This window comes from Syngnathoides biaculeatus, chromosome 5, assembly GCF_019802595.1.
Source record: "Syngnathoides biaculeatus isolate LvHL_M chromosome 5, ASM1980259v1, whole genome shotgun sequence".
NCBI classification, from domain to species: domain Eukaryota; kingdom Metazoa; phylum Chordata; class Actinopteri; order Syngnathiformes; family Syngnathidae; genus Syngnathoides; species Syngnathoides biaculeatus.
Window position 1 is genome coordinate 7,407,943 of NC_084644.1, and position 114,030 is coordinate 7,521,972.

Below are 114,030 nucleotides of genomic sequence, written 5' to 3' on the forward strand. Positions count from 1 at the left end.
CTTGTCAAGTTAAATTGAAGAACAATACACTACTGTAAAAAAAAAAAAAGTTGTTTTGTGCCTTTGGGTTTTCCTTAGGATGTGCGCTTGCAAGCCTTTGTTGTGGTCTAATAGACTACGCACTTTATTGGAGTTATTAAATCCAGTTACATAGGAGCGTGAGAAGATCCAATTTTTGCTTTTCAGAATGGGTTCGACTATGTAATTTCTTCCGGGTTGTAGCGGTGAAGGGGGGGATGAGCAATGCAATGAAGCTGAGCTGTCTGCATTCACGCCGCACATCATCATCAGCAGCAGCAGCAGCCGCCAAATCCTTCCTATCCTTCCCTCCCTCCTTCCCTCCCTCACAAGGATCCGGCCAACCAGAGGCTGCACGTCCGCCCCCCCAGGGCCGCCGCGAAGGACCGACCTCAGTCAGCCGCGCACTCCTCTCTCCGACTGTGCGACCCTCCGAATTTACCCCCCTCTCCCCTCATGGATGTCCCACCTCGTGACGACCTTAAAGGACGGATGGCGGCGGTCTAGATGTGTCTGGGGACCCATGCCTTACCTTAAGCTTCTTCTTCTTCTTTTTTTTTCACGCGTTAACCGGTTGGTGTTCGACCGCAGAGAGGAGGAAGAGAAGGAGGAGAGGAGGAGGAGGAGGAGGAGGAGGAGCAGGAGCGCTCGTCCTGCGCTTAGCCCGATAAGCTAACCGAGCTAGCTTGCTAACTTTAGCCGCAACACTTGGTACCTGCCCGGAGGGGAGTTTTTGCGGTTTGCAAGCTAACCTGCGGCGGACTCGGGCTGCTCCGTCACGCTTTTAAATTAAGGTAAGCGGGCTATATTCTTCGTACATTTGGGACCTCGCTGCGCTCCTTGCCGTACATTAAACGAGCCCCGGCGAAAGTGATATGTTCGTAGCCGAGGACGGGCGCTATGGCAGCGGGCTTCTTGTTGACAGAAGCAGTCCGGTTGACGGAGGGAGGATGCGACTCTTGTCTAGTTAAAAACCTCAAAGTCAAGTCATCGACTTTTACTTCGCTTTCAATTTCCGTGACGCTATCAGTTTAACTTGCTGACAGTCTTGCTCTTAAGTACTTTTTGCAGAACACATTGCTTGCAGATTTGTGCCAAAACCAGATGCAGACTTGTGAAGGGTCAAATAGTCTAATAGATTCTGGTATGTTGGGCCACTGGGGACTGTTCCCTTTTATTATTGTACCACAGTATTAATGAGTTTTCTGTTAACCATAAACTGGGTCCATATCAACGTCTTAACTGAGGTCAGATGATTCATCTCAATTTACTACCCACTTAATTACGTTTCGTGTAACAGCCACTTGGCGATCTTTACACTGTGTTGCACAATGTGAGAGTTGTAAATCTTTTGTGGCTGGGAAAATGGAGTCCTCGTAATCGCAAATGAAGATGACGACAATCCAGTTTAATGAACCCGTCGTGCTCTTTAAAAGGGGAGAGGGGAGACTGTATTATCCGTGACAAGTTTGTTTGTGCATAGTACACAGCATAACCTGCAGGCCCAGCTTTGTTTTCTGACAGTTTTGAGGTTAGGGGTTCAAATCCTGTCCCTGGGTTTTCTTCCCACATTTCAAAAGCCTGCATGTTAGTTTCATCAAAGGTACTAAATTGCCCTTAGTTGTAAATGTCAGCATGAATGGTTGTTCGCATGTACCGCCCAGGGTGTACACAGCACGTCCGTGATCCGAGCATTACCGATGGATCGATAACCGAGTAGCTTCAAATACTTGTAATCATTGTCTTCAGAAGTGAAATTGGCATGTTCTTCTAAACGGCGTTTTAATCCACCGCACCTCAAACTTGTGTTCAGGCATGACTGTCTAACGTAAGGAGGAAATGATTCATGTTCCTCATTTCAAGGCCGTGGACTCGACACGAAGCGTTTCCTGTGCTGTGTGCGTGTTGACAGTTTGTTCTGGCCTCAGCACATTTGCCTGCCTCTGTGCACTTTTTACTTAACCTAAAAAAGTGATTCCCAACCAGGGTCTTGTGCACACCGATATGCTGTGGGAGATCAACGGGGTGCTTTGTGAAATTATCTAATTTCATTAAATTATTCTGAAAAGTATTATCTATTCATTACATTTTTGTCCATATATGCCAGCAAAGTATACTAACGGGCAAAAGAATATTGTAAGGTTTTTACCATTAGATGGCAAAAGGTACAATAAACGTGTGTAGCCACTTTTTGCCGTTCATACAACAGAATCAGTCATGGCTACATGCAAATAGATCAGCTTTGTTTTCAATTAAATAAGATTACATTACATTGAAGAAATAAATTTGTGAGTCAATTGCGGCAGCATTATTACAGTATTCGTATTTCAATATTCACATTTTTTGGTGTTGAGCTGTGAGATTTTTCAAACGTAAAATACATCATATATTGATATTTATGTCAGTAAAGCTTGGGAAATAGTTTCCTTAATGATTTATATGGAATTTTTTGCCCAAGTCTAGAATATACAGTACCTTAAATCATATCCCATAATTTTTCGCTCACACGTATAAAATTTTGAATAATTTGCAGCGCCTCCTATTTCTCCACAAACACCTGATAATAGCCAGATTCATAGGCTATTGTAGCACCCTTAAGATTGTAGACAATCTTTTCCATGATGTTGGTTTACCGCTGATTTGCAAATATGCAAAGTTTTGATTAACACTTAACATTCGGAACTGTTATACAAGTGTAAAAATAAGGCCAGCACTGCATATTGAAAGGTAGAAACTACATATAGTGGTACGTGGAACTCTGAGGGCCCCTGTATGGGTTTTTAGTGTGATGAGGTGTTGCTTTGGTCAGTGTCCAAATTGTCTAACATTTAGAGCCACTTAAATATTAAAGCTCCTTTGTATGTTGGAGTTTTGGGGTTTATATTAATGGCGGATTGCAGAGTGCTATTAGCCTGCCAAATACACATCTCAAAGGACACAAATGCATCCAAAATCTTTCACTAAACTTGTGCTCGTGTTTTATCTCTTATCTGTCAACTAGTTGAGCAAAAATTGAGTCATATCAAAGCGTAAATTTGAGGTAACGTTTGTTTGTCATCCGTGGCGATTTTGGTGAATTTATTGTTGCGACGAACTCGTCAGGAACAATGGTGCCTTTCTGGCACATGTCTCGGGAGGGAGGCTGGATCATTCCCGGCACTCTTGTGTGCCAGCGAGGTTTGCCTCAGGATTGGGTTTCCACAGCCACCTGGAGCTAGCAGCATAGGAATGCCATTGTTCCCAACTTTGGGACTATGGTAAAATCAGAGCTACTTTCACACACAGACACACACACACACACACACACACACACACATGGACAAATTCAAGTACACAAACTTTGTTGCGACTGTTTATAAGCTTCGGTCTTGTTGAGGGTCAACAAAAGAAAGTAACAAGTAGCAAGAAATTAAACTTAAGTTAACTCTTTGCTGCTTGATTAATTGCATGCAATTTGTCTTTTCATTTATCAAGAAATGAAAATCAAAAACAGTCCTCCACTTTTATTAGCATTTCAATACTTTTGTTAAGTTAGCTCAACAGATTAGTTATTCCCTTGTACTCAGCAGATTGGAACTGAACTTATTTTTAGACATTTTGGTGAGCAAGCCACCTATTAATCAGTCTTGGACAGGACAAGCAGATCATTTAATGACGAAAAATAAGATTCCTGCCAATTTTTATGCAGGCCACCTCACTCAATTAATGTTGACAGACATACTGTGTTTAGCTCCTTGTTTGTCACATCATTAATTTATGTGCGTGGCCGCTCCCGATACCACTCATGGGAAGTGGAGTAGGCAGAATTAGAATCAGTGTCTCATGAGGATGCTTCTCCACTTGCGCAGTGTGTTCACATTCTGCCAGTGCAAAATGAGGTAAAAATGTTTGCGACCTTGTTGCAACCTTGCTTGAAGATTAACGAGCAACATTAATCACTTTTATTTGTTTGTTTAGGTGATTGTGTCCAGAGCAAATTGAAGCAGATGACGTGATTAATATCGTCAATGTTATAATTGTTGGCTTAGGATTTTCTCATTTTTCACTTTGTAATTAAAAAGGGGAAGGGTAAGTTTGACATTATTGCGCCTTTGTAATTTTTACACACAGTCCTCTAGCAAAAGAAGAGCTAGGACAGACAAATCAAATGAACAAACTAGGGGTGCAGATATACCACAGTTCCATTGCATCAGAAATGCACATTTCTCCTCAAAAAGTAGCGGAGTGTGCTTGTTTGAAGGTGTTTATTTGTCACTCCTGTGAAATATGTACAGTATTTGTATGTACAAAGAACAAAAGGGTGCGGTAGATAGACGCTTGTGTGTTGCCTTCGAAGCGACACAGACAACAACATAGTATATGCCAAATGTGGAGGGACATCGCCTAAAGCAGAGCAGCTGAGGGATCGCAAAAGTATAATCGATGCTGTGCAACATCCAAATCCAAGTTGATATATACTGTATGAATCTGTCACCTATAACATCGAATTTAAAATTGTACAGTAGAACCGCAATATAACAAAGGCAGCTTTAGCGGACTTCAGATTCAATGGAGACAAATAGTGCCCAGTTGGAACACAAAATCACCCCTCCCAATCACCAGTGAGCTAAGTTTGGAGAATTAAACTTAACAGAGGACTCATTCCCCGATTTGTTTGTTAAATCAGAGTTCCACTCGATAGTATATTTAAGCACCAGAACATTGACCCAAACCACATAAATTAATCAAACCAAAGTACACTAAGCAAATGCTAACTTGAAACACCGTCGAGTTTCCCGGACATTAGCATCGATGTTACGGTGACAATAAAACTTCAATCACCGAGACAGACAATCATGTAAATAACGTGTGCATGTGTGTACTTTCAAAAAGGCTGGTACAGAGGTACCTCAACTTACAAATGCCTCTAGTAACAAAAAAATCAGGTTACGAATTGCCTCCTTGGAAAAATATTGTCTCTACTTACAAAGGGAATTCAGGATACCAAAGAAAATATTGGTGCTGAATTCCTCTGTATCTTGTGTTGTGTGCATGTTTTTGGGATGTGGGAGGAAACCGGAATGCCAGGAGAAAACGCAAGCAGGCACGGGGAGAACACGCAAACTCTACACAGGCACGGCTAGGATTTTAACCCCAGTCCTCAGAACTGTCGGGCCAACGCTCTAAGTCAAGGGTGTCAAACTCATTTTCCTCGCGGGCCGCATTGTAGATCCGGCTTCTCTCAGAGGGCCGTTGTCACTGTGAAACAATCTAAATATTTAATCGTATCATCATATTTATGAACTAGTTTTGGAATCAGAATTCAATGGCAATGTGTTTTTAAACTGGTAACACAAAAATGCTTGTAATATATTAACGTCATAATTTATGATAATGACATTTTAAAATTTTGGTACAGATTTTGCAAGAATCATAAAAATTGACACTCTAGAGTTGGCTAAATCACGTGGTGGCCCGAATCTGACCCCCGGGCCTTGAGTTTGACACCTGTGCTCTAAGTAGTTGCGCCACCGTGCCGCCATGCATCCTTTATTATACCAATAACTGCACATTTTTGTTGCGTACAAAAAAATAATAGTCATCAGGAATCTGTAGTGGTGTCGTGACACTGGATGTTGCAGGCTCTTTAGCCAGATCAGATAGTCGGGCCATAAGGGCTGATCGTCCGATGGCAAGAAGGGAAAACAGAAGGATGTGCGGGAGAGAGATAGTCATCAACAGCTTTTAGTGTTGTTTTTTTTGTTTTGTTTTTTTTGTTTTTTTCTCTTTGAGTTTGGTCACCGTGTGTTGTTGTGTGAGTAGATGTTTGTTTCTTTCTTGTGTGTTTGTTTTCGTGTGTCTACATATGTAGTTACATGTGTGTTCGTGGGGCCTGTGGTCATCCTCTGAGTCACGTCAAGGATAGAGTTTGTGTAGAAGTGGGTCAGCCAGTGCCACCAGGGAACATTTCCAACTCAGTCTTTGGCTTCAGCCCACGAAAGGCCAATGTAAACATTTACATCCTAGTTATTTTTGCACATAGACTACTTTTGAGTGCGTGTGTAGTGTATTTTCTGGGATTCATAGATACTGTATGCTCATGTTTCATTTAGCTTGCCTTGACATTGCTTTGTAAGATTGGGGTGACTACATGCGAATCAGGCAATCAGTAGTCATGAATACAAACACAATATGAGGTCCACAGACCAGTCCAAGACGCTCTGTCTGACCCAGCCGTCCTGCCGTTGAGCAGCCCGTTACCAGTCCGCAGCCACGTCTTTGGCGGGACCCCAACTAAAGACCACCCTTAACTTTTCTGTTTTTTTTGCATCTGGAACAAAAACAAGATCCTTCTATTCACATGTGTTTGTCCACCTGGGTCTAGTCTATATCTACAGGATGGCTTTCAGTCAGTCTTCAGCTTGGTCAGGCGAATGTCTCAAAGTGCCCCTCTATTTTTTTTTTTATTTTTTATTTAAAGTCACTTTGTCACTGCCGTTGACTCTTTGGCCACTTTCTGGGAAAAGCTTTGACTCAAGCTGTCATCAGATAAATGCCATTATTTTTTTCTTCTTCCTGACTTCATACAGAGCAATACTTGCCTCAGAGAGGATGACGTTGCAGGCAGCACACGGAACATTTAGAGTATGAGCTAACGTGGACGTCAGCTGTCTCACGCGGTCACACCCAATAACTCTTTCCAGTTGCTTCCAGTTTCTTGCGTCGTGACAGCGTGCGCCGTTTATGCGCATCTGTATGTAGCTCACAACATCTGTTTCTCTCCCGAGATAGATGCTGACAGGAAAATGGCAGAGTTTCCATAGCGACAGCCTTGCTCCATTCCCCTCCCCCATTTTTACCCTCTTTTGTAGTACGTATGTCGAATACATCCACTTTCTGCTGACTCTGGGAGAAACTGCTGTGTGACGCACACTTTCATGCAGATGTCTCCTTTTACTTTGAATGGTTGTATGCCCATTTTAACACCACACATTAACACAGCGGTCATAATTTTGTGAATCTGTCCACATGCACTGTCAAAAATGTGGTTGGAGTACATTTAGTTGGAATTATGCTGTTATGGTAAATCTTTTTTCTTTTTCTGTGTGCAGTTTAGAACGAAACCACTACATTGCAACACGGACCAAAGCGTATCTTTTTTTCTTTTCTTCAAAAATATGACCATGACGTTTGATAAAAATGTTAGCTCCCCACTCTATATACTCATTAACTTTGATAATACCCGATTTAAATAACACTACAACACAATAGAATTGGTATTTCTTTTATGTGATAAAAAAATGGGTCATCATTGTCTGGCAAGTAATTGTCAATAATGGAAAAAAATTGGAAATAAATCAGAAAACCAATTGAACAAAATGTCACGTTCATAGGACTATTCAAGTTTAACTCCTTCCTATCGTTTTCAAACACTTCTTTTTTAATTCATTTTGAATTGTGATTGAATTTAGAATTTCTCTCAAAAGCTCGCATATTGGAAGGCATCTGAAAATCCACAACTCCATTGAAACACGCATTACTCATTTTATTAAATCTTCTATCGATTAATTTTCTGAGTCGCTTATCCTGGCAAGAGTCGCGGGAGTGCCGGAGCCTATCCCAGCTATCTTTGGGCAGGAGGCAACGTCCACCTTTTAAGTAGTTTCCAGCCAGTCACAGGACACATATAAACAAACAACCAGTTGCACTCACAATCACACTTACGGGCAATTTAGTGTCTTCAATCAACGTAGCATATATGTTTTTGGAATATGGAAGGAAATCCACGGTGGTACGGGGAGAACGTGCAAACCCCACACAGGTAGGGGGAATTGAACCCTGGGATCCCACGGGAATTGAACCCCGGAACTGTGACACCTTAACCAGTCGTTAACCACATCGTGTCTTATTTAATAAATATTTATATTAGTTTTTTAAATTAACATGGTTTTTCATTCGTTTTGTTAAGTTCTCTCTGTGTATTCATCCTTCCCATTGCTGTAGTTTTCTCTACAAAAACTGACAGCCCCGTATTTAAGCCTGCCGGGTCTACTCTCCCATGCCTTTGATTTATTGTCACAGTAGTATATTGATGTGGGGTCCCTTTTAAGAAACAAGTGGCTTATAATACAACTGAAGTGCTCACATAAAATCATTACAACTTGCCTCAGAATAATGATTAACGGCCTCACCGAGTTGGACACCATAAATAACAAAACCTTTCTGCATTGTCCAATCTGTGAAACAAAGTATTGTTTTAAAATATAAGTATATAAGTGACATGCACTAAATGTCAACAGTGAAAGTGAAGTCACTGTAAAATAATGTAAGAAAGTTTTAATAGCAAACTTACACACACAGAATTGTAATGTTTAATGAATGGCCGAAGAGTGGACCCCATTCACACCAACAATTGCACTAGTGTTTGCTACATAGAACTACTTAAAAGCAAAAAAAAAAGTAAAAAAAAATGCTTGTCATGAAAACTAAAACCTAACTACAAGTGTGAAGCATTATTAAAAAAACTACGACGACAAAAGGTCAACACAAAAACGGAACATCTGAAGACCAAAACAAACGGTGGGGGACTGAGCCTCACTGGAAAGAGGGAATGTGAACGAATCAAACAATATCGACACAAGCGAAAAACGTAAAATACAAAAAGTACATAGAAACAGAAGTTCTTCTGGAATGCTTAATTTAAAGAAAACACCAAATCATTGCCGGACTTAATACAACAATAAACCTTTACTCCTGGGGTTAAATCCTGCTTTAACAAAGCAAGGAAGCAAGCAAAACAACGTTTCAGCATCTTCCTTCCAGTGGCGCTGCAAAAAAAAAAAAAAATGCATACCGGTCTGTCTAGAGGATTGTATATAGGTGCGCCAGGAGGACTCTGTTTACCAATTAACCAGGCCAGACTGAACATAGAGAAAACATATTACCAGCAAGCAGAAACACAGAACATGACAACAATAAAGATGGAAGTTTCTCGATGAGACTGTGGCGACAGGAGCTTTAGGACAAACCAAGAGAACAAAAGGCCTGAATCTCAAGACAGATGGGCCTCATTCACAAACAGAGCTCATACCATAATTTCTAGTGTATAACGCACACCCGTGCCTAAAACGCGCACCCTGCCAGAGTCGACCTCAAAATTCTGGAAAACCCTTGAACCTATGTACACTGCATTCTTATAATGCATGATATTGCGTCTACCCATATGATCAAAAGATGAAGTATTATCTGTATTTTTTTTTTCAAAGAATTATTCTGAAGTAAAGGACATTATTTTTACATGTAATACCTTCTTTTTATCTATTTGCCCTTGTGACTATTTTCTACGGTGTTTGGTGATTGCACACGGTGTCTGCTGGCAATTAAAGCGAAGCACTCGCCTGAAAACATGTCGCCCGTTGATTGCGTTGAGGGGCAGTTAGTTTGTTTTGGAGTCATCGTGGCTGTTAAGGGGCAGCCGTTGCAGAGCTCCAATTTGGCAGCTTTTGATGTCAGGCCTGGGTCAAGGGCAATGGCAGGAGGGCCGCTCGAGGCTGAATTGAAACTCACTTCTCAGTAGCAGCGGGAGGACTTCTTGCAGTCCCGGTGACGCTTAACAAACTCTTCTACTTATCTGGACAGAAGCTATATCTTCAAAAGAAGACAGAGGATTTATTGAGATTTGGCTCTCAACTCTCACTTTCAACCTGAAAGAGAATCCTGTTTGTCGCTGGGTGATGGTTTTAAGAGTCTATTCATTTTCACCTTTGTTCCATCCTTCCTAGGCCTCGTCACTGAAAGACTCTCATTCAGTTTCCAATGTTGACTTTAATGTCCAGTAGGATGAAAGGGGCAGAATTATAAAGTAGATTTGATGTCATTAAAAAGGTCATCTGAGACGAGCTCATAATTACAAATATATTGTCTGTGAACGTTATTATCCATACGTTTCCTGAGCCGCTTATTCTCAGGAGGGTCGCGGGAGTCCTGGAGCCTATCCCAGCTGTCATCGGGCAGAGGCAGCATTATTGTTATTGTTGTGTTTTTTTTTTTTTTGTTTTTTTTTTTAAATATATATATATATATATATATATATATATATATATTATATATATATATATATATATATATATATATATATATATATATATATATATATATATATATATATGAACCTATAGAAACTTCCAGAAAGCATTGGAGAATGCCCTCTGTGGTAAATTGTTGTCACATTCAAAGCGACTGCCTTGGTTGCTTTTTCAACATTTTTGTCTAGTAAGGTCACAGAAAAAAAATGGAAAGAAATGTGCTTTTATAGAACTACAATATTTGATCTCATCCAATGAAAACCCTTTAATTAGCTGTGCAAGTGGCGAGTATGTTCCCTTTGTTTACCTCTCCCAGGCTGATTCTAATTAAGCTTTGTAAACCCAATCAAATACTTTCCCTTGTATAAATACTCTCCTGCAAGGTGCACTTCTGAGGCTGTGTAGAGCCTTGCGTGTCTTTTGTATCTTTAATCGCCCCCTTTTACCCTCAACTTTTAAACAGCGTTAGTCAGCAGGATTCTCATGTAGAGGAAAGCAAGAAGGGGAAGGATGAGAGCGAATGAAAGACTCCCACTGGGGCAGCTGTTTGCTTTAGAGGCAGACTTTCCTCATCCAAAATTCAGCTTTCTCTTCTCTGCAAGCATGCACCTTCCCTGAGTGTGAGACTACGGACTCTTTGAGTGGAGCAGTTGTCCCAGTCACACTGATAGCTATATCAACTGTTACTCCGGGCTGAATGTTTATTGAACAGCAGCGGCATTGTTGTCGTGTAACCGCATGTGTATCCATGTCTGCGTACGGCGTCATCACACTGCAAAGTTTCAAATGTGGTCATTGCTTTGTCATGACAACCGCCACAGTGTTTGCTTTATTTTTGCGAGCAACAACCCTTTGGAGGTCCTCCTGATAAACCAGTAGAAAGGTATGTGCACTTTGTATAAAGTCATGCCAGGGCTGGATCTCACTTGCTGTCGTTAAATTAGTTTGAGTTTGGTGACTGCGACATTTAAGCCCCTCACTTTAAAGCTTATCAGTGGTTAAGTAGTGTGCGTTGGGGCAATATCGACCTCGTGATGAAACTGCTTAAATGGGATATTGGAGTTGTGCTGCTGTGAAAGGGATGTTGCAAGCGTATATTTAGATCTTTGGCCCGTGATTGATTGTACATTTTGCAGCCACTAATAACTTATTGAGTGTCTTTTTTTTATGTACAGTCTCATAGATCAGATCACTTGATCTGGCCCAGCGGTGTAAGCGAGCGTCAATGCAGACAGTTTAGGTAACGTAACCATGCTGACTGACTTTGCCAAACAGAAAATATTTATGCACAAGATATTGAAATGAATTATTGTCCTCCCTGAATGGATACATTTGCCTCTTGTAGGACATTTAAAGCTAATATTACATAACCTTACAGTCACTCGGCGCCCTCAGCCAGTCGTTATCATTAAATGGGATCTCCGGAGCTATGCCGGTCACAAATTTGATTGCCTTCTCTCAGGATATAGTGGTATTTTTTGTGTATGAGACTTTCCATAGTGCTGAAAGATATATCATTGTCGTAGTAATAGCTGTATATGAAAATTTAAGATATATCGCAAAGGAGAGGTTGTCACTTTGCCTACACTGATGTCTCATGTCTTTCACAATTGGATTAGGAATTTGATCAAAACTTTTCAAGGACAATATTTGTCAAAGTCACACTGAATCTCAGACTTTTAAACCCTTATTTTGTGAGACGTTTGCACACACAAGCGCTCAGTATAGTGAGTATCAAAAGATTAAAGGTCTCTTTATGCACTCGCACTGGGGAAAGGACCCACAGTCCATCATGTGACTGAAACATTGTGCAGCGCAACCGCTATACAGCACCTGATGCGCGCACAGCACAAATAGTCGGGATTAGTCCATTTATGTCACATGTTGTTATGACGTACTCAGCTTTCCACTTCGTTCCTTAATACCGCCATCTTTAAAATACAAAACACCTACGCCTTTCAATTTTGATATATTACTAAACGTATCGTCCGTGTGGTCATCTGCGTCCATTTGTTCAAGCAGCCACTGTTCCTTGGTCGCCATTGTTGTTGCTTTGGTCCTTGTACCGGAGAGTAAAAAACGGCTACTGGAACTAGCCATAAAATTTATAGAACTTGTGCACCGAGGTCATAAAATCACGTGACTTTTGTTTACCTCACCATGTTCCCGGTCTAACAAACCATTGTTCAATGCTAAGTTGGTTGGAGACGACATGAGAATACGTCTGAAAGCACGACGCCGAGAGTCTTGCCCAATACCGTTAAGACATTTAGAAGGTGAAAATAAATGAAGGTACGTGGAAAACATAGATCAACTCAGCGTAGAGGACCCGTATTTAATGCCGAAGTCGATGTTTTCCCTGAAAAGAAATTGGACTGTTAATTCGCCTCCGCTTGTCTTGGACAACTGGATATACGCATGGATCTGGTGAGTAAGTCGTCGAGATTTAGACAGAAAATTTTTAAAGCGTAGAAAATCTGGACGCATACAAATACTTCGTTGCCGGATCTTTTCTCAATCAGGATTAAATCCCACATAGTGACAGATTTTAAGGTTGTGAACACGGAAGCATTCGGCCACACGTTAACCTTCGCCGGAATCCATCGATCTTTTCAGCTAGTATTCAATACAAATACCAATATTTAAATAAATGACCCCTGGTTTTACACAAACTCGCATTCATTAACTATGATTGAAAAAAATCGATATTTTCTGGTCTTTTCAGATGGAATGATCTCTTTGAATATCTGTCTCGTCTGTTGTGACAACCAACAGCATAACAGGTCTCAGGTATTGTAAATATTCTCCCCCGGTTTAATGCATCTCACAATGTCGAGCAGCTCTGTTTGACCGGCAATATGGTGCCGTGAAAATGGTGACGTCACGTGCACGAGCTCCATAGGAAAGTCCACTCTGTGTTGTCCTAACCGACACCACCGACTGAGAGAAGAACTGCAGCACATTTTCATAATAGTGTGCGTAGGTTGTGCTCAAGCATAAAAGCAAACTGTGTGTGGGATAGCCGCATTGACGTCCGCACGCTCACTGCCCGTGCGAGTATAAAGAAGCCTTTACTCTGCGTCTGTTGATGTTTTTGAGGCACCTGTTCTGAAAAAGAACCACCCTTGACAAGGATTGGTACCTGAACAAAAACACGAGAACAGAAGTTTGTCAGGTAACCTTGAAAAAAGATTTTGTTTGACTTAGGTTTGACTAAAAAATTTTCAAAATCATTGACTTTATTTTTTTTCCCAGTTGGTTTTGAAAAGTGTTTGCTTTCATGCTCTGATGCATCAGTTTTGGTCAAAATGAAATACATCTTTAAATGGATAAAACCACCTCAAGTGCTCCCTTTAGATTTAGCACACTCAGGGTATAAATGGTTATCTGACGTTCATGGCTGCTCAAGGGACAGCGACCGGAAGATAAGTTATGGTGTTCTACGTAAGACTTTCGTCTCAGACAAATATTTCCAGCCTGACTGTTATCTTGCATTGCTTCATAGACTCTGATGCAGATTACAAAAAAAGGAAACCGAAATCTTGATCCCTTCTGCTTCTTCCCTCACAAGCTGTCTGCAGACAAGCACAGCCCGCTTTGACATTTTAACGGGATGTCAAACAAGTTTATCATCAAGTTATTGGAGGGATTCACTGTGATGGGTGATGTAACATGCTCATGGCAACGTTTCTCATTTTAAGCAGCAAACATATCATCTGACGCAGCCGCATATTGAAACCAACACTAAAAAATTGGAATGATAGCCACCAAATATTTTGTTTGTGTGTCTGTGTTGAAGATGTTTTGCAGGCTTGAATGTTTTGTTATGCATATTTACAGTATAAACGTTTCTGTTATGGACCAGATGGGAAACCTTTGGGACGAAGGAAAAGTTGAATTTTATTCATGTTACTGCATCTCATGCAGCTAAAAATATCTTCCATTTCACAAAATTGCATGAAATGCTTCTTTGAATCACATGGAAGTCATGCCTGCATTGTCAACGTTGCCTGGAGCGTTGAGCACACATTTGGGCATTGGAAACTCTTGATCCTACTAAAAAAATAGGAACAGCAGAGGCAATATTGTAATATAAATAAGTTCTGAGTGTGAGAATTAATGTCAACACTGACACTAGACCTGTCCGGGCTACTCTATCAGTATCACAGGCTGCTAAAATTAGCGATCCAGGGTCTTCGTGGAATAACAGCCGTTATATTCTTACAATATGTTTTGCACAACGCGTGCCATCTTGCCTCAATTTCTGCACTACAGATTTGATCAGCAATAAGTTGCACACAATCAGTGTCATTTTTAATCATCACCGAATCCAGTATCTCTATATGTATCCATCCCAAACATGTTTGTGCGTTTAATCCAGAACAGCGAGGCATACAAAAACAAAGTATTTCCTCCTTTGACAGGGCTACAGAGAGACACGGAAAGATTGGAATTGGGCCAAATCTGTTCAGTGCAAGAAGTCAGAGCACAGTGTCAGAAGTGGTCTAGTGGCCTGCTGCTCTTTGTCCTGTATTTTCTCCCGTGTAAACAGGAAGCAGTTATCTTTCTCTCGCTAATATTTTCCGTATGCTTGTCGTTTTAGGTTTCTGTTGGTCACTGTTTGTTACTCTTCCTATGCTCGAGTCCCGCTTTGAGTGCATACAAAATGCCCAGAAAGTGACAACTTTGTGTATGCGCAAACATGGAACCCTTTATAGAAAAGCAACTGGCTGTGGTCCCTTTTTAATCCAGAAAAAATGAGACAATGTGGCGCGTCGAACAAGAATGGACCGTCTCCTTCTTACCTACTTTCTCCTCGGTCTATTCCTAGAATTCCTGTTTTTGCTCCCTGAGCTTCCCCTAGAATATATTCAGCACAGTCAAGCTCCAGTTATACTTGCTTGTAATAAGGTTTTTGCCATTTTTTTTTTAACCTTTGTTTTCCGTAGGGTTATTGAGTTCATACGATGGTGCCGGCCTAGCGTTCCCAGGTCAATAAAACAACAACTTGAATGCGGAGGCCTAGCAGGAGGCCAAGGCGGAGGGAACCACAAGGCACTTTATTTTTAGGAGCAGTGCTGCCACAGTTACCTTGAAAAAGTAACTTTGGTATTTTACTGATTAGTTGAGATTGAAAGTAATTTACTTTCCCGATTACTTAGTTCAAAAGTAACAGTGAGGGGAAAAAAAGGATATTTTTAGTTGCTTTTAGCTGCTAAGTGGCAGTTCTGTTGAATGCATGATCTGACCACAGCAGTGAATTGGATCCGTTTTGGAGCCAAGGTTCAAACTTTACAATTGATAAATCTCATGGCACACCTAACTAAAATGTCATAAAAATAAAAATGGCTGTATGTACTTACTGCCTCTAATCTAATAGAAGACCATTAATTTCTGTCACTACGCCGCACGGGCATAAATAGATGAACAAAGATACATTATCTATTGCCAGTATATATTTTAGAGTACTTAAGTACACAAGTATATACAATAAATGCACAGAGAATTTAAAAAGACTCATTACTCTTCTTGTGATCGGATCAATCATTTCAACTCTGTGATTGTGTGAAGCCTACCCATTATTTGGTAATCCATGCCATACCAGTTACAGAGTGATGTCATCAACATGAACCAATAACTTAAATATTAATGTAGTTGCAACCACATTAAATGAGCAACTTAGCGCGGATTTGATATGCCATCACAATACAGTAAGTACTGATAGAGAGAGAGAGAGAGAGAGAGAGAGAGAGAGATACATTTTGATTGTGGTCAATGAGGCTAACTGTGCGTGCGTTTACGCGTTTATAAACGTGAAAGTGAGTGGCGGTTTGATATTGAGGACGCGTGCACACACAAACACACCATTGCTCCCACCATTGTAATTTTGATGCGAACAGCGAGAAAAGATGACAAGATTGATTAACTGTAGGGGAAGCACTTACTTAGTATTGGCTTGACGTCAGCCATGCATTGTGTTGAACCAGTTCACAGTCAAGTAGAAAGTTCTCACTTTTATTGTATATATTTAATATCTTTAATAATAATAAGGCCTTCAATGAGTCTTATGATAATTTATAATAATTAACTCACAATGAATTGTAAATCACAAAGTACCAACAATCAAATACAGTTTTTACTAAAGGAAATAGCAAAGATAGTGTGTTGATAGTGAAATTGTGCATTTCCTCTTGTGCTGCTGTGCTGTCTGTACTTTGTAGAATAAACAATCACTATCATAATCACAGGCACTTGCGTGTTGCATTTGAGAGGAAATCTTTGGTGAGTTACATGTCCTGTTCTTATTCATCAAATGACTGACAGAACAGACCCAGCTCTATTGCCCATACTCAGCCTTTACTGTTGAAACACAATCCTTGTCAGCATTTACAGTGAAGAAAATAAGTATTTAAATACCCTGCTATATTGCAAGTTCTCCCACTTAGAAATCATGGAGGGGTCTGAAATTTTCATCGTAGATGCATGGCCATTCTGAGTGAGATAATCTAAAAAAAAATCCAGAAATCAGAATGTATGATTTTTTTTTTTTAACGATATGTGTGATACAGCTGCAAATAAGTATTTGAATACCTGAGAAAACCAATGTTAATATTTGGTACAGTGGCCTTTGTTTGCAATTACACAGGTCAAACGTTTCCTGTAGTTGTTCACCAGGTTTACACACACTGCAGGAGGGATTTTGGCCCACTCCTCCACACGGACCTTCTCTAGATCAGACAGGTTTCTGGGCTGTCGCTGAGAAACATGGTGTTTCAGCTCCCTCCAAAGATTTTCTATCTGGTAAAGGTCTGGAGATTAGCTAGGCCACGTCAGAACCTTGATATGCTTCTTACAGAGCCACTCCTTGTTTTCCCTGGCTGTGTGCTTGACCCTTGTATGGGGTGGACAGATGTCTTTATGCAGTAACTACCTGACACAGGTGAATCTGATTCAGGATAATACATGGAGTGGAGGTGGACTATTAAAGGTGCACTAACAAGTCTTTGAGGGTCAGAATTCTAGCTGACAGACAGGTGTTCAAATACAGATATCACAAATCGTTAAAAAAATCACACATTGTGATTTATGGATTTTTCTTTTTAGATGATCTCTCACAGTGAACATGCAACTACGATGAAAATTTCAGACCCCTCTGTGATTTCTCAGTGGGAGAACTTGCAATTTAGCAGGGTGTTCGAATACTTACTTTCTTCACTGTACATCCAAAACATAGCAAACCAAGCGGGACTGGAAACTGAAAATGTGGCTTTTCATCTTTTCCAGTTCCTTATTTGTTTCTAAAAACACAATGTAACACTTGATTTTAATGGATGGCCATGGCTGGTTGGTCACACAGTTGGTATGAGCCATTTGTCAGTCACGGCTCGACTGAATAGCTCGACTAAAACTCCAATTTTGACTCATCAGTTAGATTGCCTTCAAGTTCCATGCTTTGATTGACCTTGAATGGGGCTATTAAGCTTCAACAGCCCAGCCCACCTGGAGCTGAAGTGGCATTGTACTGGCATAAACATACAATATCCTTTCAGAAGTGAACCTCTGATTACATTTTCTTTTATGAAGGCGTGTTTGCCAGGACAGACTTACCGTTACTTTCTTCTGTTCAATTTGTCAGCCTGCCACAGTCAGTGGCCTTTTGGCTTTAAGATATTACCCTGACTCGGAATGAATATGAAAAAGGGGTCTGTGTGGGAGAAGAATTTGTGGTCTTTTGGTGTAGAAGGATGAAGCCCTAGAAATTAGTATCTTACAGTGTTGGTGGACACAAGGGTTTTACCGGCCAACTCAGTTGTTTCTCTCAGTGGCGTAAAACCTAATGTGTCAATGCACTACGGCGTCATCTGCTCATCTACTGACATTCTGCACGCAACCTGTGAGTTTTTCTGTGTTGTATTTTTCAGGTTAGTTTGGCTAAACATCACAGAAATATCCCCTACACCAAACCCCCAAATCCCAGATGCTTAGGCCTGCTTGGCAGACAGCTGAAGCCAGATGGCCTGCTTAGGTTTCATTACACTGGTGGAAACCCTCTGCTCTGTCAATATGTTTTTGTATTAATGTCATTTCATATTTACAGACTTGATGAGGTAAACTTGAAGGTGTGACTCTCTCCGTCGTTATTTTCCTGCTTAAGGCACACAGTTTCATCGTAGGCGTAAGAGCTGACCTTTTAATCTCTAGACAGCGACAGAGCTACACTGCATTTCCGTTGCAGTGTGTGCGCGTTTGTGTCTAATGGGTATTTATAGAGGTGCTTGCGTGTCCTGCTTCCAATTTGCAGATTTACGATCATTCAAGCTTTGTGAAGGTGTGTGAGAGGAGGGGGGGGGGAGGAATGAAAGTAGCGACGGAACAAACTGGGGAAATAAATACAATCGTGACTCAGTAGAAAGCGGACAGGCAGACACCTTTGGTGGCATTCTGACACACACCTGCACTGCAGCACAGCCCACTCACACAGTGAGTGTGTGGGCTAGCAGGAAGAGATTTATGATATCACGCTTCTTGTAATGCAACACACCACAGGCTAGCAATATAAAGCCCCAGTAGACCATGATGATGACTTGGCTTTAAAGTAGGCCAAGAACTAGATTGAACACACACACGATATATCTCTTTGCCCACACTGAGTCAGATTCCCTCTCATCTTCATCCTCTGTGGATTTTTCAAAAATAGCGGATTAATCCAGTGAAATGAGCAGCACTGAGTTGTCAATCTGTCTGTTCCGCCGTCCCTCCATCGCCTTTCATCATCCATCAAGCTGCTCACAGTCTGCTCGTGCGTGACCTCAAGAGTGTGTTTACAAGGACAAAGGCTGATTGATTTCTGACAACATCCAGATGAACAAAAGTTGTAAATGACTGACATTTGTAGACTTTCCAAGGTCTAGTTTTCAATCACCAACGGATGATACATTACCATGGCCACTGATAAGGGAAGTGTCGGTTAACTGCAAATATACATTGCGACACTGACAGTTGAAGAGATGAGTGTTCCGAGCACAACCAGAAAATCTCGTACTAATCGAGTACGACATTTTAAATCTGGTCTTCCTGTGTATGCTTTGTGGCTTTGCACCCCCCCCCCTCCCCCCCATGCTATGCAGAGTACAACGCCTCTTCGTTGTTGCGATGCTGGCCCTTTGAGAGTGACAACAACTTTTAGGCCCGTTTTCTGGGACTTTAGTTTCTGTATCTGCCTGCAGGTCTTAAACTAACTTCAAATGTAGTTTGATCCTTTATGGGGGTCAACAGCTTATCCATACTATAGTCCATAAGCCTTGTAGGCCTCTTAGACGATCAGATATACTGAGGTCTCGTGTGATATGCTGGTGTCTCATGCGATGTTATTTTTGCAATTTTGGTTTTACATTCATTCAATCATCTTTGATCTGTGATGCCTATGGATCACTCGCCACATTACAACACAGACGGCATCTGCGGCTTGGTTGGTGTCAGGTGAAAATACAAAAAAAAAATGGGGTTCATGATCACATGAAGGCAGCATGTTTAATGAACACTAGTCCACCAGAGCTGTAGATGATAGTCGTGGCCATTGTTGCGCGTGGCTTGAAGTAGTCCGCTGTCGGGCCATAGCTCGCTGCGGGCGCTCGGCAGACACAGGCTTTCCTCTCCGTCTTTCACATGCGGCGGGCTGAGTACCCCCCACTCATGAGGTGTCGCAATGGAATTGGTAAAGAGAAGGCTGCAGACTTGGAGAGCCTATCTAGTGTATGTGCAGCCCCCAGCTCAAAATTAAACATGTTATTGCAATGCAGATAAAACAATACAAACACATTTAAATGTAATATATGCGGGGAGAGCAAGTATAATGGAAATGTAATGGATATTGTACGAGTGTTATCAAAAATTGATCAACACATTTTAAAAATCTGCTACATATTAGGAAGACCACAATTAGTTTTTCCAATCATAATACCAATTTGAACAAAGTGGTGTTTTGGAACTGAAATAAGATCACGTTTTTTCTTTTCCTTTTTTTTTAATTTGCTGAAAAATATTCATTATAGAGGCGTGAAGATTCCGCCCGACAGAGAATGATGACTCCATTCTTTTCAACGTATTCTTTGCAGGTTCATAGTAAATAGCCTCTGCTTCAGCCCATGTTTTTGTGTCTCCTTTCCTTCAGGACTATGTTTGAGTGACGAACAAAGGAAGAAGTGGGATCTCTGACGCTCCCTTCTCTGCTGGTGGGGCCTCCTGTACATCTGACCAGAGACCCCTGGAGAGGTAGGAGTTCAAGTGATAATTTCATGGTTTGACTAGGTATTCTCCAGTTAGCTTCTGCGTTTCTTATATTATCTATGGGTTTTGCTTTGAAATGCTGGTCGCTCCTTTGCCAACACCAGCTGGCTTTTATCACATCTTTATCCTTTAGGATGAGTCGACTTAGCCATATGATACTGGTTAGCAAGATCCATAACACGCACTCCATTTTCATATTTAGCGATTATCTCCTTCCTTAAATCCGCTGTGGTTAGGACAACTTTCCCTTTTCCCTTGCTGTTAGTAACACTGCTGTCTGTCTTTGCGCCCATGGCTAAGAAAATACTGGAGATGTAAAAAAAAAATAAAAAATCTCGAGAAGCACCCGCAAATGTGAGAAATCCTCACGCTATGACTGAAGTAGGCAGTGGCTCGTCTCAGCAACCGTCCCGTGTGCATTTGTTATTGCTCGGCTTGACTTGGCTTCCTGTTCAACATACGTTCGGCTTTGCTGGGGTGTTCAAGCTACAGGAATTGGGTCAAACTCTGAGGCATTTTTAACTCACATTTTTGGGGTCGAAGTCCGATTTGTAAGAGGTGTGATTCATTTGAATTCCAAGGTTCCAGTGTAACTCCTTTCTTCCAGGAAGAATCTGAAACAGCCAAAGTTGCTAAAATCTGAAGTCAGAGGTTGAGGTTTAGGAACCCAGGAATGTCAAATTGTTCTGGAGGCTTGATTACGATGTCTCGGTCTGAACATTTGGGGCACCATTTTAAAGGAGTAGCTAGACACAAAGAATATGGTCAAATGAATGGATTCTGTTTACAAGCACAAGCCGAAAGGAAAAGAATAAGTTTCTCTGTTATGTCATAGTTTCAAGCTCGTGAAGTCCAAGGTCAGCTTTAGGTTGTCGTAGTCTTCGTGCATCAGTTCTCGTGTTACTGCAAGTTCTGCAGGTTCTTTGAAAGGAACATAGTTTAGAAATAGTTTTTTTAACCGTGTCTGGCTTCTGTCCTCAGATCTCACATGCAACAAAGTATCTCAACATCCTAATAACATTGTTGTTGTATATAGATGAGTAAGTGAGCACTTTTGTGTTTTGGTGAAATAAACTGGATAGACTACTTTGCGTGGTCAGTGGACTGGCTTCGGTCCATTAAAGTCATTTAAATCCTGCCGGTGGTGCCTTGGAGCGTGGGAGTAGCCGGCGCGGAACAGCTGAAGACACTGACACAAACCTGCTGCTTCGAACATCTTACTTTGCTTGTGTTGTGATTTGCTTTGGGTGTTTATTAATGAGAGTGGCTTTACACCAATTAGCACATGTTGTATTTTTTGTCGCTATCCTACTTGTTTTTCTGTTTTACTAATGACGGGAGGCTAGAGGAGCAAAAGGAGTACAACAGTGTCATTGCATTGCAGGAGGAACGGTGCGGTGCTGGGTGTGTGTGGCCCTGTTACAGTAATATGTATTGACTTTGGCTGAAAATGTCTGGGTGAGCGATTGGAGTATTTAATTTCACTTTGTGCCCGTGCCAAGGTTTAAATTGGTAATCAATTTTAGTCTTATGTTTTTGTGGCCACTTTGCCTTTTCTGCTTTCTTTCTTCCGTCTGACTTTTTTTGTTGTTATCTTTGCTGTGAGTAGATTTGAATAATGGTCACTTTTTACCCCATTCCTCTCTGCCCAAATTCCTCATAATTCTTTTTTCCCTTGTGCATTACTGTATTTCAATGACATATTTTGACTAACAACTGAGACCATCTGTCCTCTAATCTTCTTGACAATGTTTACACATACTATGTATTTAAATACAGTATTTGGAATTGTATTGCATTATCTACTTGCTTAACCTAAACAAACACCAATTACTGTCCGTACTACACTGTTTTATCTTTATTAATGGAGAGCAAACAGAATCTCAAGTTGGACTTATCATAAAGATAGGAGGTTATCATTGGACATTGATGATATAGATTGACATATATATTGTGTAAACATAAATCTTCTGATCCTTGCCTTCATTTCATTCAGTATCCGTTCCTTTGTTATTGGGCCTGTCCTATGTTGTGCTTTCCAGGTCATGACCTGGTTATGAAGTAACCCTGAGCGTCTGTGTTATCAAACTACTTCACATCAACGGCTGAATACCAACCTCAGGGCCATTTTGTTCTGTTCTACTTGCTTAATATTAATATGTGCCTTTCTATGCTCTAGTTGAGATATTAAGACAAGTTCAATCAACACATAAGAATCTGTTGTGCTTATGGAGCCCCCATAACATTGGAACGACTTGTCGACCTGGTTAGCTCCTTTTCAGCCATTTTTGGCACATCAACAGAACACGCTACAAACATGTCAGTAGTTTACAACATATGAGTGAAACTCATGCTCCCCTTTCGTCGGCGCTCACACATGCAAAAACATCTCTCTCTCTCTCTCTCTCTCTCTGTCTCTCTGTCTCTCTCTCTCTCCATTTAATTTACTGATATAAATATTACATCTACTGAAAGACACTTCCTCCCTCGCAGTCATAATTATGAAGAGAGTAACGCTCTAGATCCTCTGCTTGTGCAACATCTGAAGCAGGGTTAAGCCTGTTGAGAAGAGGAGTGGATTGGAAGAGACGGGGGGGGAAAAGTGCAAAGGGGAAATTGTATACTAGTCGACGAGTAACGATGGAAACCGCTCTTGAAACGTGTGAGGCGGCTGAGCGATAAATGCAGATGACCAGGATGGGAGATATAAAAGACGGATAGAGGGAGGATGATAGGTTAATGGAGGAAGAAGATACAGTGCAGACTTGTCTGTTTAATATCACAGAAAACATGGCTGTTTAAAGGAGGCATCAAAGAGACTAGGGTGCAGCATAAATTTAACTGACACACAATTACAAATGCAAACCATCCACACACACACCCCAATCAAACAGTACAGTTCGGCCCAGGTTTTATATCAATAAAAGTCTACGCCAGACTCGGTAAAACATCAAACATATCAATGAGCATGATCGTAAAAGTTGAGAGACAACATTTAGACCATGAACCGAATTCATCTGCATTCCTCTTGTGTGGATCAATTGCGGTTCCCCTGTTGAAAATGATGACAGTAAAAATTGTTAACGGGCATTTTACTGTCTCCAAATGTTGCTTAAAACGTATCATGTACTTATTGTATGACCGAGCCATACGTGTTTGTATCCGAATAGAACGCTTGTTGGACACTATTGAGCGACCCAACTGGTAACACGAGTGACGCAGCAATTGTCGATTGTGAATGCATTTGAAAACACCTACCATCCCATTTCAGATAAACACAGGGAAAAAAACCAATGCGGTGGGAGCGTTTATTGCTAAAGATTTGCATCCCCTCTCCATGGTCGAAGGTGTTGAGTTTGGTCTCGTAATGAAAACGCTCAACCCTTGTTGTGCTGTGTGAACCAGTGATGGTTTAAGTCCCAACCTATGTGAAACGGTTCGATTAAGGTTGGTCATACCTGCGGATTTGGGTGGAGGGATAAGCAAGATCCGTCCATGCATCTATTTTCTGAGCCGCTTATCCTCACAGCGGTCGCGGGAGTGCTCGACACTATGCCAGCTGTCAACGGGCAGGAGGCAGGGGACATCCTGAACTGGTCGCCAGCCAATCACAGGGCACATAAGGACAATAGTTGCACTCACAATCACACCTAAGGGCAATTTAAAGTCTCCAATAAATGCATGTTTTTGGGATGTGGGAGGAAACTGGAGTCCCCGGAGGAAATCCACAGAGGCCACTGGGAGAACACGCAAACTGGCGTAAGCAAGAACCAAATTTTAAAGATTTTTTTTTGTTTACATCTTTGTGTTTTTAATGTTATGCATAATTTATGATTCTGTATTTTCACATGTATACAATAACTTAAGGAATAAAAGTCATGAGGAGTTGTTTTTAAAATAATTGTTCAAATGAATTGAATTTAGTATTCAGCACACAACAAAAGGCAGTTTTGCTGTTGCTGTCATGCCAAATAAAAAGAAATTTAAGAGGGAAGAAGTTGTTCTCTATGCTCAAAACATATACTAAAGATATTCCGAACCATGGCCTAAAAATTGAGGTGCTCGTGCACACCCCCTATTCTCACAGAAGTGGGTTGTCGAGGTTTTTTTTTTTTTTTTTTTTTTGGCTTTTGCTTTGTTGTGGAGCTGTCATGTTAAACGGTGGTGGTCAAGGAGGGACACCGCAGGATGAGTTATGAATTTTTTACTTTTCCATTTCCTCTAGGAATGTCTGGAATTTTAAGAGGACAGGACCACTGACTTGATAGAAACATCTGATGATGATTGTCTGCGATTATGTTAGCTAAGCATGTGCATTTCTCTTGCAACAACCCGAGAGAGAGAGAGAGAGAGAGAGAGAGAGAGAGAGAGAGCAATATCATGGTTGCAGTGCAAATACTAACCAGCTGATAAAGGTTGAAGGTTTCATTGTAGTTTATAGGAAAATGCGATATAATGCCAGATGGAAAGAATAGATACGTTTTTTTGTTGAATGTGTCTTTGGAAGTTCTTATTGGTAATATAGTTAGTCATTCATATCTCTTTTAGATGTTCATGCACATAGGGGTGGATTTGTGTTATATTTGTATAACCCGATTAAACACATTCCTCAAATGTCTTATTTGACAGGCCTGCTGCTAAAAGATAAATATCGTACACCAACTACCTTTTGAAGCAACAATATTGTGTTGTTTGACCTATACCTGATAGCTTTTACAATAGAGTAAACTGTTCTTGTCCTTGCCACGGCGAACCCAAATAGCCTACGTGGTAGTTTTAAATATTGGTAGACCAGCCAGGACACGTCACGTTGTGTTAGTGCTAGCTCTGGGCCGTTGTTACTGTTAAGTTATATTGAGTTCTTGTATATTTGACCTGGCTTCTCCACACTGTTTCAGGGAAGTCCTGACCAAAACAACTGTGTAAATAAATCCCAATTATTTTACTTACGACTGAGTAGCCTTACCTTCACCCCAGACTAATTCTAACCTTTCTTTTGAGACAAAGTCTGAATCATGCAACAGTCCTTTCTAGGCATGTTCTAACGTGAGCGTGGGCCCAAGCTGCATCACAGTAGGCGCACAAGTTTACATCGAGAGACAACACAACATGCTGTGAGTGCCAGACTCAACACGGGCCTGTTAACCTGCAAATAATGTAATTTTATTGAAAAAAAAATCCTTTTGAGTTTTGACCAAAACTCCAGCGTGATTCCTGGCATCTCAATTGTGTGTCTATTAGATTGGCGAGTACAGAATGTGGATGCAGATTTATTTATTTATTTTTAATCTGAAATAGACGTCAGAACAAACTTTTGGTTTACATTAGCAGATATGAAGGACACATAGTTTTAACCTTGTAGAACTGCTGCTCGGACAATACAGTCTTTGGCTGTAGCGATAGAACAAGGAGATCTTCATTCCATCGTTCTGCTTTGCATGGCACTTTATGGCACCGCAATCCTATCAGGTGGAATTTAGAAACGCTGCTCTGCAGTTCTACATCCTCCTGAGCTAAACTACGCGAGACTGCTGCCAAGTGAGCTATGCACAAACACTTTTTATTTTTTTGGTCTCCCAGCGCAGAGAAATCACCGTGGCCAAATTAATTTTCTTCCTTCTGCTCGTTGCCGCTGTAACCGGAGGGATGACTGAAGCGGCGAGGCAGTCCGAGTAGAAGAGATGGTGCTGCAGGAGAGGCGGAAAGGAGAGCAGAGGAATTTTAATGTGGCTCTGTCTGTCTGTCGCTGCCTGCCAAAGAAAAGCAATTACTGTCACGGCTTTTCTCACACCGTTCTGAGTGTCTACTTTGTGTTATTTGTGCGGAAATGTGTGTGTGTGTGTGTGTGTGTGTGTGGTGTGTGTGTGTGTTGTGTGTGTGTGTGTGTGTGTGTGTGTGTGTGATGGTGTTTGAGAGGACAGGGATTTTCCGTGTTGCATGTACAAATGGCAAATTGGCTTATACACAGCAGGTTATTTGGGAGCTGATGGAGATCTCTTTTTTTCCCCCTTCATGTTTCTGAGGCGCCACTTTGTTTCTATAAAAGGTTCATTCCATCACGTAAGCCTCTGCCTCCGCAGAACACCGAGAGGCACTCAACTGAGTTATCACTTGAGTTTTAAAGATCTTCAGTTTTTAATTGGTTAGAAAATGGGTCAAATGTAGATTGCGTTTGACTGATCTTCTGTGATCCATCTGTTATGCGTTTTAGTGTCCTTTCAACGAACATTACAGATATCCTGTGTACCGTAGTATATATTATTTTACATCATGCACATGGTAACTTTATAAAAGTAATTTTATTGAGCAGTTGTTATAAAAACACTAAAGTAGTTGCCACTCTGAAAGCCAACTATGAAATGGTCCTTTTATAGTTGGTTTGGCCACACTTTGCACAATTGTTGACTTCTGCTTTGAATCGCACAATATATGGAGACACTGAACCAGCGGACATCTTTCCAATTCTTGGGGAGAGAATCTGATGGATTGTTCAATGGAAGCTCATCCTCGATCTGTGCAAATTGACAAAATCAAACTTCAGGTGATTTAGTCACACTGCCTTTGGTTCTATATTCTAAATTGATGATGTATGTAAAAAAAAAAAAAAAAAAAAAGTAATAATAAATTAAGGTGAGGGTGGCACAGTGCCGCAATTGTAAAGTGTTGACCTCACAGTTCTGAGGACCCGGGTTCAATCATCAATACATGTGCTCCCCGTTCCTCCGTGGGTTTTCTCCGGGCATTCTGGTTTCCTCCCACGTCCATTAATTGGACACTCTAAATTGTCCATAGGTGTGATTGTGAGTGCGACTTGTCCGTCTTCGTGTACCCTGTGATTGGCTGGCAATTCAGGGTGTAACCTGCCTCCTGCCGGATGACAGCTGGGATAGGCTCCAGCACTCTGGCAGCCCTTGTGAGGATAAGCAACTAAGAAAATGGATGACCGATTAAGGTGAATATAAGGAGCGCCTATATGCACTAACTTGCGTACCGTTAAATTTAGAGGAGCTGCAGGTCACAACGCAGTCTAAGACATCAATATCGTGCTAGCGTTTGGTTGGATTGGACGTGCAAACTGGCCTGCAGCTTTTTAGCGGCACATGTGTTACACCATGTGTTCAGTTTCTTCCTAAAAGCAAAACTGCTCTTGGAACTGTTCTTCGAGGCAGGTTTTGTTTCTATAAAGTCTTCGAGTTGTTTTGACATGTGACCTAGCGTATACAGTATTCACATTGGGCCAACTCGTCAAGCACGCCCTAAGTGACCCCTCCAACTGTGGATTCTACTCCTCCCAACCACATATTTGTCATCAATTCATGATACGTCACTCACTGACCTTTGGTTTGTTTGGGCTTATTTTTATTGACCAAAGGGGTAGTAGGGTGACATTAACAGAAAAAAAAGGTTATTGTATTCTGAGAACTAAGTATTGTTTTTTGAAAAATGAGGTGTAAAATTATGAGGTCTGAATTTCAACATGTACATCACCGTACATGCAATGTTTACTGTACTGTACTTTGCCTGCGACACACACTCATACTCCCCAACCGTCCCACTTTAGAGGAAGCATGGTGCAAATTGCCGAATCGTCATATATAGATAATACCTGGCGGAACAAAGCCATTGTTTGCATTGTTGCTCAATAAGCGTTAACAATTTTCATTTCCGTTTGCATTTAGTACATTGTCATTTTAAGTGTCAGCAGTGGAATAATGCTCACGATGACTTTCAAGTCTTTCTGGATGTAACGAAGCAGCCTGCACATAAGAGGCACCCCAGACAGACTGAGAAGGACAGACTGTGGCGCTTAGAAGATGAACCGCAGGAGCGCTTGCTAGCTGAGAGGAATGAGCAGGAAAAGAAATGGGATAAGCGACTGCTTCATCGGGCTCACACACTCCCCTCATTGTGAAGTGCTCTTTTTATGTCTATCTCAGGTGACGTTTCCAGGATGCGGAGGTTCGCCTACTGCAAAGTGGTCCTGGCCACCTCTCTGGTGTGGGTGATGCTGGACATGTTCATTCTTCTTTATTTTAGCGAGTGCAACAAGTGCGATGACAAGAAGGAGAGAGGACTGCCTGGTAGAGATGGTGAGTATTCGTCTACGCTTTCTCAATGGAGGAAATAGCAAAGTTGACTCACGACGGTTTACGTCTCCTCCAGACCCCCTTGCTAGGCCGCGGGATGGGCCCGGAGAGGGAGGGAAGCCTGTGGTGATCCCAAAGGAGAACCAGGAGAAGATGAAGGAGATGTTCAAGATCAACCAGTTTAACCTGATGGCCTCTGAGATGATCGCGCTCAATCGTTCATTACCCGATGTCCGACTCGAAGGGTGAGCATCCTGCACGCTCCTAATCGGCCGTAGTCTCACGTTTCTTGAGACAGTTCAAGTTCTCTGTAGAATGAACGTCAGAGTTTTCCATTGCTGGCTTAGGCCACCACGGTTGTGAATTGAAGCGATGTAAAATTACCCTCCGTTACACAGACTTGTATATTACCTCTCAGTAAACAAACGAACAAAAATAACACACATTCTCTTGATTTTACAGTACAGTTTTACAACTTCATGGGCTACTTAAAAACATTTACAAACTATTAAACTTAATTGGGGATGCACTGATAATGATACCAGTAATGGGTTTGGTGCTGATACTGTCCAGGTGTACTTGCACTTGAAAAATGTACTCTAATCCTATGACACCCATACCGATTTACTAGCCTGATATACAGTATCCCGTATTTTCCGCACTATAAGGTGCACCTAAAAGCCTTTAATTTTCCTCAAAAGCCAACGGTGCGCGTTATAATCCGGTGCGTCTTATATATGGATCAATATTGAGACTTTAGTGCAGCTCCATCTAACGGATGCATAACGTAACCCCGGCCTCTACTGTAGTGTCTGGTCTATGCGCCTTATAATGCAGTGCGCCTTATATATGAAAATAGTTTTACTATGGGCCATTCATTGAACGGGCGCCCTATAATGTGGTGCGCCTTATAGTGCGGAAAATATACAGTACTTTCCGGGCAGCTGGAATAGGCGCCATGTCAGCCATCTGGAGACAGTTTAAGATTAACATGAACGACAACATTAGCCGCCCTCCGGAGCGGAGGAACGTGGAGCCGAGTGCTAGAAACTGCGGTCCGCGCTGCTCGATGCTAGACCGTCAAACGGCCATCACAAAGCCACAACGTGGCACATCGAGGAAACCGAAGCCATGGCGTGATTAAAATATCACTTCACTTGTCCGAGTGACACTTTTATTTTACACCCGAAATGCCTTTTTTACAGGCTACATTGAAGTGAAATGTGTGGCAAGACTGTTAGAAAAACATGCAAAACACATACATTGCTCAAGAAAACATAATCATATTTCATTGCGATTGCAAGACACGTCATTGTCCAGTTTCAGCACTTGGTATTGGTGAACCCTCCCTTGTACTGTGTCTAAGGAAAAAGTGGGATTGGTGCACATCCCTCTTACCGTTGACTTGCATTTGGGACTTGCATGTGTAAATATTGAGGAGTTTTGTAGAAATATTGACTGACAGGCAAGGGCACACGCAGGCAGGTACACCCACACTCAACCGACTACAAAGAAAGAAGACATTGATCCGTGAAATGTGTTTTAGTCTTTGAACGAGCCTTGATTATGAGGTGTGTTTTCCCTTCAGCCTCTTCACTATCTGCTTTTCCAATTAGGAGATAAGCCCGAGTCAATATCGACGCTGTGTGTGTGTGTCTGTCAGGTTGAAGGAAACCGGTGAATGTATTCGGCGCAGGTCACCATTTGCTCAGACTGCAGAGCGTGAAGACACCGGCACTTTATTTTCATTATTGTCAGCAGGGCTATTCAGAGTGAAATAAATGAGCGGGGATAGGTCATTCTGACATTACAGTCCAGTGTGTGCATGTGTGTGTGTTTTAGTGGGCTAGTGTGCGGTGGCGCACGTGCATCCCATGGGCGGATCTGTTCATGCGAGCATTTTCCATGATTACATTTTCTTAAGAACACCTCACATTTTGCCCTTTTAATGTTCTGACTTTTTTTTTTTTTTTTTTAAATGGGGGCATAGTTTCACGTCCATACTTGTGTGATGCTTCACTGTTGACCAGCCCCTCAATTCCTCCAAACCTGTGACTCATCATGCACATGACTTTTTGCGAAATGCTGCTCCACCTCTGCTCTAATAGCATACTGCACATAGCACTTAAGACCAAAATCAACAGAGGGTGACACTCTAACATGTGTCAAAACAGCACCAAGTCTTCCAGTTTTCTGTCAGGTGTTGAACTCAAAGTCGTATGATCTGTATACAAACAAAAATCATTGGAAAGTGTCCTTGCATGGATATGAGTCACATGTCAACTTGGCTTCTTTTTAAATATCAACACACGCACGTAGTCACACACACAAACAGTCAGTATCCCCAAGCAACACAATGCTCAGTCATTTACGAGATCCGATTTCGATCCTCGGTTACGAATAACCATGGTCTCCCTATGCTAGCCTCTTGTTTGTTTGCTCGCATTTTGGCTTCCTCCCGCCTCCCAAACACATTCCATCCGTCCATTTTCTTTGCCGCTTATCCTCACAAGGGTCACGGGAGTGCTGGAGCCAACCCAGCTATCAACGGGCAGGTGGCAGGGTACACCCTGAACTGGTTGTCAGTCAGTCACAGGGCAAGTATCAACACCATCACTGAGCGGGAATCGATCCCCCGCTGCCCACGTCAAAGTCAACAACTACACCCAAAAACATCCACCTTCGGTCAATTGAAAGTAAAATAGTCCGTAGGTTAGAATGGGAGTGTGAAAGGTTGTTTGTCTACGGGTATATTTGGTCCTCACTCCAGATTCCCAAAACCCTAATAAGAGAAATGTTATAGAAAATGAGTGGTTAGAAGAATCAAATAATGCATATATTTTTAAAGGTCCACTGTCATGAAATGCACGATTCGTAGTATGTTATTATTGAAAAAACTTTGTTTTTATCCCTGCCGCTCAGAGGTGGATCGGTCGGAGAGGTGGCTTGGCCGTGATCCGCATATCATCTAAATATGGCTCGAAACAATAGGGTAATGTTGCCCCAGTAGCTTCACTCAGTTGTGAGATTCTTCGAAAAGAGCTTCCGTGTCAGAAGGGGCGTGTTCATCTCCCACATTAGGACACGGACAGGAGATGCAGCCAATATGGCAACCACGTGGATGTCGAATGAGACTTCTGCAACTTTGGACATGGATGACCCGTTCTCCGCTCATATTTATTTTTTCGTTTGGACATTGAAGTGAATTACATTATATGTATTTTTCATTACAATATCTATTTTAGAATGTTTATAGGGATGACACTTGGGCGTTAAAGTGTAATAAATACATTGTGTTGTGGTGCAAGGCATGGCTACAGATACTTAAAAGTGTTACACTGCTGCTTTTGAGCTTTCCAGTGGATTTGTCAGATGGTTACAAAAATGCAGAAAATGTGCAGACTTATCCTTTTAATATCAGAGAATGCGCATGTCGTGGCCTCTACTTTGGTTTTTGACCTAAATAGTGTGCCAGATGCGTGCCCTTCTCGAGCTCTTTCTCTGACTGTCAACCAATAAAATACGTTTTTTTCCCCTAATAATGCTTTCTTAACATTAGCCCTGAGTCTAAATTTAGAGTTTTTGTGTCATTAATCCTTTTATTCTCCCCTATCTTACCTTTTATCTTGAGATTTCGACACATGAAGATCATTTTTCATCTGAAATGATTATAAACTGTTTAATCTGTAAAGCCCTGGAAAGAAGCCGTGCTCTTTCCCCCACGTGATTATTTGAAGATGTTCGCGTTAGATACATGCATTTCCCACACTGACTTACTCTTGCAAACATTATTAGATGTGACAATTATTTTAAATACGTATTAAGAAAATTTGCCGTGCCAAATGACTTTATTTGAACAGATACTACTTCAAGAGGAACGAGGGGAAAAATTAATGAGCGGGGCAAACCAACTGTCATCGCACTGCCCTAAATATGTGCACGTTTGTAATTTCGGGATTATGCGCCTGTGTGCTCACCGATTATTCACCCTCAGTTTACTTTGTTTAGGGCACGCTTCTAGGGGTTGCTGATAATGATATATCTCAAAGTAACAACATGGTGATTGACACGATGATGCCATGAATGAATACATTGGATTAATGTCGAAACGGCACCTTCTTGGTCAATCCTTTGCTGCAGTGTCTATGTTCTGTATTCCGTGCACAGGTGCAAGAACAAGCTATACCCTGACAATCTGCCCAGAACCAGCGTGGTGATTGTATTTCACAACGAGGCGTGGAGCACGCTGCTGCGGACGGTCCACTCTGTCATCGACCGCTCTCCCCTCACGCTCCTGGAAGAGATTGTCCTGGTGGACGACGCCAGTGAGCGAGGTACACACACACACACACTCATGTATTTTCATTTGAACCTCATTTTTATTTCTGGAGCACCTGTGTGATTTTCATCAGGTCCGTGATGGCCAGTACAGTCGGCACTTCTGGTGTGTTCCGCTCCACTCCGTGCAATACTGTTAATCCCTCTTTGGTGGTGCGGATTAGGCCTTTAATTCGTCAATTGCTGGGATTACGCTTTGCTATCACGCCCGGGCTGCTGCCACCACGCAGCCCCGTTGCATCTTAGACTCAGGTGTGAGGCGAAGGTTGTCTGGAGCTTTTAAGACACCAGCACACGAACTTTTTGATCTGTCTCCCCCACAAAAGGAAGGAGGCAAAGGCCTGTAATCCACCCCCTGTAGTTTGTCCGTATTTTGTTTCTATTTGTGTTGTGTTACTGGTTTGTACCGTGATCTTTTTTTTTGTCCCTACCAAAAAGTCATCAATGAATTTAGATTGTCTACAGCCTACAGGTATTCATGTATTATTCTGTAAAAGGAACGTTGAATGTTGTTTTTACATTTACGAATGTGAATACCGTAATTTCCGGCCTACAGAGCGCACCGAATTATAAACCTCACCCAGTAAGTACATTTGTAAAGGAAATACCATTTGGTGCTTACATTGGACGCAACTGTGTAAAAGCTGCTAATGCCCACATTGAAACACGAGATATTTACAAAGAAAGATGGTACACAAAAAGAGTTTTCAAAGTTTTAATACCTGATCTTAACATAGGAACAACATGGTAGCACAAAGAGGGCTGGTTTAAAAAAAAAAAAAAAAAAAAAAAGCAGCCACGGCAGCTACACAAGCAACACAGTAGCACAACACTAACAAAGCCGGTTAAAAAACAATGTACGTAAATCACTGAGACGCAGCAGTAACACAACAGAAACACGCTAGCGCGGCGCGAGCACCGTGCTAATACCAGTAAAAGTCCCTTCTTCGGCACATATATTCCAGTGGTCTCATTCTTACCTTTTCCGCTCGAGTGCCCCCTTGCAGCTGTTGGGGGGAAAAAAAGCACAAATTAGCCGCACCACCGCATAAACTGCAGGTTTGTAAGCGTGTGAAAAAAGTCGTGGTTTAACGGCCGGAAATTCCGGTACTTTATAAATAACTCTTGATAAGGTGCTCTTGAAAATGGATACTTTGCAGTACCTAGTAGTTATTACCATACAGTCTAAATCATTCTAAGAAATGTCAGCTCCAAATCATTTATGCAGCCATTTTCTATATGCAGTACTCATTAAAAGATCTGAGAGATAAAAAAAAAAAATCTAATTTAACTCGTAGCTCTATGAAATGATATCCAATTTAAATCAACGGCATGTTCATCTGGATCTGACCTGGACTGAGCATTTGGTATGGAAAAATACCATTTTGTTTTTTTATCACGCTCTCATTTCTCATACGAGCTCTGGATGTATTTATTTTGTTCAGAATTTGGATAGATGACTAGATGGATAAAATGTAATTTTGAAGCTAGAAAGTGCCTCTGAGTGCTCTCATCTTTCATTATCGTGTGCCTTAGATTTCCTAAAGCGGCCGTTGGAGCAATACGTCCGAAGGCTGGAGGTTCCCGTGCGGGTGGTGAGGATGGATCAGCGGTCCGGACTCATCCGAGCTCGCCTCAAGGGAGCGTCCATCTCGACGGGCCAGGTTAGTCAACGCTGTGCGCTCGTGAGAAGCATCCACCCCCAATGAAGTGCGACGTATATAGCTGACACTTATGTGGAAATTTGATGTGTATATACATATATTTCATTTTATTTTTTTACTTTTTTATTTGTAGGTCATAACTTTCCTGGATGCTCACTGCGAATGCACAACTGGCTGGCTGGAGCCGCTGCTGGCTCGCATCAAACAAGACAAGTAAGACATGAACGCGCTCAAGCACCAAACTGGCGAGCTCGTCTGCAGGGGGTGGGGGGGCTCGCCCCGATGTTGATTATTAGATGGCTAATAATTCATGCTGTGTTGGCCGTATCACGGAAGCACACGTGAGGTTTGCAAAGGTGAGGCGTGGCAGCGATGACATTTTCTGCTTCTGCGTGTCCACTAGGAAAACGGTGGTGTGCCCCATCATCGACGTGATCAGCGACGACACCTTTGAGTACATGGCGGGTTCGGACATGACCTACGGAGGCTTCAACTGGAAGCTCAACTTCCGGTGGTACCCGGTGCCCCAGAGAGAAATGGACCGCCGCAAAGGAGACCGCACACTCCCTGTCAGGTGTGTGTTTGAGTGACACGATAATTCACTTCAACATATTGTACTCGGGCGCTTTGAGCTGTAATAGCTCAGTAATTACATTTGTCACCGTTTGACTTGGCACCGCTAATCCTTGATCCTAAAATGATCACAATGGAGATAATTATTGAATAGTGAAACTATTTTTTTTGTTATATCCCTTTGTGAATGCTTGTGAATTCTCGCGCTTGAGTCGGAGTGTCTTTCTGTATTTCAGCCTTTCTCTCCTCTCTTCTTCCTGGTCTTGTTTCTATGCTGACTTGACTTCATTACTCAAGGTCACGTGCATATTTTAATGACTTATGTAACGTACCACGTCACTTGTTTTTTTGCAAGCCGTCTGCGAGACGCAGTTTTCCCCAGGTCCCACACAAAATGTCGACATTTTCAGTCCGTATCACTGCGAATAAATTGTTTCGGCGCTTCGACGTGGTGAGGATGGTATAAATAGCAAGTGTAATTGATGCTTTATTATCAGCTTATGCATGATTACGGAATTAGTATGACTCAAATGGTATTATCGGCACGTGTGCACGTAGCGGGCGTTGCATGTCAAGCTGCGGCTCTCAGCGTTTAGATGTCAGCGCAGGCACACATCCTTAAGGGAGTCCAACATCTTGGAATTGCTGCCACGTCTTTGGTCCGTTGAGAAAGAAAGAAAGAAAGACCAAGCCAGACAACGACGTGACATCTTCGCACCTGAAAATTTAATGTATGCAGAGAATTTGCAAATGCGCTTTTTATTTTCTGATTGTTTTGCATGTGGTTAAATTGATTTGGTTGAGGTTATTGCAGCCTTGAAAAAAATCCTCCGTCTCATAAATGTTTTCATGTTATGCTCTATGAAAATATGAATATGTGGTTTTCGTTAAGCGTTATACTTAAAATGAGACTGTTCTGACTGAATTATGCAGGGAAAAAAAATCTTAAGGATTCACGCACTAGCGTACAAATCACTTACTTTCGGTTTAATGTAAATCGTTTTTTAGATTTTGGTCCATGTTTTTATCATTGAACATTTGTTTTTTTTATTGCAGACAACAAACTACGTGACCACATTTTTTTGCATTTAAATCCATTCCGTAATCTGATTTTGTTTTGTTTTGATAGTGACTATCTGTTCTGCAAGTTGGTATTTGTTCTGCTACACCTGAGCCACTTATTATTTTTCTCCTCTCCGCTCAACGGCAGCGGCCCGCCGTGTTTTCTCCTTTTACGTGGCACGCCGGCTTTCGTTTAAGTGAACTTGGGCGTCGAGAAAAATAAGACGCGCGCTGCAAGAGAGAAAATTATTTTTAGAATTGGAACGCGGACTGTCATCGCACCGCTGTTAAATGCCGACGTAAGCGTCTCAACAACAGCAGGAAAGAAAGGGGAAAAACAGCACGAAATGTGGGACTTATCTGTTTTGGGGTTTTTTTTATCCATCCATCTATTCTCTACACCGCTTATCCTGTTCGGGGGAGCTGGGACCTTCCCCAAATGACTTTGCGCCAACGGCAAACTATGCCAGTGACGGGGCACATATCGTGACAAATAACCTTTCCTTCTCACGTTTGCATCATCACTGAATGGAAAGAGAATCCACCTACCCGCTGTCGTGCAAATGAACCACGATTACCGTCATTACCGGCCTATGAGCTGCGACTTTTTCCCCACAGGATTTCAACCCTGCGGTTTATGCGGCGATGCGGCTAATTTGTGCATTTTTTTCTAACGGCCGCAAGGTGGCACTCGAGTGGAAAAGTTAAAAGTGAGACCAGTGGAATATATGTGCCGAGGAAGTGGCTTTTACCGGTCCGGCCCTATTAGCGCTGTGCTAGCATATTATTGCCGTGTCTCAGTGATTTTTACCAGTATGACTTTTTTTTTTAACCGGCCCTGCTAGCACGGCGCTAGCAAAAGTGCGAAGGCGCTAGCATTAGCGTGGCGGCGCCAGGGTTCAACTCTCTGAGTACCGTCTTTCTTAGTAAATATCTCGTGCTTCAATGTGGGCACTTGTGGCTTTTACACAGCTGCGGCAAATGGTATTTCCTTTACAAATGTACTGGGTGAGGGGTAGGAGGAGGAGTGGTAAAGCGTTTGCCTCACAGTTCAGAGGTCCCGGGTTCAGTCCCGGAGCTGCCTGTGTGGAGTTTACATGTTCTCCCTGTGCCTGAGTGGGGTTTCCTCCGGGCACTCCGGTTTCCACCCACATCCCGAAAACATGCAAGATTAATTGGACACTCTAAATTGCCCCTGGGTGTGATTGTGAGTGCAGCTGTGTGCCTCGATGTGCCCTGCGATTGGTTGGCAACTAGTTCAGGGTGTACCCCGCCTCCTGCCCGTTGACAGCTGGGATTGGCTCCAGCCCTCACTGTGACTCTTGTGAGGATAAGCGGCAAAGAAAATGGATGGATGGGTGTACTGGGAGAGGTTTATAACCAGGTGCGCTGTGTCGGCCTGGAATTACGGTACTTGATGCTTGTGATCTTTCAAAAAAAAAAATAACATGGCTTCTTTTCCAGGACTCCCACCATGGCAGGCGGCTTGTTCTCTATCGACAGAGATTACTTCCAGGAAATCGGCACATATGACGCAGGCATGGACATCTGGGGCGGCGAGAACTTGGAAATCTCTTTCAGAGTGAGTGGAAACGTCCGTGAGCTTTGCGACACGGGCGCCTCCTTCCGCTCGCGGGGGCCGCTCACGTTGGCAGTAACCTTCCAACCCTGCGTGTTCGTCACAGATCTGGCAGTGCGGGGGAACCCTGGAGATCGTCACGTGCTCGCACGTGGGCCACGTCTTCAGGAAGGCCACGCCCTACACGTTTCCCGGAGGAACGGGACAGATCATCAACAAAAACAACAGGCGCCTGGCGGAAGTGTGGATGGATGAGTTTAAAAACTTCTTCTACATCATCTCCCCCGGTGAGCACGTGCGATCCATCCATTAACCCGCTGACACTCTTGATATCGCCGTGATGGTCCAATGGCCCGGGATAAGTAATTTCACGCTAAGGCGCCGCAGTTAAAATTATGCACATGCAAAGGAGAGACGTTTGCGAAATGCAAAGTGAGAAATATTGGTTTTCCTAAAATTTGCATCCCCAGAAGTCGGTCTTAGGTTTTACGGCAACATTCAGTATGTGCCTTTTATTTTTCCTGAGAAAATCTGTTGCTTTTCTTCACTTTGACGTCAGATATTTTGTAACTTGCACGTCTATCTACAATTTGTTCACACCAAGAGGCTGAAAATCTCGTTTTACATAAGCATTTCTCCGATTTGAATGCATTCGATTGATTCTGTAGTAAACGTAACATTTATACCGCGGTTATTTTCAAGGAAAGATCTCCATCTCATTTCTAACAGCCTCGTCAAATGCAACCAGTCGGGAACAAGATTCCATCCTGCAAATAATTTACACTTTTGTTTGACTTTCATGAAAGTCTTTGTAATGTGTCACATGCTAACATGATAAATATCCATGATAGTTGGAAGAAATTTCAGTGGAAGCTCAAAGACTCCACTGTGACACAGTAAAAAAACTGTTCCGGGATGAAAAGGGTCAGATCCTTTTTTTCTGCTTTGACCTGACAGAAGACAGAACAGGACACGAAAAGATAGATCATTGCGATAGAATTTGGGATGGCGGTCAGCAGTGCGTCCTCCTGATTTCCAGTCAGGTTTTCCCCGGCTGTCGGCCAAGTAGGCAAAATAATTCCAGATGACTCCGTGTGAGTCTGCAAGGGCTGAAGAAGTTTTTCACCCAAAAAAGGCGCCTCCCTCTTGAGACACATAGTTGGAGAGGTCTGGTGCTGCATTTTATTTTTTCCTTGGAACCGTCCATCCATCCATTTTCTTTGCCCCTCATCCTCACAAGGGTCACGGGGAGTGCCGGAGCCAGCCAATCGCAGGGCACATAGAGACAAACAACAGTCGCACTCACAATCACACCTCGGGGCAGTTTAGAGTGTCCGATTAATGTTGCATGTTTTTGGAATGTGGGAGGAAACCGGAGTGCCCGGATGAAACCCACGCAGACACGGGGAGAACATGCAAACCCCACACAGGGAGGGCTGGGATTGAATCCAGGTCCTCAGAACTGTGAGGCCAACGCTTTCCAGGGTGCTGCCCTTCCTTGGAACCGGTACTTTTTAAAATCAATCTACAATATAGCTTTCGCTTGTAAAGGTACTTTTATGGTACTGGTACACCTTCCAACGTGTTAACGAATACATGCATTACGTTGGTAGTTAGCATTTGACTACCCAGCATGCATCATTTTCATTGTCTGCCTTCATTCTTGCTCATTTTCTATTTTACTTCATGACAAGATGGAGACTAACATGCTCCACCAACTGGATGTTTTTTGGGGTTTTTTTTTTCAATTCATGAAGGTTTCTTGCTTTGGTGCATCTTTTGCTTTCGTATCTGTATCAGAAAAATGGGATAAGTCTTAATTTAAAAAGAAATGTGATTATTAAAAAAAAAAGAAAAAGCACGAATTGGCAAAATTAAATTGGATGGGATACAAGCAGCAAAAAGTAGCTGAGCAGCTTTTAAAAATCCGGAGCATTCAGACATTTGTCCTGCTGTCTATCAAGGACAAAAATAAATAAAAGCACCATCTGATGCGGCGAGAAACTGAAATATTGCTGCTAGGATGTTGATGAACCTGCATGTGGGTTGTTTCATCACGGCCTACGAGTTGTAAAAACAAACTGTTTGCGTGAACTAAATACAACTACTCTATACTGACTAAATGAGTGTGTGTTGTGTGTCTTCAGGCGTGACCAAAGTGGACTATGGTGACATCACGTCTCGGACAGTTCTCAGACAGAAGCTTCAATGTAAACCTTTCAGCTGGTACTTGGAAAACGTCTATCCCGACTCCCAGATTCCCCGCCACTATTACTCGCTGGGAGAGGTACACACACACACACACACACACACACACAAATACTAAATACAGTAAAGCCTCGGTTCTCGAGTGTCCCATTTTCAAACGAAAATTTTGAGATTTTTCTTGCTTCTGTTTTCGAACGAAAATCGGTACTCGAACCCTCCCGACAAAACCCGGAAATAACGTATTGCGAGTGGCCAGACCAGTTGACCCACGACGTGCTTTGTTTTGAATTGCCACGCCGTCAAAAAAAACACGGAAATAACATAATGCGCGCGGGCAAGCAGCTGACCCACCCACGATGTGTTTTGTTATTGTCAATTCAAACAACCCCCCCCCCCCTCCCCCCAAAAAAACGGAAATGACAACGCGTACGGCGCAACCAGCGCACTTTTGTCATTCTGTATAACGCAGCCTCATTACACAGACGCGACTGTTGTTTTTCTTCTTATGGAGGACGACCGTATTAACCCCCAGTCGTGGCTCCTTAGAAGGCAAGTTGCTTGTTTAAAGTTATTCTGCACTTTTGTTTCTTAAAAAAAAAGTTTACAAGGCCGGGGGCCGAGTCGCTACAGATACGGCGATGCGCTCCCAGCCTAGCGTACTCTAATACTAAAGCATACATTTAAAGCCAAAAATAAATATTTCTTAACTGTACATGTATTTGTACTCTGCAGTTTATTATCAGCTAAAGCTGAAGCTAAAAAAGCTAAAAAGACAAATTATTTTGGGCTTGGAATGCATTATTTCTTTATCCATTCGTTGTAATGGGAAACATCGATTCGGTTTTCGAACAAATCAGTTCTCGAACCATTTTCTGGAACGGATTGTGGTCGAGGCACCGTTGTACTACGGCACAAACACACCTGTATATTTGACGATGTAGAGTTTAATGGCGTGCTTTCGTGATATGAGTATGATGCATCCGCGTTACGTGTGTGTTCATCTAAAGATCCGTAATGTGGAGACCAACCAGTGTTTGGACAACATGGCCCGCAAAGAGAACGAGAAGGTCGGCATTTTCAACTGCCACGGCATGGGCGGCAACCAGGTGAAAGCTGATTAATTCTTCAAAAATGATACGCGTGACATGCGAATCAGTTCAGATTCTCCTTCCAGCGCCGAAGACGTCGCCGTAAGCGGCTTTTGTTGTTGTTGTCTGTTCCGGCAGGTGTTCTCCTACACGGCCAATAAGGAGATCCGAACGGACGACTTGTGTCTGGACGTGTCCAAATTAAACGGGCCGGTCATGATGCTCAAGTGTCACCACCTGAAGGGCAACCAGCTGTGGGACTACGACCCCGTGGTGAGTGCGACCTTTTGACACCGCAGCTCAGACAGAAACAAGATCAAGGTGCAAGACTTCAGGCTATTCTTTTCTAACCGTGTGGAATAAAATGGCTGCCGCAATTCCCGGCCTACAGAGCGCACTTGGTTACAGCCCTCACGCAGTACATTTGTAAAGGAAATACCATTTGGTGCATACATAACGCCGCAGGCGTGTAAAATCCGCAAGTGCCCACATTGAAACACGAGATATTTACAAAGAAAGATGGGACACAAAAAGAGTTTAACGCTAGCACGGTGCTAACACAAGCACGGCGCTCATACAAGCTAACGTGGCACTAATGCCGGTGCGGCGCCAATGCTAACGCTCGCGTGGCGCTGACAGGGCCTGTTAAAAAACAAAACAAAACAAAAAAAAACTTATTAGTAAAAATCACTGAGACACGCCAGTAACACAGCAGCAACACGCTAGACCAGTACTAACGCTAGTGCAGCACTAATATGGCCGGTAAAAGTCAAGTGCCCACATTGAAAAGTGAGATATTTACAAAGAAAGCCAGTACACAGAGTTTAACGCCAGTGCCGCCATGCTAACGATAGCGCTGCGCTAATAGGGCTAGTGAAAAAAAAAAAAAAAAATTACTGAGACACGGTAGTAACACGCTATCACAGCGCTAACAGGGCCGGACCGGTAAAAGTCACTTCCTCGGCACATATATTCCACCTGTCTCACTCTTACCTTTTCGGCTCGAGTGCCCCCTTGAGGCCGTTAGAAAAAAAAAATTGCACAAATAAGCCACATCACCCCATAAAAAGCGTTGAAAGCGTGTAAAAAAAAAAAAATAAAAAAGTCGCGGCTTATAGGCCGGAAATTACGGTAATATTGCAGTTTTGCGTGGAATGTATCTGTGCAAATGTGCAGTTTAGATGAGGGATTCTCAAAGAGCGCTACGTGATCTCCCTCTACAGGCACGTGATTAATCAATCACCGCCCACACTTCTGATATTTTACTTTGATATATGAGCAGTTCATCTTTTAAGAACAGTTTGATTGAAAACATTTATCATTTAATTTCTAGGTGAGATACATTATAATTAGATAAGTTTTGATTTTCCTATTATTGTTCAAACGGCACGTTGGCTCACAATAATACATACTGAATATTTTTTAGGAATATCTCGTTTTTGCTAAACACTTTTACCTACCTACAATCCTTTTATTTCAAAGCACATTTTCACAATCCCTGGCAGGTGTGATTGAAATGTTTTTGAGTATCGATTCTGGATCACTCCAAATGACGTACTCGCGCAGATATGTACTGTTTTGCAGTAAACCCCCACTGGATTGCGGTCCTGCTATTTTGCAGTGGTTTTTTTTTTTTTTTAAATTAATCAGATTTCAGTTTTTTTTTAGGGGGCAGGGGTAGGAATCTTTTTTTTTTTTTTTTTTTGGGAAATCATGCTTATGCCATTTTTTAAAAGCCATTTGTTGAATTTTTTTTTTTTTTTTTTTTAATCCATCGCTCCTTCCTGTTTTGCCTAATTTCGACGGACTTTAGGGTTGAGCGTGGTTAAGTCCCTTCTTCAGGCCAGGTACCAAAATGCGCAGGCCGTCCAAAGCGTGAGCGGCGTTGCGGCGGACGAGTGAATATTTGTCTGAATCCGCCCACAGAAGCTGAGCCTGGTGCACGTCAACAGCAACCAGTGTCTGGACAAGGCCAGCGAGGAGGACAGTCAGGTGCCCAGCGTCAGAGACTGCACGCATTCGCGCTCGCAGCAGTGGCTGCTCCGCAACGTCACGCTTCCGGAGGTCTTCTGATGGCGTACGGCGCGCGCGCGCGCACGCACACACACACACTCACACACTCCCACGCGCAGGGGGGGGCCGAACGTGTGTCTCAAAAACAACAACAAAAAGACGGCAGACTGTTAACGTGGGCGCCGTGCGGATGTGAGCGCGGCACACCCGGGACGGTACGACCTCGAGGAGCGCGCTTGCGTCCTCGCCGAGGAAGACGGAGGAAAAGACCCCCCCCCCCCCCGCCGACGGACGACTTGCCACATCATCATGTAACGTTTACTGACTGCCTCTCGATGTGGAGCGTGTGCACTTCGATTGCGTGCGTGATTTGAATGTTTGCATTTTTTTCTTTTTTATTTAATTCAGTCATGAGCGCTGAACACAAACTCCTACGAAGGTCGTTTTCCATTGTGTGCCTCCTTACGGCGTGTGCGTGTGTCTCCCTCTAGTGTCGTCTACTCGTCCTTACACCCTGCAGGACCCTGAACGTGTCCCTCAAAAGGACTGTGCACATTTTGGAGTTGGGGTTTTGGGGGGGATCCGAAATGTGATCTTAAGAAGACAAATAATTGCGATATCATACTTTTTCTATGTCCCGTTTTTACATGTTTGTCTCTCGTCCGTTAGAAACTAGCAACACTGCTCACTGCCTAGTTCCTCACACGCGTCCAGTAAGACCCTGGAGAAGTTTGGGGGTCCTCACTAGGGCCCGACCCATCATTTCTGCTTAGATGTACGGATGTGGATCAGCTGGTAAAGCGTTGGCCTCACAGTTCTGAGGTCCCGGGTTCAATCCCGGATATGCCTGTGTGGAGTTTGCATGTTCTCCCCCTGCCTGCGTGGGTTTTTTCAGGGGACTCGGGTTTCCTCCCACATCCCAAAAACATGCAACATTAATTGGACACTCCAAATTGCCCCTAGGTGTGATTGGGAGTCTGGCTGTTTGTCTCCATGTGTCCTGCGATTGGCTGGCGACCAGTTCAGGGTGTACCCCTCCTCCTGCCCGTTGACAGCTGTGATAGACTCCAGCTATCCCCGCGACCCTGGTGAGGATAAGTAGTTAAGAAAGTGGATGTGTGTGTGTGTGTGACATTCAAACAAAACAATTTTCCCTGTTGTAATGTTAAACTAATACTATTCGTCCATTTTCTTTGCCGCTTATCCTCACCAGGGTCACGGGGAGTGCCGGAGCCTATCCCAGCTGTCGACTGGGTTACACCCTGAACTGGTTGCCAGCCAATCACATGGCACATAGAGACAAAAAAGAGTCGCACTCCCAATTACACCTACGGACAATTTAGAGTGTCCAATTAACGTTGTGTGTTTTTGGGATGTGGGAGGAAACCGAAGTGCCCGTAGAAAAAAACCCCGCACAGAAACGGGGAGAACGTGCAAACTCCACACGGACGGGTCCGGGATTGAACCCAGGACCTCAAAATTGTGAGGCCGCCACAGACGAATCGATTATTGCAATTTTTCAGTACAAAAAACAAGATGGGTCGGGCCTTCGTCCTTACATGAACGCAAACGGGTTCCACGTGGACATCAAACCATTTCCTGTAGCACTTGTATTCATTCGGGTCACAACAAACCCCACAGCTGATTTTTGGTCCACCCTGGACCGGTCACCAGCCAATCACAAGGCACATAAAAAAGACAAGCGTCCATTTTTTGTAGCACTTGTTAGTCGTTATTCCGCTCACGGTTGAGGCGGAGCCCGTTTTGGCTGACTTTGGGCGACGGAGGGGCTCAGCTTGGCCCCGGTTACTGAAATACACCATCATCGCTCCCGTTGATGCGCTGCACATAAAGTATTGGATACACTGAACACTCGTTGGTCTGATTAAGGAAAGAAATATAGGAGGGGGCCGCGGGGGGGGGGGGGGGCCTTGGTTTGGTTAACCCTCCTTTAAAGCGACACTCCAGTGTGCCAATCAGCGTCCTCCATCTTACGTCTACTGACCAAACGTTGCTTTCAGTTGTTTTGTTTGTGAAACAATTCTTCACGCCGCCCGCTGGAGGGCGCCGCTGAGTCATCCCGGCTCAGAAGAGTGGAGAGGAAGACATTTTGCATATCGCACCTTGTCATATTTTACTCTTGCTTTTACGTCACGTCATATCTCATAATTCAGCACTATCATCCATTTTGTTATTGTTTTGGGGGTTTTTTTTGGGTCACATATATCACTGCAAATCTGTGATGTCATTGTTTTACGTGCTTGCTTCGGAATAATTCACTGATTTCACTGCTCCCAAATCACTTTTTTTTTTTTTTTTTAGGGATTACACACTTAAAATGTAATATCTCACTAAAAGTGTTTGCTTAAAAAAATGAACTAGTGATGATTTGGGGCTGCTTTTCTACTTAAGGGCCTTGAGCACACTAAAAATACCTACACGGCAACTTCATATTTAGGGATTATTATACTGTGAATTATAGTTAAAAAAAAGCGGCAAAGGGAACGAGTGAATGATTCCGACCACACTCATTGTGTTTGGAATCATTAATCCATTCCTTATGACCGAATAACTCCATATTGGACCAGTATGATGATGTGGGGCTGATTTGCTTGTCCAGGAGTTTTTGGCCCACAAACAATCCATTTCAGCAATGTTTGGAATCATTTTTAGTCAACTGTGTACTTGACTATATACAGTATCATAAATTATGAATTCTCATCCGGTGATTTGGGAGTCGGGACTCGGTGACTTGATTGCCCACACACGGCGGCAGAGGCGTTGGGCGTCGGTTCAAGGCGAGCGCCTGCGACCGGACCGAGTCGACATTTCGTTGCATTGTTTGGATTGTACTGAAAACGTGCTGACACGTGCGGATTTTTGTTTTTTTCCACAGTGAAGGCATCCAAACGTAGAAAATAAAAGTGAAAGCATTCACACGACCTGACAAGGGGCAAACGTCACCCATGTGCTGTTTTGTTTTCCTCGGATTTTGGGGATTTTACCACATCCGTCGAACTTGACGTGGCAGACGAAAAGAGCGCGTCGAAATCTACTTTTCACCAGACATTAGATGTCTAATATAGTATGAGACATTCATAACTTGAAAAATCATCGATGTCCTCTCCTGTTGCTTTACCATCTTTACTATTTTTACAGTACCGCAAAAGATTTCCAACTTTGTGATTCATTATTCATCAGCGAGAAATTCCAGAGTACAGTGTTTCCCCATACACGTTAAATATTGTATGATTCTTCTGTTTTGTGCGCGTCTCCTGCACACTGAATAATGCACTTTAGCAGTTTTTTTTTTTTTTTATTGTATTTTTTAATCCTTCTACACTTTTTGCACCAAACATTTCACAGCATTGAGTGTGCGTCCCAAATAGGGACCATGAAATTTCCCCCCCCCCAATTAGGTTACACCAAGTCATTGTTCTCCAAGGTCATTTTACTCATGTATTAAAATGTGAACAATGCACGAGTTACATATTTTTAATCATCTATTTTGGTTTAACCAGCAAAAAGTATACACTGTATTATGTATGTTTAAAAGTTTATTTGGCAGTGCGTATTCAGTCTTTTGAGGAAAACTAATTCAGTAAACATTAATACACATTCACAAAAGCCCCCCCCCCCCCCTCCAATAAGCCAAATGTTCTATACCGGGGGTGTCAAACTCGGTTCTTATCGGAGGCCACATTGTAGTTACGGTTTCTCTCAGAGGGCCATTATGACAGAAAACATCAAAGTCTTGTGTTGATGCATCACACTTATCCATCCATCCATTTTCTTTGCCGCTTATCCTCACGAGGCTCACGGGAAGCGCTGGAGCCTATCCCGGCAGTCAACGGGCAGGAGGCGGGGTACACCCTGAACTGGTTGCCAGCCAATTGTAGGGCACATAGAGAGAATCACACCTAGGGGCAATTTAGAGTGTCCAATTAATGTCGCATGTTTTTGGGATGTCCGGAGAAAACCCACACAGGCACGGGGAGAACATGCAAACTCCACACAGGCGGGGCTGGGATCGAACCCGGATCCTCAGAACTGTGAGGCCAACGCTTTACCCGCTGCTTCCATCATATTTACACATTAAATTTATCAACTAGTCTCGGAAGTGTGTTCAACTATTGTTGATGTCTGGTAACACAATAATGCTTACAATTTCTTAATGTCATTTATGCTATGACAATTTGAGATTTTGGTCATCATCCATAATGGAAGTTGATACACGGGATTTTTCTTCACGGACCAGATGAAATCACGTGGCGGGCCGCATGTGGCCCCCGGGCCTTGAGTTTGACACCCGTGTTCTATACCATCTACCGCACAAACTTGGCTACAAGCGCTGTAGAATTGTACTCTTATTAAAGTGCTAGTGGAGTGAAAATGATACACGCGATAAAAGAATTTTAGTGAGAAATAGAAGAGACGGGATTTTTTTTTTGTTGTTGCCATTTTGCAGCCTACTCTACATAGTGGAGCGAAGGGGGAAAAAAAAAAAAAAAAAGAGTGAAATTGCTCCGCCGCTCACAAAAGAACCGGCATAGAAGCAGTAGAAGTATTCAACGCGTTCGTTTGTGTATGTCCAACCCGATGACAAAGATAAGTTGTGAAAGATATTCCGGCTTTCAAAGAAAAAAATGAAACGTGAAACAATTTTCTGACCGACCTCGAGCTTAAAGCTCAGTTCCGCAATTGCGATCATCTCAGATACTCCACGAGAAGAAATCAGATCGCGTTTGGAATTAATGATAAGAAACCGTCGAGAGTCGGAACTCAAAGTGCCGTAAAAAAAAAAAAAAAAAAAAAAAAAGTGAAGCCCGAGCGCTGAGCGCTGGCACGGACGACCTTTAAGGAGTCCGCTCACAGATGAAGACACAGCGGCGGTGAAATCCTTTGACGGTAAATCCAAAGCATCGGAGCGCGTTTCAAAATGACAGCAAGATTAAAACGCCTACAAAAGAAGATTTTCACTTGCAAATGTTGCAGTGGAAAATAGGACCAAGCGTGCGAGATGTAAAATCCTTAACACTAGAACACGGGTTGTCGTTCCCGTTTCCCTCGGACAGAAACCATACAAACCTTCCATCGCCTCGTCATATTTCCACATTAAATTTATGAACTCGTTTTGGAATCAGAAATATACGTGTTTTTCAACTACTGTTGATGTTTGCTAAGTCAAAAATGCTTGCAATATCTCCCGCGTTATCATTTGAAATTTTGGTCCAGATTTTAACTTGAATCATGGAAGTAGACGTACATGATTTTTGCCTTCGTGGGCCACATAAAACCGTGTAGCAGGGCCGGATCTGGCCCCCCGGGCCTAGAGTTTGACACCTGCGCACGAGAATCAGTCTAAAACTACTGCTGTGGGGGAGGGGGGGGGGGGTGGGTCTCATCCCAAAAATATGATCGATAACACAAGAAGGCATCGATCACCTGACTACTAAATGCGGCTTTGTCAACGCGTCGACCATCACATCAACATAGTTCTTTGGCACCAAAACACCACGTGATCATCTTTGGGCATTTCAAAGTAAAAGCATAATGCTGAGTTTTCCAGCAACGAACGGAAGATAATTTTATAAAAGTGCAAATAAGCACGTTCAGTCCAAAATAAAAAATGCATCTCCAAAGTTTTTTTTTTTCTTCCCCCATGGCAAAAAGTATTTACCGTAATTTCTCGAAAATAATGCGCACATTTTTCCAAAATATTTTTAAAAGGTTAATGGAGTGCATTATATTTAGGTATGGGTGGAAAATATGACAAAACGAGCACATTGTATAGTCGTTACAGTTACATAGAGTGTTAAAGAACATATACATATACATTTCGATATGATATTCAATGTCTTGTGTTACACATTTATATTTACGACGGCAACCTGAGCTCTCAGAGCTCCTCCGGGAGCTTGCATTTTATTAATATTAGCGTAGCATGCTAGTTGCTACTGCAGCAAAGATCAGAAACGACTCCCCGTGAGTTTGTTTTTACTTAAACGAAGACCCCCCCAAAAAAATGTTTCGCGGCTGCTTTTGAAAGAAATATGTCATCGCTCGTGCCGATGACGCCGCCGACCCGGAAGTTGCGCCGCGGTCCGAAGCGACGACAGCTCGCCTCAATGGCTTCCGGTTCTGTTCTGAGAATTACAGGGACCAGGACGAGCGTGTCCTGTGGCCTGTCCCGAGATTATATTACCGCCACATCAGCACATGCGCATTATTATTATTATTATTAATGATTGTTGGAGGGACAGTGTTTTGAAAAACAATACAAGTACAAACCTAACAAAATATAAATACAGATTTTTCCTAATATTGTGAGCATGGGGGTAGGGGCAAATTGGTGGTGCGCATTGTACATTGGTACAAGGGTTTTCCTGATTTTTGGGGGGTGCGCATTATACTCGAGAAATTACGGTAGTTGTTGATGGGGAGAGGATAACGGCTAAAAGCTCCCACAATATGTTGATTTTTACATTAAAATGACCAGTTAATTCTCTTGTATTGTTATGGTAAGCGTCCAACTTTGTCCAATTCTTAAACTTGGCCAAATGTTGGTGTTTAAGCGAGCGACCATGAGGACAAGTCCACATTGGACATGTGAGCGAAGACTACGCGAGTCTTAAGGTGAGTGCGACAGGCGTGGTTTCATCATAAAAACAATTCCGTATCCACCTTTTTGATTTGACGGCCAGCGGGCACCGTTTTGTTCAGGGCGGCGTTGCGGGTGAGCGGCCGGGGCGTCGCCTTCCTCGTTACGCCGTCTCGCCGGAGCCGCACGGGAGGGAGGAAGGAACGGTCGAGGCGAGCCGGGCGCCTTTCCGTTAGTCCACCGTCACTCACTGTTGTTTTTTTTCAGGACGGAGGGTGTCGATTCGGACAAAGGCCTGCAGGGGGAAAGAAAAATAATAATGCTAAATTAAAAAGTGTTAATGTGATGGATGTTTTGGCGCGGCGACGGCGACCTGTCCCCGGGCTGGGGCCAGCCCGCCTGGATGGGGGTGGGGGCCGCCGAGTTGGGGCTCATCAGCATGGCGCTGTAGATGTTGGCCGCCACCACCAGGATGCACAGCAGGATGGGCCCGATGATGGCGCCCTCCAGACCCAGATAGTAGGCGCCGCCCGCCACTGCCAAGCCCGTCAGGTACGGGTGACCCCCCCTGAGAAGACACACACACACACAGTCAACACGGAAATGGCCATTTGTACGCAAAGTGTCCGGCGTTCGCGCCACACACCCCGAGATGTCCGAGTAGATGGCCGTGTCCACGAAGTAGGTCGGCAGCAGGTGGCAGACGAGCAGCAGGGCGGCCTTGACGCCTTCGCCCTGCGCCAGCCACAGGTCGCACGCGGCGGGCACGGCCGCCCAGTACGTGCCCAGGAAGGGCACCGCGCCCAAGATGGCGGCCAGGGCTTTCGGGGGAGAGCGGAAATCACAGAAAAGAAGGTTGCGGAGCGAGGGGAGCGGTGACGGGACGGGGGGGGGGGTCCGCGCCTGGCGCTCCACTCACCGGAAGGAATGAAGACCACGTTGATGCCGAAGATGGTGTGAGTGAGCCAAGTGTACAGGCCGTAGAAGGCCGCCATCTTCAAAGAGGCGTCAAACACGCCTCTGCGCACGCAAACACACGTTACGTTTATACACCGGCTTTACAAGCCATTGCGTAGGAATTACCAGTTAACTACAAAATAATAACTACGTGATAACAATGCAATCTCACAAACACGTTACAGCTATACATCAGCTTTACAAGCCATTGCATATAAATTACCAGTTAACTACAAAAAATAACGATGTAATAATACAATCTCGCAAACGTTACATTTATACATCAGCTTTACACGCCATTGCGCATGAATTACCAGGTAACTACAAAATAACTATGTAATAACAATCCAATCTCCCAAACGTTACATTTATACATCAGCTTTACACGCCATTGCGCATGAATTACCAGGTAACTACAAAATAACTATGTCATAACAATCCAATCTCCCAAACGTTATATTTATAAATCAGCTTTACAAGCCATTGTGTAGGAATTACCAGTTAACTACAAAATAATTACTATGTAATAACAACACAATCTCGCAAACAAGTTACATTTATACATCAGCTTTACACGCCATTGCGTATGAATTACCAGCTAACTACAAAATATGTAATAACATTACAATCTCGCAAACGTTACATTTATACATCAGCTTTACAAGCCATTGCATATGAATTACCAGTTAACTACAAAATAATAACTATCTAAAAACTACAATCTCGCAAACGTTATTTATTCACTTTAACTACAAAATAATAACTATGTAATAACAATACAATCTCGCAAACATTATTTAAACATCTTTACAAGCCAATGTGTAGGAATGACCAGTTAACTACAAAATAATAATTATGTAATAACAGTACAAGGCGCGCTCGCTACCTGATGGCCTCCTCCACAGACTGCCCGATGATGTTGGACGAAGGTCCCGGCTGCGACAGGGGGGTCAGGCTGATGACCCACTTGACAGGTTTGTAGTATTCTCCGCTGGAGCTCAGCAGGTAGAACAGCGTGGTCAAAAAGATCACCTGAGGTGACGCAACAGTCCATTTGTGCTCGACCACAAGATAAGAAGACCGCATCGGGGGGGGTCGGGGTCATTGTCCTACCAGGCTGAGGACGAAGTTGAGCAGCGCCGTCCCGCTGTGAAACAAGACGGTGAGCAGCGTAGTGGTGGTGGAGATGAGGAGGCCAACGTTCCTGCTCATCACCACCCAGAGAGACTCCAGAATCTGAGCAAAAAACTGCATTTCTTTAACAACCAACCCGCATTCCGGCTTTCAAACGTGAACGGACACTCACAGACCACAAAGTCTCAATATTCTCCTGAAGAAAGGAGGCCACGTCCTTCCAGTCCAGGATGTCCACCAGCCAGCTGTTCGCTCTCTGGATGTTCAACTTGGGACCACGAGAGCGACCGGAGTGGGTCACGTTCTACGAGCAAACGCGTCTGGATTTTCAGTCGCCAGAAGGGGACGAACGAAGAAAGCCGCCCGCCCGTCGCTACCTTCACAAACCACGAGTGGTAGAGTCGGTCCCAAAGCTCCAGAACCTGCTTCTCGATCACGTCCGTGTGGTTCACTTTGTCTCCTAACATCTTGTGGAGCTGCAGACACGCAAAATGTCGGGACACGAAAAGGTACCATCTGAGGACTGGCGTGCCGGGTAATACGAGAAAACATTCCACAGGTAAGTTAGAAAGATTTACTTTGACACTGTTAAAGTTTGTTCGTAAAGGTCTTTTTTTTTTTTTTTTTTCTGATGAGCTTAATTAACTTGAACAAAGTTTTGTCTACAGTTGTTGTCGTTCACTGTTCACTCTGCTTCACCTTTATAGCCCGACAATTTTTTGGCGAAAAAGCGATGCAAATACTTTCCCAAACTTCATCAGTGGCTAAGCAAGAAAACACATTTTCTGTGAAATTTATGATGAATTTCATAATACAGAACCCTGCAAATTGAATTGGATTTTCAAATGCAAGGAAACAAGTTTAAATTTTCTGTCTGAAATCGGACGTCGCAGAGACAAAAAAAATTAACATTGCGTTTAGCATGTATTTTTCCCATTACGAGTTCTTATTTCCAAAAATATATCGAACCGATTGACTTAAAATTTAATGTTTTCATGACAAAAAAAGTGTTTAGCTTTTTGCTATGTTATGATGATCGTGCTTCACGGCATATTTTGGGAAAAATTAACATGTCATGGAAATCGGGCCCTAGCTAATATGCAAGGTTTCTTAGTAGTCACGGTGTTCTATGTCTTTCCTTCGCACTTCGCCATTTTTGTCTTACCAAGTCGAATTAAAAATCCTTCATGTTACCAGAACTGAAAAATTGTCAAGCTCACACAACCAGTTTTAATTCTACATTCCAAACTTTGAGAAAAAACCTCTCCATAATCCGACGTGTAAACCATGTCATCCACACGTTTTGGGAGCACCAAGATGGCGGCCAACTGGCTTCAACCAACCCACATACCGTTCAATGCGTATGCGCTATCCAGTCTTTTTTTTTTTTTTTAGGTCAGTGCCTTTACCGGTCCAGCCCGGCGTTAGCGCTGCGTTAGCGCGTTACTGCTGTGTTTCAGTGATTTTTATCGGTATGTTGTTTTTTTTTTTTAGCCGTCCCTGTTAGCGCAGCCCTAGTGTTAGCATTAGCGGCGTTAGCTTGGAAGCGCTACCGTTAAACTCTCTGTGTGTAGCCTTTCTTCCTAAATATCTCGTGCTTCAATGTGGGCACTAGCGGGCTTTTACACACCTGTGGCCTATGTACATACCAAATGGTATTTCCTTTCCAAATGCACCGGGTGAGGCTTATAACCAGGTGCGCTCTGTAGGCCGGGAATTACGCTACATGAAAGTGCAATACCAACTTTTTGCGTGATCCACTCCCTCCCGTGCTCGTAGACGTTTGTGGCCGCCGAATTCAAAGCCTTCTGGACCACGCGAGTTTCAGGTAGCAAGCTGAAGGTGAAGAGACGGAGAGACAAATATAGAGACGGGAGATACCGGGACGCTCGGAAATCTCAAACAACGTACTTTGCCCATTCTGGGTGGTTGGAGACCGTCTCGTTGATGAGATTACTGGTGACCTCGATGATGTGAGCGCTCTCGTGGTGAACCTGGACGCATCCGAGCGCGTTAAACAGATTTCTACAATGCGGAGGTGTTATTAAAAATAAAAAAATATAAAAAACAAACCATGGCTGTGAGCAGCAGCCCCATGAGGAGCGTCCCGGCCACCAGGAGGATGATGATGAAGATGCTGATGATTTTATCCAGCGAGCGCTCCAACCACACCGCCATCTGCACGGAAGACATAAAGCGGCCGAAATGAACGCGTGAGGCGGGTGGGAAAGGGTTCAAAACCAAAAAGAGAGGGAAAAAAAAAAAAAAAGTGTCATTCCAATGAGGCTGTCCGCCGTTTTCAAAAGGAACCTGAAGCGACGCGATTTAATGTGCCAAAAACACAAAAAGCAAAAACCAAACACACACGCGTGCATACACACATCCACTATGCACATGTGCAAAAAATATCTATTATGTACTTAGCAGTGGAAGGATGTCAACACTCCCTGTACATGAATAGATTCTACTACACCCTGTGTACCTATTTATACTCGCACCGATATTTTTATGTTATGTTGTAAACTTGAGTCCATAACTATGCTGCTCTTATTCCCTTAATTTCCCACAAAGTTAGCGAATTTTGTGATGAACTTTTAATGTATAAGCTGTTAATTGATGTAATTTATGTATTCTAGATACACCATATTGTACCTAGCAGCCAAGACAAGAGATGACAAATTATATTTTCCAAGCTACCTCAAAAAAAAAAAAGTTTACATTTCAGTGCAACTTTACGCTAGGCAGTTATCCCACTTTCCCCGTATAACAAAAAGTCAATAAAAAAGCAAGAAACATGAATTATAATTTCACGTAATTTCCGGCCTATAAGCTTATAACTTTTTACACGCTTTCGACTTTGCGGTTTCTGCGGCGAAACGGCTAATTTGTGCATTTTTTCTAATGGCCACAAGGGGGGTGGGGGGGCCCCTCGAGTGGAAAAGGTAAGAGAGAGACCGGTGGAATATATGTGCCGAGGAAGTTACCTTTACCAGTCCGACCCTGTTAGCGCTGCGCTAGCGTGTTACTGCTGCGTCGCAGTGATTTTTACCAGCATGTTTTTTTTCCAGGCCCTGTTAGCATGGCATTAGGGCTAGTGCGGTGGCGCTAGCGCTAGCGCGGTGGCGCTAGTGTTAGTGCGGCGGCACTAGCGTGGCGGCGCTAGCGTTAAATTCTCTGTGTAGCGTCTTTCTTTGTAAATATATCGTGTTTCAATGTGGGTTTCAATGCGGGCACTAGCGGTTTTTACACAGCTGTGGCGTATGCATGTACCAAATGCTATTTCCTTTACAAATATCCCAGGTGAGGCTTATAACCAGGTGCGTTCTGTAGGCTGAGAATTAACGGTAGTTGTCTCCACAGACTTGAGACATAAGTCGAAGCAATATGGTACTGTATGAAACCATAAGCCTGTGATTTATTTCACAAAAAATGTAAAAAAAAAACTATTTTTTTTGCTTCAAACCAATGGACATTGCGCTGCCGCTTCTGGTGACTGCGGCAACACCGGCCATGAACCTGATGAGGACGAGCACTGCACAAAACGGGGAGGATTGCACGTGTTCTTCACAATTACTGCAGCGGTCTACGTAAGCCACACACGCTCTCAAGCAAAAGCAACATAAATGTAAAGATGCAGAAGCAGTAGTGGGACTGTCGGAAAAAATATGAAATAAATGTCCCAACGCTCTCTATTGCAACTTCCTGTGAGGACAAACTAAAATTACTAAAGGAGCAACTGAAGAGGACAAACACGTAGACAGGAGAAGGTGATGAATGAAATCAAGCCAGCCCAAGCGTGTCTTTCTTTCTCTCTCTCACAGCTCAATATTTGATCCCGTTTTCCCTCCTTCATTCACCCCCCCACAAACACACACTTTGCTAACAACCGCTAGCTCTTATTACCAAGTCATTACCTGCTTGTTAAGCCAACGCCACAGCTTGGAGAGGGGGACAAAGAGACATTAGGAACATTTGTTATTGGAAAGAGTCGGGCGGCACATGGAATCCCCCCCCCCCCCCCCTTTGGTGTGACGACGTGTGTGGGTGCACACCACAAGGAGCCACGTGGCAAGGCAGGAGTTAAAAACATGTGCAGGGTGATTGGCGGGGTGTTGACTCTTAACAGTAACGTGCAACCCGACGAAAACGTGTGATAATAAATACTGTACTCAATTAGTGGCCTCTGTTTAATACGACGCTATACCCAAATTCTAAAATTGTGTGGTTTGTGTAAAGAAACGTCTCACCTCAAACGGATGCCTCCTCCTACATCCATGCAGAAACTAATTAACAAAGCATACAACGAACACATCAGCGAGGTCTTACGGCTGTGCAGCAGGGGCAAACTTGACAAAGTTTTTGCAGTAAGTCTTTTCAGTCAGGCGCGTCTATCACACCTAGCGGTGCTGAACATGAGCTGGGGACAATTAGTTCCACCTCCAAATGAACGGCATCGTTGATACGAACCAAAAACAAAATGAAAAGTGAATCAACCCCATAACTCGTTCCCAATTCTCTACAACTTAGTGTGAAGTTGAACAACTTAAGACCACTATTTGAGGATACACAGTTGAAAGCAGAGGTTTGCATTCACGACATGAAGACGTGCTTTTTTTCCTCCCTCATAATTATTTGACCAGACGAATGAGCCACCTTCAGGAAATTGCACCCAAGGATGAACCAGACTTGAGGAAGTCCACAATTTTCTTGATTTGTTATGACTTTCCAATGACATTAAACAAAGAAGCCATGTTAAAGGTTTTGTTTATACAAGGCTAAAGATGTAGCGCAAATGAACTTGAATGTTGTAAAAAAAGTATATATATATGCAGCGGTACCTCACTTTTCGAACGAAAATTTCGAGATTTGAGAAAGGTATCTGCGCTAAATGCAACGACATCCATAATTTTGTCGAACTCCATCACCCTCACAAAGCAGAATGTTGCAGAGCACTGCAATATTTCAATGACCTTGTTATGAGCCACGTCAGGAATGTGCTCAAAAGACCGCAGAAAACGCCTACATTAGATTCTTTCTTTGTAAAAAAAAAAAAAAAAGGGGGGGGGGCAAGTCACCCCCACCAAAGACATTTGAAACTGTTGTTTTGCATTGCTTTTTGCCTTTGTTCTATTAACCCTACCTCTAGTTGCAAGTTAATTTTTTTGTACGTTACGTACTTTCTGTGCAAATAAACAATTTGTGTTTTTCCCCCCTCATTATTGCTTGTTCAAAGTTATTCTGCACTTTTGTTAATTAAAAAAAGGTTTACAAGGCTGGGGTCAGAGTCGCTACAGATACGGCAATGCATTACCAGCCTAGCATACATTTTAAGCAAAAAAATATATATATTTCTTAAATCATTTAATTATATAAAGTATTTAAACTATATATGTACTCCTACTATGCAGTTCATTATCAGGAAAAGCTTAAAAAAAAACTCTAAAAACTATTTTTTAGGCTTGGAACACAATATTTCATTTGCCATTCATTCTAATGGGGAAACGCGCTGCGGTTTTCAATCGTTTCAGTTTTCAAGTGGCCTTCTGGAACGGATTGTGTTCAAGAACCGAGGCACCACCATATATACGAAAAACTTGACAAGAAATGCCATCATCTGCCATTTTCCATTTTTTGAAAGCATTGTAATCATCCAGAAGGTAAACTTTTGACTTTGACAAATAGAAAACATCCTTCTCTCAGTATTCTGGAATCTAACCAACAGAAATAATGTTGGCGATCGTAATTGACCCAAAACAGGAAACGCTTAGTCTACGTCAGATAGTCAGGAGGGAGGGAAAAAATGATAGTGTTTGTAAACGTCTGGTATAAACAGTGTATTCATCCTAATAGAATCTATAATTACAATGCTAAAAACAAAAAAGAATAATAGTTAAGAGTGTAATCATGAAAACTACTTTCAGCAGGATGGAAAAATATCTCCTCAGAACCCCCGAAAATGTTGCCCACAAGAAATTACTCCTGAATATGAAAATTGGTATACAGTACCATTCAGAACAGGATAAAACAGCTAATGCACTCTAGCCATAGAATTCAGTTCTATGTTGACAGGGGACCCACAATACACCCGTGTTCTTTGAGGACATGACCATATAAACGTGGACTACGGACAAGCGGTACCTTTGTGTCGATACGCAGTAAGAAGTGAGCCAAGCCTTTGATCGGACCCGGCAGCAGAGCGTCCTCTCGTTCCCGCCCGAACTTCTCCAGCACGGCCCACCACGAGGTCAGAGTCCTCGCCGCGAAGCTCTTCAAGCCAAAATGGACCACCAGCTTCTTCATCACCCACACTAAATATCAACGCAGGCGTGAGGTGTGAAGTACACGACGCGGTAAATACAGACTGGCAGGGTGTGGGCTACCTGCCACGGGGATGGGCAAGAGCTGGAGGACCCACAAGTTGAGCCAGATCTGGACGAGGACTATGGCCCACACCAGCAGGATGAAGTAGATGTCGCTGGCCCGGCGGGAGGACTTCTTCTGGAAGAGACCGGATGGCACTCTTCTGGAGCTCTGAGGGAAACCTGGGGTGCCAATGACGTTGCCCACTGAATCGCTGCCATCTTGTGTACATGGGAAGAGGACACATTAATGCTAAGAAGAAAATATATTTTTTTAAATGATTAAATAAGAAGAAAATCACCACATGTATTCGTCATGTCTTCTTAGTACCTCTACCAAGCAGGTTTCCAAAGGTTCTGTCCATGTGTTTAAGTAGCGGAATACAATTTCATCATAAAACCTCTACCGCTAGCGCAGCGCTAACAGGGCCGGTAAAAGTCACTTCCTCGGCAAGTATATTCCACAGGGTCTCATTCTTACCTTTTCCGCTCGAGCGCCCCCTTGCGGCCGTTAGAAAAAAATCACAAATTAGCCGCATCGCCGCATAAACGGCAGGGTTGAAAGCGTGTGAAAAAAGTCGCGGCTTGTAGGGCGCAAATTACGGTAAATGACTTCAAACGAGTGGCCGTAAATTAATTTTTCCACAGGACATTTTCAAAATGCAACCGGATAAAAGATAAACTGCGCAAATTCAAAATGGGAAATCCAATTTACAATGTTCAGGCAGTGTGTGAAATGTGACTCGATGTGCTTATCTACAGTTGATATAAGAAGTCTACACACCCCTGATGAAATGTATGCAAGATAAATTATTCCGCACTTTTTGACACCGCAAATAAGACCGAATTAATTGCGATCATCATCCCTCAATGGGAAATTCAACCAAGCCGAGTTGAACGGCTCAACTTTATGTGGGCACTTGAAATGGTGGCAGGTGCGTGCAGACTCCCATTTAGCAAGCGTTAGAATCTGATTGGTTAATCCAGTACACGGCAACAACTCCCAGTTAGAAGCATTACGTCGGTTGTTTATTCTTACTTGTCCTCTCCAAATGATTTATTGTGTCTTTCATTTGAGTTATACACGTCACATTAATGGTGGATGTTTTTTTTTTTAAATAATTACACTCAGATTTCAATTGGGATGTTTTGACTTTTTGTATCCACAGCGCATCAAATATAATCTACATTTGTTACATGTACATTTTGAGGGAGCTTTTCATGTACGGTATGTTTGTCTGATAAATCATTACAGCCTTTAAAAAGAAAAAAAAAAAAAGTAAATAATGTTACCAAAAAAAAAAATTAAATAATAATAATAATTCACCTGCGGCGCATCCTTCAGTAGGCTCAGTTTTGGAGTGTTGGCTTCCACAGGAGATGGCCATGAAAATCGTGTTAGCAGCAAATGACAACACCCGCCCGGGCAGCTCACCTTAAGAATTCGTATAACAGAAAATGACCTCAAGAACGCTCTAAAGAATCTCACGAAATGATTGTTGATTTGAGAAAAATGGGAAATATGAGAAACAGTGCAGTTCTAGACAAGAGTTTCATGTGTGGCCTAGAAGTGATTTCGCTCACATTTGAAAAATGTACGGGCGTGGTCAGTCATGCCCGCAGATGTAAAGTTGTGGGAGTGAGTAGGGATGGAATCTCAATGAAATAAACACGGAAATTAATGTCAAGACTACACAAAATAAGCGACGTCTTTCACAATTTTTTCTACTGGTAACAAATTTAATCCGTGTGATTTTTCGTGCTCGACTGTGCAGATCACACTGACTGTGATTTCCAGAAAAAATATTCATTACTAATAATTAGTACGGCGTTAGTGTAGATTAGCATGGAGGACTTTACAAAATTGGGTTACGACGCACCACAAGAATGGAACTTGAGGACGACCCCTGTTTTAAAAATACATAACATTATAGTGGTGTTTGTTTTTCCTTATCGTTAACTATCTCGGGTGTCGCTAAGGCAGCAGCTATGAAATCATGCACATAAAACCCATTCCGTGAATCCCTCGTCATCCAACCTCACCTCCGCCAGGGACGGGGGGCTTCTCTTGGGAGCCCGCAATGAGCAGCAGCGACACCACCACGAATAAAGGAACCCTCCACGAGCCCGTCAAAGACACTAGATGACAAAGCGACTATTAAGTGTGACAAACATTTGACCGCTATTGTCCTCTTAACCATTGTGAAGCATTTTAAAACCCGGAGGCTCAGACTGAATGCATTCAGAGTACTAAAAATAAACTCTCTCATGTTACTTCGACTCACCAATGTAGAAAAGCAAAGTGGTCCACACGGGCAAGGCGGCGGACCTCAAGTAGCCTTCGGTGTGAGGGCTCCACTTAAAGCAGACCGCCAACAAGTAGCCGACCACCACTGTGCAAACCTGTGACCACGCAAACAAAAGACATAATTATCACAAACATCTGACGGTTCTCAGGAAGATCTCCTTTTGGGCTATATAACAAGCTCTAGGGGGGGTCACTGAACAAGGGGTCCCCCTTGTTTTCGAAAACTGGATGACATAAAATGACTGTAACAACAGAGATGCGATGATCCCAGAAAAAAATTTAATCCCTTCATGATGCTTAATAAAGGGGAAATCCAGTGGTTTGCATGAACAATGTATCCAAAAGGTCATGTGATGTGTACTCTATTTTGACAATGTGATGTTAAATCCTCTCTCATTTAAACGTGTTTTGAGAAGATTTTTAAAATCGAGTCACATGACTCACGTGCGCGGATGTGACGTGGTAGGTGCCGTTCCAAACGCTCGATTACATTGTACACCATTTATGCCCAGCGCTGATTTCTCAGATTTATCCTCATCTGATGAAAAAATAGTAGTATTCCTGTCTTCACGATCAACCGATCCTGCCATGGATAGCTTTCAAATTCCGCCATCTTGTGTGTCATAGAGATGAGAGAACCCAGGTGATAGATGAAGCGTGAAGTTTTTTTCTGTCGTTAATTTATCTGATTGATTTTTTTATTTTTTTCTATCGTTAATTTATCCGACTGGACCACCCGAGAGGGGTTGCGTCAGGAAGGGCATCCATGTAATCGAGCGTTTGGAACGGCACGTAATACGTCACATCCGCGCACGTAGGTCATGTGACTGGCGAAAATGCCAGCGCCCCTGAAAATTCTTGTCAATTTAAAACATTTTTCTCAAAACACGATTAGATGAGAGAGGATTTAACATCACATTGTCAAAATAGAGTACATGTTACATGACCCATTGGATACGTTGTTTATGCAAACCAGTTGAGTTCCCCTTGAAAGGCGTGGCAGAGAAGACCGGGATGCAAAAACTGGGTGGGTGGGGGGGGGGGCTACATCAAAGGACGTTTGCTTTATACCAACACATGAAAGTTTAATTTAGACATGGACAAACAGTACATATCTTTTGCAACACCAGACTCGGATTTTTTTTTTTTTTTTTTAAATCTTTTATCTGTCCAACCAAGGGAACACAAGCATATAAAAAGAAAGGGGATCCATTGGAGGATTGTTGTGGCGGAGCCCCCAGTTTTCATCCCCTGAACTACTCACCCACACGGCGCGGAAACAGTCCAGCCCCGCCGCTATGATCCCCCACAGGTGGCCGAGAAGCACCTGCATGCCGACGACGCTCCACGACAGGTAGAGCACGTAGAGCAGCGGCGTTCCGGCTCCGACGGCCAGCAGCAGCGGGAGCTTCTCCAGCACCTGCCGGCCCATCAGCTCCACCGCGTGGTTGACGCACCACACCGGCACCAGCAGAGTTCCCACTATGACGGGCGTCCCGGAGTCCTGGAGGCCGCCGAGCCACGAGCGTCCGAGCCGGGCGAGGGAGTGCTTGAAGGGGTGGAGGAAGGTGCCGCACAACACGGCCCAGAGAAGCGGCCGGAGGAAGGCCTCGAGGATGAAGTAGACCAGCACCGCCGCCCCGCAGCAGATAGCCACGAAGATCATGGCCCCGGTGTTGTAGAAGGCCTGCTTGATGTTCTTGTCGAACTTGAGCGACGACGGCTGGGTGAGTAGCTGGCTAACCATTCCGACGGCCGGCGGGACGCTCTCGGAGAACGACACGGAGTGAATCCGGCCCCTCTGAGAGCTCGACCGCGGAGGACCCGCGGCGGGGTCCTGCGACGAGTCCTCTTCGTCGGCCATGTTTATTTACTCCGGACTCGCCCGTGTCACGCCACCTGCCGCGTGTGGAAGGAAAAAAGGCGTGACGTCACGCGGACGAAGGGCTCCATGGGAAATGTAGTTCACATGCAAAACTTCACACCGTCATGATTATTTTTTAATTGTCCTTTTTTTTTTTTTTACTTTTTTACGTTATTTGTAAGACATTTAAACTACATATGAATAGTAATGTGTGGAAGCAGATATTTTAAAAATTATCCACATTTGTACTTGGGGGAATGAGTTGTTGCGGCACGCTGACGAAATTTAGACCTTGAAAACGATCTCAAAACTATTGAATGCAAACCCACGTTATCGTCGGAAACGGGGTTTTACGGGGTCGTCACTAGGTTTTGTCGACAGTTGGGGTTGGGGGGGCTTAACCTCTTGGATGGGCACATTATATGTGCAAACATGGCATGTGAGCACAGATAAATACAACATAAAATTTTCCAATGTATTTTAAAAGACCTTGTAAAAGTTATACAATAATACAACACATAATACACAGTGTAATACACTATTTTATTTGTAATTTTGTTATCATGTATAGGTATTGTACTGTACATAATGTACTATTTACCGTACAATTTTAAACCCTAAAAATCAAATCCGCTGAAGGGATTACAATTGCATAATGTATACAAAATAATTATTTTTCATAGATTTTTTTCAATTGGACATATCCAGGCTTTTAGACATTTTACAACATACTTGTAAATTATTGCAATTAGCACGTCATCTATCAGATGCTCTCATTTTGAAACACAACACCGTTGCACAAACCCAACAGATAAATAAAATAAAGTGAAAAATATGAAACAGTCAGATGTGCGTACAAAGGCGAAGTACCATACATGGGGGTGCAAAAAAAAAAAAAAGTCACTCCAAACAATTTTATCATATAATTTGTTAGGTGGCAGGCTAGCACGGTGGATCAGCTGAGAAGCGTTGGACTTACAGTTCTGAGGACCCAGGTTCGATCCCAGCAGTTTGCATGTTCTCCCCGTGCCTGCGTGCGTTTTCTCCAGGCACTCCGGTTTCCTCCCACATCCCATAAAACATGCAACATTAATTGGACACTCTAAATTCCACCTAGGTGTGATTGCGTGTGCGGCTGTTGTCTGTCTCTATGTGCCCTGTGATTGGCTAGCAACCAGTTTAGGGTGTACCCCGCCTCCTGCCCGATGACAGATGGGATTGGCTCCAGCACTCCCCGCATACCCTCGTGAGGATAAGCGGCAAAAGAAAATGGATGGATGGATATCTCCAAGTGCAATGCGATTGGGTGGCAACCAGTTCAGGGTGCACTCCGCTTCCTGCCCAATAAAGCTCCAGCACCCTCGTGAGGATAAGTGGCTCGGAAAATGAATGAATGAATGAATTTCTTAGGTGACACAAATATGAGGCAGACCAAAGAAGAGGATGATCAAGTAAAAAAAAAAAAAAAAGATGCAGGCTTTTATTGGCTGCTTTATCTTTATGTCCCGCAGCCAAGTTAATCATGAGTCGGCAAATATTTGCCATCTGCTCCGTTTCTGCTCCTCTGGGCAATAATTTCCGAGTGCATGCCGTGATTTGATCTACTGGCGTTTCAAGAATACTGCGAGTTAGAGTACATGGATATATTTTGATGAAAAATTCTAATGCAGCGCGTCCGCGCGGGGGCACGCAAAGACGTGACGCGTTGTTTTATTGCTGCGACGACTTCCCCGCCCGCCCTCCCCGTTTTCACGGCGTTCCCATCAGCAAGTAGAAGGTGAGGGCCACGATGAGCAGCAGGCAGAGGGGCGAGTTGAAGGTCTGGTAGGCCGTGGAAGGCATGAAGATGTCCTCGTATTTGTAAATACTGACCATGCGCTCGCTCACCGGAGGACTGTCGATGTCGTGTCTAGTGATGGAGCCTGCGGGGCGAGAGAGGCGGGTGATGGCAGACGGCGACGGCGTCCACCTTGGCAAGGCCCCAACTCACCTTGTATGGCGGGGCCCCAGGCAAACAGGTAGTACCAGGACAGGTGGAGGTCCACTAGCGTCTCCTCCCGCGGCACGTAGAGCGGGCGCTTGAAGCGGCAGGTCACGCGGTTGTTCTCGAAGATGCCCTCCTCGTCCCTCGCCGGGTTCCTCTTGATCTCCTTCGCCCACTGGCCGACGTTGTAGAAGTGGTGGATGCGCACGCGGCCGTTGTCGTCGTGGACGCAGCCCATGACGTCGTCGCCTCCCTGCGGGGGGGGGGGGCTTTGAGGGTCAGAATTCTAGCTGACAGACAGGTGTTCAAATACTGATTTGCAGCTGTATCGCACAAATAAATCATTTAAAAAAATCATATATTGTGATTTCTGGATTTTTTTTTTAAGATTATCTCTCTCACAGTGGACATGAAGCTACGGTGAAAATTGAAGACCCCTCCATGATTTCTAAGTGGGAGAACTTGCAATATAGCAGGGTGTTCAAATACTTATTTTCTTCACTGTACGATCAATCAGTTCGGTATGAAATGTGAACTTTATGATCTTATCAGACCAGAGCGAAGAAACCGAGGTTCATCTTTTTGGCCGTGATTCCACACAAACACAAAAAGAACACTCTCCCTGCAGTGAAATATGTTTTGCGCCAACATCACAATTTTGGGCTGTTTTCTTCATCTGGATTTGTTGCCTTTGTCAAGGTGAGAAGGAATTATGAACGACGAAGGACTCACGCGTACCATTTTCTTGTCAGAGGAGAAGCCGACGGCCACCCAGCCGTCGGTGTCGGCGCTCATCTCGTACTCCACGTCCATCCCGATGCGACGGTAACTCAAGAAGTAGTCGCACGTCTCCGCGTCGCACCCGGGCTTTCCGTACCTACCCGCACAACGCATCAGGCCTCCATATTGAACCTACGCGTCATGTTATTATTTGAGGATGAAAATGGAAAAAGGGACACGCGGTCGCTCTCACCTGATGCACCCTTTGGTCACGCCGCAGTCGCTGACCTTGATCCTGGCAAAGGGGTCCACTGGTGGGGCGGTGGGAAAAGGATAACCTGCAAATATGCCAAATCTGCATTGGGTATTTATGAATAAATCAAAATTGCGTATCATTGTTATGACGTTGATGAAAGTCAACTGTACATTGATGCAAATGCAGAACAAATATTGTTTGTAATCACCTCCTAATTATTGTACAAATCAGTTTTAGTGATATTTTAAGTTCAATACATTTTCATTTAACTTTTACAACTTTTAAATGTTTATACTGTATACATTCATTTGCATTTACCTTTCATGTATATTGGCATCCATTTTCTGAGGATCGTGAAAGATATATGATTTTATATATAGTGTTTAATGGGAATAAGACATGTGCAAACATCGACTTTTACTTTGGAAAACAATTTGCAACATTTTTGGCTAGCTTGTTTTTGCCCAGTGGCGGCACGGCGGAGCAGCTGGTAAAGTGTTGACCTCACAGTTCTGAGGACCCCGGGTTCGATCCCGGCCCTGCCTGTGTGGAGTTTGCATGCTCTCCCCGTGCACTGCGTGGGTTTTCAGAGGGAGCTTCGGTTTCCTCCCACATCCCAAGAACATGCACCATTAACATTAATAACCCGTTGACAGCTGGGATAGGCTCCAGCACTCTCTCCGACCCTTGTGAGGATAAGTGGCTAAGAAGATGGATGGATGGGACCAAATCCTGTTTGTACATTTTCTGCAATGTCAAATTGAAACAATGTCGTTTGTTTGAATAAAGTGATTGAAATGAAATGGTTTTTTCATCAGTTTAATTGATTAATCCAAAAATTAAACAAGAAGATTATTCTGAAAATAATTATTGCAGCTGCAAATGTGTGTAGCTGTATTCTTTCGAATTATGAATAGTACTTGACAATAATGCTGTATCACATTCAGAAAATCAATTGCTCTTGAAATAAAATGAAGCAAAAATATGTATCCTAAAGAAATAGAATGTTTGAAACAATTCAAGATGAATTAAGATGGAGACAAAACTTTTTTGTCATATGTGACATCACTTCCTGTGTTATTATATATTCTCTTTCTTGGGTTGGTTAAAGTGTTTCACATTTTGCTAGTTTTGTTTTTTTTTTTTTTTTTTTTTTTTTTTTACATGCAGAAATAGGCGCAGGGGGTTGGTTGGGGGGATGGGGGGTCCCCCCCTTGAACTGGCCAGGGTGCTGACCAGCAGCGTTTTCTGCTCCCCTCAAACGTCAACATTTGTGAGGTGAGGGTACTGACCGTCATCAGACAGATATCTGGACTCGAAGAACTCGGACGCGAAGGTGCTGTACGAGTCCTTGTGGCGCTCCCGGTGGCCCGGCTCTCCGTGTTCCCCGTGGCCGGCCCGCAGCGCTCCCTCGTCGGTCGGGCTCGGCGCGACCCCCCGCCATCCGCCGGCGAGAATCATCAGCAGCGGCCACAGCGCAAAAATCATGGCTGCTTTACGATTTTATGAGTATTATTTTTTTAGATATACGCGCTAAACTACAAAGGTGGCGGTAAATCAGAGCGGATTGTCATTTTTTAATGTTAGAATCCCGTCGCAGGTGTCCATTATTCCCCGTGTCGTTGTCGTCAGCGGGTTTTTATTAGCAGGATTGCATCATCGCACCCATAATGGGGGACCCCCACCCCCCTCCCAGAGTGATATCGAAGATAATCCCGGATAGAAATTAGGCGCATTTGTCATCTCGCCGTCTAATTCGCACGGATTGGCCGATATGACGTTGGCGAGGTCGAAAAAAGGTTCCGCCTCATGTTGAGTGAGTTAGATTCTTTTTTTTTTTTTTTTTTTTTTGGGTCCGGATGAAATGGTTTCGTCCACATCCTCTCAATCGAACATGGCCTCCAATGAGAATGAAATGCGTCACCGCACTTTGGCCTGATAAATAACATGCTAAATGAATGGTTTTACAGTTTTGTTTTTATGTTATTTTATTTTATTTTTATGGGGAAGGGGTGTATCTGTAGTGGACAGCAGTAAACAATTATTTAAAAAAAATGTATATTTTATTTTTGACCGCTACATGACCAATACATATAATTTAAAAAAATTCAAATTTACAACCCACCAAATGTCTAACGATTACTGTATCGTAAATCGTTATTGGCTTGACAAGTGTTGATCAAAAGTGTCACGATATGATTTCAATTTTTGAAGGCGCTGCGCAGGTGTACCTAATGAAATGATCATTGGGACTACCTCAAAATGCACAATTTGAAAGGGAATTGAAAATAAACAATCATTAAATATTATGCTACCGTAAAACCTTGATATCTCCAGCTCAGTCACGTCACAATATTTACGGTATCTTCCGTGATTATATTAATAATAATTCTTAAAATCCATTACGGGATAATTACATTTACAAAGCGTGTAAACGTACTCACTGGTGGTAAAATCGTAATTTTATACGTACTATGTGTATGTTGTAAACCAGTTATTAAATATTGGATAATTAAAAATCTCGTTTATTCAATAAGGTACTATGAACTTGTTTAATTTAATTAAAATATATGTCCACTCGTTCAAATGTTCCCTTTTGATTTAAAATGTGATGTCATTTATTTGGGATGTCATTCAAAGTTCGTCCACATGATGGCGACATAACGCTGCGAGAAATCTTATTGTAGCGTATGCCGGATGTAAAATAATAATAGTAATAATGTGAGGCACGTGTATTAAATTATGTATGAGCAACGTCTTCCTGTTATTTGTGAAAGTTACCTGATTAAATCCGGAGGTAATTTTTAAATAATATGTAAGGAGGCATTTTGACTGTTATTTTGCACTTAATTAACAAAATGTTTCTTTTTTCTCCAGTAAACCGATTAAATGTTTTTTTTTTACTAATTAATTAATCAACGATTGTTTTGCTTAAAGTCTCTCCAGGTCATGAACATCCAACATTATCAGTAGCAAAATATATCGAAAACGGGAAAAATACACATTGAGGGGAAAACTCAATGGTTTAAAATAAATAAACAAATGAATAAATATATAAATAAATAAATGAAAAGACTTGGGGAAAATATTGTGTTATATATAAATATTACAGTAAAATAATAATATGATGCACGTGTATTAAATTATGTATTGGCAAGGATTTGCTGCTATTTGTGAAAGTCACCTGATCAAATCCGGAGATAATTTTCCGATAACAATATGTAAGGAGGAATTTTGACAGTTATTTTGCACTTCATTAACAAAATGTTTCTTATTTTTCCAGTAAACCGATTAAACATTTTTGTTATTGTTTCGCTTGTAAACTTAAAGTCTCTCCAGGTCATGAGCATCAAACATTATCAGTTGCAAAATATATTGAAAACGGGAAAAATATGTATTGGGGAAAAACTCAAGGGTTTAAAATAAATGAAATCTTTGGGGAGAATATATATAAATATTATAGTAAAATAATAATATGGACGTCTATTAAATTATGTATCGCAACGTTTTGCTGTTATTTGTGAGAGTCACCTGACTAAATCTATCTACGGTAATTTTCCGATAACAATATCCAAGGAGGCATTTTGACAGTGATATTTTGCATTCCATTAAATGTTTTTTTAATAATTAATTTACTATTCTTTCGCTTGTAAACTGAACGTCCCTCCAGGTCATGAGCATCAAACGTTATCAGTAGCAAAATATGTTTAAATACGGGGAAAATACGTATTGGGAAAAAACTCAAGGGTTTAAAATAAATGAACAAATAAATATATAAAAATGTAAATAAATAAATGGAAATATTTGGGGAAAATCTTTCATTAGAAATTTTACTGAAAATTCGGTTTTTCACGTTTACTTGGTAATAAAATACGGGATAGCACTCTTAAATTGAAGGACAACAACAACAAAAAAAACGTTGCAAATAATTGTTGTTACTAATCGAAACTGCGCAGTTCAGCTTCTTACCTGCAGGTCGCGCTAGTGTCCCGCTGACGCGACTTAATTCCCAACCGTGGACAATATGAATTTCTTGAACATTCCACCCCATGGACAGGAATGACGTGTTTTTTTAACCACATCATCACCGCCATCATATGACTCCTTTGATGCGAATGGATCTGACCGACGCCTCCTTTTTTTCCCCAGTCGACTCAAATATGATTTGTTTACGGCTTGTATAATAATGTCTACTCAGGAGCGTCCCTCATCCCTTTAAACACTATCTGGCCAATTAACATTCTGTGTAAGGGCAGCGCCTATAATGAGGAACTCTGGGCGCAGCAATCCTATCTTAATAGCCTTAAAGGGCCCCTCATTAACGCCAGCGCTCACACACCTTTCCTTGCACTGCACGTCACCAGACGGTGAAGGACTGACGTGGGGAGGGGGCAATGAGGCGGTTGTGGCGGCAGCGGGCTGGCGGGCCAAATGTCAGCGATGTCTCTCGCGGGCCCGGCAAGACGACTCGGTGACAGCACAACAGTGGCCGCCAGATTCAGTCGAATCCACGGGCTGCTCCGAGCGGACGCCGGGGGACGTTCGCTCGACCGTCGGCTCGCACCGCTTCTACGACGGGGGGGCCTTCGAGCCGAACTCTATGCGGGGACATGCGGGGTGAAGGCCGAGATGTTCTGATGGATCCGGCGCCTTAAAATCAGACAGTAAAATAGAATAATCCAAACAATCAGGCACATCGTAAAATTCTCAAGTCTTGTGATCACCTGATGTCAGGTTGCTGGCTTGTTATGACACTGACATTTATGGGTAAAGCGGATTCCTAACCTCTTTTGAGGCGAGCCGTGGCGCTTTCTGACATGTGCGTGACGTGTGGCCGCAATTGGCAGGACTGCTGCGGGGCTTGTTCTTTCCTTCATTTACATTATTCCTCCCTTATGCTGTGTTTTTATTTGCTTCAAGTTTAATTGCGGCTGTCACAGTTAAAGTGTTAACTCGAGATTAATCACACACACACCAAAAAAAAATATTAATAATCATGTAGTAAATTGAGATTAATCACACTATTTGTTTTGATTACACACGCTACTTTTCCTCAATCGGCGATGGATACCCGAAATGCTCTCACTACAGGTTGATGAAAGGTCAAAGATCACGTCAACGCAAAAAGAAGTGAGTGTTTCATATTTGCCTTCAAAAGTCACCCCCGATGGGACTTTGGAAAACAGAGTTTAAAACGTTTAAAAAAAACTATTGTCTCAAAGCAAGAATGTGGTACATTTGCTGCCTGTCTGAAAAATTGAAGGCCCTAATTTATTAAACTGGATTCTTCATTTAGGAAGATTTGTTTTTCATTTTTCAGAAAGTCATTAGGAGGAAAAACGTGGGGGAAACGGTAGTTAATTTTTCAAGGAAAAAAAATTGTTTCGCTACAATAAATAGGTGGAATACTTAAGTTCCACTTACACAATTGTTTTTTTTTATGCTGACGTAACTTCTTGAAAGAGAAAATGTCAATTTATGAGAATGTTGCAAAACAAGAATAATGTGACGATGTTACAAAAAAAGTATTCAGAATATTTGAGGGGAAAAAAAAAGACAAAATTCTTTGAGCATCAAAATGCTAACTAATGCGGTATAACCGAACCTATGTAAACATAGACAGACAGACAGACAGACAGACAGACAGATAGATAGATAGATAGATAGATAATCCATTTTCACATAGGCTTGACAAAACAACTGAAAAGTGTAATATACGTGCCATGGGCCCCCGCCTCACCCAAATTTATTATTGTTAATTGGTTTTAAGAGTATGTTAGTTAATCTGCCGGTATTAATCGCCCGAGAAATAACAACGGGAATTTTTCAACCTAACATTTTCAGTGGCAAATTTTTTATTTCAAATCCCGGCGGCACATATTTACTTCCATACATTTCCATTTCCTAAACGCAACGCCGTCTCTACCCCCCCGTCCTTAAGCGATCCCCCGCGAAGGGGTCTGAAGAAACCGAGCCTTTGTTTCTTTTCATGTGGGCCGAGAGAGTAAATCAGACGCCGGGCGTCCTCCCTCCCTCGCCGCGCATCAGACGGGTGGGGGGGGGGGATCACTTATTGACTCAACTCGCAGCTATTTCCTCGCTCTCCAGCAAAGCCGTTCCGATAGTCACGAGGCAGGCCTGTGATCCAGCCGCGGGCCCTCCTCCCACCCTCTGGGCTTCATTTAGGATGCGTCAGGGCCGACTTTCATCACGCAGGACAATGAGCGCTATTGGCGTGGCCCCGCCTTCGAGCCACAAAGGCGACTTCAAAGCTTGGCACCTGACGCCGGGCGTACCTGCGTATACGCTTTCTGACCACAATGCTTTTGTGATATGCACAAAAGGCGGCCGCGTGTTTGTCTGCTTTGCATACTTTGGCGGGTTTGGGAAAGTTTACCCTCTCCCCCGCCGGAATCTGGTTGCACGGAACAATGAGAGCTTCCGTCGTCGGCCCGGTGTTTGCTTTGGAGATAAGGAGGCCGCGGATCAGACGTCCGTCATCGCACGGTAAACACGATCAGAAATGCGCAGGCTCGTTTGAACCGTCCCCGTGCAGCCTATCCTCACACTATGATAAAAAAAAAAAGAGAAAAATCATTGAAATTTCTACACAAAATGACCATTTAAAATGATCTAAAATTTACACTGGATTTAAACACGGTTTTTTGTGATATATTTTTTTTAAAAAAAAAAGGACACACTGCATCCTTTCAAAGCTTTTTTTTTTTTTATTATATGAACAGAAACCTGTCTGTGACTCAATTGACAACAACGTGAGTGGCAATGGTTGTTTTTGTTGTTGTGTCCGTGTGCCCTGCGATTGGCTGGCGACCATTTCAGGGCGTACACCGCCTCTGGCCCCCGAGGTAGCCCGCCATCCCTATTGAGGATAAGCGCTACAGAAAATGGATGCATGGATGGATATGTATGAAAGAAAAAATACACGACTGGGATCATGTGATTGCACATTGATTTTGTACAATAACTGTGGCTGTGTGTGTGTGTGTGGGGGGGGGCTTCTATTTAAAGGTCCTCTAATTAAGCCAGCACATTCGAAATGTTCTAGTAGGCTTTTCCTGCTTTGCAACAGGAACTTGAAGGTTTTGTGCTATTTCAAATTGTTCATAACTCCCACGTGCTTCTCCAATTCCAAGATCTAATTTTTTTATACATTACAAACACCTGAAAGCTATGTTTAACAAATATGTAAGACACCCAGCCCTGGTAAATTTAACATGCATGCAACTGTTTCCCTATAACAGGGGTCGGAAACCTATGGCTCACGAGCCATACCCGGCTCTTTTAGCGGTTGCATACGGCTCGCGGAGCCATCATATCGACGTACTGTACAGTCGTGCAGAGAAGGTATGTCCAAGTGGGGTTGCCGTAGTTTGGCGTGGGACAGACAGTCTGGCCTAGTGGGGTTGCAGATATTTTCGCGTGGTGGTCGATGTCCACAGGCCGAGAGGGTCTAACGCCGATCGTGTCGGAACAACTAATTATGGAGACGCTTTCGACTAAGGTCCCTCAAAGAAAAAATTAGGAGGAGGACCGAAGTTTTCAACAAGAATGGACGGCCTTTGTGGAGAGGGAGGGTTCTGCTGTGTGTCTAAATTCACAGATGGGGAGTGTGCCAGAGCATTCGTACTCGACGTTGCCAATTAACATTTTGCCAACGTCGCATAAAGACAAGGTAATCAAAGGGATAAAAGACACGCCTTTGTCGGCAAGAACTGTTCACCATCGTACCATCATGATGGCGACTCAAATGTCATTTCGTTCACGATAAACGGATGAAAGTCTTAACGCCTGCGTGAAGCTAAATCTGACGATGTATGAACTTAATGGTAAGAAGTACTTTCGTCGTAATTGGTGAGCAACGGCATAACAATGTTATTCAAAATAATTCAGAGACTTATTATACTCTAATATTATTGGTCTTACATAAATGCGCAAATACACCTGTACTTACTTTTTAAAATACTGTATGGCTTTTTTTAAATTACATTTTAAAATATTTGGCCTTCACGGCTGTATGTCTAAAAGGTTCCCGACCCCTGCCCTATAATAACAGTATTTTTAATAACCAACACCCTTTTTTTTACATTTCTGTAGGGGGTTAATACTATACCATAACAGAATGTAATAACTTCATTAACGAAAAAACAAACGGTGCTTATGCTTGATTAACTTGTGACATTTTTAGAAAAGCCCAACGAGCCGGCTCAAATTTGGGTACAAAAAGACGAACCCCGTTTTAAATTCCTTATTCCTGCTCATAATTGTGAAGTGTCCAAAACTTGAGATTGAAAGAGTCCACATTTCATTTCACAGAATTACCATAATTCCTGGCCTACAGAGCGCACCTACTGTATTAGCCTCACCCAGTACGTTTGTAAAGGTAATACCATTTGGTACATACATACATGCCCACATTGAAACAAGATATTTACAAACAAAGACGGTACACAGAAAGTTTAACGTGCGCGCTGACACAAGCATGGCGTTAACAAAGTTCGGTGCTAATGCTAACGCTAGCGCGGCCCTAACGCTAACTCTAGGCGCCGACAGTAAAAATCACTGAGACACGCCAGTAACACAGCAGCAACATGCTAACGCAGTGCTAAAGCTAGCACAGCACAAATATGGCCAGTAAAAGTCACTTCCTCGGCACATATATTCCGGCACTTTCTCTTCATTAACAAACTTTATATGTGCTTTGCAATGAGCTGGCAAGTAGTGCAGTGGAACATCTCACTTCATCCCACCCACGACCCTTTTTTATTGCAGTTTAGTATTTCTGCACCCTGAAGCAACACATCGGTCGCCTGTTTGTTGGACAACAAGATGCATTAAGTGACGTAAAGTTTATTAAAAAAAAAAAAAAAAAAAAAAGACACCCAAAGCAATTCAACCCTCCCGGTTGTAAACAAATTCTACAACAAAGACTTTGCTTATCCGCGAAGCATTTCAAGCCTCCGCTATCTCAGTCGTCGCTGGAAGGGGAGAAAATTGACGACCACCCTAAGACAGGAGCCCGAGTGAAGACGATTTTCAATGTGCGGCATTGTGGTGGGACTTAAAGCAGTATTTCCCCCCCCCCCCCCCCCCCCCCCCCCAAAAAAAAAAAAAACCCTGGCAGCACCCTTGGCTATCACATTAAGGTAAAACAAGCCGCAGCAGACATAGAGCCGTCTATTGTAGAACAAACAAAGCTAGTTTGTCTGAAAAACTGACTGAAAGAGACAATTTTCAATGTGCGGCATGCCAGGCACATTTTGCAAGCGTGTTGCAATAAGGCATATTTTACAAAATGTTTCATATTCTGATTTTCCATTTCCAATATTTATTTTAGAATTCAAAGGCAGAGCACTGTTTAAATGTCAATGGCACATAAGACGTTAATTACGATTCAGCCCTGTGAAGTCTGCCTGACGACGAGCGGTATCCCAAACAGGCAAATAAAATAATAAAAACCTTCACTTCAGATTTTTACGCATGCAACTTTTCATGTAGGCCCAGCAATGTGCTGGGAAGGTTAAAGTGCCACTGTCATGAAATTGATGATTTTTAGTATGTTATTAATGGAAAAAAAACGGCAGCCGGTATGGACCCGTCCGTTTTTTCCACCACAAAACATGATTTTGACATACTTTTTGTAATTCCCGCCATGAAAATCCTCTCGAGGGATTTGTTTTCTGCAAGAAGCAGGAAGTGATGTACAGGGCAGTAGCGCACTCAAGCGCACTCAAGCGTTTATACTGTTTTTTCCTGCCGGAAGGTAGCGCGTTGTTCCTTCATGTTAGCCAAAATGCCGGATCGTTGTATTGCCGGATATTGGTCGAACACTCGGGAGGATGGATTTGCACTTCATACTTTTCCAAAATACCACGATTCGTCGTGAAAATGGATTGCACAGGTGCAAAGGACGAGAGCTTCGTGGGTTCCAAATGACAGGTAGGTGTGTATACAGCTACTAAAACAAACAAAAAAAAAAACAATAGCTGAACGTCAGAACGTAACAAAAGATCCGCGTCCGTAAGTCAGAGGTACTAAATGTGTCGATGTGCCCGTCGGCACCATCTCCGCTGATCACAGCTTCGGTCGAGCTTCCATGTCCCACGAGCCGACGCCGAAGCCGTGACTCGTGGATGAGCACGGCTTGGGCCGGGCTGGCTCATACATACTGTCTGGGAGCCTGTTGTTGGATACAAGTGATCCGCATATCATCTAAATATGGCTTCAAACAATAGGGGTAATATTGCCCCGGACACTTCACTCCATCGTGAGATGTTCTCTTCTTCGAAAAGAGCTTTTGGAGGGGCGTGTCCACAGTAGGGTCCACAACGTGTTTTCAACAGCGAATGTCCGGGGTGACGTCAACGGCAGTAGATGCAGCCAATATGGCGACCACTTGAATGCCGGATGAGACTTCTGCAACTTTGCGCATGGATGACGCGCTCTCCGCTCATATTTATTTTTTCGCATGGACATTGAAGGGAATAATGTTATATGTATTTTTCATTTCAATATCTATTTCGGAAAGTTTATAGGGATGACGCTTGGGCTTTAAGGAAGTAATAAAGTCGATGTGTCTGTGTAAGCTAACGCGGCCAGCTAGCTGCCTTAAAAGTCATGTTGTCAGTGGACTTATCCATTAAGCTGAGACGCCGCTCTTGCTTTCTCTCTCTCCATATAGACATTGTGACTGGCCGGGGGCCTTAAGCAGTGATTATAGTGTTTCGAAGTGGGAGCTGGGGGCCGCGCCGTCATTAGTCTGGTTAATCAGAGCCTTGCTCCGGGTTAAGCTCCACGGCCTCCAGAGACGGCCTGATGAGCGGATAACCGTGCCCAGCTTGAAGTGCTCAGGTCCGGGCCCCGGCAGCTCCCCTGGCTCCTGCCCGCTCCAGACAATAATCTATAACTCCCCCCTCCCCCAACCCCTCCCACCCCGGAGCACGGCGTCAAGGCTCAGCCCGCTGGTCAACAGTGACACAAAACGCAGGGTAATAAGACCCCCGGAAATGCACACACACGCACTTCCCACTGCGGCTGTTAGCAACCCTCAGGGCTGTTCTACGTTGGTACGCTAGTAGCATGGTTAATACTCTGAAACTAGTGACCTTGGCCTCATAACTGATGTAATTCAACATCCAAATGTTTACTGGTGTCCAAGGTAGCACCGATAACCAGCGCGGCACAATGAGCGTATAATGACCGCTGGGACTGTTGGAACCACGAGACTCCCAAACAAATTCCCAAGACAGCGGGGCCTCAGTTCAGCAGGGGAGCCTCTCGAGGGTCCGAACCGGAGTCAACATCGGCCGGTCGGCCCGCTCTCTCCGGGGCGTCCCCCGTGAGCTCATTAGCGCCGATCGTAACCACTTCCTCAGAGGACGTTACACACGCCATCCATCGCCAGGCGCAAACGACGCTCTCCATCAGGATGTGTGGCGCTAAGTGCGGGAATGCGGGTGTGTGTTTGTGTTTTAAGGACAAGGAAGGTCAGAGAAACCCCGTCGCCGCCCCCCACTCCCTCCTCAAACGGTTCCCAGCGGACCTGGTGATGGCGGGGGTGGCGAGAATGGAGGCACAAGTGTGTTTTCAGGTGATGGAGTGGACGACAAGTGACCCAGATGGAGGGGAGCAAGATAAAGAAATCAGGTTTTCGGTTTCTTTGAAATGGCTGTACACGCAGAACGGACCCCTGAGGACCACCTAAATGGGACGAGACAACAAAGAGTCCCATCATCCCCATTCTGAATAGATCTGTCCATCTATTCCCCCCCCCCCCTCCCCCCGTAATCAGCCTCTCATTACACCCTGTAGTCTTAATCAGACGCTCGGCAACACATTTTAATGCAACACCAATCATGTCACTCACTCATGTCGCCCCTCAAGCCAAACAGAACACACGGGAAGCCCCCCCCCCCCCCTCTCCTGTCCATCAACGTGCTTTTTTTGGGGGGTGGGGGGTGCAAATCCTGAAAGAAGACACGCAACCCGCATCACCCCCCGTCTCGCAAACACTGTACACACACGCGAGCTAACGACCATTAACATATTCATGATCGTCGCGAGCCTCTTATTGTTTGCTCGCTCCATTAATCTTCATCTGCTGCCCGCCGACTGACAGCTCAATCTAACAGGATGTAAACGGGCGGCGGTCGCGCACGCTCGCGCGCGTAAAGCGGACTTGAATCAACAATCAAACGGGTATTGTCTTTTTCTGTCCCTCTCACACACAGGAAGTCCATGATTGACGTCCACCTGTGAGGTTTCGCCAGCTGTGGGGTGTCGCACCTCCCGGGGCACAGGTGCACAGAGCGCGAATCCACGTGGAGCGCCAGAATGCGCTAAGAACCCCACGCGCGCACGCTCACAGTAGCCAACATTGAGAAAACATGGACGGGTTTAGAGGACAAAAAGAACAATGACGGGCTAAACGGGTTGGGCAAGCGCTCTCAAATGTTAATGTGTTTGTTTAAGGCCGGCGTGACTGACTGATTTACGGCCGGAACGAGCGCTGGAAGCGGGCCAAGTTCAACGGGAGGTCTGTTCTCTTGTTGTCTCGTCACCCCCCCCCAACCCCCGCCCCCGCCCCGCTACTGGTTGCCTCCACCACCATCACCCCACCACCTTTTTCGGCATCACTCTGCCGCTTCAGGGATTGCAAACAAAGAGACGGGTACGTAGGATTCAAACCTTTCCAAGTACTGTGTGGAAAATGAAGCTTCAAAATCATGAAAAAAAAAAAATAATCAAGCCGTTTTCTGCACCGTTAAAAACTGATCGCTGAGCGCGCTGAAACTACCCTCAACTGTGAATCAAAGACCTGTATGAGGACCTGGAAAATGGAGGCCACTTTGTCTAGCATCTTTTATCTCTGCATAACTACGGTGAAGAAAATAAGTATTTGAACACCCTGCTATATTGCAAGTTGTCCCACTTAGAAATCATGAAGGGATCTGAAATTTTCATCGTAGGTGCATGTCCACTGTGAGAGAGATCATCTAAAAAGAAAAATCCATAAATCACAATGTATGATTTTTTTAATGATTTATTTGTGTGATACAGCTGGAAATAAGTATTTAAACACCTGAGAAGACCAATGTTAATAATTGCTACAGTAGCCTTTGTTTGCAATTACAGAGGTCAAAAGTTTCCTGTAGCTGTTCACCAGGTTTGCACACACTGCAGGAGGGATTGTGGCCTACTCCTCCATACGGATCTTCTCTAGTTCAGACAGGTTTTGAAGAGAAACATGGAGTTTCCGCTCCTTCCAAAGATTTTCTATTGGGTTTAGGTCTGGAGACTGGCTAGGCCACGCCAGAACCTTGATATACTTCTTACGGCCGTGTGGAGTTGTACCAATTTGTCTCTGGTGTCTTTGGACAGCTCTTTGGTCTTGGCAATGTTACAAGTTTGAGTCTTGGTGATTGTATGGGGTGGACAGGTGTCTTTATGCAGCTAAGGACCTCACACGGGTGCATCTGATTCAGGATAATACATGGAGTGGAGGGGGGCTTTTAAAGGTGGACTAGCAGGTCTTTGAGGGTTACAATTATAGCTGATAGACAGGTGTTCAAATACTTATTTGCAGCTGTATCACACAAATAAATAGTTTAAAAAATCATACATTGTGATTTCTGGATTTTTCTTTTTAGATTCTCTCTCTCACAGTGGACATGCACCTACGACGAAAATTTCAGACCCCTTCATGATTTCTAAGTGGGAGAACTTGCAATATAGCAGGGTGTTCAAATACTTATTTTTTTCATTGTACATTTTTGAGCAGTGAAAATATATCCGCTTAGAGCCTCAGGTGGGGAGAACATATCCTACTGGATCTTTGCCGGACTGCATCATTTGCACAATTGTCTCCTCCCCCCCAAAAAATGTATCATATTTACCGCTACTTTTTCGATACTCAGTGACTTCTTGTATTGTGTTTCTATGTCTCAAAAGTATTTTCTGTCAAACGGCTGTCAATTGTCTGTCAAATATTACAGCAGAGTGGGTCCAACTACCATAGACAAATCGTGTTTTGTTTTTTTTATATAAAAGGCAGACCAGGGTGAAGCCCCCTGTCCATATGCTGGCTTTAAAAAAAATAAAAAAATACCTCTGCCTAACACATCCTCGCTGTGAAATACGCACACTCATGGTCAACAACAAGGCACTCCACATGCTGGCTGTCATGTTGTATCCCCCCCCCAAAAAAAACAAAAAAACAAAACATCCCTCTCTCTCTGCACTCACAGCCAACAACAAAGCACTCCAAAGCAGCCATGGCAACCGATGATCCAATGGGTGTGCGGAGGTGGAAGGACTCATGCCGGATGCTGGTTTAGCCCCCCCCCCAAAAAAAAAAAAAAAAAACTGAAATGGTGAAAAACAGTGTAACACTACCACAGCTGAGTCTCGTAATTTTTTTTCACACGCTTTGAACCCTGCATTTTATGTGGTGATGTGTGCATTTTTTTTCTAGCGGCCGTAAAAGGGCATTCGAGCGGAAAAGGGCGGTGGAATATATGTGCCAAGGAAGTGGCCTTTACCGGTCCGGCCCTGTTAGCGCTGCGCTAGCGTGTTACTGCCGTGTCTCAGTGATTTTTACCAGTATGATTTTTTTTAAACCGGCCCTGTTAGCACGGCCCTAGCGTTAGCGTGGCAGTGCTAGCGTTAGCACGGTGGAACTAGCGTTAGCGTGGTGGTGCTAGCATTAAACTCTCTGTGTACCGTCTTTGTAAATATCTCGTGTTTCAATGTGAGTTTCAATGTGGGCACTCGCGGCTTTTACATAGCTGCGCCTTATGTATGTACCAAATTGTATTTACCAGTGGAATATATGTGCCGAGGAAGTGACTTTTACCGGCCCTTTTAGTGCTGCGCTAGCGTTAGCGCTGTGCTAGCATGTTGCTGCTGTGTTACTGGCGTGTCTCATTGATATTTACCGGTAAGTTTTATTTTAACCGGCCCTGTTAGCTTTAGCACGGCGCTAGCATTAGCACTCGCGTTAGCACCGTGCTAGCGTTAAACTCTTTCTGTGTACCGTCTTTCTTTGTAAACATCTCGTGTTTCAAAGAGGGTTTTAATATGGGCACTTGCGGCTTTTACACATCTGCGGCGTATGTATGCACCAAATGGTATTTCCTTTACAAATGTACTCGGTGAGGCTTGTAACCAGGTGCGCTTTGGAGGCCGGGAATTACTAGTAAGCAGTTTTCAGTCTCTTCATATATATATATAATGTACTTGGAAATCCATCTTTGCAGTTAGTGCATTTTCATCCGAGCAGGCTTCATGATCAGTTCGTGCGTCGGGGCTGAGATATGACAGCTCGAGCCTGAGTGTTTGGTGAGGAAATGTTCGAGGCTCGGCCAGACCAAGAATGCTTTCACTCTTTTGGGATGCAAAACAACAGCTGTTGACACGGAAAGACGCCTCTGGCAGCACATGACAATCGTTTGGGTGGAATCACCCTCGTTAATCTTCAATTCTCTTGTAACAATGTGGCATGTGTGTGTGGTTTTTTTTTGTTTTTGTTTTTTTTAAGTCGGCAGCGTTCAACTGTTGTTTTTGGATTTCTTTTGGTCAGACAAATCCAAAATTTCCAGTTAGGAGAAAATCATTAAAAAAAAAAAAAAAAAAAAAAAGATTTGTCCGAACAAAACAAATCCAAAAAAGCAGCTGTGTTTGTTTGTGATTTCTAACGGGTATGTGGTTTGCAGTACAAGAAAGCTGTTTATAATATAGATTATTATTTTTAACATAAGGGGAGAAATACAGTATTAAAAATAGCTCTCAGTATGATGGAGTGCAATTTTAAATGAATTTCCGCTCACATACCAAGGAGGATGCCCTGTGGAAAATATTGTGGTGTTATTTCATTTATTTATTCTATCAAAATAAATGATGGTAATTTTACAAATCTCCATGCCTTACGGGTCGCTTAACTTTACACTCAATGTAATACACAGAAAGTGATAATATTTAGAGTAATGTCTATGATAGTGTACAGTGATTTTTGATGGTGAATGTAATTTTAATATATTTTGTTCTCATCAGGTTTTATTTGTTTTTTATTAATTATTTTATTGATAATTATTTCATTTTCCTTTCAATCACAAGTAGTAATTGCTATTTATAAAAGGAAAAAAATGAAAAAAAGTGCTGTAATCGAGTGAAAAAACATTAAAACAACACATCGTGCAAATTACCGTAATTTCCGGCCTACAAGCCGCGACTTTTTCTCCAGTCTTTCAACCCTGCGGTTTATGCGGTGATGCGGCTAATTTGTGGATTTTTTGTAACGGCCACAAGGGGGCACTCGAGTGGAAAAGGTAAGCGTGAGACCGGTGGAATATATGTGCCGAGGAAGTGACTTTCACCAGCCCTGTTAGCACCGCGCTAGCGTGTTGCTACTGTGTTACTGGCGTGTCTCAGTGATATTTACCGGTAAGTTTTATTTTAAGCGGCCCTGTTAGCGCTAGCGAAACTCTTTCTGTGTACAGTCTTTCTTTGTATACATCTCATGTTTCAATGTGAGCAGTTGCGGCTTTTACACAGCTGCGGCGTATGTACAGTATGTACCAAATGGTATTTCCTTTACAAATGTACTCGGTGAGGCTTGTAACCAGGTGCGCTCTGTAGGCCGGGAATTACGGTAAATTTCGCAAAAGTAAAATAATCCTTTCACCGCTTTTTCTTGAGCTGCGATCCAGCAAGAAATATGTCGTATCGAGTGTTGAATAACAAGGTGACCTTTGACCCCTCACAGCTGATAAGCATGTTTGTAAATGAGAGTGTCAGCTCGGTATTCGCTGATGAGCGATAATGCATCGAGAGATTAAAATGAAACGTGTGCATCGTGCTGTTATGAAAGAAATGCTCCGCTTGGCCAAGTTGATTTCATTTTCACATTGTTTGGGTGTTGCCTCCTTTGTGATACTGAATGCCACTTCCTTGTAAAATGAACATTTTTATGAATAAAGCGTCTGTGAGGTAAATCTTAACGCTATACGACGGTTTAAACGGCAACATACAAGCCAGAACGGGCTGTAACTTTTCTCCTTGCCGGGCTATAAAGTTATTTTTGTAGAGGCTCCAGTATGTAAAATATTCCACTATCAGAGATCATAAATGGTTTATTGTGATCGTTCACAGAGCATAGACTTTTATTCAACGCCGGTAAATCATTCCTTTGCGGCCCGATATCAGCGTCCCAGACTGTTTGTCTTTGCGAGTGAAGAGATGCAGTGTTCGCCTTTATGGGCAGGAATTTAGTGGATTTCAATGGTTTACAGGGGTAGTAAAGTGCAAAATATATCATTTCCAAACATTCTGCTTTAAAAAAAAAAAAAGAAAAGAATAATAATAAAACTGCCCTTAAAAGATGAGCTGTGAATACAAATCGAGATCCGCTTTTATTTTACCGCAGTCAGGTTGTAATCCATGTTGTTTGATCTCTTTTATGTACCGTTAAAGAAAGCACACAAAAACACAATTATTTATACTTATTAAATTCCAGAATAATGAGAGGATATTTTGTTTGTTTTCAACAAATATATGCACCGTAATTTCCGGCCGATGGAGCGCATCTGGTTACAAGACTCGTCGAGTACATTTGTAAAGGAAATACCATTTGGTGCATACATAACGCCGCAGGTGTGTAAAATCCGAGATATTTACAAAGAAAGACGGTACACAGAAAGAATTTAACACTAGCACGGTGCTAATGCTAGTGCTAATCCTAACAGGGCTGGTTAAAATAAAACTTACCGGTAAGTATCACTGAGACATGCCAGTAACACAGAAGCAACACACTAGCATAGTGCTAACGCTAGCGCGGCGCTAACAGGGCTGGTAAAAGCCACTTCCTCGGCACATATATTCCACTGGTCTCATTGTTACCTTTTCCGCTCAAGCGCTCCCTTGCGGCTGTTAGAAGAAAAATGCATAAATTAGCCGCATGGCAGCATAAACCGCAGGGTTCAAAATTGTGTGAAAAAGTCGGGGCTTGTAGGCCAGAAATTACGGTCTTCTTCTTTTCCTTTCGGCTTGTCCCATTAGGGGTCGCCACAGCGTGTCATCTCAGATGAACGCACATTTGTTTGGCACAGTTTTACGCCGGATGCCCTTCCTGATGCAACCCCTCTTCATTCTAGCCGGGGAGAGAAGCTTACAGCACCTGGTATTCCCAGGAGTCTCCCTTCCAAGTACTAACCAGGGCCAAACCCGCTTAGCTCCTGAGATCCGACGATAATTACAGATAAAATAACGCACTTAACCCGCATTACAAGAATAAGCATTTTCGCTTCATTAACAAATTTTATATGTGGTTTGGAATGAGCTGGCAAGCAGTCCAGGGTACATCTCGCTTCATCCCACCCGCGACCCTGATAACGTTAGCACTAGCGTTAGCATCGCGGTAACGCTAACAGGGCCGGTTAAATTAAATCTCATCAGTAGATATCACTGACACACGCCGGTAACACACCAGAAACACACTAGCCCGGTGCTAACGCTAGCGCAGCGCTAACAGGGCCGGTAAAAGTCACTTCCTCGGCACATAAATTCCATCAGTTTCATTCTTACCTTTTCAAGTGCCCCTGTTAGAAAAATCCACAAATTAGCTAAATCACCGCATAAACCGCAGGGTTGAAAAGCGTGTGAAAAAAGTCGCGGCTTGTAGAACGGAATTTCCGATATAATAGACATGACAGTTATGGCTAAGAACGCATTTTGTTCTTAGCCATGACTGTATTTATTTTATTTAATGCAATTATTTTAATATAACATTTGAATTCTGAATCTTGGACGTCTTACAAGGAATAATTCCTATCAACAGAAATGTCTCTTGTTCTTTGTTCTTGTTGCTATGTTGTTCCTTGTTCTCTATGTCGTACCGGGGCAGCAACCACTGCTGGAGAAAAATTCCTTGTGCGTTCTACACACTTGGGCATTAAAGCTGATTATGATTATGAATTATTTCCTGGTTGTTCTTTTAAGTTATAACGTTGAGCTTTCACAGTAAAAAAAATAAAAAATACACGCTTTGAAATCAATGAATAATTGCTTTTATTGTTTGTGATTTCCGTATCAACCAAAACAACTGATTATTATTATTTATTGTATTTTTTTATTTAGTCACCCAGCACTATTGTGTTGTGTGACAAAGAACGAATTTGTCCTCCGCGCACTCAAATAATTAAATCCACGCCGGTCTTGCCCAACACCTCCCAAAATGCTGTCAACATGATTTGTGCCGTCATTTCCTTTCATTTTTTTTTTTAATCTTCTAACTGGGTTTGTGTTATTTACAATGTCTCGCGGAAAAACAAAAACCTGTTAATTTCCCCTTTAGAGAGACTACCTCATTTTTAATAATGACACGCGTGCGCGCGGCTCGTTTTACTACCTTTCCGCTAACTCGCCGGCTCTTTCGTCTTTTCTGGGCCACGAGTCCATGACCTGGTTATTAAAGTGCGGGCAAGAATTGATGTAGTAACCACGTAGTTCTCATCATCATCATCATCATCATCTTCATTTAGCCCATGATTAACTCGCAATCATCATGCCTGATTAAAAGTCAGAGTAAAAATATTCCACACATATTTAATAGTCGAACACTAACGAGGAGAGCGGGTCCCAGAGTGTCAACACAACAGATACGGTAGCCACTAGCCGCACATACGTCTTTCTCCTGTCTTCGCCCGAAAAACGCCCCTCAACATTACCGGCCTATCTGCACCCCCACGCCCCCCAATGCAGGATGGTTGGAATTAGAAAAGCAAGCCTGCGGTCTCATTAATTAATTAAACGGTGAGCGCCGGTGGCACCTGGGTGCCGGTTATCGCTGTCACTCAGACACAGCGGTGATCTCAATAAGAACCTCACCACGGGGCAACCGCGGTAGAGGCCAGGCGGGCACACGCGCTTCCTTCGCTATCTGCTTCCTCACTTTGACTTTCTTCTTCAACATTCTTTCAGTCTTTGCGCACGTGTATTTCTTGGGAAAGTCTGCCCGTATTGTACAATATTGGTTTCCTCCAACTAGGATCACTAGTAGAACAAATTAACCCGAAGTCAAACATTTCAGAATTCAACCTAAATATGCCTCAGAAGTAGAACAAGTATGACTCAAATTGAGGTACTTATGAGACAAAAAAATAATAATAATCACAACTTGCACCTATCTTAAAGGTCCACGAACACCAAAAGCATGACTGTTAGTATGTTTTTAATTAAATAAAGGCAGTCGGAATGGACCCATCAGTTTTTTCACCACACAACACGATTTTGACGTATATGCCTTTTTGTAACTCCCGCCGTGAAAATCCTCTCGAGGGATTTGTTTTGGAGAAGAAGCAGGAAGTGACGTTGTCAGCAGGAGCAGACTCGACGGCCTTGTGTGTTTATACTAGTTTTACCTGCGGGAAGGTAGCTCTTTGTTCCTTCGTGTTAGCCAAAATGCCGGATCGTTGTATTGCCGGATATTGCTCGAACACTCGGGAGGATGGATTCGCACTTCATACTTTTCCAAAAGACCCGGTTCGTGAAATGAAAATGCCGGCTTATGTATTGCTGGATATTGTACGAACACTGGTGAGGACGGATTGACCCTTCATAACTTTCCAAGAGACCCGGTTCGTCTTGAAAAATGGATTGCACAGGTGCAAAGGACGAGAGCTTCGTGGGTTCCAAATGACAGGTAGGTGTGTATACAGCTACTAAAAAAATAATAATAATTTGGTGAGTGGTAGAGGGGGGGCGTAATCTTTTTTTCAGCGAGCGACGACAACGGCCGGGTGGCTCATTGCGGCGCCGGGCCGCGGTGTTCATTCTCGTCGCTCGCCGGCGGCGTTGTTCCTCACCGCTATGGAGGTGAATTGGGCAAGGAGGTGGTTTGGCATGTGCGGGACGAGAAAGGAGCTCTCTTCGCCGCCGGCCACCGGTGTTTCACCCGGCATGGGTCCTCTTAAGTACGCTACAGACTGGTATACATACTGTCGGGGAGTCTGTTGTTAGTTCGAAGTGATCCGCATATCATCTAAATATGGCTCGAAACGATAGGGTTATATTGACAAGGTCACTTCATTCGACTGTGAGATGTTCTCTTCTTCGAAAAAGAGCTTCCGTCTCAGAAGGGGCGTCGGAAAAATCCGAAAATCTCTGTTGTTGCTCACCAATACAGGTGCCGCTACGTGTTTTCAATGGCGAACGTCCCAGTGTGACGTCTGCTGATGACATTGCAGGCAATATGGCGGCCACTTGGGTGTTGAGTGAGACTTCCGTAACTTTGCGCTATTTATTTGTTCGTATAGACATTGAAGTGAATAACGTTGTGTGTATTTTTCATTGCAATATATTTTATTGTTTATTGGCACGTTACTTGGGCTTTAACATTAGACGTTCATTTTACAAAATGTGCAATAGCATGGAAGACCGTTAAGGGACTTTCAAAATGATATGACATATTAGCTGAACACGCATGTAATTGATTAATACGTAATCTATTAAGCAGCCTATCTTCTTTCTAACTGCGCCAAGTCAAGGCTATCTGGAAATAAAACAAAGGCGTGTGACACCGTAAAATAACCTCAGGACAGCATCGAGTAATCTTCAGTCGCTCGGCTGAGGCGCGATGGATCGACAGAGATCTTGGGGCGGCGTTCTCTCGCAAATCCAGTGGCGACAGGTGAGATAAACTTATATTAAGATCGTATTTAAAAAAAAAAAAAAAAATGCGAGTGGAAAAAGAATAGTGGCATTTTGGAAAGAGAAGAGCAGATATGCTAGCATGCCTGCATGCATGATTTGGTTCAAAAAAAGATAAAATTCACACAGCAGAGTGTGATTTGCACTTCGCTTTGAGGGATTCGAATGAGCATATTAAATTAAGATTTGGGTCCCGAGGAAAAAATGATTGAGGCCATGTACATCAGTGTAATGCAAAGAATTTTAATATTAATGTTTATCATGCGTAAAAAGCAGTATTAAATCCTGAAAATTCTTCATGAGGATTATTAACAAATACATGCCTGATCCGATAAACTTCATAAAATGATTTTCTGAACTGTTTGGGGGCCCCTGGGGATTGCCCTTAATTGCCCAAGGGAAGCTGCTCCCGTGTATAAACTAATGTACAATGATGAATAAGAATATTTTCATTGTAAGTTAAATAAAATGTTGTTGATCTTAAATTGTGAAGAAAACTTTGATTTGGATTTTTTTTTTTGGGGGGGTTACACAAAATGTATATATAAAATAATGTATTTCCCGGTGAGCATCAAAAAGAAATTTCCCCTAAAAAAAGATGTAAGACATATTTCCCATTTTTGAAAAGGCCACCAACTGTAGATACAGGTAAAAGCATATTTTTAATGTCTGAAAGAAATTCCTCCTTTTTATTTTTGCTAAATGCTCAACATGAACCTTCGGTCCATTTCTGCTCTTAATTACTTTTCGTCTGCAGATCGACAAGAATGTGTCCACAGCGGAGATTGGAGACCTGATAGAATTTGTCCACCCGTGGTTGGGGGTGTCGCTCTGGGGAGTTTACATGGGACAAGGTCATGTGATTCATTTTGGAGTGGGAGGTGAGAGAAAAAAAATAATTTCTTTGAACTCATGACTGCTGTTGCAGTACCAAAGTAAGACATACCGTAATTCCTGGGGTTACCGAGCACCCCTGGTTATAAGCCTCACCCAGTACATTTGTAAAGGAAATACCATGATGGTACATGCATCATACACCGCAGCTGTGTAAAAGCCGCAAGTGCCCACATTGAAACACGAGATATTTAGAAAGGAAGACGGTACACAGAAAGAGTTTAACGCTAGTGCGGCGCTAACGCTAGCACTAACAGGGCCGGTTAAAATAAAACTTACCAGTAAATATCACAGACACGCCAATAACACAGCAGCAACACACCAGCAGAGCGCTAACAGGGCCGGTAAAAGTCACTTAGTCGGCACATATATTCCACTGGTCTCGTTCTTATTTTTTACGCTCGAGTGCCCCCTTGCGGCCGTTAGAAAAAAATCCACAAATTAGCCGCATCACTACATAAACCGCAGGGTTGAAAGCGTGTGAACAAAGTTGCGGCTTGTAATATGCGGCCTGGAAATTGCGGTAATTCATTTGCACGATGTATTGTTTTAGAGTTTTTTCACCCCATTAAAGCACTTTATTTTGCCTGTTATAAATAATTACTATTAGAAAGATGGTACACAGAGTTTAACGCTAGTGCCGCCACGCAAATATACTGAAACATACCGGTAAAAATCACTGAGACACAGGAGTAACACGCTAGCACAGCGCTAACAGGGCCGGACCGGTAAAAGTCACTTCCTCGGCACATATATTCCACCGGTCTCTTACTTTTTCTGCTCGAGTGCCCCCTTGCGGCGGTCAGAAAAAAATCCACAAATTAGCCACATCACCGCATAAACCGCAGGGTTGAAAGTGTGAAAAAAGTCCCGGTTTGTAGGCTGGAAATTATGGGAATTAATTTGCACAATGTATTGTTTGTGTTTTTTCACCCGATGAAAGCACTTTTTTCTTTTTTTTCTCTGTTATAAATAACAATTACAATTAGAAAGACGGTACACAGAGTTTAATGCTAGCGCAGCCAAGCTAATGCTAACGCTAGCACCTGGCTTGAAAAAAAAAAAAAACATACACGGGAGTAACACGCTACCGCGGCGCTACCAGGGCCAAACCGGTAAACGTCACTTCCTCGGCACATATATTCCACTCGTCTGACTCTTAACCTTTTCCGCTCGAGTGCCCCCTTGCGGCCGTTAGAATAAAATGCACAAATTAGCCGCATCACCGCGTAAACCGCAGGGTTGAAAGCGTGTGGAAAAAAGTCGCGGCTTATAGGCCGGAAAATACGCTAACTTGTCTTTTTTCCTCCGTCCCTCAAAAGACGAGAACATGACTCAGAAAGCGTGCCGCAGCCTCGTCCAGCAAATGCTGCCCAGGTGGAAAGGCGTTCTGAAGAAGACCGCCGTCACCTCTCAGCCCATCTCCGACATCAGAGTGCCCGCGGGGACCCGCGTCAGGGTCAACAACGACAAGCACCGCCTGGTTCCGTCCATCACGGAGCAGATGATGCACCGCTGTCACACGTTCCTGCACCAGCAGTTCAAATACGACCTGATTAACTTCAACAGCGAGCATTTCGCCACGTTTGTCCGCTACGGGCGAGCCGTGTGCACGCAGGTTGGTTCGAGCCGCTCCGGTTAGCGCTGAGAGTCAAGCGTTCACGGCGACAATGCTTTTATGAAAAAGATTTTCCCTTAGGAAATGTTATAGTGAATTGTACGCTCTACACGCAAGGTTTCAAGTAAAATTCCAACATTCTTCACTCTCCTATGAGAATAAAGAGAAGTTAACCACGGTTAAAACAAATAAAAAGTAAAATTAGTTGCGCTTTGAAAAAAATTGGCTATTGCTGTAATTAATAATACGCGTGTCTGTCTCAAATGGAAAAAATGAAGCATTTTTGTGGTATGCTTCTGTCATCGCACGTTTCCATCACTAATACCCATCTGTTGTTTGACCAATTACTTACTGGCTGTGTCATGCGCTCAAGGGCCGTCGCGCACCAAGTAACGCGGCCCAACATGACTCTTGTGGGCCATTGTCAAACACAAACGGGTGCAGACTTTTCACACGAGCAATCGAGCGCCGCTATAGAAAAACAGTGACCATTTCTCAGGTTTTGAGGTTGTGCACATAATGTCCGTGCACTATATTATCATTTTATTGAACCACAAAAACCAGTTCAGGCTGTAGTCCGCCTTTCGCCCGAAGCTAGCTGGGATAGGCTCCGGCTTTCCCGCAACCCTTGTGAGGACAAGCGGCTTGGACAATGACATGAACCACAAAAACATGGTGCGGACGTCAATTATAAAGGAGAGAGGTTTGACATTTCGAGAGGCGGCTGGCAACGACTGATCACGGCATTCACAGACTGCACCCGTGCGGTTCGGCATGATGCTTTCTGGCCTTGGTACATATAAAATTATGAATACACCGATGTCTCGGTTCTCGACCACAATCCGTTTCAGAAAATAGTTTGAGAAGTGATTTGTTCAAAAACCGAATCGATGTTTCCCATTACAATGAAAGGAAAAAGAAAGAAATTGGGTTTTTTAAAGCATTTTTTTTTAGCTTTTCCTGACAATAAACTACATAGTAGAAATACATGTGTAGTTAAAGACTTTATACAATAAAATAATTTAAGAAATATATTTATTTTTTGCTTAAAATGTATGCTTTAGCAGGAGAGTATGCTAGGCTGGGAGTGCATCGCCGTATTTGTCGCGACTCGGCCCCCGGCCTTCTAAACTTTTTTTTGTGAACAAAAGTACAGAATAACTTTAAACAAGTAACTTGCCTTCTTTGGAGCCATGATTGGGGGTTAATACGGTCGTCCTTGATAAGAAGAAAAACAACAGTCATTACCGGGACACGTCTGTGTACAGAGGATGCGTTATAAAGAATGACAAAAGTGGGGTTTTTTTTCAGGGGGGGTCTCCAAATTGACAATAACAAAACGAGTCGTGTGTGGGTCAGCTGCTTGCGCCGCGTGCATTGTTATCTTCGTTTTTTTCCGGCGGCATGGGAATTCACAACAAAGCGTCAGCCGGTCTGGGCTTGGCAATATGTCATTTCCAGTTTTTTTTCGGGGGCGTTCGAGTACCGATTTTCGTTCGAAAACAGAAGCAAAAAAAATCTCGAACTTTTCACTCGAAAACCGATTTGTTTGACAACCGAGGCTTTGGTGTACTGTTAAAGGGAGAGTTTGCAATTTTCAAAACAACTCACTTTTTTGGTCATTTATTAAAATGCAATATGACCTAAAATGGGATGTAAAATGATTTGGGGACAGCCTTCTCTGTCCTTAGCCTATGCCTCTTAATTTGGTTGATTCAATTAACTTACAAGAATCCACTGCACCAGGGCAAAAACGCCAACCAATCCCGGACAGAAGACGCGACTGACAAAGAATCCTTTTTTGTGGATTCACAGGCACACCTCCACGGCTTCAGAAAAAACGATCTAATCCGATCAGAGTGAGGCCAGGAAGAAAAAGAGGAAAAAAAATCCTTGACTTTATGCAGTACTGATCGCACATTTCGACTTGTTGATTATCTGATCTCTATGAGCATTGTATTTATTTTTAAGAATAGGGACATTTCCATCTTTATTATTATTTTTTTTCCTTCCCAGATTCCTTTTCAGAAACTGAATGGCGACCACTTTGACACGACCGAAACTCTTGAACTGATAATGCGCCAGCGAATGGAGACAGAAACCTAAGCCTGCTAACGTCTGCTTATTTCTCATCCTAATAAGCGCCACGAAAACCCCGTACTCCGCGAGAGCGCTTCGAGTATGCGCTCGCGGTAAAGGACATACTTTGTCGGTCCTCCAAAATCCCAATAAAGGCGGACAAAACTTTGCGACAAAGCGGCTCGGGAAACTTTGTGTGTCGTCTGGTTTATTAAGACTTGTGGAATGTCGATAAGAACATCTCTATACAGTGGAAGGGCGGAGGAGGCCCTTGCGCAGACAGTGACCTTCTGCTATTCTCCTCCTTGATAATGACCCAGACTGTGGCATGCTGTCCACCAGCCAGACTTCTAATGAAGCCAAACACTCTCTATCACCCGCTAATAACCTCCGTGCAGCGGCAAGAGTCACGGAGCGGGCCAGCGTCTTTGGAAATAAAAGCTCTGGGCAGACAGGAAGTGGAGGAAAGCATCCCTGTTTATTGATTTAGGACAGTGTGCAGGGCCCGTTGGTGACTGTGTCCCTCCGCTAATAAAGATGGCTGCCGAGCCAAAAGGGGGAGGGAGAAACATTTCACTGTCGCGATCGATTATTTTTGGTTGCCGTGCTGCGACGCGTACATAAAACTCAACATGGTATGGAAACGCTTCATTCTCTCGGTATTGGTATGGAAGTCTGTTCCTCAGCAACACATCCAAGGGAAGGCTGATTAATTGTCCTCTTAAGTCCTTGTAGTACCGCATGCTTCATCCAGGCACAGGCAGGAACCGCCGCCCCCTCCCCAAAAACCCCTTCAGTCTTGATGTCACTGGCTCAGGCTGACAATGTATCCGTGCAGCTGCTGTGAGAAGGCCTGCAGAGAGAACTTATCTTGCACCCTCTTCCTGCCAGCTCGTCCCATGTCCCCTCGGAGCCGCGGCTCCGCCACCAGCTTCTCCATGGCCTGAGAGAAGGCCTCCGCCGTGGGCTCGCACAGGAAGCCCGTCTCTCCGTCTGCCACGCTCTCCAGGGGCCCCCCGGATCTGACCGCGATAACGGGGCAGCGGCAGTACATGGCCTCGACGGGGACGATGCCAAAATGCTCCCTGTTCGGCGTGTACAGCACCGCGTGGCAAGCCCGCAGCAGCGCCACCTTGACAGAGTCCGAGGGGGAGCGCAAGAAAGTCACGCAGTCCTCCAAGTGGAGCTGCGACGCCAGCTCTTTCAACTCGGCGTAGTGCTCCACGTTCTCGCCGACTCGGTCGTCGTAACCCCCCGCCACCACCAAGTGAACGCCCGCTCTCTGGCCGGGAGTCAGAACGCTCCTCAGAGCCGCCAGGGCCTGAAGGGCCAGCCCCAGGTTCTTCTTTCGCTCGTATCGGTTTAGCGAGAGGAACAGGTGGGAGGTTCGCTCCGGGACCAGCCCCTCCGTACCCTCTGCTTCGGCGGGCGGACGGTCAAAGGTGCGCGTGTTGAGGGAGGGATAGAGGACGTCTGTCTGGACCCCTTTGAGACTTCGAAAGGTCTCCCTGAAGACTCCCGCGGTGAACTGGCTGTTTACCAGAATCTACACGCAAATAAAGTTGCATCAGGAGGATCGAACATTGCTGGATTTACAAGTGTACAGCGGTACCTTGACAAAATCTTACTTACTACCGAGCACTAGATGATATAGAATGAGTTTGTTTTTTTTCACGGCCGATAACAATAGCTGATATTTTGAAATGATACCCAGTGGCGGTAAAAGGGAAAATAATGTTCTCAAAATTTGAAATAATACAAACACCAACACTTAACTTTGTTTAAATATCTTAATACCTTCAAGTATACGACTACTGAACAACTCTACAGATTTCCTTGTTACAGAAACTAACATATTTTCCGCACTATAAGGCGCACCGCATTATAAAGCTCACATTCAATGACTGGGTAATTTTAAAAATGCTCTCACATATATATATAAAGCGCACCGCATCATAAGGTGCATAGAATAGACGCTACAGTGGAGGCTGGGGTTACATTCTGGATCCATTAGATGGAGGTGGACTAAAGGCTCAGTATTGATCCATATATAAGGCGCACCAGATTATAAGGCGCACAGTCGGCTTTTGAGAAAATTAAAGGCTTTTAGGTGTAACTTATCGTGCGGCAGATACGGTAAAGTAAAAACGGCTGCCGGGAAATGACCAAAATGTGATGAAGAAACTCCACCTGATCGCGTCGTAGTCAATACCAGCCGTAGCGACACCTCTGACTTGGGAGAAAAACTGCAGCACATTTTCCGAAATACACGAGTGGGTTGCGCTCAAGTATAAAGGCAAATTACGCGGGGGAGAGCCGCACTGACAGCGCAGTCGCCGCACGCGCGAGTAGCAAGAAGCCATAAATGGGAATTTTCCGGTGGTTTCCATTAACAATGTATCCAATAGGTCATGTGATACGTACTCTATCTTGACAATATGATGTTAAAGCCTCTCTCATTTAATAGTGTTTTAAGATTCGACAATTACAAATTTTCAGGGGCGCTGCCATTTTCGCGAGTCACATGACCTACGTGGGGAGATGTGACGTCTTACGCGCCGTTCCAAACGTTTGATTATATGGGACATAATTATGCCCAGCGCTGATTTCTCAGATTTATCCTCATCTGATGAAGAAATAGCAGTATCAGTTGATCGGGAAGACGGAGGAATACTTCCATACAGATGTGAACCTGTGGCTGTAAATAACGTCACCGAGCGTAATTCGTAATTGTCGATAAAAATCTACTCAAAACACTATTAAATGAGAGAGGATTCAACATCACATTATCAAGATAGAGTACATATTACATAACCTATTGGATACATGTCAATGCAAACCACCGGAATTCCCCCTTGAGGAGTCGCTGATGCACTTCAAATCGTTTATTGAACGGGACTAACAGTCAACCACACAAATACAAACAAGACCAGTCACAAAGATCGACTGTAGGCCACAACTCACATCCAGATCCTCACATGCGGACTAATCGACCCATTTGAGCCGTCTCTACTACAGCTCCTGCCCTCAGTCATGAGGCCAGGCCACTTCAAGTCATAAAAGTCATAAATACTGAGTGTGAGTGTGACTTTCTGCTTTACATTTATAAAACCATTTTATTTATTTACTTTTTCTTAATTGTTATACAACGCAGAATTATTTAACATTTTTAATGTTCAAAAAAATGGTTTTGGGGACTAGAACGGATAAATAATGGCATTTTAGTCATTTTCAACAGGGAAACATTTGATATCTGGGGAGCTTGGTCAAGGTACCGCTGTAGTCATTAGGAATTTAATTAATCCCATCTATCCGTCCATCCATTTTCTTTCCCGCTTATCCTCACAAGGGTCGCGGGGAGCGCTGGAGCCTATCGCAGCTGTCAACGGGCAGGAGGCGGGGTACACCAGCCAGTCGAAGGACACATATGAACAAACAATCAGCTGATCCACCGTGCCGCCTAATAAATCCCAAAATAATAATAATAAGACCCCAAAATAAATAAATATACATTACACATGTCCTGAATGCAGAGCATGATTTGGAAATGGAAGCACGGTTAGGACATCTGCCTCACAGTTTTCAGGACCGCGGTTCAAATCCTGGGCCCCCTTGTGTGGCGTTTGCATGGTTTCCCCGTGCATGCGTGGGCTTTCACTGGATACTCCAGTTTCCTCCCACATCCCAAAAACATGTAACATTAATTGGACACACTAAATTGCCCCTAGGTGTGAATGTGAGTGCGAACGGTTGTTTGTTTATATGTGCCCGACGACTGCCTGGCAACCAGTTCAGGGTGTAGCCCGCCTCCTGCCCAAAGATAGCTGGGACGGGCTTCAGCACACCCGCAACACTAGTGAGAATAAGCGGTACAGAAAATGGGTGGCATGACAATTTGGACACACTTAATTTAAACCACGCAAACATTTTTTGACAATTTTTTTTTTTTTTTAAAGAATCAGAATAGTAAATAAGGAACTGGAATCCAAATAATGAATCGGAATTGCTCAAATTCAAACAATGCCAAATCCTACACAAATTAGACTAAACTCAGACCTTGACCTCGATGTCAACGACAGCAATGTCAGGCTTAAGCGTTGTGTAATTTCCAATATCGCTTCGAAAAATATTCATTGTGGTGACTTGTGACTTTTCTCGACGTCATAACACTTACCTAATTTGTCTAAACAAACAAAACTTTTTGCAACAAGATTCATCACTTGCCTCGGGGGGACCAGTGTTAATTACCAAACGTTAACTCCAGCACGGTATTTGAACATCTTCAATCCCTTTTTTTTCTCCCTTCTTATTAAAACTGTTTGTCACACACAGTGCTGCGAAAAAAAGGATTTGCCCCAGTTTCAAATTCTCGTATTTTTGCATGGTTTTCCCAATTTAATGTTCTTCATGATAAATTTATCAGACAACAATAACCATAAACTAAAAATGCTTATATATAAAAAAAATTATATTAGACCTGTTCGATTAAGAAATCACTTAAATCAAGTATCACAAATCCATCCATCCATTTTCTTTGCCGCTTATCCTCACGAGGGTCGCGGGGAGTGCTAGAGCCTATCCCAGCTGTCAACGAGCAGGAGGCAGGGTACACCCTGAACTGGTCGCCAGCCAATAGCAGGGCACATCGAGACAAACAGTCACACTCACAATCACACCTTGGGGCAATTTAGAGTGTCCAATTATTGTTGCATGTTTTTGGGATGTCCAGAGAAAACCCACGCAGGCACGGCGAGAACATGGAAACTCCACACAGTCGGGGCCGGGATTGAACCCAGGTCCTCAGAACTGTGAGGCCAACGCTTTACAACCTTGATCCACCATGCTGCCTATGACAAATCATCAAAGAAAAAATGAACAAGAAATACAGTAATTTCATTTTTTTGGTGGTCTTAAACATTAATGCAGGGAAAAAAAAAATTCTATATATATATTTGGGCAGAGGTAATACTTTTGTGTCAAGAAAATTGACCTTTTAGGAAGGTCTTGTTAAAGATGGCATAATTGTTGGATATAATTTCAGAGATATCTGAATCGTGAGTCGCTCCTATTATCTTGTTTTTATCTAAGATGTTCTTTGAGTTTTATTATATTATATTGCACCTTGTGGAGAAGCGCTCATCATTTCGTTGTATGGACAGCATATCATGAAATTAAAGGCTTTTGATTTGATGACATCTACCCTTCGAGATTTACTGGTTCTGTACTCTTTTACATAAAATGTTTTGGGGTCTTCCCCCCCCCCCCCCCAATCTGTATGGGCCTGAGTGTATTACCCCCCACGCCTTTACGTACCATATCAGCCATCCCGGTGGTGCGCTCCTCCAAGAAGTCGATGGGAGCGCGGTAAAGCTTCTTCAGGGCCGATTTCCTTTGAGTCAACAGCTGGTCCGGGAAGTGGCAGTAGAATAAAACCTTCTTCCTGTGACGGGACAACCTCAACACTGGAATGCACACAGACACCTGAAGGAGGGATTTAAAAATATATAGAATTACCAAAAACATCTATTTTGTCTATAAAACTAAATATGCTAAACTGAAAAACGTCACTCACTTGATCACAGAAGACCACATCATACTCCAGCCCGCTAAAAAAGACCAAATAGAATGCCACGTAGATCATTCTCAGGTAAGCGCAGAGGGCATGAAGGTAGCCAAAAACGCTGGTGGGCAGCCAGTCACCCACACAAACCTGAGGAGTACGATATAATTCACGTATTCATTTTCCACGCACAAATGACAATTGCATGACTTGCTTGCTTGCTTACCACAGGTAAGTCCGGGTCAAGGGTCTCAGAGAAACAGTGGGTCGGGTCATGGTGAGCAGTCCAGATCTGGACGTCACATCCCTTGGACTTCAGGGCGACAGCTGCATCGACAACCAGACGCTCCGCTCCGCCTATCCCGAGGTCTGGATGCAGAAACACCACTCGCACCATCCTGGACATACACAGATAAGAGAATAATGGCAACGAGGGCAGCGTAGTCGAAACAGCTTGCAAATACAGAATAGCCTCTACATTAATACAGAAAGCTGTATGCACATCCGCCCATGCACATCAGTGTAAGTCACCAAAATAAGAACTATCCAATCAACATGTGGAGAACCCTATGGTTTACCTAAACGTGTGATTTAAACTTTAAAGAACCCCCTCACATTTGTCCCAAACAGCAGTAAACAAACATGAGGGTGGCAACGCCACCGTCTCAATCACCTGCCATGACGAAACTGAGTTGTTGGTAAAGACGTCAATAACATGAACGACCACAGGTTTAGCTATACAGTATATGAAAAGAGGAATGTCATCAATAACAGCAAAAAAAAGAAGAAAAAAAAAAGAACAGAAACGTCACGTTTAATGGAGACACGTTTCAAAACAACACACTGCACCCACATATCCGTCCCTACATATTTAACATTACGACATTTACCTTCGGTTATGTTAACCAAGTTCTGAAACCCGTGATTACCCGGTTTACTGACTCCCACTAACAAGAACTGTCATGAAACAAAAAGAGCTTCGGCGCCATTGTGGTTCTAAACTCTCATTTGAAAGCGAACAAGACGGACCTTCGACTCGCGCCAAAATGGCGCTGGTTTCCCCGTTGACAATCTCTGGTCTCTTAGAAGACACGTCACCAGAGAAGCCAGCGGTGCCTTTATTTTGCCTAGGAATAAAACAAACATTGGAAAATCTCATGAAATCCACAATAAAGTATACTTTTATTTATTAAAAATAAAAGTTGTTATAAAGCTAAATTTTACTTGTATGGTGCGTTATATGTGTTGTAATTTCCATGGTCAAGCTATGTTATAGACAGGCATCATTTTAGTCAACTATTGGGGTCCTTGACTTTTGCAGTCGTGTCCTTTTTACACAGACGTCAGATGAGCGGCTCCCTTCTCAAGTTTGGACCGCTCCATTCGCAACTAGCAGACGTTACCCCGAAGTGAACATCTGCGTTGAGAGGGAGCCTCGGACGCTGAGCACGCACCAAGACAAATAAAACAAAATGGTAAGAATATACAGCACGAGCTGCAGTTGAAACGAAGCGACGCAATAGAAACACAGCCGGCTTTTTGCTGCCTGTTAGCAGGCTGGCTAGCCTTAGCTTAACATTTGTGTACGTGGCTGTCCCACTGACAGTTTCAAAGCCTTTGTAACTTTAATTAAACCCTCAGTAACGAAAAGTTTGAATAATCAAATGAACATGATGCAAATAATGAAATGCACATGATGCAAATAATTAAATGCACATGATGCAAGTAGAAGTAAATAGATATGTAGTTCTTTAAATAGGCCTGTTACGCCTTGTTTCTAATACTAGTTGTCAGTTATTGTTTTAAAACTGTTTTTCCTCAGCCTGGACCTGCAGTCAGTGCAACCAATGTGGGGGCGTCGGGTCGTTCCCCCAGCAAGACTGTGGCCCCCCGTGCTGCAGGCTCCACAGTCAGACAGAGGTACACACACAAAAAAAGCTGCACGTTTGCTGAATTGTATGAAAGTAAAGCAAGTCATGACTACAACATCCGTGAATGTGCATGCAGAGATTGAAAGTGGTCAGGTGGAAGAGAAATGGTGAAAATGAAATAATGTTAGAATCTGTAGTAGGTATTTCCACCACCAGAACCTTTTCAGGAACCTCCCTATGCACCCTGGTAGTATTTCGTTTCCCCTGTATCACAAAAAAACTTCCATGGTACAAATTGTTCCCCAAGGATTATTTAGTTTCTCTTGTCCCCGTGGTTTGAAGCCGATCAGGAACTCTTGCTGAAGAACGCTCAATGGTTGACACAAACGTCACATCATTTATTTCACATCCACAGAGCCGCCATTACTGTATGCACAATACACAGCGTTATGGCAAGGCTCAAAATAAGTGAATTCATATAGCAACACACGGGTCAAAATGAGCACTTTGTGCCTTATTTTTAAAAAATCTGGTCTTTTTTTTTTTTTTTTATAAGGACAAATCAATGTTTGAAATGTGCAATCTGTTCATTTCTCACCTCAAAAAATTGGTCATGTAAATCTATTTACTTATACCAAATAGTAGAGTTAGATCTTTTACTCTTTTAAAATTAAGATATTTTCGCTGGTAATACAACTACTCTTGTCAGATTGACATTTTTAGGAGTAATATTACCAATGTAGTGTAAAATTTGGGATTTTTTTTTTCTCATTGTGATCTTGGTTTTATCATCAAATTACCACCTAAACATATTTTCTCCTTCTAAAATGAAGTTGTTGTGATATTGCAGTTTTATACTCAAATTTATAAAAGCCTCTTTATTACTAATTTAATACGGCATGTAAAAAGGATTTTACGGCCCTAAACTCCTTTACTGATTTTTTTTTTTTTTAATTTGTTTTTTTTTTTTTTTTTGTTTTGCACTCAAATTGTATTTTGCCTGTGAAACGTGTATTAATGGAAATTGATCAACAGTTTTGCTCGTAAGTTTACGTACCCAGGCAGATTCTTTGGAAAACAGAATGAATGGCCAGACAACACATTTTATTTTGAATAGAATTTAAATTAAGCTATCTTAGAATAACATAATCATTAAACAAAACCCAGCAATATTTTACAACAAATTACCAATATTTCACAGATTACTCCAAGATGTGTAAATGTGTGAGCACAACTGTACACAAATATTGGTACACGCTTGTGTGTTGCTCAGGAAAGCAACCAGCAGCAGTACCCGAAGTGGCGGCAGGACCACTGGGTCGGCCGGTACCGGAGGGATGTGGCGCTTTTACACGGAAGACTCGCCGGGTCTCAAAGTGTAAGTATGTTGTCTTAAAAAAAAAAAAAAAAAAAAAAAAAAGTCTGAAACTGGCGTGTTTTACGCATCATTTGGGATTAAAAGGTTGAAATTAGGCAGAAAAGTCTCATAACTTTTTATCCCACCACAAGCGTCACTCCCTATTATTTATATTTAAAAAAAAAAAAAAACATCCCATCTCCTGGTCGCATGCGGCGGCGTTTGATCGATGGCGACGCGCCACTTATCGAGTGTGTGCCGGGCGTGGAAGGAGGGCACACTCCTCGTACGGCGCTGTATATCGAGTGCACATTTGTTCCCGCGTTACACGCCGCTCGCCGAGCTTCATTAAAGGATCCACTCGGAAAGGTCAACTCAATTACAGCTTTCTGACGGGGGAGGGATGGAGGAGGCGGTTGGCATGGCGATGCCCCCCGCCACCCCCTCCTCCTACCCCGGTCGGCCTCTCCTTCAGAGATGAGAGCCCCTCCTCGCGTCAGCGGCTCGTCGATAAAACGAGTCGTGCCGCTAAAAGACTATCTGGCGCACTTGAAACCTAATGAGGAACCATTTAAAAGTTGTCAGCAAACACGTTTGTTTGCACACTTGCCGCTTTCCGAAGGCACTTGCAACGTGCGCGGTGTTACTCAGTTGGTGTGATGGCGTTTCGTCATCGGTAAGCTCATTGAGATACGCCTACAAACCTCGCCGATGACTTCGGATAAGTATTTTCTCACCATTCAATATTAACATCCATCCATTCATTTTGTTGGCCACTTATCCTCACGAGGGTCGTGGGGAGTGCTGGAGCCTATCCCAGCTGTCAACGGGCAAGAGGCGGGGTACACCCTGAACTGGTTGCCAGCCAATCGCTGGGCACATCGAGACAGACAACAGCCGCACACGCAATCACACCTAGGGGCAATTTAGAGTGTCCAATTAATGTTGGATGTTTTTGGGGTGTGGGAGGAAACTGGAGTGCCCGGAGGAAACCCACGCAGGCACGGGGAGAACATGCAAACTCCGCACAGGCGTGTTCGGGATTGGACCCGGGACCTCAGTACTGTGAGGCCAACGCTTTCCCAGCTGATCTACCGTGCCGCCACAATACTAACATAATTTCACAATTTCTTTGACGCAAGCCTTAATGAATGAACTGAATAAACTGAGTTAAAACTTCAACCCAAACTAGCACCATCACCTGTACAGTTGACATTTTACGTTGCATTAATAAAATGAGATGAAAACCACTCGCAGTGTTAAAAAAAAAAAAGCCTGTTTCTGCAGGGAATAATCTGTTAGTGATGCACCCAAATTAGCACCAAAGTGCAATTTTTTTATTTTTTATTTTTTTTGGGGGGCGGTGAATGTTCTGGACCTAAATACTGTCACGGCAATAACAGCCTACAGTCACTGTGTGATAATGACATAATTGTAGACCATAAATTTACTGCAATGCCTACAGAGCGCACCTAGTTATAAGCCTCGCCCAGTCCATTTGTAAAGGAAATACCATTTGGTACATATGTACGCCGCGGTTATGGAAAAGCCGCAAGTGCCCACATTGAAACATGAGATATTTACAAAGACAGACGGGACACAGAGAGTTTAAGGCTAGCACTGTGCTAACAGAGCCGGTTAAAAACTTACCGGTAAAAATCACTGAGACACGGGAGTAAGACGCTAGTGCCGTACTAACACGGCCGGACCGGTAAAAGTCACGTCCTCGGCACACATATTCCACCGGTCTCACTCTTACCTTTTCCGCTCAAGTGCCCCCTTGTGGCTGTTTAAAACATGCACAAATTAACCGCATAAACCCCAGGGTTGAAAGCGTGTTGGAAAAAAAGTCGCGGCTTATAGGCTGGAAATTACGGTAAATAAAGCACATATTCAACTAGTGGTAATATGAACAAATATGAATGTCTTTGTGCCGTAACTAGTCTCCCTGTTGTCCACCAACCTTGCTAATCTCCGCTTTTCGGCTAGTATGGTGGAACGCTTGTTGCGCGATGTGCATTTGAGCCTCCCCAGCTAACTTACAAACTAGCGCTAACGTGGCTAATTAACGATGCCGAGCTGCGGAGGTGAATGAACGTGCATAAATCGCTCATCTCCTCCATGACGGTCATTAAACTACATTTTGACAAGTATCGTGATGACGAAGAAAGGATAAGGTGAAAGGGCCTATAAAGTTAAAAAGTACATTGATATAATACATATTTAAAGTACAAGATAACCTTTATTAGTTCCGCAATGTGGGAATTTCTACCGTTTCATTTCAGTGGCAAGAGTGGATGCAGGAAATACAAAGCGCGTGCAAGAGAAGATCTTTGAATGCATCCGCCATTAAAAGGTTGATGCAATAAATACAGTAAAATAAATGTTAAGCGGTTTATGTCGCTTTTTTTTGTATGAAATTTGTTTCAGCCTTTGTTGCTTTTCAGTCTAGAACTTCTCAGTCAAGAATTTCTGTTTTGGTGCATCACTACTCTGCATTGTGCCATTGATAAAGAAATTTAAATTGGCATCAACATGGCAAGGTTCACTTTTATACCAAATTTATTGAAATATGTTTCAAGTTCTTGGCTATCGTCACACCACTCAATAAAATTTCAAGATTGTTTTTTTTTTTAAGATACAGATATGCAAATGACTATTCAAAATGATTCCTTCACTTTGTTTTTGCTGTATTTTTTTTTTTCCTCACAGAATAACTTTCATAGAAATGATAAGACTTTACAGATAATTTGAAAAGTACTTCCTCTTGGATGATTTTTCAGTTTCCATATGGCGAATTCGTTTGATCATGTCTGTCGCCGTAAAAGCGTCGCCACACCTCGTCGGGCTCTCTCACGCTCCGTCCCTTGGTGTAGAATTGTACAGGCAAGGCGAACTTGGCAAAAAAAAACGTTTGTGGCTTGGAAGCGCAAAGTTTCCGATAAGCGAGCGTTCTGCGACGTACAAACAGGCGCCGCATCTGTTCGGCGCAATTAACCGTCTTAATTGCGTTCCACCGGCTTCCTTTCATGTCTTGTGGAAAACAATAAAAAAAAAAAAATTCCAATCATGTCTTGTTTAGCAGGAATTAGTTTCTAAACACCTTTCTTGAATTATTAAACAGTGACTACACAGATTGCCGCCATGTTGTCTGGACAAGCAGTTGTCAAGCATCCACCTACACTTCTTATCCTCACTCAGCAATGAACTCTAATCGTGATTGCAGAATTGTGATGCCATCATTGACGAAATTATATATAATCTGTTAGTAAAATTGATTTGTGTGTTTTTGTCGTACCAGCGGCCCAGTCCCAGTGTTGGTGATGAGTCTGCTCTTCATCGCCTCCGTCTTCATGCTCCACATCTGGGGCAAGTACACCCGCTCTTAAGCCCCTGCCTGACGACTGACTTCCGAGCCGTCTTAACACAATGGACCAGGACCAAACTCCAGACCACCACCACCAACTCCACCTTTGCCACTCTCCTGTACAAAGCACGCAAAATTGGATTAGCATGGAAGACGTTTTCGGCGCTCGCACTTTCACGCGTGTGCCGTTTGTTTCCATTACGCCGAGTGCGGTGCTCAAGGACACTTCAGTTGATTTCAAGCCACCCCCCACCCACCCCCCAATACATTAAAGGGCATTGTTTTGTCATTTTACTGAACAAGCAAGAACAAAGGTGCATTTGATTCCACAGTCAAAAGAATAAAATTGTCAACAAGACGAAATTCAGTATAAATCACGTTGAAAAGTGAGTCATAAACTTTTCTTGTACTTCCACTAACCATAGACAGCGTTCACGGAGATGAGTCGAACGTTAATTTTCCGTAATTTGTTGAATTCAGGCATACATGAAGAAAACAAAGTGTTTTTTTTTTTTACTGCACAATTAAAAATGGGATAAAAAACAAGTTGTGATTTTTTTTTTTGTTTGTTTTTTAACTAGATTTGAATACCAAAAGCACTTTCATCACTCGGTTCCACCAGCTACATTTTGCTAAGTCAAAATTGCTACGGTTCATTATTTTGTGTTGTCTCATGACAGCCGTAGAAAACACGCATCTCAAATGTAAAACCAAAAAACTTTGAATGAATCTTTTGTCCCTCAATTGTGAAACAAACGACTGTTCATTTGAAGTCTTGTCACCTATGACCTTTCAGGAACCGCTAAAATAAAGAACACCATAGTTTCAGGTTGTTTGAAATGTTTTTTTTTTTTTTTTTTGGGGGGGGGGGTGATTAATTTATGACTAAATCGCTTTTAAAAGTGCAATACCCAATGTTTTTACATTTCCTTCCTGAGGGGGGCGCTGCAGACCACCCTCTGAATCTCACTGCTTTAATACACGTGAGAGCGGCCATGGATGAGGTTCTTTATAATCAATGACTACTCGAAGAAACTTTGTTTTACGACCAAAACGGCTTCAGATGAGTGACATTTTTCAGGTTGTTCTGAATATTTTAGGGGGGGTTCGATGTTTCGTATGCTGTTGTCATTGTAAAGGCAGTTCAGGCCGAACCTGCATCACCGGGTGAGCAGTGCGTTGAATATGAAACCGGCAGCTGTCTTGGCGTGCTCGCTTGTTGGTCGTGTTAAACGTCGCATTCGGGCCCTGTTGATTAATTCATCCTGTTGCTATGGCTCTGCCCTCCCAGAGGCCTCCGGTGTTCGTGGCAAAGCCGGGGCCGCTGTCCTGCCGCGCCGCGCTCCCCGAACGCTGAACTCCGCGGCCCAATTCGCGGTGGCACAACACGGCAGTGAGCCAGAATAATTCAACGTATGAATGAAATATGGAGGAGCTGTGTGACTCCCGGGCTGCGCGTGGTGGAGCGCTGCGACCTGTCGTCGGGAAATCTCATTTCAAGAGCGGCTTCTTCATTCTGAAGGGAAAACTTAGTTCCCCAACGATATCCAGCAAATAACACAAGTTCTTATTATAGTTACAATGGCGTGATTAGCAAATTCATAGAAACTGAGGTCGTACTTGTTTTTTTGTTTTTTTTTTTTTGAATGACAAAAATGTTACTGAGAATATTATAAAGTTAATTGTGGTGATGCTGACAGTTTGACCGGAACGGATTTTGATAGTTCCACCTTCAAGCCCAAGTGTCATGCCGATAAACATTCTAAAATGGACTTTGTAATGAAAAATACATATAACATTACTTCACTACAATGTCTATACAAAAAAATAAATATAGGCAGAGAGCGTGTCATCCATGCACAAAGTCACAAAGTCTCATTCGACATTCAAGTGGTAGTCATATTGGCAGCATCTTCTGTTCGTGATGTCACACTGGGACACTCGCCATTGAAAACACACTGTGGCCCCCGACTATGGGAGGCGACATGCCCCTTCTGACACGGAAGCTCTTTTCAAAGAAGACAACATATCAGAACCGAGTGAAGTGAACGGGGCAATATTACCCTATCGTTTCGAGCCATATTTAGAAGATATGCGGATCGCCACCAAACCGCCTCCCCGTCCGATCCACCTACACGGCGGTGATAAAAACATTGCTGCCTGCGAGCGACGACGCCGCAGCCAAACCACCTCCATACCCGATCCACCTCTGCAGTGGAGATGAGCCTCCGCGGCGGCACATCGACCCATTTAGCACCCCTGACTTACGAATTACGTCCCCCCTCAAGTATTATTATTTTTTTTAGTAGCTCTATACACACCTCCCTGTCATTTGGAACCCATGAAGTTTTCGTCCTTTGCACCTGTGCAATCCATTTTTCACGACGAACCGGGTCTTTTGGAAAAGTATGAAGCGCAAATCCATCCTCCCAAGTGTTCGAGCAATATCCGGCATTTTGGCTCACACGAAGGAACAACGAGCTCCCTTCCGGCAGGTAAAACTAGCATAAACATACGAAACCGCGTGAGGGCGCTACTGCCCTGTACGTCACGTCCTGCTTTTTGCCGAAAACAAATCCCTCGAGAGGATTTTCATGGGCGGGAGTTACAAAAAGGCATATACGTCAAAATCAGGTTTTGTGGTGAAAAAACGGACGGGTCCATACCGGATGTCATTTTTTTTTTCCATTAATAACATACTAAACATCATGCATTTCATGACAGTGGACCTTTAAATTCCTCCTTTCTACCCTTCTCATACATGTTTTGTACAATTCTATTCTATTTTTCTGACAATCCAGACATACTGCATCAGAATACTCTCTCATAGTCTTTCGCTAGCGCTACGAAGACACAACGTAGCTCTTTCTGTCACTGTACTTGGAATAAACCAAATAATGCCTCCACGCTAAGTTTCGGTCAAGTACTAACTTCTGTCCGTTGTCTGGCCTCCAGCACTGTCTGCCATCACATTTCCAAACTATGGAGGAATGTTTGGTTCGGCAACTCTGCACACCACCCTTGTTCTGAAAAATGCTTTTCCTTCATTCCTGCCAGAATTGTATTGATCAACATGGTCAAAAACGCCCACACCCACCTTTGCTAAATATGCACCATAACTGCCTCTTCTAATCTTCCTCCTTTTCTCTTTCCTTATTCATCAACTCCTCGGGAAAAAATAAAACCTAAAATAAAAGCTAAGAACGACTACCCCTCACTCCACAGGTGAAACCTGAAGATTTGCCACATATGGGGTGTTTTATTTTTGAGCCGATCACACGGTTGGTAAAGCTCGGAAGGGATAGGTAGGATGGATTGATCGGCGGTAGGGGGGCAAGTGAATCCCGAGGGACGTCCCAAAGAGTGGGGGGGATTATTGGTAGAGAAGAAATATTGACTTTTGGAAGTTTTTTGGGAGCATATCAAAAAGCAATTCATTGGACTTCAATCCTGACTCGTCTCGCAGTTCCTTGGAACCTCATTGTTTTTGGCGGTGACTGGTTTCCTCCAAAAATGACATCCGGGCAAACCACATGCAGGTTAATGCATATCCTGTACTGTACCTTTAAATATAGCGTGGCTTCTATCTCATCCCTCTCGCACACAGGCCTGATTGGTGAAGTGCACTAGCGATGGTTGTTCTTCTGGAAGGTTCTTCGCTTTCCACAAAGAAATGCTGGCGTTTTGACCGTTAGGTTCTTAGTCACCTCCCGGACTAAGGCGCATCTCTCCTGATCTCTCATTTTCCACAGTCGGTCAACACTAGTAAGATTCTTTCCTCAGACATGTCCCTCAAGACAACCAACACAGTTTTTGACATTTACAAACAATATCGTTGGCTTCATGTTTGTTTATTTTTTAGCAAATGTCCAATCAACTGATTTGACCACAGGTGGATTCCAATTAAGCGGAAGAAACGTCTCCACAACGATCAATTGAATTTTGAGCGTCACGTTTTGGTTTCAATTCCAAATGATCTACTTGGGAGGTTCTATTGTATAATGATCTCTCATGTGAAAGAACAAAAAATCTCTCAGGTAGACTCATTTGGACATGCAAAATAGATACAAATCTCCTGTAACATTTCAACAAATGCCAACACGTCGAAACCGTCACGTCAAGCCGGTGACGTGACCTTTTTTTACTATCAAATTGTTATCTGTAACAAACGGAGTCGCGCTCGTTTATTTCATCTTTCCGACACACCCATCAGACTAATTTGATTATTATGTCTTGCACGCCAATTCCATTGTTGGACATTCAATCACTCGCTTTGGAACGAGACGCTATCAGACAGGAACAACGAATATTCCACAGATCCGCAAAAGCAGATAAATACGTAAAGTGAAATGAAATATGTTTTGCTCACTAGTCCATCATTTTGCTCACGAACAAATTTCGAGAGGCCGCCGCAAAATTATGAACTCACAGAATCACGCATTTAAATCATTGCAAACGTTTTAACACAAAAGGAAAATGTATAGCGGCATGTTGGATCAGCTAGTAAAGCGTTGGCCTCACAGTTCTCTGGCCCACATGTGCAGAGTTTGCATGTTCTACCCGTGCCTGCGTGGGTTTTCTCCGGGCACTCCGGTTTCCTCCCACATCCCAAAAACATGCAACATTAATTGGACACTAAATTGCCCCTAGGCGATTGTGAGTGTACCCCGCCCCCTGCCTGTTGACAGCTGGGATAGGCTGCAGCACTCCCCGCGACCCTTGTGAGGATAAGCGGCAAAGAAAATGAATGGATGGACGGAAAAAGTATACAGTATTACGGGGCAAAGCAAAGAAAACCTGAGATTTACTCACGTAGGCCACGTTAAACTCTGTGACCCCCCCCCCCCCAACACACACATACACCACTTGGGTGTCCCCTCCCACCGGCATCAGGGGGCCACGTCACGCCTGGTGATGCCCGTGTGACTGCCGACAACTGGGCGGTGATGCTTATGACCTGCTGGCTGGCGAGAGAGCTGGCGGTGACTTGGGGGGGGGGGGGGCGGAAAGGGGTTGGGGGCGGGGGTTTACATGTGGCCGAGCCGACCGTCGCCTCTATACCAAAGTGGCTCAGGTATCAGCCTTGTGCTTTCTAATATTAAAAACACCCCACGGGCGTTTGTAAGTGTATTTTTAGGCGACTGTATGTTCCACTCCTTGTGCAGCTCCGTGAGGGGGGGGGGCATGAGGGATGGGCTCTGGACCATCAAGTAATATCAACTTTTACTACAAAGTAACCTCAATGAAGGCCAATTATTCGTGCTGTATACCAAATCAACATTCCAAACCGAAATGAAGTGATTTGTTCTTTTCTTTTTTCTTTTTTTTCGTCCCGCCACTTTCCTGGTAACTTTCCACTGCAACACAACTTCGACTTGACTACCACGAAAGCGGATCGAATCCACACCTTCCACCGTCACGCCGCGTTTTTTTTTTTTTTTTTTGTTTTGTTTTTTTGCGGGATCGCCGCGAGATTACTCGAGCCCAAATGAGCGGTAGCTACAAAGAATCTCCTGTGACTTTTTATTTGATGAGTCATTTTCTTGGCTTGTTCACGTTGCCCCTGGATCAAAACCTGCCCACGCCGTCTAAAAATAAGGTAAAAATAACAAGATCAATATTCCGGACGAACAGCACAAAAGCAAGCACGAATCGTGTCGATACGGCGGCACGGGTGCGATTATCAACGCGGTACACGTGATCGCGATCCGTCTGAAAACCTGTTGCACATTCCGGTCTCACATTTTCAACACGATAATCTTAAATTAGTAACCAGAAGTTATTTACCTAACATCCTTTTAGTCATCCACGTGGCTCCGGCGGATCCACTTGCCCGACCGCACATGACATAATCCAACGCACAATATTCTTTGATGAGCTTCCACAAACCTCAAACTATGTTGCGATTCCACCTTCGCAATTATATAAACCCCGCCAAGCCAGAAGATTTGCATATACTGTACTTCAAGAACTGCTTAATTTGCATGTGACTTGCGCTCTTCCTGTTTCACGCTCGTATTGTTTCCTTCCCGATCCCACGTTATTGTGTGCGTGCGTGCGTAATGCAAGCCTTGAAAAAAATGAAAATCTGCAAATCTTTTTCTTTATGTTCAGTATGTTTGTGTCACAATGTTTCCCAAAAAGTGTATTGCAGTTCCTTGACCTTCAACCTGGTCTAAATTTCCCACAGAGATTAAACTATAATCATCCATCCATCCATTTTCTTCATCGCTTATCCTCACGAGGGTCGCCGGGAGTGCTGGAGCCTATCCCAGCTGTCGACAGGTGCGGGAGGCGGGGTTACACCCTGAACTGGTCGCCAGCCAATCGCAGGGCCCATCGAGACAAACGGTCCCAATCACAGTTTAGAGAGTACAATTAATGTTGCGTGTTTTTTGGGATGTGGGAGGAAACCGGAATGCCCGGAGAAAACCCACGCAGGGAAAGGGGAAAACGTGCAAACTCCACAAAGGCGGGGCCGGGATTGAACCCTGGACCTCAGAACTTTGAGGCCAACGCTCTACTAGCTGATCCAACGTACCGCTATACATTTTCCTTTTGTGTTAAAACGTTTGCGCTGATTTAAATGCGTGATTCTGTGAGTTCATAATTTTGCGACGGTCTCTCAAAATGTGTTCGTGAGCAAAACGATGGAACGATGGCCAACGCTTTCCAGCTGAGCCCACCGTGCCGGCTAATACCAACCAATCAAATAAATAAAAAAAAAAAAAAACTTTTCATAAATTCTGAGATCTTCCAACGCACCTTTCCGAGTTGTGGTTCTCAAATTTCCATTATTGCGAGGGAAACGCAGGATTAAACACGATTCCCGAAAAATCGCAACGCAAAAAATAGAGCAGTCCAAGTGGAACGCATTACTAATGCTTTCCTGCGTCGCTTGTTAAGCAGGAGAAGGGCTACAGTGTGTAAAGCAGCCGCCGTGCCAATGCTCACCAGTTGCTTGCATGGATGAGCCGATGTCGGGAGAGGCAGGTAAAGCAAATCCAAAGACGCAACCTACCGGGGGGGGAAGAATTGCCGACTTGCACATTTTTTTCTCACTGAGATTTGTCATGGTGAATGACTGATGAGGAGGGACGGACGCAGACGAGGAGAAAACACGGCCGCGCTTGTGTGTATTAGCTTTGAGCGCTTTTCTGTATTTATTATTAAGAGGGCGAGAAATACACGAGATCGCGGGAGCTTTTGTGCGTTTAGCGCGCGCCGGTAATTCATTTATGAGGGCGTTTCATATTGATGACTCTTTTTGTGAGTCAGTGATTTGGAGGCACCCACAAATGACTTTGATTCCGCCTCGCGTTTGTTGCGAGAACGCGACGCTGACCTTTCCGGTTGCTTTTTTTCCTCCAACGTGCTTTCGCAGTCACACGGCTTGGCCGCCGTTGAGTCACAAATTTTTACAAGGCGGCCCACAAACGTGGCGTTTTGCGCGTCTGCGGGATTCGAGTCGTCGTCGGATGTCGTGTTTTATATTGCACCCGCAGGATCTCCATTATTGATGAGATCGATGCTTGGATGGAGCCAAGCTGGATGCAGGTCGACCCGATGCCCTCGAGACTCCTTCTATCCACCCCGCCCCGATCCTGCGGCCTCCATTTACCTCACAATATTACCTTATTTTTTTCCACCCCCCCCCCACTACTGTATGGAGACAACAGTTGTGAACATCAAAACTGGAGGTGCCCCCGAAAGGGGTGCGAGGCGTGCACCGGTGGGCTTGGATGCCTTGACGGACGGACAAGGCTGCGAAGACACCCCCTACAAAATAGTAGAAGGATGTGTGTGTGTGTGTGTGTGTGTGTGTGTGTGTGTGTGTGTGATGGGTGGGGGGTGGAGGTTGGGGGGGGGAAGGCGGTATATGAAGTGTCAGACAGCCACGAACCAGCAGAGAGGTGTAAAATTCCGCACTGTCGTCAATACATGTACATTTGCTGTCCTGCTCTCAAGTAATTGCCCTCTGGATTCTTACATGTCTTCAGTATGGGCTTAATTTTTTATCAGATAAAAATTCACAAAAGATGGAGGAAAAAAAACCGCCTTAAAGCTCTAATCCAGAGGACCTATATATTTTTTATATAATCACACAAACGTAGCTAATTTTTCATAAATAAAATATTTTTTAAAATCTCAACACAACAGAAATGAAATAAATTAGCGCCAGAGTGCACGTTTTCTTCGTAATCCGAATCCCTCCGATGTCCGTTTCAAACCGAGGCTCTGTTGAAGCTGCCTCCGTGCGACGTCACACCTAGACAACCCCAGTAAAGACGATGGCTTCCTACATAGACAATCATACGCGCTGCGAGTGGCATCTAGAGGAGATAGATAGCAGTGAAGAAGTTTTTATGGAATGCTCTGTGGAAGAGAATTTTCTCATTTTTCCCATGCAGGTGTAATTCAACCATATATGTTCGGACCGGAGTTGACGAATGCAAACACAACGACGGGATTCGGCGAGACCTGACGAAGTTGACGTGGAACTTCGCGCCCAAAACAAAGACTGGTAGCTGCCTCGAGAAATCTACGTACACCTTGTTGGCGAAATAATCTAATTCAAAGACGTTTAAACGTCTGATGCTCCTCGCACACGACAGTGAGTCGTTTGTTGTTGTCGTACTAGCGAGCAAAAATGGAAAACTTTGGTATCGTTCTGCGTTTAAAGATTTAGCCCGTATTTGAAATAATGCAACTAACACTTGAGAGAACACACCGCCGTCGTCAAATTTCAGCAAGACCGTAGCGTCAACAGTACGCTAACTTTATACAGTGCCCAAATTTCGTCACCTCGTAAACATCACGTGGATACGGATATTAGCTGACATATATATTTGTATCGGTATTGTACTTACATTAAAAACGAGGTAGATGGGCTAAAAAATTGAACACGTACGTCCTTACTTGCTACCGAAACTGAGTGAACGCTGTACTGGGTTTTCAGAGCACTTCTCCGTGAAATGCTTGGAAGATTACGGTCCACTTTGATCTGTAAGTCCGATGCGCCAGCTTTGTCTTCACAAACCTGGTCCATAACCTGCCTATCCGTTCGTGTTTCGGCCATTCCTGTAAGCTGACTGCGTCAGCGTTTGACGCTGAACAGCCGTAGACAACACACTTCCTCGATCACCATCTTTGCTAGCTTTTTCACTCTCTGGCTAAATGTTGTCGTGAAGTGACGTCGCATTCCGGCGAGTAACGGAACTTGCCGAATCTAAGTGACATTCCGAACAAAATCTTGACACTGACTTTGACGCTAATTTATTTCATTGAAATTCATTTTTCATTTTCATAGGAAATTTGAGCTACATTTGTATAATAGACAAATAAAATACTTTTCCTCTGGACTAGACCTTTAATGTTCATTTCGGACAACCGGATAGTTAGTACATTGTGTTTTTGTTTTTTTTTTTTAATTTTTAATTATAGGTCTAGAGTGCTGCCTTGACTTTTGAGTTCAACTTGTTTTGAGAGCACAATCGTAACTCAAAACACTCATATCTCAAGTCACCTTTCCCTGCTGAAATGGACGAAACTGTAGTTTAGTTGATCAAAGCTTTTGTCACTTTGGAACTGATCACGAATAGGGGAGAGAGACCAGAAAACATTTTCACAATTATTCCCGAGACCCGCCAAAGGGCCGGCCTCCCCTCAGTCTTTGTTCTCTATTGCCCCCCAGCTCTGCCCCTGTTTATATCGGGGACACAAACGATAAAGCACGACACAACCGTGTCGCTGTAAAAATAAAAAAACACAAGCGCCTTCTTCACCCTGAATGATTTATCCAGACGTTGTCGCTCTCTTCCTGTGTGTGATCTCCAGCCACAACTCACACAACTTTCACGACTTTGAAAACAAGCCTCACTGACGCGAACTACGACTCTCAGGCCCTGGGAACTTCAACTCGCACAAGGAGACATCAGTGCGTCGAGCCGGGCTGCGCTCTGAGGCCTCGCCGGTGATGTCAGCGAGCGGGCCGGCGTGATGGCTCTTCTGCGGTTTGGGACCGCAGCTGGGAAAGACTCCCGGGGGAGCGCTGGGAAAGAAGCCGCGACGACGGAACAGGGGACGCCCTGGGCGCAGAATCGAAAACACATAGCGATGATGTTCTCTTTCTGCGTAGTATCGTCATATGCAGTTGCTAAAATCATCATGTGTGACGCTCTCACACCGCCCACCATTCATATCACAATAGAAAGCCTGAGCTGACTCAGTCCATCATTTTCTGTGTGTGTGTGTGTGTGTGTGTGTCTGGCTAAGTGTGCGTGTTTGGGGACAGTCGAGGGATGCTGGCAAAGCAAAGGTTGAGAGGGGGTCCGGGGGGGGGCGGGGGGTTTATCCACACTCTGGCACGCTTCGCTCTTGACACATGGAGGATAAACATC

At 43.4% G+C, this 114,030-nt stretch overlaps 6 protein-coding genes across 11 annotated transcripts; 3 read left to right on the forward strand and 3 right to left on the reverse strand.

Moving 5' to 3' along the window:
• The first annotated feature begins 210 nt into the window (after window positions 1-210).
• On the forward strand, window positions 211-44,035 carry galnt1 (UDP-N-acetyl-alpha-D-galactosamine:polypeptide N-acetylgalactosaminyltransferase 1). The gene is made up of 14 exons (XM_061819491.1): window positions 211-812; window positions 20,254-20,354; window positions 28,307-28,459; window positions 28,533-28,701; window positions 32,624-32,790; window positions 34,331-34,458; window positions 34,592-34,671; window positions 34,862-35,032; window positions 37,558-37,675; window positions 37,779-37,959; window positions 39,820-39,959; window positions 40,888-40,986; window positions 41,107-41,241; window positions 42,895-44,035. The coding sequence occupies exons 3-14, from the start codon at window positions 28,321-28,323 to the stop codon at window positions 43,039-43,041; spliced, it is 1,674 nt and encodes a 557-aa protein (XP_061675475.1). The 5' UTR covers window positions 211-812; window positions 20,254-20,354; window positions 28,307-28,320; the 3' UTR covers window positions 43,042-44,035.
• Window positions 44,036-47,183: 3,148 nt separating this feature from the next.
• tmem245 (transmembrane protein 245) lies at window positions 47,184-62,215 on the reverse strand. 2 transcript variants are annotated; one of them, XM_061819489.1, is made up of 18 exons: window positions 61,605-62,215; window positions 60,318-60,435; window positions 60,071-60,171; window positions 59,360-59,462; window positions 58,054-58,254; window positions 57,812-57,981; window positions 55,921-55,956; window positions 53,747-53,851; window positions 53,585-53,667; window positions 53,419-53,509; window positions 52,051-52,149; window positions 51,846-51,977; window positions 51,653-51,775; window positions 51,426-51,571; window positions 50,502-50,602; window positions 50,229-50,403; window positions 49,956-50,150; window positions 47,184-49,877 (listed from the first exon to the last, which is right to left on the reverse strand). In XM_061819489.1, the coding sequence occupies exons 1-18, from the start codon at window positions 62,202-62,204 to the stop codon at window positions 49,826-49,828; spliced, it is 2,631 nt and encodes an 876-aa protein (XP_061675473.1). In that variant the 5' UTR covers window positions 62,205-62,215; the 3' UTR covers window positions 47,184-49,825. The 2 variants fall into 2 exon arrangements, with proteins under 2 accessions (XP_061675473.1, XP_061675474.1); XM_061819490.1 differs by lacking the exon at window positions 55,921-55,956.
• Window positions 62,216-63,953: 1,738 nt separating this feature from the next.
• LOC133500598 (DOMON domain-containing protein FRRS1L) lies at window positions 63,954-68,090 on the reverse strand. The gene is made up of 5 exons (XM_061819497.1): window positions 66,457-68,090; window positions 65,162-65,246; window positions 64,927-65,065; window positions 64,195-64,441; window positions 63,954-64,126 (listed from the first exon to the last, which is right to left on the reverse strand). The coding sequence occupies exons 1-5, from the start codon at window positions 66,650-66,652 to the stop codon at window positions 63,954-63,956; spliced, it is 840 nt and encodes a 279-aa protein (XP_061675481.1). The 5' UTR covers window positions 66,653-68,090.
• A 3,365-nt stretch (window positions 68,091-71,455) lies between these two features.
• Window positions 71,456-91,793, forward strand: LOC133500600 (phospholipase A and acyltransferase 1-like). Of its 3 annotated transcripts, XM_061819500.1 has the most exons (4): window positions 71,456-71,671; window positions 87,642-87,765; window positions 89,101-89,396; window positions 91,413-91,793. In XM_061819500.1, exons 2-4 carry the CDS (start codon window positions 87,729-87,731, stop codon window positions 91,500-91,502), a joined length of 423 nt encoding a protein of 140 aa, XP_061675484.1. In that variant the 5' UTR covers window positions 71,456-71,671; window positions 87,642-87,728; the 3' UTR covers window positions 91,503-91,793. The 3 variants fall into 3 exon arrangements, 2 of the variants coding, with proteins under 2 accessions (XP_061675484.1, XP_061675483.1); XM_061819499.1 differs by lacking the exon at window positions 87,642-87,765; XR_009794962.1 differs by lacking the exons at window positions 87,642-87,765; window positions 89,101-89,396; window positions 91,413-91,793 and adding an exon at window positions 77,413-78,080.
• A 141-nt stretch (window positions 91,794-91,934) lies between these two features.
• alg2 (ALG2 alpha-1,3/1,6-mannosyltransferase) lies at window positions 91,935-98,165 on the reverse strand. 3 transcript variants are annotated; one of them, XM_061819494.1, is made up of 6 exons: window positions 97,926-98,091; window positions 97,709-97,770; window positions 97,262-97,433; window positions 97,048-97,185; window positions 96,789-96,956; window positions 91,935-93,021 (listed from the first exon to the last, which is right to left on the reverse strand). In XM_061819494.1, the coding sequence occupies exons 2-6, from the start codon at window positions 97,750-97,752 to the stop codon at window positions 92,281-92,283; spliced, it is 1,263 nt and encodes a 420-aa protein (XP_061675478.1). In that variant the 5' UTR covers window positions 97,753-97,770; window positions 97,926-98,091; the 3' UTR covers window positions 91,935-92,280. The 3 variants fall into 3 exon arrangements, with proteins under 3 accessions (XP_061675478.1, XP_061675480.1, XP_061675479.1); XM_061819496.1 differs by lacking the exon at window positions 97,709-97,770 and having other exon boundaries at window positions 98,065-98,165; XM_061819495.1 differs by lacking the exon at window positions 97,709-97,770.
• Window positions 98,166-98,351: 186 nt separating this feature from the next.
• sec61b (SEC61 translocon subunit beta) lies at window positions 98,352-104,458 on the forward strand. Its single transcript, XM_061819502.1, has 4 exons — window positions 98,352-98,510; window positions 98,858-98,955; window positions 100,180-100,284; window positions 103,565-104,458. Exons 1-4 carry the CDS (start codon window positions 98,508-98,510, stop codon window positions 103,650-103,652), a joined length of 294 nt encoding a protein of 97 aa, XP_061675486.1. The 5' UTR covers window positions 98,352-98,507; the 3' UTR covers window positions 103,653-104,458.
• Window positions 104,459-114,030: the final 9,572 nt, after the last annotated feature.

Bases quoted from the DNA above. Each gene is read 5' to 3' on its own strand.
- galnt1 (XM_061819491.1), top strand. From the start codon at position 28,321: ATGCGGAGGTTCGCCTACTGCAAAGTGGTCCTGGCCACCTCTCTGGTG. The intron at 32,791-34,330 runs GTACACACACAC...CGTGTGCCTTAG, and splicing joins GGACGACGCCAGTGAGCGAG to ATTTCCTAAAGCGGCCGTTG. The intron at 41,242-42,894 runs GTGAGTGCGACC...ATCCGCCCACAG, and splicing joins TGTGGGACTACGACCCCGTG to AAGCTGAGCCTGGTGCACGT.
- tmem245 (XM_061819489.1), bottom strand. From the start codon at position 62,204: ATGGCCGACGAAGAGGACTCGTCGCAGGACCCCGCCGCGGGTCCTCCG. The intron at 58,255-59,359 runs GTGAATTATTAT...CATGTACACAAG, and splicing joins TACTGAAGGATGCGCCGCAG to ATGGCAGCGATTCAGTGGGC. The intron at 49,878-49,955 runs GTCGCCGTCGCC...TTCCCCCTGCAG, and splicing joins TGGCCCCAGCCCGGGGACAG to GCCTTTGTCCGAATCGACAC.
- LOC133500598 (XM_061819497.1), bottom strand. From the start codon at position 66,652: ATGATTTTTGCGCTGTGGCCGCTGCTGATGATTCTCGCCGGCGGATGG. The intron at 65,066-65,161 runs GTGAGAGCGACC...TTGTGCGGGTAG, and splicing joins GTGACCAAAGGGTGCATCAG to GTACGGAAAGCCCGGGTGCG. The intron at 64,442-64,926 runs GTACGCGTGAGT...CCCCCCCCGCAG, and splicing joins TCTCCTCTGACAAGAAAATG to GGAGGCGACGACGTCATGGG.
- LOC133500600 (XM_061819499.1), top strand. From the start codon at position 71,596: ATGAGAGCTTCCGTCGTCGGCCCGGTGTTTGCTTTGGAGATAAGGAGG. The intron at 71,672-89,100 runs GTAAACACGATC...GTCCCTCAAAAG, and splicing joins CAGACGTCCGTCATCGCACG to ACGAGAACATGACTCAGAAA. The intron at 89,397-91,412 runs GTTGGTTCGAGC...TTTCCTTCCCAG, and splicing joins GGCGAGCCGTGTGCACGCAG to ATTCCTTTTCAGAAACTGAA.
- alg2 (XM_061819494.1), bottom strand. From the start codon at position 97,752: ATGTTATTGACGTCTTTACCAACAACTCAGTTTCGTCATGGCAG. The intron at 97,186-97,261 runs GTAAGCAAGCAA...CGTACTCCTCAG, and splicing joins TTGACCCGGACTTACCTGTG to GTTTGTGTGGGTGACTGGCT. The intron at 96,957-97,047 runs GTGAGTGACGTT...TCCCTCCTTCAG, and splicing joins ATGTGGTCTTCTGTGATCAA to GTGTCTGTGTGCATTCCAGT.
- sec61b (XM_061819502.1), top strand. The intron at 98,956-100,179 runs GTACACACACAA...TGTGTTGCTCAG, and splicing joins GGCTCCACAGTCAGACAGAG to GAAAGCAACCAGCAGCAGTA. The intron at 100,285-103,564 runs GTAAGTATGTTG...TTGTCGTACCAG, and splicing joins GACTCGCCGGGTCTCAAAGT to CGGCCCAGTCCCAGTGTTGG.